Source organism: Vipera ursinii (genome assembly GCF_947247035.1).
Source record: "Vipera ursinii genome assembly, chromosome: 2".
Classification (NCBI taxonomy): Eukaryota; Metazoa; Chordata; class Lepidosauria; order Squamata; family Viperidae; genus Vipera; species Vipera ursinii.
In genome coordinates this window covers 68061547-68205725 of record NC_139513.1, presented here as the reverse complement: position 1 = coordinate 68205725, position 144179 = coordinate 68061547, and the positions used below count along the sequence as shown (strand labels likewise).

The following is a 144179-nucleotide window of genomic DNA, read 5'->3' as shown; positions in this document are numbered from 1 at the left end:
TCATGGATGGATGCCAGAATCTGAATTCTCCTCCCCTTGACACATCATGTCCTACAGAATCTCCCTCCCTTAATTACACATCATGAATCACATTCACCAATTAGTTTACCACAAGAAGTTTCACTTCCCTTGAAGCGCGCTATTTCTTATCTTCTTAAAACGTCAGGGTTGAATCCCTCCCGTGCTTTTGTGATTCAAAGCCAAACAGTTAAACCAAAAGGCTGCCTCTTATATTGTCAGTGCAAAAATATGTCAGTGTTTGCAGCATTGACATCTGCCCCCCCTTAGAAAAAGGACAGATCCTGTAATGTAAACAGCACACAAGTTAGGAGCTGGCTTTTGGTTTGTTGGGGTGTTTCTCATAAAACTTTTTGATAAGTCTCAGAAGTCTTTTTAACGCCATTTTTGTGGTTATTCAAATCTCATCCCACCCCCTCACCCATTGATCAAGTGTCTGGGAAGCGGAGGGTACCTGAGGGTAGTCAGGCATTGGGCTGAACTCTTTTCCTGTGGCTACTCTGAAAGGCGTGTAGCCAGTGCTGCTGTGAACAGAATTTTTGTAGGCCACCTCAGTGAAAGGGAGGAGGTCAGTCCAGTTTGTCTGTTGGTAGGAAACATAGCATCTGAGATATTGCTCCACCATTTTGTTAGTGGATTCTGCAGCCTCATTGGTAGCTGGATGAAAAGCAGATGATAAGCCTTGAGATGATCCAATTAATTTAATTCATCCAAAGTTTCGCTGTGAACTGCACTCCTCTATCTGAAATTATTCGCTTAGGGGCTCCATGCAGTCAGTAGATATGTTTCAGAAACAATTTAGTCTGTCGTTGTGCAGATGGGAGTCCTTTACAGGCGATAAAACGAGCCTCTTAAAAAACAGATCTATCACAGTCCAGATGACAGTATTTCCTCTACAATAAAGTCTACAATAAAGTCCATAGCTCTTTCTTCCCATGGTTGAGAAGGGTCTGCCACTGACAGCATTAGCCCAGGGGTTTTCCCTGGAATTCTTTTCATGGTGGCACATATGGTTCAGCTCCTGACATGTTTTTCTACATCTCATTTTAGCCCCAGCCACCAAAATTGCCAGTGGATGAGGTGTAGAGTTTTTAAATATCTGAAGTGTTCAGCCTGTTTTATATCATGGCTGTGTTTGAGAGCATTGAAACGGAGGGCTTCAGGTAGATACAATTTCCCCTCCTTGTATGCCAAACCATCCCTGCATGTTAGGGAGGTTTGATTATCTTTGAACCATTGATCAGTGAGGAGCTCTCGTTTTATCTTCTTCACTCCCGGGTCATCAGGATTAGGGGTTCTGCGAGGTGTGAGTTGTGCCGCAAGTTGTGAACTGGGGATAATTGCCTTATAGACCTCTTCACATTCACTTTTGTACTGTGGCAATCGGGATAGCACATCAGCTAGGAAGTTTTTTTCTTCCTGGTATGTACTTAGGATAAAATTAAAATGGTTAACGTACTGTGCCCATCGCACATGCTTTGGGGACAATTTGCAGGGAGTTTTTAGTGCCTCTAAATTTTTGTGATCTGTCCATACTTCAAAAGGCACCTTGCTCCCTTCTAAATAGTGTCACCAGTTTAATAGCCCCTACCTAATTGTGAAGGCCTCCTTCTCCCAGACTGTCCATCTCCTCTTGCCTTCACTGAATTTCTTAGAGGTGTAGGCACAAGGTTGCAGGACCCCACTTTTATTCTTTTGCAGTAACACAACTCTGACTGCCATGTCACTGGCGTCTACTTGAATTATGAAGGGCTCCCCTGGGCAGGGGTGCTTTAGAACCAGTCCAGCCACAAATAGTCTTTTTAAATTCTCAAAAGCTTTCTGACAACTCATACTCCATGTTAGTGGTTGGCCAGGTCGTGGTTTTCCCCGTCCCTTACCCATTTTGAGTAATTCTGTAAGGGGTACAGCAATCTCGGCAAAAGAGGGAATGAATTGACGATAGAAGTTGGCAAACTCTAGGAAGCTCTGGAGCTGTTCACGAGTCTTTGGGGGCTGCCATTCAATTATTGTTTTCACTTTGGCTGGGTCCATTTCGATGTCCTCATCGGAAATTCTATAGCCAAGATAATCTAATCGGGTTTGGTGAAATTCACATTTCGACAATTTGACATAAAGTTTGGCATTCAATAGTTCCTGTTCCCATGATGAAGATTCTTCCCTCAATCTTTGCCAGCTTCTGTCCCTTGCTAGAGACAGCGGCGGGGGCTCAGAACTCCCCAGGATGCTTGAAAGAAAGTAGATTCTGGCATGATGTCATGGTTCTGATTAAAGAGACACATCAAAGAGCACTGTATGATTATTTATTCTAAAAAAAAGTCTATAATGAGCAAAACGGAGCATCGGCACTCATGGATGGATGCCAGAATCTGAATTCTCCTCCCCCCCCTTTTTTTTTATTAAAGAGTTTTACAAAAACAAAATTTTACAATATATCCCCAAATCCCTCCCACCCCAAACCCGCCCACTTCCCAGAGCTAAATACAGGATTATAGTTACAATAATCATATTCTAAATAAAAATTGTGCATAATATACAATTAACCAAATTCATAATGTGCTTTAACTCCCCTTTAACATAACTACAAGCAAAGTACCAATAACAATATCCCACTAAAATCTACTCATAAGCTAAATGGAACTTTTTAGTCCAATATTTGTTCTGAATATAATTTATCCATCTCCTCCAAACTGAAATATATCTTTCCTGTGAATGATCTTTCAAATAAGCAGAAATCTTAGACATTTCTGCAAGATTCGAAACTTTAAACACCCATTCTTCTATAGTGGGCAAACTATCCTTCTTCCAATATTGTCCCACCACTAACCGTGCTGCTGTTATCATGTTCAACATCAAGTTAGTTTCTTTAACATCACAATCTACAACAATAGCCAATAAAAACAATTGCGGAGAAAACTTTATCTTTCTCTTAAAAATCTTTTGAATGTTCCACCAAATTTTGATCCAAAAAGCTTTTATATTTCTCCTCCCCTTGACACACATGAAGTTTCACTTCCCTTGAAGCGCGCTATTTCTTATCTTCTTAAAACGTCCGGGTTGAATCCCTCCCGCGCTTTTGTGATTCAAAGCCAAACAGTTAAACCAAAAGGCTGCCTCTTATATTGTCAGTGCAAAAACATGTCAATGTTTGCAGCAATGACATTTAATAAATAAAAATAAAATGTGGAGTGAAATATTAACCGAAGGCCACATTACTTTTTGAAAGGCCCCCTACTTCACACTACTCCCATGGGGTACTCTTTGTCCCATAAGGCCTGCCAGGAGGGGCACTCTCCCAAAGAATAGATGGCAGTCAATACTCTTCCAATGCCCAAAGCATCTCCTTCCCTTGATGATTCCAAAGAATGTGTGCCTGCAGACAGCGTGTCAAGCAATAACAGCGAAGTGGTATATTTCAAAGAAAGTTGCTTTCCTAGCTCAACTCTACCATTCTCAGCATCTGTTAACCTCCCACTTCTGGGCAGTTTGGAAATTGCAGTCGTTTATATAGAGGGACAAATGTTCTTCTTAAATGTCCTAGTTGTGTCTGTTTCTTCTCTGCCCAAAAGAGCAAATCTTGATGACAAACACCAGCTTGTTAAGGAAGTCATAGAAGAAATACATAAAGCTGATGGTCTCTCCCAGGTCTACCCTGCCCTCAGAGCTTTAACTCTGTATCAGTAGACAAAAAATGCAAGACAGAATAAAAAAGCAAAACACAATAGATGGCCATTTTTGTAAAGGAATCTTCTGCTAAACCCAACAAACTCAACAAAGTTGAGTAAACAAAGAAGGGCAAGCAGGGATACAAAGTGAAAGAGCCATAGATGGCAAGATAATTAATGAGCTTATTAAAAGAATAAGCAGATCAATTAGGTGGCTATTCGTCTCCACAGAGCTGTGGTAGCAACACAAAAGACGTTTATTAATAACTCTGGGTTCTTCTTACTAGTTGATCTCCCATGTTTTGTGCCCCTTCTAGGCTGGAAAGAGCCTGAGGGCTTTCTGTCTCCAATTCTCTTCACTCAGTCCCCTGGGACTGGCAGAGAGAGCAACAGATTTGAGTCAGCTAAGACACTTTTTGTCCAAAGTAGACAGTGAATTAATACCTTCTTACATCTCTGTTCTGTCTTTTTCTAAGATGTTTCTGCAAAAGCTCTTTAGAAGGGGAAAAAAAAAGTTCGACAACCGGTATGTTTTTTCAAAACTGCATGTATACACATGTGTATAAGTACAATCTATGGTATTTTTTTTTCAGGATGCAGTTAATTTAAGAAAGCAGTTAGTCCCTTCAAGCAAGAGGGTACTTTTGTTTCATTCATCTAAGGATAAATAAATGAAGGGATCTCAATTTTAAAGGAAAAAAGGATTGGCTTCATATATAAATCCTTCCATTCCCCACCAGAATTGAAGAAGCTTCTCGATGAGCAACAAAATGTCTTCAAGGAAAAACAAAAAAAAGTCCACTTGCCTCTTGAAAAAGCACTTTTGGGACAACGATGACCTGGATGACTGAGAATCTTCATAGACGATCAGCTTCATATAATTGTGCAAGAGACCCTGGTAGACAGAGGAGTAGGGGCTGACTAACAAGTAACAGAAAACAAACACCAGACTCCCCAAAAAGTTAGAGAACCTGTTGAAGTATATTCCCTCCAGCTCCTTGAACATTCAGGGACAACAGTTGAAAGCCAAAGCAGACCTTTGAAACCCATGCAGCCCAAACCAAAAACTCTAAGTAACATTCCAAATAAAAGATCTAACCAAGGACGTCTGCAAGTCTGGCAGCCACAACTATCTGAGGCATGTTCTCCTGCTTTCACACCAACATCGTCAGTAAGCCTTCCAGTTTAGCTCTGGGCATATGAGTAGTCTCTGTCCTGTTCTACCCTTTGAGGAAGGCTTTCTAGCATGGGCAATGAGCTAAGTTCCAACCAGACAGTCCAGAAGAATTGGGGAGTTTGCTTATAACTGCCTGATAAGTGTCACCCAGCAAGTGGATTCCCTGCAAGCTTCTCTTTGTCATCTCCCTACGGCCATACCTTCTTCAAAGCAGCCTTTATATTCTGCAGGTAACAGAATCAGCACATATTATACCCTACTGTTATGGCTTACTCACAAGGAGACTGATGTTTTCTGTTCACCACAGTAATATTTGTTGTCAATGGCTCTGTATCAATTACAATCTCTAGAAAAACCCCATAGACCAAGGGTGTTAAACTGCCAGCCTGTGGGCCGAATGCATCATGCGGAAGCCATGCCCACCCCATTGCCGGCAATGGCAAAACCATCCCGATACATTGCATGATTTCACATGACATTGCGAGTTTGACATGTCTGCCATAGACCATACTAACTCATTAGGAGAGCACATGGGCAGAATCTTCTGAGGTTGATCTGGTTGCTACTTGAACTTTTCCTTTGATGTGAAAGACCATTTGACTTGGATTCCAGTTGAATCACCTAATTTGAGATACCATAATACAATTCCTACTTTATTAAAAATGTAGAGTTTCTTTTGTTTAGCTAGTGCAGGGATGCCCTATTTCAACTTCTTTACATCACCTCCCAAGAGAAATATTCTGAGAAATTTTCAGTGATAAAGCACTGCATCAGATCTGAGTCCATTATGTCAGAAACTATATGGTAGTTGTAAGCTAGTTGTTTCTTAATTATTGAAAAAAATGTTCTCCAAGTCTAGATGAATTATAAAATTTAAATCAATATTTAAAACATGGCATGACAGAAAAATTAGAATAGAAGTTAATAGTTCAAAACATAATAATCAATAAGGCAGCACTGAGCAAACATTAGCACTGAGCCTTGGTGGAGCAGTGGGCTAATGCCTCCTTAAGTAACACCAGCTGCCTGCAATTAGTGCAGGTTCAAGTCCCACCAGGCTCAAGGTTGACTCAGCCTTCCATCCTTCCGAGGTAGGTAAAATGAGGACCCAGATTGTTGAGGGCAATAAGCTGACTTTGTAATAATGCCGCTTTGGGGGGGGGAAGCCCTAATAAGCAGGCATATACATAGAATGAAGGCTATTGCTAAACACATTGATTTGTGCTTTAGATTGTAAGCCGCCCTGAGTCTTTCGAGAAGGGCGGGATATAAATGGGATTAAAAAACAAAAAACATCCTAGGCAAATAAACTTCTTGTTAGTGCCCAAAATTCATCAGGTTTGTTCCAGATGAGTCAATCGGGGAAAGATTCAAAAATATGAGATAAAAATAAGGCTACTCTATGTGGGCTGCAAAATATAACTGTTAGATAGCGGCAAAGAGAAATGGAAAATTTGAACATCTGGGGATCATCCAGATATGTGCAGCGTAAGTGCAATAATGATAATATTTTTAGGAAACTTGAAAAGAAAAACTAGTTGTTCCTTTTCTTTAGGACTGCAAAACAGATTGTTGATTACTGTGGCTTAAAAACTTTTATGATGTTGATTACAAGATATGGGATAAGTATATCTACTTTTGACTTTTTCTCCTTTATATGGAGAAATAGCAATAGGACGTAGACTTATATACCACTTCACAGTGCTTTACAGCCCTCTCTAAGTGGTTTACAGAGTTAGCATATTTCCCCCAACAATCTGGGTCCTCATTTTACCAACCTCGGAAGGATAGAAGGCTGTGATTCAGCCTTGAACAAGTGAAACTTGAAATGCCAAACTGCTGGCAATTAGGAATTAACAGGATTAGCCTCTAACCACTATGCCATCATGGCTCATATTAGGTGTGTGTGTATTGCATTAGTTCTGAGCAAGCTAGCAAATAGTAGTGTGTTTGTACATTATGCTGTCACGTTATGTGCAAATCAGGCTACTATTTTTATTCAACAAATTGTATTAATAAAAACATGTCTTAATACTAATGAATTAATTAGAATTTATTAAGTATAATAAATAATTACTATAAAAATAAATAATAAATAAAATAATAAAAAGATTATTCTAAAGCCACAGTTAAAAAGCTTTGCAACTGTATCAAAAACAGGCCAAAATCGAAATCTTCTCAGTCTGTAGAAGATGATTAGTACCGTAGCTTGATAACAAGCATATAAATTTAATAAATAAATAAATAAGCAAACTTGTTTTGTAACTATTACAACTAAGGTAAGAGTCCTATTTTTTCCCCTATTTTTAAAAGTTGTGTCTGGAAATGGGCCCATTGAAAAAGGTGAGGCCCTGATTAATTTGGAACCCCACTGCAGAAATATACCAAGTTGCTTCTGATCTGCTTCTGAGTATTTTCAGAAGGTAAATTACCCTTTTCTGAGATTCAGGGTTCGGTGAAGTCAGCATAACTTAATTGCTGAAATATATAGAAACTACAGTAGCATCAGTACTCATTTCTCTCTCACCTGCTGATTTTATTAATTACACTGAGCTGTGGCCCTAACTTTGCTTGTTTACTAAAGGCACCATTAGAGAAAATAAAACATGTAACTTATTCCCCACTTCTTCAAGCAGTAAGAAGGTCAAGGATGACTTCTGGTCTTCTGGGATAGGACAGATAATTGAAATAGGACAGCAATCTTAAAACACCCAAATGTCCATATCAGTGAAACAACTGCATATACGATACTAAACATTCACTATTTGACTTCTGATTTCAAGGACGAAGCCCCCTGAAAGCAAAAGACTTCTATCTCTGAACTTCCAGTTTTTTGCGTTTGTGTGTTTCCCCATCGCCCTATCTCTTTTAATATAATTTTAATTGAAGATTTTAATTACTGCATTAAAAGCAAATACAAACCAAACTCAGAAAGAAAAGGAGAGATAAAAAGAATAAAGAGTGCAAGGAAAAAAGAAAAGATGAAAAAATATTGAAGGAAGTAACTTTGCACAATAAGTACAAACAAATTTAGTAAATCTTCATCCCTATAAGGTTACAAACAGATTATCTCCTTTCCATAATGCAGTCCTTATCTATATGCAAATCCATAAATCATCAACTTTTCAATTCTAGCATCAGCAAAAGTTTGTAAAAGGTTGCCCTAGCTTTATAAAAACGTGTTATTTTATCCTTGTTCAAACAAACCATCTTTATATTCTCATCTTTTTCTTCTAACAATCTTGAAGCTTAATTCGTTCAGTTGTTATAGGAATCTTATCTTCCTTCAGTCTTTCTTTTACACATCCCAACGACTTCTTTGAAGCTTTGTCACTACCTCCATTTCTTCCCCATCTATTTGCCAGGAATTGAGAGGGCCGGATGCCATGATCTTGGTTTTCTTAATGTTGAGTTTCAACCCAGGTTTTGCACTCTCCTTCTTCACCCGCAACAAGAGGCTCTTTAGTTCTTCTTCACTTTCTGCCATTAGAGTGGTATCATCTGCATATCTTAGGTTGTTGATATTTCTTCCAGCAATCTTAATTCCAACTTTTGATTCATCTAGCCCTGCCTTTCTCATGATGTGCTCCGCATGTAAGTTAAATAGGCAGGGCAACCTTGCCGGACTCCTTTCCCAATTTTATTTTTATTTTATTTTATTTATTTTTATTTTAATTGCATTTATATCCCGCCCTTCTCCGAAGACTCAGGGCGGCTTACAAGCTTAGCAGTAGCCTTCATTCTATGTATATGCCTGCTTGTTAGGGCTTTCACACACACCCCCAAGCGGCATTATTACAAAGTCAGCTTATTGCCCCCAACAATCTGGGTCCTCATTTCACCTACCTCGGAAGGATGGAAGGCTGAGTCAACCTTGAGCCTGGTGGGATGCGAACCTGCACTAATTGCAGGCAGCTGGTGTTACTTAAGGAGGCATTAGCCCACTGCTCCACCAAGGCTCTGGTGCTTCCGTGTCCAGTGCTTCCTTGTCCAGATTCTCAGTGCTTCCGTGTCCAGTTCTCGCTTCTTGGCCCACATATAGGTTTCTCAAGAGACAAATAAGATGGTCTGGTATGCACATCTCTTTAAGAACTTGCCACAGTTTGTTATGATCCACACAATCAAAGGCTTTAGCATAGTCAATGAAGCAGAAGTAGATGTTTTTCTGGAACTCTCTAGCTTTCTCCATGATCCAGCGTATGTTGGTAATTTGATCTCTAGTTCCTCTGCCTCTTTGAAATCCTGCCTGTACTTCTGGTAGTTCTTAATCCACATACTGCTGGAGTCTAGCTTGTAGGATTTTAAGCATAACTTTACTAGCATGTGAAATTAGTGCAATGGTGCGATAGTTTGAACATTCTTTGGCACTGCCTTTCTTTGGAATTGGAATGTAAACTGATCTTTTCCAATCCTGTGGGCATTGCTGATTTTTCCAAATTTGCTGGCAAATTGAGTGTAGCACTTTTACTGCATCGTCTTTTAAGATTTTGAATAGCTCAGCTGGAATACTGTCACTTCCACTAGCTTTGTTGTTGCTCAGCTTTTCTAAGGCCCACTTCACATTCTAGGATGTCTGGCTCGAGGTCAGTGACCACCTCATTGTAATTATCAGGAACATTAAGCTCATTCTTGTATAGTTCTTCTGTGTAATTCTGCCACCTCTTCTTAATCTCTTCTGCCTCTGTTAGGTCACTGCCATTTTGATCCTTTATCATGCCCATTTTTGCATTAAACGTTCCCTTCATCTCTCCAATTTTCTTCAGGAGATCTCTGGTCCTCCCTATTCTATTGTTTTCTTCTATTTCTTTGCACTGTTCATTTAAGAAGGCATTCTTATCTCTTCTAGCTATTCTCTGGAATTCTGCATTCAATTGGGTGTATCTTTCTTTTTCTCCCTTGCCTTTCGCTTCCCTCCTTTCCTCAGCTATTTGCAAAGCTTCCTCAGACAGCCATTTTGCTTTCTTGCATTTCTTTTTCTTTGGGATGGTTTTGGATGCTACCTGTTGTACAATGTTGCGAACCTCTGTCCATAGTTCTTCAGGCACTCTGTCTATCAAATCTAATTCCTTAAATCTATTTGTCACCTCTACTGTATATTCAACTGGGATATGATTTAATTCATACCTGAGTGGCCTAGTGCTTTTCCCTACTTTCTTCAGTTTAAGCCTAAACTTTGCAATGAGAAGCTCATGGTCTGAGCCACAGTCAGCTCCTGGTCCTGTTTTTACTGACTGTATGGAGCTTCTCCATCTTTGGCTGCAAAGCATATAGTCAATCTGATTTCTGTGTTGACCGTCTGGTGATGTCCATGTGTAGAGCCGTCTCTTGGGTTGTTGGAAAAGAGTGTTTGCTATGACCATCGTATTCTCTTGACAAAATTCTATCAGCCTGTGCCCTGCTTCATTTTGTACTCCAAGGCCAAACTTGCCTGTTATTCCGGTTATCTTTTGGCTTCCTACTTTAGCATTCCAATCCCCCATGATGGTAAGGACATCATTTTTGGGTGTTAGTTCTATAAGGTGCTGTAGGGCTTCATAGAACCGGTCAATTTCATCCTCTTCAGCACCAGTGGTTGGGGCATAGACTTGGACTACTGTGATGTTGAATGATTTGCCTTGGATTCAAACTGAGATCATTCTGTCATTTTGAGGATTGTATCCCAGTATTGCTTTTCCTACTCTTTTATTGACTATGAAGGCTACTCCATTTCTTCTGAGGGATTCTTGCCCGCAGTAGTATACCTGATGGTCATCTGAATTAAATTCACCCATTCCTGTCCATTTTAGTTCGCTGATACCTAAGATGTCAATGTTTAGTCTTGTCATCTCTTGTTTGACCACGTCCAGCTTTCCTTGATTCATGGATCTTACATTCCAGGTTCCTATGGAGAAAAAATCTTTACAGCATTGGACTTTCCTTTCACCACCAGACATATCCACAGCTGAGCATCCTTTCGGCTTTGGCCCAGTCGCTTCATTCTTTCTGGTGCTACTAGTACTAGCCCTCTGCTCTTCCCCAGTAACATATTGGACGCCTTCCGACCTGAGGGGCTCATCTTCCAGCGTCATATTGTTTTACCTTTTGGTACTGTCCATAGGGTTTTCATAGCAAAGATACTGGAGTGGGTTGCCATTTCCTTCTCTAGTGGATCACGTTTTGTCAGAACTCTCTGCTATGACCTTTCCATCTTGGGTGGCCCTGCACAGCATAGCTCATAGCTTCATTGAATTACACAAGCCCCTTTGCCACAACAAGGCAGTAATCCATGAAGGGGAATCTATCCATAGAAGCAGGCATTAGTGCTGATATTGTGGCTACTAATTTCTGATCCCATTCTTCAAAAATTAAAGTATTTCAAATGCCAAAACATTTTGTATCATTTTGTAAATCCCAACATCAACTGAGAACAAAAGGTAAATCTGCACTTTTTTTCTTTTCCTGGAACCTTTAGTTCCTTTTAGTATCCAGTTTCTGAAATCATAAGATCTCATATCTTTCTTATTACTTATTACACAAAACAATTTAGTGAAAGGTTGTTTATTTATAATTAGTTGCAAAAACTTATAATAAAAATCTTAAAATTTCAAACTTATTTTGACCCTTAATTTGTTTATAACTTTCATGGATTAAAGTCTTATTTAGCTTTTTGGCATTTATTTCCAGTTCTTTAAATTGCTAGACTTAACTTTTTCTCTTTTGTTTAAGAATGAAGATAAAGCTACAAGGTGGCTGTTCAAACTTACAATTCTGAAGATATCTAATAGCCTTTAGTTAAATAGGTAATTTCTGAAAGTGATTAGAAAATGAGGCTCATAGTCCTTTAAAAGGTTCTACCATAGTTGGTGTGATGGCTGATTCCTTTGTCTCTCAGCACTCAGACCCATGGAAGACCACCGTCCCACAATCTCCTTGCAACAGTCACTGCCAACAGCACATGTGGGTGATCTCTTGTCTTCCTGAGGTGTTCCATAGAACCAGTCTGAAGCCATAATCATTGTCTCTCCTCTTTTAGAGACAGGTTAGTTCACTATGCCTCTCCCAGAATTTCTCAGGGTACAAATATGCACCCACTACAAACTCTGGCTTTCCATTCCAAACATTCCAAATAAATATTGGTATTAAAAATGTGCTTTAACAACCACTTCCAGTCAAAACATATTGAATTTATTGAATTTATTGAATTGATTGATTGATTGATTGATTGATTGATTGATTGATTGATTGGAGTTATATTCTACAAATACTTTTCTCTTTTGTTCCTGAGTTCTTGCTACTCGACAATAATGTCAATATTCAAATCTATGCCATCATAACCCAGGCTGTTGAATGAATAGTTGCTGAGCTCCTGATGAAGAACATACTTCCGCCAGTTATTTTGAATCACCTGGGCTGCCTTTTGATATTTCTTGAACTGAGTTTTTGTAAGCCACATCCTTAACTTTGACTGCAAGAGGACGGTCGACTTCTCGGGCCAAACATACAGCATCAAGGCCCTAACCCTCCTCTCCTCTTTGAGCTGGAAGGCCCGTTTGCGCCACCATCTCTGGATTGACATCGCACAAAGAGCGGCAAACAAAAGAGAACGCCGGACCAGCGTACCCCGCCACCAGCTTTGGAGGAAGAGAGCAGTCTGAGAAGAAGAAACAATTAAGAGGGTGTCAGTAGAATATAACCAAAAGCAGAAGAAAAATTCCTCCTGGCTAGAGAGAGAGAAAATGGCACCAAATAGTCAAGTGTTCCATTTAATTGTTTCCATCAGTTGCACAAGATTAAAGAGACAAAAGACGGAAACTACAAATTTAAAATATGGTTGTTCTGGACTAGAGGGGACAAACATCTCAAAAAGTGGATACTATTATGCCAGTTGTACCTACATACCTGGACAACCCCATATGTCAATTGTTGATTTCATGGGATGTTGGCCATTTTACCATTTTAATTTATTTTTTTCTGGCTTCTCTTTACCCAGTAGAGAAAAACAAGGGTTCTGATTGTTGTTCTTCCTGGATTCATTCTGGAACAAGCCTTTCTACAAAATCTCCCTGGTACCATGCCAAAGATGTTGTTTTTTGTTTTTTTGCTACCATGATAGAGGGAGAAGAGATAATATACTGCCTGGAATTTAGGTCTAATGCAGACACAAAAAAATGATTTTTTTTGTAATGTGCACACATCTTCATGGTCATCAAATTGACTTTTTAAACATACCCTGGGCATATCCATACTTATTTATATTTATATCCTACCTTTTTTAAAAAACAATTATAAATATCTCAAGAGGGATATGTAGAATGACAGAGTTGGAAGGGACCTTGGAGGTCTTCTAGTCCAACCCCCTGCTCAGGCAGGAAAACCTATACATTTCAGAGAAATGGCTGTCCAGTCTCTTCTTAAAAACTTCCAGTGTTGGAGCATTCACAACTTGTGCAGACAAGTTGTTCCACTGATTAATTGTTCTAACTGTCAGGAAGTTTCTCCTTAGTTCTAGGTTGCTTTTCTCCTTAATTAGCTTCCATCCATTGCTTCTTGCCTTGCCTTCCGGCACTTTGGAGAATAGCTTGACTCCCTCTTCTTTGTGGCAGCCCCTGAGATATTGGAACACTGCTATCATGTCACCCCTCGTCCTTCTCTTCATTAAACTAGATATAACCGTTCCTTATATGTTTTAGCCTCCAGACCTCTAATCATCTTTGTTGCTCTTCTCTGTACTTTTTCTAGAATCTCAACATCTTTTTTATATTGTGGTGATTCCTGACTATATGGTAATTTAAGACAACTTTCAGTTTAAGACAACTTAAACTCCTATTTTCCCCACAGCAACAACTCTGTGAGGTGGTTTGGGCTGAGAGAGACTGGCCGAAAGTCATCCAGTCGACTTTCATGCCTGAGGCAGGACTAGGACTCTAAACTAGAAATTGCCTGTTGTGGAAAGGCAGATTTAATAAATAAATATTTTTTAAAAAACAACAACTCATATTCTCTTGGTTTCTAGCCCAATGCCTTAACCACTAGACCAAACTGGCTGATTGATAATTAATCGATCCCTATGTCAGGCTATGGTGGGGATTCTGTTTTCAATCATTAAGTCTGGAAATATTAAGTTAATCACACTTCGTAAATGGTTTGGTTCTGCCTGGTTTTGATTCATTTCCGTGTTTATTGTTGCATGGCTTTTTAATTTAATGAGAAGCTACATTGGGAAAATTTGTTTCAGGTCTAGAAATTATGCTTTATATCTGGAGAAGGTGCAGAAACAAGAAATCAGAATGCATTTATTTATTTTGGGACAATCCTCCAAAAAAACATTTGCTTTCAGGCCCTCTATCACATCTCTGAAAAGATATGAACTTCAGCAGATAGTCTGTTATTATGGTTGATCACATAGTCAGCCAGATGTTCAGAGTGGATTTGGCATTTTTATCCACCTATTAAGTCCTTTCCAAGGACCTAAGATAGGCAGATATTGTTAGATGGTGTTCCTTATTATTATAATGTGAAGTCATAGCTCAGAGTTCTTTAGCTGCTATGCATCAAATTCTTCCCAAGAATCTTGGTTGTCATAATATATCAGTGTAAGTGTGGATCCAAGCAATGTGGCCTTTTGCAACTGACAGATGGAAATATTGTCAATGGACAGATTTTCTAAATGCAGTTCAAGATTTTTGGTATGGCATCCATTGTGCTTATAGCCACTGAGGCTTCCTAGACTGGTTTATGCTATAATCTGTCAATTTCAATTTTCAGATCTTAATAATTTCTGGTCTTTTCCAATTCTTATTATTATTGATGTTACAAAGCTAATTAATATTATTATTTTATTATTATAGAATATATTAACATTACATATTTTAATATTATGTATTAATATAATAGCAATAACAACAACAATAACCAGTCTGGCTAACAGCAATATAGGTGAGAACCAGCAACTTGAATTCAGTTGAAAGCACATGACCTGCATATGAACAACAATGCAGCTAGCCACTGACTTAAATATATGCATGGAAGATAAAACTACTAGGTAGTCTTCATTTAGCAATCACAACTGAGATCAGCAACTCTATCATTAAGCAAAGTAGTTGTTAAATGGAAAATCAGATGACAGTTGTCTGTGCTTTTCTTTTCTCAACTCCCCTATCCTTTGGAAAGCTCACTACAGCGTGGTATAAATAGAAAGAACAGAACTAACCTTTGTATTTACATTAATTTGAGAAGAAAGGATTACAAGAAAGTAAGCAGGTAGACAATGGATGCCACATTGAAAGGAATGCGATGGCTCCAGCAGCCTTGGGCACACTATGCAAATAGCTGGTGTACTTCCCATTGATTGATTGCTTACTCTTTCGTATTCCCTTTTGCTTCGATTTCTCTGCTCCGCAAAGCTGGCAGCAGGGGGGGAAAAACAACAGGTCAGGCATAGGACAATGTATACTGACTGTAATGGAGATCATGTGACTGAAGATTTCTGCAAGAGTCATACATGTGGGCATTGGTCATTAAGTTATTTTTTTCAGTGCCGTTGTAACTTCAAACAGTCACTGAATGAGTAAGTCAGTGAACAAGATCTACTTGTATAAAAAGCTTTTAGTCACAATGGCAACACACTACCTTCTGAGTCAGAACAATACCTCTCTAGTACCAATCTCATTAGAAAAGTGCTCTTGCCCTTAAATCTTGTAGGCACACCTGCAGAAATTTGGTGTTGATAATCGTAAGAAGAGTTGAAAGAAAAATCTTCACCAGGGTCCAGTCCAAGTCAGGAATAAACAACACGGAGACTGCTTTAGAAAAAAAGGTTGTTGTTTATTGAAGAGGAGAGCCAGACAGAAAGATGGCTCTGGAAAAAACTGACCACATGTAGCAGGGAGTGGTGGGTTTTTATACCTTCTGGGGCTCTTGAGGTTGTTTCCTGTTCCTATTAGAGGCTTTGTATTTCCTGTGTCATGTACTTTGACCTGAGTCTGTGTGTGCCCTTCTGGTATTCTGATGGTGGTGAGCTAATCCTATTATGTCCCAAAGGTCATATCCTGCTTTCCTGGGGCTGGGGCTGATGATTGTTGGAACTTTGGGTGTGAGGAATTGTTGATTCTAGAGAGCTTTCTTTCTAATCCCACCTTCCTGACTCCAATCTTTCTGACAAGATTATCACATCTGCATTTTTGCAGACCCGGTTTCTGTCTGGGGCAGAGAGATTTGGGGTGTGTGTGTTGGTTTCTGCCTTTAAAATCCTTTGGGGAAATATAATATTCTGCTTTTTAATATTCCCAAAAATATTTCTTTCTCTTCGGTGGGGGGGGGGGGCCTGACTTCCCACAGAAGAGAAGAGACTTTGGTGTAATGTATCAGAGTGGTTAAAATTCTTTTTCCCAGTGCTAAATCCATTCTTCCTTTCACTTTCTGCCTCTATTAAAATATGTCTCTTGCTGTGTTTCAGGCAGTGTCAGGAGCAGGCCCTCTGCAGTGTGGCAAAGTTTGCTTCCGCTCTTTCTTTTCAGTTGGTTGAAGTAAAATTGAGTCTAGCCTAAGATTACCCTCTATGGGGACATAACATTTGAAATTAATAAACTGAAGGGTTCCTTGGGGTTCTTAGACCACAAGTTCCAAGATCTATTGAGATCATTTTCCCGGTGCACGAGGCACAGATTCACATATAATTCAAAACCTGACTGGAGGGTTGTGATCAGATCTACTCTTGGTTAAATGTACCCTTTGCACTCAACATATTTTTAGCTTCCATATGAATGTTTGTTTATGTACATGACAACATAACATTCTGGTGTAACACAGATGCTATAGTGTTCTTTTTTCTTAATGGAGAGTCACATAGTTGATATTCTCAAAATTGGCAACATCAAATCTCTGACCAGTACCTCTAATGTCTTTTGTGCAGAAACCTGTTTAGTCTGCACTGGTGGTGGTGGTGGTGGTGGTGGTGGTTCTTTTTTGGCCCAGGGGAAATTCTTCTGCAGAGAGAAGAGACAGTGAGATAACAATTAAATTTTCAAAAACGTTTAGAGCTATCAGAAGGAGAGCACTGAGAAACACCAAGTCCCGTGCTGCCAAAAACTGTTAGATAGATAGATGATAGATAGATAGATAGATAGATAGATAGATAGATAGATAGATAGATAGATAGATAGATAGATATAGGTATGTAGATAGATAGATAGATAGATAGATAGATAGATAGATAGATAGATAGATAGATAGATAGATAGATAGATGTAGGTATGTAGATAGATAGATAGATAGATAGATAGATAGATAGATAGATAGATAGATAGATAGATAGATAGATAGATATAGATAGATAGATATAGGTATGTAGATAGATAGATAGATAGATAGATAGATAGATAGATAGATAGATAGATAGATAGATAGATAGATAGATGTAGGTATGTAGATAGATAGATAGATAGATAGATAGATAGATAGATAGATAGATAGATAGATATAGGTATGTAGATAGATAGATAGATAGATAGATAGATAGATAGATAGATAGATAGATAGATGTAGGTATGTAGATAGATAGATAGATAGATAGATAGATAGATAGATAGATAGATAGATAGATAGATAGATAGATAGATAACCTTTATTGTCATTTTTTTCCTCTGGGCACAATGGGACATTAAAAATGAAATGATCAATGATCAATTGATAATTCATTAATTATCAATAATTATCAATAGGTGTCATTGTGTATTTTTTGAATACTTCAAAAGGTTGACAAGCAAAGTGGTGATAATGAATCAACTGGTGAGTCCATCGTTTCCTGGCCCATAATTCCCATAAATTTTGAATGCTGCTTGGAAATCTCAAGCATCGTATATGAGCACATCTGGAGACATCTAGTTAAGAAGTGTTGGATGGGGATGGACAGGATCCCTTCTAGATCCAGGTGTGTCCATTTCAGGTCTATGTGGCTGTGACTGCTAAACAGTGGAGTGAAACACACATTTGAACTGCTTTTGTATGTTTCCGAGCTGTCTACTGGCAATCCAAACTATGTCTGGTCCTAGACCCACTAATTCAAATTAAGTAGTAGATGTATCCAAATCTAATCACTAAGACTCAACTATGTCTTCACAGGAAAATGATTTTTAGCTTCCCAAAGAACTTCTTACTTACTCATGTACTGGTTTAAGATAGAGATTGGAATTTCCTTCGTTTGGGCAAACACAGGCCAGTAACGTATTGCACGAGTAGGGAACCAAAGCTTTTCAAAGTTGTTTACATAAAGATGCCATATACAGCTAGTCCTCTACTTACAACAGTTCATGTAGTGACCTTTCAAAATTACATCGGTGCTGAAAAAAGTGACTTACTTATAACTTTTTTTTACACTTACAACCATTGCAGCATCCCCATGGTCATGTGATCAAAATTCAGACACTTGACAATTTATGACGGTTGCAGGGTCCCGGGGTCATGTGATCATCTTTTGCGACCTTCTGACAAGCCACAATGGAGGAGTCAGACTCACTTAACAACTGTGTTACTAATTAATCACTGTTAAGTGATTTACTTAACAACTGGGGCAAGCAAGGCCATAAAATGGGGCAAAACTCACTTAAGAAATGTCTCGCTCAACAACAGAAATTTTGGGGGTTCCATTGTGGTGCTAAGTTGAGGACTACCTATATATCAGCTTTCCATTAAAAAGAGAACAAATATCTAATATCACTATTTCAGAAAAGTTTCTAGAGCAGACATGTCAAACACAAGGCCCGGGGGCTGGATCAGGCCCGCAAAGTGGTTTCATGTGGCCCGCGAAGCCATCCTGGAAACAGTGAGGGAACGGCCCCCACTGCCTTGGCCCTGGCCCAGAGACCCTCCTTCTGTCAGAGACCCTCAGATCTGTCCCACTCCTGCCCAGGCCCCCACAGGCGCCCTTGAGGCGAACGATGTAGAACTGGCCACGCCCACCCAGTAGGCCATATGCACTCTAGCCACGCCCAGCCAGTAAGCCACGCCCACCCTGGCCACACCCACCCGGCCCCCTGAGGGCAACCGCAATGCTGATGCGGCCCTCAATGAAATTGAGTTTGACACCCCTGTAATAGAGGGATGGCCAGGCTACTCTATAGCTCCAAAAGCAAATAGGTTTTCTTACATGTTAAAGACAAACCATTTTATTACTGCACATATAGCTTAAGCTTTTATGGGCTGTAGCCTCTTTCATAAGACTGTTATTATCTATGATAATAAAATGGACCTTCGAGGTGGCAAAATGTCTTATTTTTAATATCAAAACTAATATGGAATATTCACAAGAGTCAGGTGACTTGGAAAAATCTAATGTGTATGCCACTCAGAACCCACCAGTTCTATAATGTGAAAATATTTTATCCCATTTCTTTGGAAAGAACTGCTGATCATAGTTCCTAACACTATGCCTGGAAATCTAAAAATTATTTTCTTTACCGGCTCATTTCAAAATGCAAGAAACACACGTGGTAATCCTTAGATTTCTTTTCTCCTTCCTTACTGACTTTCTAAAGGTAGTGCTAGAAGATTTGGATGTTGCTTTTTCTGGGATGAGAAAGCTCCATTCCCAGGACCAGACCTCTTTTACTAGAGAAGATGCAGTTCATGGACTCCATCAAGAACTCCCGAGTCTTAACAGATCTCTAACTTAACCTTTTCTCCTCCTATTATTTCCTAAAAGCATCACACGAGTTCATTGTCTGATGATACCTTGGAGGACATCTGCATTGGCTGGAGCTGAGCCAAAGGGGTGACCTCCAACAGCATGGCAATTCATCCTCTTGGTTCACTACTACTCTTCCCAACCAGTTGCCAGAGGAGATGTCACTGCTCCTCCAAGCAGTCAAATAGTCCAAGGTTTGGAAAGGATAGAAATTGGAAGTGTTTATGGTCCAATCTTTCCACTGCTCCTGACCACAAGATTTCCCTTCTCAAAGTATCCCTCTACCTAAGCCTTTGCCAGGGTTTCTGTCCTCAGGCTCAGAGTGCTAGCTTAGCTCACCCTCCTCTGAAGCAAAGAAAATTCAGGCAGAGGATAAAGAAAACAGCCTGAGCAAATGCTCATCTGGACTGTGCCGAAAAGCAGGGTAGGCAACATGGCCACTTGGAGACAATTGGCATCAATAACTTTTTCAACCTGGGGGCAAGCAGTCAAAACAAGAAGAGAGACCCTCAGGCTCATATTCCAAATTGCCCATCATGGTACATTATTAGTGTCCAGAAGTGTTGATTATTCATGATGGAGTCTGCTGGGCTTATGGGGGGGTTGGTTATGTTTGTTTTGTTGTGGAGCCTTGTAACTACCATGGTTACAATAGTTAGCCCTTTGTCACTGATGGTAGCTGGGCTGGGTGGCTGTTAAAACACTCACCAGAACCCTGTTCCACCACAACACCCAATGGGCATCTGAGGTCTGACTGCTGCAGGCAAGGCTGGAGGATGCATGGAAAGCATAGTCATCTCTGGTGCTGGAAATCACATTTGAGTCCTGGGACGCTGCCAGAATTAATGGAGCCAGCAACGTTTTTGAAGCTGACAGTGACAAGAAGGTGCTGTGGACTGTTAGGTATTTAGGGCTTGGTGTGGCAAGACAGGCATCCTCAGAGGTTTAACGTGATTGGCCTGATGGGGCCCAGGGGGCTGGTGATTGTTGTACAGTGCCTGGTAACACCGGGGGGGGGGTATGTGTGCTGTATTCTCTTCTAGGATCTCTTTTGCTAACTTGGAGGCCACTGGTGGTCCTGACTCCAGGACTACCAATGTTGTTGGAAGCCATAACTTTGGCTCCAGCTCCTCTTTTTGGGGATCCAGAGTTTCTGCCTAGGACCTGAATTCTAGAGAATGGCGTCACCTCAGCCCCCTTAATCATTCAGAGTTCTGAAGTTCCCCACTTATTGGCAGTGTGAGTGGCTGGTGGGTCTTTGGGTACATTATTTTCTCTGCAGGGCTTGTCTCCCTATCATCAGGATGATAATGATGGACAGAAGTAAGTGTGACAAGAACCCAGTGTGCACTACGTTAAATATACTGGGTCTACTGCTTGAAAACTGTCATACTCAAGTTTCCACTCTCAATGCATGGCTATTGGATCCTCAGTGGCCCTGGGGTCCAACTATTCTGTCCTCATTCATGACCTTATCATGGATAAGGGCACCAATCTCGCATGTTTGAGACCTGGCTGGGCCCAGAGATTTTCAGGTTTTACATCTACTGAGACTAACTGGGAGGGTTGGATGGGGTGGCTATTGTCATCCATGAGTCTTTGAAAGCCCTTAAAGGCTTTGCTGTCCAGATAACCCAGATAAATTGAATATGAGGCACAGATAAAAGTTGACTTTAAGGGAGCAGTTGGGATTGCTGCAGTTGTACTGCCATCCCTGCCGCTGCTCATTATCATCCCTACCAGAACTCAAGGTTTCATTGCTGGGCTGGCAACAGAGTCCCTGAGGCTGTCAGTGGTTGGGAAATTCAATTTGCTGCTTGATGGCTTTGAGTCCAAGGTAGCTTAGAAATTTATGGCTTCCATGGTAACTATGGACCTATTCTCTCTCTCTCTCTCTCTCTCTCTCTCTCTCTCTCTCTCTCTCTCTCTCACACACACACACACACACACACACACACACACACACATCAGTTAATGCAGTTAATGTTAATTGACAAATCATACTCAATGTGTAGTCCTCATCGTAATTACAGCCACATGGGCAGAAGTAAGCAGTGGAGCACCCTAAGGTTCCAATTTAGGCCCAGTACTCTTCAATATCTTCATAAGCAATCTAGGCGAGGGAATAGAAGGGGAACTCATCAAATTTGCAAATGATAATAAGCTGGCAGGAATAGCCAACACTTCAGAAGACAAGCTCAAAATCCAAAAAGATCTTGGCAAGCTTGAACACTGGGCCCTATCTAAAAAAATGAAATTCAGTGTAGATAAAAATAGGATTTTACACTTAGTCAAGAAAAAGGTTAAAATATGATGAATGGTTACAGGAATTGGGTATGTCTAGCCCAGGGGTCAGCAACCTGAAACAGTGAAAGAGCCACTCGGAACCGGTTCCCTCCCAAAAGGAAAAACTGGGAGCCGCAAAAAATGTGTGCACATGCGCGTACATGCGCGCATGCGCAGAACAGGGTTTGACTGAAGAGTGGAGCCAAGGCGAGATATGCACCTACCCTGCATATTTGAATTGATTGGTTGAACTTTTTTAGTCCCACCTTTTTTTTTTTGGACTGCACATGGCAGAGGACTGGGAGCCGCAGGAGACGGCTGAAAGAGCCGCATGTGGCACCGGAGACGCGGGTTGCAGACCTGTGGTCTAGCCTAATGAAAAGGACTGGGGGGGAGGGCAACATAGTAGCAGTGTTCCAGTATCTGAGGACTCCTACAAAGATGAGAGGGTCAAACTGTTTTCCAAAGCACCAAGGCAAGATAAGAAACAATGGATGGAAACCAACCAAGGAGAGAAGCAACCTAGAACTAAGGAGAAATTTTCTAATGATGAGAGCAATCAACCAATGGACTAGCTTGCCTTCAGAAGTATACAACTTCTGCTCCATCACTGGAGGTTTTTAAGAAGAGACCAGACAGCCATTTGTCTGAAATGGTACAGGGTCTCCTAATGGTATAGGGGTTGACTAGAAGACCTCCAAGGTGCCTTTCAACTCTATTATTCTATATTCTATGTTCAGTTGATTGCTGTGGACAAATCACTTCTGATTTGCTTTCTGTCTCACTGGTATTACCCTCCCCTGTGAAAAAGGACCCATTTGGCCCACCCCAGACAATTGTTCTACCCAATGAACTTCCAGAGGGAGCTGGGGATTTCCCTAAGGATTTGGTGGATAGGTTGGCCAAGAGTCACCGTTTGGATGGGTAGGTGAGGTCTTGGGTAATATTACCCTTAGGATACTTATCCTTTTTTTAGGATCACCCAGCATGTTGACTACAAAAGAATGATCTGACTGACAAGATCCCCAGTGGGGTTAAAAATTGTCCCACTTATGCATCAGTACTAATTGGTGGATTTGTCTAGTATGTTGCCTTCACTTTTGACCCAGTTAGGTATCTAGATGGATCTAGCCAAAGTTTAGTTGCCTAGAAAGGATATATGGTGTGATAAAAGTTGAAATGGATAAGGTGTTTTAGTCAACTCCAGAAGGATCTCTCATGGTGGAAATACAGATTAAAATAAAAATCTGCTAGCAAGCTAGCATCATAGATAAGATTCCCAGTGCATTAAACCAGAATGCTATTTGGTTTTAGCTTAATGAGTCATGTAAGCCATTTTTACACATATATTAAACCAATATAATTTGTAAACCAGGTTTTGGATTAACATATTGCAAGCATTCATCCAATTATAATTAGATCAACAATAAATCAAATAAAGATGGACAATGTTTGAAGAATAAGGAGACATAACTAAACTTCCTAACCTTCATAGAGTTCAAAGAGATGAACATTGGTAATGTTTCAATGTCACTAGAAGAATCAGGGCCAATTTGGGAGCTCAATGTGAACAATATTTGAGGGACTGTCACAGAGAAGAGGGAGTCAACCTTTTTTCCAAGCCACTTGAGGGCAGGACAAGAAGTAATGGATGGAAACTTATCAAGGAAAGATCTAACCTAGAACTAAGGGGAAATTTCCTGATAGTGAGAACAATTAATCAGTATAACTACTTGCCTCCAGAAACTGTAAGTGCTCCATCACTGGAGGTTTTTTAAAAAAGAGATTGGGCGGCCATTTGTCCAAAATGATACAGGGTCTCCCACTTGAGCAGTGGGTTGGAGTAGAAGACCTCCAAAGTCCCTTCCAACTCTGTTATTCTTTTATTGTGTTATCCATATGTCACTTACTTTTATTTTTTCCCAAAAACTCTCTTCCGCTGGTTTACTTGCCATTTTTTCAGAAAAAGACAGGCTTTGTTTAGAAAGAATTTAGTTTCAACTGTTGAAGTTCTCTTAAAATAGCCGCACCAAGTTATATTGTAATCTATGATGTCATAATGCACACAATGAGCTCATCACTCCAACTTTCACTAAGTTAAGAAGGAATCTGGGCAAAGTAGAATTGCTTCTAGAGCTAGTTCTCTAGTTACTGCATTAAGATCACACTGAAGCATGCATGTGCCATGGAAACTGGTGGACATACACTTCCTTCTTGGAGCGGAGAATAGAACTTAATTTTATATCATTGTTTTTATATTCCTTAGAAGACTTAAGAAACCAATGTTGAAATGAAGGAGAATTTCATTTTTTTGTAATATGTAGCATAGATAGTAAGGGACGTGGTGGCTCAGTGGGTTAGGACGCTGAGCTTGTCGATCGGAAGGTCGGCAGTTTGGCGGGTCGAATCCCGAGTGCCGCGTAACAGAGTGAGCGCCTGTTACTCGTCCCAGCTTCTGCCAACCTAGCAGTTCGAAAGCACGTAAAAATGCAAGTAGAAAAATAGGGACCACTACGGTGGGAAGGTAACAGCGTTCCATGCGCCCTTGGCGTCTAGTCATGCCGGCCACATGACCACGGAGACGTCCTCGGACAAGCGCTGGCTCTTCGGCTTTGAAACGGAGATGAGCACCGGCCCCTAGAGTCGGAAACGACTAGCACGCATGTGCAGGGGAACCTTTACCTTTACCTTTACCTAGCATAGATAGTATAATGATCTTTCTAAATCAAAATCTGGATTATGGGAGGATGGAGGAACAAAAACAGTCTGTATTAAGGAAGTGAAGCCCAGAACAATTTAATGGATTGAATGAGAGAATCCAGTCTGAGTCTAGATATAGCAATCATTATATTAAAGGACATATGAATGGGATGGGAAAGCCCAGGTTTCAGTTCTTCCTTCGGCAAGGAAGGCAGCTGGGTGACCCTTGAGCCAATCACTTCCTCTCAGCATCAAGCCAACTAAAAAACAAAACTCTTGGTGACATCATGCATTGATGAACTTTGCTGCAATGCAAAAGAAATGGAAGAACAAGAAGAGAAAGATGAAGATGAGGAAGGAAAGAGCAATAAACACAACTGTAAAAATATATAGCAATTCAGTCTAAGGATTAAGGTGCTGGACTGGAAAAACTCAAAGTCGAATTTCCATTCAACCATGTTGTTCACTGCATTATAGCTCTCGGCCTAGCTCAATCCATTGTTTGTTATTGAGGAGATAAAATGAGGGGAGATTCTTAGGTATTTGATAGCAATTCAAAATAATTCTATTGAGCATCTGGGAAGCAATCTTACTAATAAACTTCCTGGCACTCATCAATAAAGTAACTACTATACTAGAATAAAACCTCATGATTTTGGTTTCTGGCCACAGATAAAACTGGATTTTTTGGTAACCTGAAATTCAGCAGTTTGAAGTTCTTTTACTGCAGAACAATCAAACTGACCAGTCAAATTTTCCAGTTTCTGCTACTGAATTCAATATTTTTCCATTAAGCCTTGTATCCACAGACGTCTAATTCAAGATATTCTTTGTACTTGATAGGCTCCAGAAAAGCTATATCAGTGCTTAAAAACTAAAGTGCCTTTGCTTCATTCTGAAATAAATCACTAGTTCTCTTCTCTGTTAGCCAGAAGAATTATTACAGTAGAGCAAGTAATGCAATTAACTATTTCTCCAGGCATCTACCTGCTCTGTGTTTTCTACGACTAAAAACTACAAATGTCTAGCAAATAAAATAGGATTATTACATGCAACTAATTGGAGCTAGTACAGTATTCTTTTTAGAGTTACATTTCTACTTCAATGAAACTGTCCATTTACTTTCCCCCAAATGTTACTGAGACAATTTCGACCTCCACATTTGTGCATTAACAAAAGCAAAAAGCTGCATTTTTTTTGGAGAAGCACCGAGTGTTGTGGAGTTAGTTGCACATGGAGACTGAACAAAATTTTCACTTTGCAGGCTTCACCAAGGACACAGTAATTCAAAATTATTGTAAAAATTAGGTGTTGTAAAAATCAAGGATGAAGGAAACATAGCAGTTTGTTTCTATATATTTGGTTAAACATGAAGTTTTTGCTATTAGCCAGATCTGATCTTCCAAGATCTGAATGGCCAACTAGATATCAAAATTTCTTGGCTAATATCTAGGGTCATCCAGGTTCTTGCAGACCAGATCTGGCACTCCTTAGTTTTAGGTGAAATTCCATAATATCAGATGTGTAATGTCATTGAAAGACTGCTTGTAGCCTTGGGTCTTTACTTGCAGTTAGAGAATGTAGTTTTGTTCTTCAAATTAATTGTTATGTTAATTATGCAGCAAGGTTTTTGACACCTCCCAAACTGTGAAGCCTGTGCTGGCTCTCCCCTCCACAGAAATGAAGAATTTTCTCTAGCCTGCCTCTTTTGTAGTCAGTATTTTTAACAACCTCATTAGTGAGGATTTCTCCTCTTTGAAGAAAGCAAGCCTTATTGCAGAGCATCTGGAGCAAGTGGAGAGTTAGAGCTGCAGACCACAGGGACACAACAGTTCTGGAGCACATTACAACTACTACTAGCAAATATTTTACTGCTCTTGGTTTTCTCCACTTCTGGGGAGGTCCTAAATTAGGTGGAAAGTCAATAGATTTAAGCTTTCTTTAATGCTGCATAATGGGTTGGAACCAAATGTAGCTGTATAGTGAGTAAATCTGTTGCCATCAACAGAGATAATCTTAGTTACATCAATTCCAGTTAAATTACTTCAAGTACAATCAGTTCCTCACTTCTACACCAACATTTCAATGGGTAATTCAATGGCACTTTTGAGTAGACATTTAAAATTGTTCATCAGTTTGATGCAACTTGCTGAGCATTTGAAGGGCCTGGCAGAAAACTGGTGAAAAACATGGAAGTTCTTTGGTAGAAGGAAATTGTAGTTTTGGAAGTGGAATTTGAAGTGGAATCCATGTGTCATGCCAAACAATGATTTGTTTAAGTACTATTATGGAATATGCCAGCTTGCTGGGCTCATAATCAGGTGCCAAAGCACATGGCATAGCAGACAAGCCTTTTTGGTCAGTTCTCAATTAAAAAAAACAATATTATGCTGAAGTTAATATAGTATTTCTTTTTCATAAGCAGTTATACAGCACAGCAGGTTAAATATTAAAAAAATGTTATAATCCAAAGGGTCTAGAATATTGGACTACACACAGACACAGACACACACTTCCTTAGATTTATACGTGAGGGATATAAATCCCTTAGATATTTAAGGGATATAAATCCCACCAAGGGAGCATCTGCTCCTTCTCCAAGTCTTTTCCACAATTATCACCTTGTGAAAAGGTTGGGCTGAGTGAGCATGACTGATCAGGGAGTTTCTGTGGCTGAAAGTAGATTAGATCCTGTGTTTCCCTGAGGCCAGTCCAACATCTCCACACAATGGCTGCCTTATGGAGTTATATCTATTGGAAAATCATTAAAAATCCCCTAGAATTTACTTCTGAATGAGTATCCATACCATTAGCTATTAAGCTGTCCAAAATGGAGCCAGGAATAGATGTACATTGACTTCAGCTCTTAAGATGATTTGCAATGATTAGCCACTATCATATAGATAGAGTAGGAGTCTTTCCTAACAATGCTTGAAGAAGCCAACTTCTGAAGAAGCAAGCAAGTCCTCTTACTTTCCAAAACATTACTATTTTACCCGCAGCATCACTTCTGTTCCTGGCTCTATTTATACTCTGCTTCTACTGGAATGAAAATGGGACATCAAGGCAGTACGGGGTAACCACAGCTGATATGAAAGGCAAATTGTTCCAATAGATGAGTCTTTACCATGTACATGTTCTATGAAAACACCAGTTACCTTCTTAGTTGCACTTATGCCTATTTGCCTTCTGCAATTAAGACTGGTAAACTTTCTGTTGTGTAGCCGGTTCGTTGCAGGCATTGAGTGAGATGGAAGGCTGCTGCAGTCACGGGCATGAAGGGTGTTGGTGGCGGGCTGCCCCCCGGGGCCGGAGCTGGCACAGCTGGTGCAGTGGGAGCAGGGGGGGGCACTCTATATGGCGGGGCTGCGCGGGGAGGGCGGCAGAGGCATGGCGGGCCAGGCAATGCAGGGCGGCCACTTAGGCGTGCAGGGCGAGGCGACGGTGGTTCAGGTCCAGCACTGGGTAGGCCACCAGGCTGGCTGACACAGGTGAGCACAAGGAAGGAGTGCAGATGGACTCCGCAGAACCCACCTCCCGCTCCTTGTCCTCTCTTACTTACCTAGTTGAGATGGTGGAGTTGGGCAGCAGGGAGGGATGCAAACTTCCTGTCAACTCACCTTCGCTGCAGACAACTTGCCGGTGCAACGTTTGCCGACCAGGTCTTTTGGCACGCTCAGCAGCAATTCCTATTGGCTTTCAAGTAGCATAGCTTGTGGGAGGGAGGGAGTAGATTGTGCAAAAGCTTTTTTTTTGTGCAAAAAAAAGGTGCCGGAACACCATTCAGAGCATTCAATGAGAAAAAAAGCCCTGCTTTTTATGTTTTAATTTTATGATTTTAAAAATATATTTTTTCTATTGTAAGTTGCCCCAAACCTCGCCATGTGGATTGCATACAAATATTATATAATCAGTAAATAAAGGTAGAACATATGTTAAATATATATCAAATGATAATATGCTTCCAAACAAAGTCAATTCTTGCTCAATGACAGACCAAGGAGTTAACTCGGAAAGGCAAGAGGAAAATCTAGAAGAGGTCTGTGCAATTTGTAGAAGGGAAAGGCCCACACTGATAAATTAAAAATCTTTGTGGTCTGCAAGGGAATGCTGGTGGGCTAATCAATGATTTGGTGACTAGAGGAGCATCTACGGTGTTGGAGCTCGTGATCATGGTAAACCATGGAGGCACTAGGCAACATGACTTTCAGGGCAGTGGTGGTGATTTTATTACTTTTTTTAAAAAAATAAAAAGTCTGTGCTCTGTCCAAGGGTGCTTGGTAGGCTGCATGTAAAGGCCTGGTATAGAATTTATTTTGGAGCATTCAACTATCTAGAGCAAGCAGGTCAAACTCATTTTGTTTGAGGCAACTTCTTATAAAAGAATTGCCATTAATTTGTTTTAATAAAATAATTTAAATCAATTTTTCACTTGATTTCAAATTAAATGAATTATATTGGTTGACAATGAAATTGTTTTTTTTAGTACAATTGCCAAATGGAATAAACTGGTTTTAGGTATATGTTACTGGAAGGAAAAAGCAATCCCTGCTGCTTTACTGATCCCAGAGAAGCATTTGCATGTATGCAGGTATCCTTAGGGTGCCATAGTTATGGGTGAGAAATATTGGTTGCAAAGTTGGCATTTCTGGATGTAATACAGATATTTTGGAGTTATTTTTGTTTCTTTGCATGTTTGATATTTTTAAAAAGGCATATGCTACTGACTACGCTTATGCACATATGTAACATCTTTTGCTAGAATACATAACCACTGCTTGTCCAGAATGTGAAAAGCGAAAGATTGTGACTAAACAAAATTTTAATGTACAGATAATACCACCAGAAATTATTTTAGCCTTTTTAATAAATGTTGTTATTGATGTTAAGCTTACCATGGAAAACTTCATATATTGTTATGTATATACTAGGTAAATTATTTAAAGACTGAAGTGCAACATAACTAGATTCTAAATAATCTATTTTTCAAAACACACAACAGTCCAAACAGTAAAAGTAAAGTCCAAATTAAGAATATTTCATTCTTAAGAATTGTTTAATTTAAAGTGGTTTAGTTGTAATAAATGGTTAGATTCAAAATAGTTTTCAGTAGTACAAAATAGTACAAAAGACACTATTTTTTCCTAGGTAAAGGTAAAGGTAAAGGTTCCCCCGCACATGCGTGCTAGTCGTTTCCGACTCTAGGGGCCGGTGCTCATCTCCGTTTCAAAGCCGAAGAGCCAGTGCTTGTCCGAGGACGTCTCCGTGGTCATGTGGCCGGCATGACTAGACGCCAAAGGCGCACGGAACGCTGTTACCTTCCCACCGTAGTGGTCCCTATTTTTCTACTTGCATTTTTACGTGCTTTCGAACTGCTAGGTGGGCAGAAGCTGGGATGAGTAACAGGCGCTCACTCTGTTACGCGGCACTCGGGATTCGACCCGCCAAACTGCCGACCTTCTGATCGACAAGCTCAGCGTCCTAACCCACTGAGCCACCGCGTCCCTTATTTTTTCCTAGCATCAGCTAAATTAGACATATTACATTGAGAAAAATGTTTCTCATTTCTTTCCTGTTACCTTTATGAAATCATCATTGCAGAGATGTTAACATAGGAAATAGATTATTTTGTTATCTAATTTTACCTTCCAAAAGACAGAAGCAGATGAAAAATCAGAGGTTCTTTCCTGTTGGCTTTTTTGAATTAGCTGCTTTAGATTCTAAAAGTTTAGTTCCTAAAGAAGTAACCCTGTAAATAATTTTAATGTCCTCCTCTAGTGCAGGGGTAGGCAACCTTGACTCTTTTATGACTCAAGGACTTCAGCTCCCAAAATTCCTGAGCAAGCATGGCTCAGATGGCTCAGGATTTCTCGGAGTTGAAGTCATGAGTCATAAAAAAGAGCCAAGATTGCCTAGCCCTGCAATAGGCTTAGGAAAGCCAGTAGAGGGAGCTTCTTCTTCTTCTTTTTTTTTTTTTTTTTGCAAAAAAAGGTGCCGGAATGCCGTTCTGAGCCTTCTATGAGAAAAAAAGCCCTGGCCGATAGGCAGTGACCAATAGGTTTGAAGCATTGGTTTCCCGCCCAAAGACCTACTTAGCTGGCTGGAGACAACCAGTCTGGGCCGGCTAGCACCGTTACCACATACACGTGAACTAGCACTTAGCAATTGAATGCAAGCAATTAGCACGCAGTGCAACAACACTTACAACATATACAAAAGGCCAATACATTACACTTTCAACTAAGATTATTGGAAGGTTCTCCAAGAGTAAAGAAATGGCAGTGGTTTGATTTAGCAAGCCCATTCAACTCTAGTTTTAATGCTTCTTCCTGAGCTAGAAATATTGCAGGATCTAGATATCAGTTTTTATGGCTGTTTTTCATCTTTCTATGGAGTCATGTTTTTTCTGAGACACAGTCTCCTTCTTCCCATATCATCTGAGGTAACAGAAGGATAAGAGACATTGTATTGTATTCCTCTGAGGCAGGGTTTTATATTGGGACGACTTTGGAAGAATTAGAGCATGCCATTAATCTATGAAATATTGCAGCATAACAATTTGGAGGGTGACTTCACACCACCAGAGAAATAATGTCGATGAGAAACATGACTTGAGAGCAAACGATTTCATCCCCGAACCATTAATGGCTTAGTTCTCATGCTGAATAACTTATTTTGAGCAAGCTTTATTGCATTCTGGCTGACAGGTTGAGATGGAAGAAACTGGAGAATTTTGAAGGAAGAAACATCCCAAGGCTTTGAATGTTGATGTACAGTACTATTTTATATTGGTCATGAGGTGACCTTGCTTCTCCAAAATTGCGCAATTTCTTGTAAAAGTGAAGGATATGTATATATATATTATATACATTACAAATGCACATACAGTTTTGGTTAGAAATATGCCTGGTTGTGTGAAAATCGGTGTTGAAGAAAAAGGATGTCACAATGCAAGACATCTAAACAAGATAGACTTGTTATTTTGCCAACCCCGTTATAAAGAATTTATAACCAATGCCATTAAAGAATCAAAGATAAGTCTGAACAGCTGATGGAAATCTGTATCAGAAATATATGCAGCTGCTACTTAATGTAACATTTCATTTCATTTTTAAACAAAATGTATACAAATTCCACTCCATATCTTGTTGCGGTCAGCAGCAAAAAATACTTACTACATTGATCCGAAGTAAGTATTAAAATCCAGATGGTCCATCATTATGGGACCAGGGGTGGGTGGGCAATGGAAGGGAATCTAAATTTAATCAAATTATCTAAAATTCCATTTAACCATATAAAGTGATAGAAACTAGTATTAATTAAACCATCCCACTAAGTGTTCTTCGTTTTGATGGACAAGATCATTTAGGTCTGCCTTCCTCAACCTGTCATTCTTTCTATGTGCTGCCAAGTGCAATTTTCAGACAATCTCTGCACATCTGGGTGGCACAAGATTGATTATTTTTCCAGCACCAGTTGCTGTACTTTGCATGAATCTGAATTAAAAAGTGTGTATAGAATATGTTTCAGTGTCCTCTAATAGTATATAGTTCTATTACTACAACTGTATATATACTAGCATAAAGAAGCCACTGTATAACGGAATTGTTCGAGCATCACCATTCAATGCGGAAGACCAAGATTCAAATCCTGGCTGACATTTACCTTACCTGTGAAAGACAGCGGTGGTAATAGATGTAGCAATGCCAAGAGACAGCAACCTCAGGAAGGAAGAGTATGAGAAGTTGGAGAAGTATAAGGGCATGAAGGAAGAACTAGAGGGGATATGGAAAGTAAAGGCCAAAGTGGTTCCAGTGGTGGTAGGAACAATCAAGGCTGTGATTCCTAAGTTGGGAGAGTGGTTGAAACAAATCCCAGGAGCATTGGAGTTCTCTGTCCAGAACAGTGCAGTGCTAGGAAAAAGTAAGATACTGTGTGCAGAACCATCAAACTCCCAGCCCTCTGGTAGAGGACACAAGATTGAGGAAGACACAAGCCACCCACCATATATAAAAATATGTCACACTCATGCGTCATATGTTTACATCTTACATCCTACATCTATACATTACACACACACACACACATAATATATAGAATATACATATGCACAAACATATGAAATACACTGTATTAAAGTAGATAGTATAGTTAGCTCTCTGTCAACAAATCTCTGAATGAAGTATTTGGCATAGCACTTTGTTGCCTCTGAGCCTAGTCATTATGATCATGAGTAAATTTTGAAACTGTGATCACTTCCAGCTTGGATGTTTGGGGGGGGAAAAAAATCAAATGCAACTCTAGAACAGCTTGCAAAACCAATAAATCTATTCCTGGTTTCTCTGCAGGGTATACAACATTGGAGCCAAAATGATTGTCTTGAAGTTTTATACTTTTTTGGAGAGCTTCTGGGAATCCATTCACCACAGTTTACTCTACTCCTGGCTCCTTTCCCTTGCCATAATTTTCTTTTCTACATTTCGGGGCCAGCAGGAAAAACAAACAAATAAACAACAAATTGTAGAATAGCCAAACAATGTTCTGGCAGATTACTTAGGGGAAATGAGAGGATCTGTTGTGGTGTGAAAATCTCCTACACATGTAATGTTTCCGGGAAGTCAGGCACTGACCAAAACGCTGTTTTAAATGCTCTTTTGCCTAGTGAACTCATCCATCTCTTTAAATATATTGAATTATAAAAATCCCAGTGAACTTTAATTCACGTGTGATTTAGAGAAAGTGTACACATTAAGATTATGCGTTATGCTATGGGTAAAGCATACTGTAATAGTATTATGTTTGTTTTTATTTCCAGTTGTGTAAGCATATACAACATAAAGTGAACATGCTTCTCTCCAGACAAAAAGGCATAAGCAGCTTCTGAAGGTAGAAGGTTGATCAGAACTATGACAAGAAATTCTGATATCTACCAAAGTGCTTATGAAGTAGAAGCTGTAATGTATTGGGCTTTGTCTTGTTAAGGGAACATCACGTGAGTTAATTGCTGGTAGGTTGTTTAAGCAGGGAAGCTGGCTAACAGCTCCCAGCTCCTCAGACAACCCATCTCCAGCACCGCCATTGGCTGCCTCTAGGGCAGCAATAGGTTACTTTAAACCTATTGGCCGCCACCTAGAGGCCAGGGTATAAATTGCTGCATTCGCAGCCCTGTTTTTCAGTTCACTTCCTGCAAGCAATAAACAATGACCTTTGCTGAACTTACTCACCTCGTCTCGTCAGTGAAGCCACAAACTCAGTATCTAACACTGGTGACGAGGATGGGATCCTGCTCCTCCAACTGAGCTGAAGAGTCACTAGGGGAGAGGCTGAGCATCACCTGGCAGGAAAAGCAATCCCCCCCTACGGTCAGCCTAGCACAGCCACACTAGCGACCACACGCCCAGAGGACCAGTCCCTGGGCAATGGAGGAGCAGGATGCAAAGACATTGAGCCCCAGCCGCAAAGAGCAGCAGAAATGGCCAAGGTCGGAAAGCTGGAAGAATTCGACATAACTCACCCAGAAAGATGATCCTCGTATCTATCCAGGGTCGAGAACTATTTTCGTGTGAATCAAGTTGCTGAGGACAGCCTGAAGGCTGCCATGCTCCTGTGTGTGTGCGGCCCAGCCACGTTTGACATTGCGGAGAACCTATTCGCACCAACGCCATTGGAGTCCATAACGTTCACGGACTTGAAGAAGAAGCTCAGAGACCACTTTCAACCCAAGTTGCCGGTAATCGCTTGGCACTATGCATTTGAGCAGAGAATTCAGCAGCCAGGTGAAACAGCATCCAAATTTATCGCAGCCTTGAGGCAGGTTGCATGCCTGTGCCAGTTCTCCAACATCGAGGAGAGGCTACAAGACCGGCTTGTCTGCAGTCTCCGGAATCGAGAGTTACAGCAAAAACTCTTTGCTAAGGAGACTCTGTCATTCCCAGACGCGCTGAAAGAAATCATGGTGGACGAAGCCGCCGCTGGGGCCGTATGAGCCATGCGGCCTGCCAAAACAGCTCAACTCGTGGAAGCCATCCACCGTGAGGATGCCGAACACACAGAAGACCCCAATGATGACACAGAAGTTGACAAGCTACAAAGACACAACAACCAACAGCATCACAGCGACAAGCAACAAGGGGCAACTTACAAGGCATATCCCAACGCTCAGACTGTAGGTTCCGGACAGCCATGTGCTGGGCCTGCAGAAAGACTGCCCACATCGCGTCCATCTGCAGAGGTCGCCAGAGGGACTGGCCATTGAATCGCCAGTCGGACATCCTGACCAGGAGAGGTACCGGGGCCCCGGGACACTATAGCGTGGGGTTTTGCTCCAGCTGCAGAAGCATTTGCAGTACAGGGGGAAAAAAGAGCCTTGGTGGATCAGTGGGCTAATGCCTCCTTAAGTAACACCAGCTGCCTGCAATTAGTGCAGGTTTGAGTCCCACCAGGCTCAAGGTTGACTCAGCCTTCCATCCTTCCTAGGTAGGTAAAATGAGGACCCAGATTGTTGGGGGCAATAAGCTGACTTTGTAATAATGCCGCTTGGGGGGGCAAAAGCCCTAATAAGCAGGCATATACATAGAATGAAGGCTATTGCTAAGCACATTGATTTGTGCTTTAGATTGTAAGCCGCCTTGAGTCTTCGGAGAAGGGTGGGATATAAATGGGATTTAAAAACAAAAACAAAAAAACAGGAGCTGGCTGCCCCATTAAGCTGAAATTTAGACTTCAGGTAGAGTTGCAAGGGGTCCCCTGCAAGATGGAGTTGGACACAGGCTCCGCCGTATCTATTATTTCACTAAAGACATTTAATTTCATCTGTAATCGCAGTAAGAGATGGGCCAAGCTGAGGCCTTCTGACATTATACTAACTGATTTCCAGAATGCCAGAGTCGCAGTCAGGGTGAGGGCACACTGGCCATTAAATTTAAGGGGTTTTCTGGGCACCTGGACATTGTCGTGGTAGGGGGTCAACGAATGAGCCTGATTGGGCTCAATTGGTTTGATGCGCTAGGCATCCAAGTAACCGGAATCAACCGGACGCAAGTCGCGAGTCTAGCCACAGTATGCGAGGAATCCGCAGATGTGTTTGATTCAGCTCTGGGGACATACACAGGCCCACCAATAACATTTAAAGTAGATCCTACTGTAGTGCCAGTCAGGATTAAACCTTGTAGGGTGCCATTTGCTCTTAAACACAAGATAGATGTTGAGTTAGATAAACTTGTTGAACAGGGCATACTGCAGCCAGTAGATGGGGTGAATGGGAGACCCCAATCGTAACGCCACTAAAAGCCAACGGGGAGGTAAGGATTTGTGCCGATTACAAATGCACAATTAACCGTGCACTCAAACAGCATGCATACCTGGTGCCAGTAGTAAGCCACATCCTGGCATCTTTGCAAGGTGGTACCATTTTTTGCAAAATTAGATTTGGCTCAGGCCTACCAACAGCTCCCTTTTGATGAGGCCACAGCCACGGCACAGACAATTGTAACCCACAGGGGGGCATTTAAAGTAAAGCGCCTGAAATTTGGGGTCAGTGTAGCCACCAGCATTTTTCAGGGCATTATGGAACGGACACTCAAGGGCATTCTGGGGGTTTGCCCCTCTTTTGATGATGTGCTCATCGCTGGTGAATCCACCAAGGTGCTTGCAAGGAGGCTCAGAACCGTCCTTCAAAGGCTGCGCGAAGCAGGCCTCAAGCTTAAAAAGAATAAGTGCAGTATTGGAGTCCCTTCAACTGAGTTCTTGGTTTCCGTATAGATGCTGACGGCATCCATCCTGCTGAGTCTAAAGTAAAAGACATTCAGATGGCACCCAGCCCCAAAACGAAGGGAGAGCTGCAGGCATTCCTAGGCCTCCTAAATTTTTACCACGTGTTCCTTCCTAACAAGGCCGCAATGGCAGAGCTGTTACACCAGCTCTTGGACAAAAATGCTGCATGGAAGTGGACTAGTGTTCACGGAAAAAGTTTTCAGGAACTGAAGGCTCTTCTGTCGTTCAGTTCCACGATCAATCATTTCAAGGAATCAATGCCAGTATGCCTAGCATCTGACACGTCTCCATATGGGGTGGGGGCAGTCCTAAGTCACTTAGAGAGAGATGGAACTCAAGTTCCAATGGCTTTTGATTCGAGGACACTGTCCTCCACCGAGCGTAATTATGCTCAAATCGACAAAGAGGCACTGGGTATAGTAGCTGGAGTAAAAAAAATTCCACGACTACTTATACGGTAGGGACTTCACGGTCTTCACAGACCATAAACTGCTATTGGGGTTATTCACTACAGACAGACAGACACCCCAAATCTTATCCCTTAGGATGCTAGGATGGTCCATTTTTTTATCAGCTTACAGCTTTAATCTAATTCACAATCCCGGCAAGGATATGGGCCATGCAGATGGCCTGAGCAGGCTTCCACTGCTGCAAATCAAACCAGATCTGGCCCCAGTGGCCCGCATTTTGTCCATTCAGGACTTGCCGGAGTTTCCCCTCCATGCGGGGGACATGGCTGCTGAAACGGCAGCAGATAAGAATCTAAGCAGAGTGCTGTCTTGGGTACACACGGGGTGGCTAGATAAAAGCCCAGGTCCTGAGTTTCAGAGCTATTTCATAAGGAGACATGAGCTCTCAGCTCATAAGGGTTGTATTCTTTGGGGGAGCAGGGTCATAGGTCCCATTAAGGGACAGGGTTTTGAAATTGCTTCATGAAGGTCATCCAGGTATTGTTCGCATGAAAGCTTTGGCAAGAAGCTATTTATGGTGGCCAGGATTAGATAAAGCCATTGAGGCTCAAGTGCATGGGTGTTATACATGCCAGCAATTGAGGCCTGAAATGCCGCATGCTCCCATTCACAGGTGGGAGGAGACAGACACCCACTAGTCAAGAATTCATATAGACTTCGCTGGGCCCTTTCAGGGACAGCTTTTCCTGATAGTGGTCGACAGCCACTCTAAATGGCTAGAAGTTACACCAATCGCAAACATGACTACTGCTAGGACCATCCAGGTGCTTAGGAAACTCTTTGCAATGCACGGGCTGCCAGACGTCGTAGTGTCTGATAACGGGGCCCAATTTACTGTGGCAGAATTTCAGGCGTTCCTGAGGGCAAACTTCATTAGGCATGCAACATCTGCTCCATTTCACCCATCTAATAATGGTCAAGCCAAACGTATGGTATGCACTACGAAAGAGTCATTGAGGTGTATAGTGACTGGGGACTGGCACCACAGACTGGCCGACTTTTTGCTCTGCCAACATTCCACACCATGCATGGCAAAGGGGAAAAGCCCAGCAGAGCTGTGCTGGGGGAGGCGCCTAATCACGAAACTGGACAGGTTGCACCCAGACCAGGTAGCAGCAGAGGCCTCTTGCCCAAAACCCCCAAGGAGGCTGTAAGTGGGAGACCGGGGTGTGGGCCAGGAACTATGGGCATGGAAACTTGTGGGTGCCAGGGAAAATCACCAAAATGTCGGTCTCTCTCACATATAAAGTGGGCCTAGAGGGCAGGCGAGTCATCCGTCGCCATATCAATCAGCTTAGAAAGCGTTTCCCAGAATGGTCACAAAGTGAGGACTTCATCCCAGGTCCCATTCACGGACCGCAAACCAGCAGCCAGGCCGATCAATCCATAGGCTCTGAGACGCCAAGCAGTCAGAGCAACTGGGAGGTGGCTGTAGGGGAGGAAAGCCCAGGAGTGCAACTTGGGGCACCTGATGGAGAAAGCCAACCAGAACATTACAGCCACTGTGCTAACTCTGCGGAACAATTGGACTCTGGGGAGGGCCATCCTGGAAGGGCCAGCCAGAGAATTCCGAGTCAACCAGACTTGCTTGAACATACGGACACTGGTCACCCAGCCCGGCGGGCAAGCTGGCAGGCAGGAAGTGCCTGAGTCTCCCAGGCATTCCACGAGGGTTTGCAAGCCTCCTGCATATTTACAAGATTTTGTTCTGAAATAACTGAGCTATGATGTTGTCTGTATCATTATTGTGCTGCTAGCCAGTATGGAAAAACGTGTATATTGTACATTACTGTTGTACCTCTGTAAACTTGTATTGCTGTAATCATTCTCATTGTTGTTATAATGTTTGTACATTCTGGGGGGAGGGGTGTAATGTATTGGGCTTTGTCTTATTACGGGAACATCACGTGAGTTAATTGTTGGTAAGTTGTTTAAGGAGGGAAGCTGGTTAATGGCTCCCAGCTCCTCAGACAACCCGTCTCCAGCACCACCACTGGCTGCCTCTAGAGTGGCAATAGGTTACTTTAAACCTATTGGCCGCCACCTAGAGGCCAGGGTATAAATTGCTGCATTCACAGCCCTGTTTCTCAGTTCAGTTCTTACAAGCAATAAAAAAATGATCTTTGCTGAACTCACTTGCCTCGTCTCATCATTGAAGCCACGAACCCAGTATCTAACAGAAGCTATGGATGATCTACAGGGAGTTGCAAAACAATTATAAGAAACATTCTATAATAAATTCAGAGTAAGCCATTCCTAAGCAACTTTACCATATTTTGTTGCAATGTCAGAAATGAACCTTAAGTTGCAGTTATTCAAACTAGAGTCTACAGAAGGTCTGTATGATCCCCAAATTGGACAGAAAAAAACATTAATTCTTCCTCCACTACCTTTAAAAAAATAGCAGGCAATTATTCTAGTGAATTACACTTAAATAGTAATGTTTTCCATGGGTAGAATAGTCCTGTTCCTCTTTACATGTTCATTTTTTCCAGTTATTCGCTAAGAATCTTCCCTCTCTGATCTCTTTCTCTCCAGGTGGCTAATCTCCTACGGCTGTTCCAGATCCCTCAGATCAGTTATGCTTCTACCAGTGCCAAGCTGAGTGACAAGTCTCGCTATGATTACTTTGCTCGCACTGTCCCACCAGACTTCTACCAGGCCAAAGCTATGTCTGAGATCCTGCGGTTCTTCAACTGGACCTATGTCTCCACCGTGGCCTCTGAAGGAGACTATGGAGAAACAGGCATTGAAGCTTTTGAACAAGAAGCTCGGGCCCGCAACATCTGCATTGCCACTTCTGAGAAAGTGGGACGTTCTATGAACAAGAAGACTTTTGATGGGGTGATTAAGGCACTGATGCAAAAACCCAGTGCAAGAGTGGTAGTGCTATTCACCCGAAGTGAAGATGCTCGGGAGCTGTTAGCAGCTGCTCAAAGGATTAATGTGTCCTTCACTTGGGTGGCCAGCGATGGTTGGGGGGCTCTAGAGAGTGTAGTGGCTGGCAGTGAGCCAATTGCTGATGGTGCTATCACTATTGAACTGGCTTCCTACCCAGTACAGCAATTTGCAGTGTACTTCCAAAACCTCAATCCCTACAACAACAGCCGAAATCCATGGTTCCAGGAGTTCTGGGAACACAAGTTCCAGTGTAGTTTTTACAACCAGAACTGCAGTCACTTCTCCTTGAAGTCAGGGCAGTTTGAGCAGGAATCCAAAATCATGTTTGTGGTCAATGCAGTCTATGCAATGGCCCATGCACTTCATAACATGCATCAAGCACTCTGTCCCAATGTCACCAAGCTCTGTGATTCCATGAAGCCGGTGAATGGTAAGCGGTTCTACAAGGATTTCATGCTCAACGTAACTTTTGATGGTAAGCCAAAATAATGGTTTGATGTAGAATGTTGTGGGGAGGAAGCTTGTAAGCCGCCCTGAGTCTTCGGAGAAGGGCGGGATATAAATGGAATAAAAATAAAAATAAATAAAATGAGGAACAAGTGGGGCAAAGTTCAGGACATGGAGAACAGAACTGGAGATGCACAGATTAAGATGAACAGTGCAGTCTCAGGGCAGATTATGGCAGAAATGTCCTGAAAGGTAGAGTTTTCTATATGAGCACAAAGTGCCTGGCATTGTGGTACCAGAAATATTCCTGTGTGAATTACTCTAACATTATTAATGGGGGGAAAAAGTCCCTCATTTATTGAATGTTGCCATGTTGTTCTCCTGGGCATGACAGCTGCTAGTTTAGCATGTTTGTACAATGGGACCAAACTGTAGTTTTCTCAGGCCAGGAGATTTGACTGCCTAGAATTTGACTTGCCTTGTAAGATGCAAACAAAACTGTTTGCATCTTACCATGAAAGCAAGATAGTTACGCACATTAATCTCCATTTAAGAGAGATTTTCAGTATTGTTGCAATCATCCAGTTAAGTTCACACTTTCATTTGATTTTGCTTTCCTAAGTCTTCACTTTTGAGTGTCATGGCACTGGAATAATAAAGCAATATGAGCCCCTGAGTTTTCAGGTTAGAACAAGTTATACTAATATAACACACAGTGGGGCTGTGCAAAGCTATCAGAAGGGATGCCTCACAAAAATCTCAGTGTGATGGAAGTATCCCTTCTCAAAGTATTTAAACTAATGTTTTTTCAAATGTGGCAACTTTAAGATGTGTGGATTTCAACTCTCAGAATGCTGGCTGGGGAATACTGAAAGTTGAAGTCCACACATCTTAAAGTTGCCACATTTGAAAAACACTCATTTAAGCAGCCATGTCTTCTAGAAAGCTTCGGTGGCTATTTTAAAGGCTGTTTTTTCCATGTGTGTGGGGGACAGACAAAACTGCTTCACTGACAATCTAGCAAAAGTGCTGTCTATGTATACAACTACCAAAAACTAGGGAAATGGCATGTAGAGCAGCAAGCTTTCCAGAGGATGTGGCTGTTTCAGTTTTTCAAGGAGGGGGGAGGTTGTGTGCTAACATGCTACTAAAAAAGTCCCTTCGGAGAGGGGCGGTATATAAATCTAAATAAATAAATAAATAAATAAATTTCTGAATATTTGCATAATTCTAATGCACAGCTTTTTGGAAACATTAAAAGATTATTTATCATGGGTTTTTTTAAATTTTATTTTAATCCCATTTATATCCCGCCCTTCTCCGAAGACTCAGGGCGGCTTACAATCTAAGCACAAATCAGTGTGCTTAGCAATAGCCTTCATTCTATGTATATGCCTGCTTATTAGGGCTTTCGCCCCCCCTCAAGTGGCATTATTACAAAGTCAGCTTATTGCCCCCAACAATCTGGGTCCTCATTTTACCTACCTCGGAAGGATAGCCTTCCCAATCCTCATGCCCTTCAGATAGTTTGGACTTCAGCTCCTATAATTCCCCATGTCTAATTCAGTTTTTAAGATTTCTGCACAGATTACATTATCAACTTTGTTAAGAATATGCAAGTAAATGATGTATATTGGGGGCCGGGGTGATAAGCATCTCTCCGTTAAAAAAAATAATAGACCCCTATGAAATAGTTTATATCTGTAAGAAAATGACAAGAAATGGAACTACTCTTTTTAAATAGCAAAGTATAACAGAACCAATTTTGGGGGGGGAAAGTTTCCATGTGGACAGCTCAATTTTGTAATCATGTTATTTTTCTCACACTTGAATCCAATTTTCCAATTCCACTTCACAGCTCCATTTCGACCTTCACTAGACACCAAAAGTATGGTTCGATTTGACCAATGTGGAGATGGAATTGGTCGTTACAATATTTTCAGCTACCAGAGAGCCAATGGGAGATATCGCTATCAGAAGGTAGGCTACTGGGCAGAAGGACTCCTTCTGAACACCAGCCTCATTCCATGGGTGAAGACCTCCATTCCTGTTTCCCAGTGCAGTGACCCCTGCAAGAAGAATGAAATGAAGAGCATGCAACCAGGAGACATGTGCTGTTGGATATGTATCCCGTGCCAGCCATATGAATTTCTGCTTGATGAATTTACTTGCAGAGATTGTGGCCTTGGTTATTGGCCCAATAGGACTTTAAATGGATGCTATGAGCTACCCCAAGAGTATATTCACTGGAAGGATGTCTGGGCTATTGGGCCAGTCACAATTTCTTGCCTTGGTTTCATGTCCACTCTGTTCGTTTTGGGAGTTTTTGTTAGGAATAATGACACTCCCATTGTGAAAGCGTCAGGCCGAGAACTATGCTACATCCTGCTGACTGGAGTGTTGATGTGCTACAGCATGACATTTATCTTCATTGCCAAGCCTTCCACTGTGGTCTGTACTCTGCGACGCTTAGGGTTAGGCACCTCCTTTGCTGTCTGCTACTCTGCCCTCTTGACCAAGACCAATCGAATTGCACGGATTTTCAGTGGAGTCAAAGAAGGCGTGCAGCGTCCACGGTTCATCAGCCCCACCTCCCAAGTGGTCATCTGTATGGCTCTTATTTCATGCCAGCTCATTATTGTCATTATCTGGCTCATGGTGGAGATTCCAGGTACACGAAAGGAGACTGAGCCTGACAAAAGGTACATTGTCATCCTCAAATGCAACAACCGAGACTCCAGTATGCTAATTTCACTCACCTACAATGTCCTCTTGATCATGTTGTGTACAGTCTATGCCTTCAAGACCAGGAAATGTCCAGAAAACTTCAATGAGGCCAAGTTCATTGGATTCACCATGTATACCACATGCATCATTTGGCTAGCCTTCCTGCCCATCTTCTATGTTACTTCCAGCGATTACCGCGTAAGTTAGCTCTTGCTGGGAATAAGATAAAAAAAAGTATCTTGGCATGTAGCAGGCAGCTTCAGAGAATCTTTCCCAACTTGGTGCCCTCCAGTCCAGCTGTCCTGGGATACAATTCACACTGATCAAGGTTTGGACTAGGAGAGGGAAAATCCAAGTTCTAGTCCACTCTTAGCTACAGGAGATCACTGGTGACTTTGGGCCAGTTAGTCTCTTTCAATCAAAGCTCCACCCACATTAGATTGCTGTGGTGAAAAATAGCAGGAGGGAATGCTATGTATGCCACCTGGAGCTCCTGAATTGAAGGTGGGATATAACATTAATAAACATAATCAGAGATTATGAATTGTTCCATAAGTAATCTTTTTTTTTATTTGACATTTGTCAACTTTTATCCCTCTCCCCGATACTAGGAAATTTTAGTTAATCTGTTCAAGGAACAACTAACAGACCAATTCATTCATTCATTCATTCATTCATTCATTCATTCATTCATTCATTCATTCTAGAGCATGCATCAACAAGAAAATAAATAAGGCAAAAAGAGTAAACAGTCAAATTTAAGTCGAAGGTGCTAGCAACTTTAGCTGTGAGGCTTATTTATTGCAAGAAGACCTTGGACATGGGAAAGAGGTTTGCAGCATAGAGTAGTGCTACAGTAGCTAAAATGTGACTAGTATCTTGTGTGTTAATTCTGTTACTAACTAACTGCAGAAAAACAGCATTCCAGGTCTTGAGTGGGCAAACAGCCAAGGTCTTTAGTTGCATATCTGTACAATAGGTTTGCACAGGACACAAATATCCTGGCAGTCATGCTTTCTCTTATCAATCTACTACTAGGAATTTCTGGAACAGAAATTGACAAAGAGTGTCAAGCTATACCCTCAATTTAGTTGTCACTGTAATAGTCATGAGCTGTTCTTCACCATATCAGATAAAAAGTGTCATACTTTTTTTCTTTCTTTCCGTTTGTGAAACACTTTTTCCCGATGGAAAGAATACATAAAGCTCTCCAGGGTTTCTCCACACTTGATAAACTTCTGGAATATTCTTAGATAATAAAAGCTCAGGTGGGGATGGAGGAACCTGTAGCTCTTTATTATTAATATCATAAGAACTATCCAGAAAATGCCAATGGTGCTTGTGTACTTGCATCCTGGATAGCACAACCAGAACAACAATAGAGAACCACAACAATAGAGCTATTTATTCATCAGTGTGTTGCACTTTAGGGAGCACAAACCTAAGAACATGCTTCACCAAATATAGTGAGACACAGGTGTTTTTTTCTTAATACACAGAATTTTGCTGCACCTAGAGTTTGGGGGTCCCAAATAAATATACAGTGCTAGCAGTGGGACAAAATGAATTCCCCTCATCCCTATGTGTACGTATTATAGCCATGGGCCAGAAAAATGATTGCCATTGCTAAGCATGAAATAGCAGTAGATCACAGCCTTCTGATTGACAGGGCAATTGGAACTCCTCCTGGAGCGGATGCTTGACTTAATCCTGCTCCCTCCCAGTTCAGTCATGGCAATATCCTGGCCTCATTAGATGGAAAAGCAGAATTGCTAGTCCATCACCAGGAGTTTGGAAAGGAACTAAGGTTTCCTCTGTTAGTAAGCACAGAAACATGGGTTAATGCTAGCAATTTAATCTCTGCCTCTCTCTTGTGAAAAGGAATACCTTTGGGGTTGACAAGAAAGGCTCAGTCCTTGGCCTGAAGGGTGAGTATTGATGGGCTGGGGGTTCTCTGGGAAGGCTAGACACACAGACATGTAAACATGCCTGTGCTCACAGCATCTTGGTGTCTGAGCAGAACTGTAAGTAAACAAAACAGCTAGAATCAACTTTGGGTACCGTACACTGAAATTAGATTCAGGAGAATGGAGAGCTGGAAAAGCTGGTTACTTAGAAAAGCCCCTGGTGTTCTTGGGAGAGGAAATCTAATAAAAGAGGTCATTTTAAAAGCATTATTCTTATAACAAAATTATCACAGTTCAAGTAATTTGGGAGCTATGGGCCCACATTGTTTTCATAATTATATAATTGCATAAGAAGAATCTCACAGTTTTGGTCAGAAATAGCAATCTCATTATGTTCAAATTATCCATAATTGAGTGATTAGAAGCTGAGAAATAATTACTTTTTGGACCTTAAGGCAATTTTCAAAATAAGCATTTCTAGACCTCACCTTCTATTACCCAGTCTCTTTGAACCTTGTAGCCATTGTGCTCTTTTCTTTAGAGCAGGGGTGTCAAACTCAATTTCATTGAGGGCTGCATCAGCATTGCGGTTGCCCTCAGGGGGCCGGGTGGGTGTGGCCTGGGTGGGCGTGGCCTACTGGGTAGGCGTGGCTAGAGTGCGTATGGCCTACTGGGTGGGCACGGCCAGCTCTACATCGTTCGCATCAAGGGTGCCTATGGGGGCCTGGGCAGGAGTGGGACAGATCTGAGAGTCTCTGGCAGAAGGGGGGTCTCTGGGCCAGGGCCAAGGCAGTGGGGGCCATTCCCTCACTGTTTCCAGGATGGCTTCGTGGGCCACATGAAACCACTTCATGGGCCGGATCCAGCCCCCAGGCCTTGTGTTTGACATATCTGGGTTAGAGAAACAGCAACTCCTTTTACCAATCAAAAAAAAAATGCTAGGACGTTGCAGGTAATCCCTTTTAATATCTGAGAGTTCCATTACTGAAAATAGAGCTGCCATTTAATGCAAGAATCCTATGGATCACCTTGCCTCTTCCTGTTGGTTTCATACTGGAAATCTTTAAATGACAAATGTGAAAGGCTTCAAAAGGAATTGCTATATAATGAGTCTTCTGGTTGCATTACTCTTGTTTTAACTGGGCAACTGGCACAGTTCTTCTTAGCTTGTTTGCCTTTGGGTATTAAGTACATGTGCTCATTCAAATTAAGCACCATCTTAAGCTTCCTTAAGAGTGGGCAATTTAATTCCACATAATGCTTGAGAAGGGGTGGGTGTTCTGTCTGCTTGCAAGTAGTCCCCTAATACAGTTGAATCCCACTGCCTAATTGGAGTTGCAGATTCTTGGATCATATTCTTGTCACTTAAAGTTGTTGGTTAACAATCATCTGTATTTCTGGGAGGAACTTTGCAGAAGATGAGTTTATTAGCAAATTCTAATTTACTAAAGACTAAGCATGAGTTATTTCAGTAAGGGCCGGTGAGTTTTACTAAAAAGGCAAAGAGATCTTTATTGCCAGTTGGATTTGTGTAGCTCAGATGAATAAACATATAATAGTTGAAAAACTGCTGCAGCAGCTTTAAGGAGCCAAACTATTGAAGTGACTCTTAAAGTAGTAGATTTTTTTTTCAGATTTATGAGGAAACCTGAAAAAATTTCCACTGCTATAATGAAGATTGGGAAATGCTGTTTTTCTGCTGTCTAGATTATTTTTCCTTAACTTTTTTTTTTGAATAGAGTCTACTGTTTAGGAATCTCAAGCAGCGAAGCTTCCTTTAAAATAATCAGAGATAGATAATTTTCCCACATGAAATGGGAGATCTTCACATTGGGATCTCATGTGGCTAAGGGAGAAATCAGACTAGAAGCTTCAGAGTTCTTAATCCCGCTCTACAAATCAGTTTCAGAAGCTGAAGGTCTTGGTTGTTAGTGTGGAGTCAGGGTTATGAAGTTGCCATTATAGTATGGGAGCTACATTTGCAGTTATGACAAAGCTACCCAATCCCACAAAATGCAATGTGAAAAAATTGTTGCTGTAAGGCAGGCATCTTTAAACTTGACCCTTGTATGACTTGTGGACCTCAACTCCCAGAATTCCTCAGCCAGGCACACTGGCTGAAGAATTCTGGGATTTGAAGTCCACAAGTCATAAAAGGACCAAGTTTGAAGACCCTTACTGTAAGGATTTATTAAAGAAACATAGTGATTGTCATTACGTAGCTGGAGACGTTGTTGCTCTGTGACTGTGCTCTGTTACTCCACATAGCACATTACTCCAGGTATCTCAGAAGCAGAAGCTGTTGAGAGATAATGCATCTCTTTCCTCACAAGCCATGAGAAGACGGGTTTGGAAACAAGCCTTGGTAGCAAGTTCCTCAGCCTGATTTAGCTTGGCCCTTACCCCACATTAGAATGGTGGCTTCCCGCTAATCTTCCAGAAGGCAGCTCTGAAAGAAATAAGAAGGAACTGAATGAGAGCCACTTTGATGTAATGATTAAAGGCACTGGACCAGGAGCAGGGTGACCTGAGTTCTAGACTTTCCTTAAGTATGGAAGCTAACCAGGGATCTTTGAGCCAGCCACTCACTCAGCCCTAGTCTGGGAACTTAAAAACATCTTGGAAGAAGATGCTGGCAAACCACTTGGGAAAATGTTGCCAAGGAAACTGAATGGATTTGTATGAATACCTTTTGATGACTTTTCATTGCTTGGAATGTAAGTTGTCTTAAAATCTCTGGGGAGCATGGAATGTAGAGGTTAGTACAAAAACAAAATCCTTGAAGAGGAACCAGGTTTAACATTTGTAATAGACTGGATTCACATACCATTCTGAAACTTTGACTTAGTTTAATCACAAATTGCCAAATTAATCATGGTTGCCAGTATTAATGCACTACAATGAATGATGATAAACCAGACTCTCAGAGAGCATGGAAACAAAAGTAGGACTTCCACAAGAGGACTGCAAAAATCCTTTGTTGCCATCTAGTTGTCATTCAAATGGTTGCAGCTTAGATACAAGAGCTTAAACAAAAACCACATAAACTAGATGTCAAGGCTGCTAACATCGAATGTTATTGCTTCACAAGAGATGAAGAAGTAGCCATTTCATATGTTAAACTTGTGTATTGCTTTAAGAGATTTAGGTTAAGGTTGGGAGGGGGGTCGAGTAGGATTGCACCTTTCAAGGCCATCTCTAACTAAAGAAGATAAGATCTTGGCGGTTTCGGAAGGGAAACTAATTCTTTACCTTAATTGGAGAATATGATTAATGACAAAATTAGTAAGGTGGAGAATTGTGTTTTAATATATTGTGCAAGGGGCAGAGATTTCAGATTCCAGCTTCCTTCGAGCAAGCATTTGCCAGTGTATTAGGCTAATAAAGGACTTTTAAGGTAAACAATGCATCAGAGTCACTTGAAAAGCCCATAGGTCAGAAACTTGACAGAGTATGAAGCCAGCCACAAAAGCTGAGCTAACTCATTGTTGTGTTACTGTGCTGGACCGGTATACATTCAGCTGCTCCATTTTATATCTGGTTTAGGAATTGAGAACTGTGTTAGCGTATTCAGCATTTACAGGGTTAAACGTTATTTCCTCAAGAGATGCCTTATGGGAATTGTAGTCTAGCTGTATAGTGAATACCATGCTTCCTAGTTGTGGGTGGAACTTTCATAGTTTATGGAGGACTTCCTGCCTTTGTCTTTGTACAATCTCTATGGATGAACCCTGGCATCTGGCTGGGAATATCAAACTCCATCTTCAACATGTAACTTTACACAGGATGGAAAGTTCATTATTTTTTTACTGTTCTGTTTCAGATAAAGATGTGGATGCTGATCCCTCTTGAAACAGCCAGAATAAACTCAAATAAAATGGGAACAATCAAATTACTTTATTTCTCATGCATCCAATGTCAATAACTCATGGTTACAGCAATGGTCCATCCGGAATGCAAGATTGTAATCTGAACCTATCTCATTAGGTAAAAAAAATGATGAACTTCCCATCCTGTGCAAAGTTACATGTTGAAGATGGAGTTTGATATTCCCAGCCAGATGCCAGGGTTCATCCATAGAGATAGTACAAAGTCAAAGGCAGGAAGTCCTGCCATAAACTATGAAAGCTCCACCCACTTAACTAGAAAGCATGGTATTCACTATATAGCTAGACTACAATTCCCATAAGGCAGGGCTTTTCAACCAGTGGTATGGATACCACCTGTGGTACATTGGCACCTGGCAGGTGGTATGCAACCATCCTAGAAAAGTGGTAGCGGGGGAGGGGAATGAGCTGAACTGGTGGCAGCACCACACAAACCTGAGCGAGAGACGGCTGGAGCTGCAGGGCTGTCAGGGCTCAGTGAAAGCGCCAGGATGAGCGCCAGATTCCCAGAAGCCCAGAAGAAGCGCTGATCACCTGGAATGTTGCAGCATCTCCAGGGTCTTGTGATTTACATTCAGATGCTTGGCAACTGATTCATATTTATGATGGTCACAGTGTCCCAGGGTCATGTGAAGTGACCAAAACCTGCTGCAACCACCCAGCAGATGCGGGGGGGGGGAATAAAAACCAAACACCCCCACCACCCCACCCCTGCTGGCAATCCTCAACAGAAATGCTCACAACAATGAAAACTTCGGACAGAAGGAAGAGCGGCGCTGGGCAGACATGCAGGTGTCTTGCTCAGCTGTGGCTTGGGGGGCACTTTTTTCAGTGCCACTGTAACTTTGAACAGTCACTAAGCGAACTGTTGTAAGTTGAGGACTACCTGTACGTCATCACTTTTTTCCTTTTTTTTTGGTCATCAAGTTTTTGACACCTTGCTAGGCGACTGGTGGTACTTGGATGTTGCCATATCCTAAAAGTGGTACAATGGGTGAAAAGGTTGAAAAACCCTGCCATAAGGCATCTCTTGAGGAAATAACGTTTAACCCTGTAAATGCTGAATACACTAACACAGTTCTCAATTCCTAAACCAGATATAAAATGGAGCAGCTGAATGTATACTGGTCCAGCACAGTTACAGTTGAAGATGTACATACTATAGTTACAAACTTTAAATGAAGTATAGACAATTAACTAGCAGGATTTACAAGTATAAAAATAATTGTGGCTGAGGTTTTTTTCTCTCAATACACTCATTTCATATTGCTAAAACTAGCTTTCCTTTTTACCTCCTAATCGGTAACACTATTGTAAAAATACATTAATTCCTTATTGACTGAAGAAGTTAAAAATACATTATTCGTGCATTCCTGAAGTCAGCTGGGTCTCCTGAGACTTTCTCATAATATTTTTTTATTTCATATTTCACACTCTGTTGCACAAAGTCCATTTATACGTTGTGGGAATTGACTTCTGACAACATGGCAAATGCATTGATTGAGTGCAAAAAAGGATTACTTAATTTCTGAGATGAGACTCTTTCCCCACATTGTATAAATCTCTGCTAGTCTTTCTTACACTTTAACCACCCACTTCTTTTTGTGTAATTTTATGCATTCATTCTGACATTTAAGCAGCAACTACCAATAGTTTAATTCTTCCAACCTTAAATTGGATTAGAATTGCATTACTGCACCATATTGGTCAAGCTCAGAGAAATAGCTGCAGACCAATCGTATTTCTTGCTAGACAAGATCTTCGCAGGAAAATAATTCAGAGTAGACACAGCTTTATTGGGCACACGGACAGCATGGGTGTTCTATTTTTTTCCTGAAATTTGGGAATAGATTGTTATATTTCCTAATTTTTAAACTGGTGTTAAGCTTCTTACTTTTTCCATACAGTATATCTTTATCAATTGTTGTTTGAGAAGACACTTGATCCCAAAAGCCATGCGTGCGTAGCTTTGAAGAAGGCTTAGTATGCTACAGAGCAATCTAATAGTGGACATAGTGAAAGGGAGATTCTATGATGGAATATCCATCACATCCATGAGCTTGTGAAGGTCAAGGTGGGAGGCACAGGACATTGTTTTTCTTCTTCCCCTTTCCCCTCTTCTACTAGGAGGGAATTAACTCTGCCTATATCAATATTCAGAGCTATTTGCCAGAACGAGGGTGGGGGCGATAAGGAAGAGTCCTGTGTCACTTTCCCAGAATGCTATATTTTAACTCTCAGGACTGATAGAAAGTCTTGCAAACTTTTCTCCTGCAAATCTGGGCATTTCCAGCATCTCTCCCACAAGGACTCATTCCTTACCAGCAGAGGTGCACCTCCACTGTCCTCAGGAACACCTTCAACCACTTTCTTAGGAGGTCCAGAATCCCTTTCTTAGTTGATTCCTTTACAAGGCCTCTTAGCCATGTCTGCAGCAAGCTTGCTCTTCCTTAAGAAAAAAGAAAAGACATTAAAAATGTTAGAAACTGCTTTCCTTTTGTGCAAGCACAGGGCTCTACCAACATGGCTAATCATCCAGTCCTGCAAATACCTTAAGGCCTCATACCTATGATACAATTTGCTCTCATTTCAAGTGGACCAAAAAAGCACTCAGAGATTCAGGAAGCTCCATGCCTTGTTCAGTGAGCATGGCAGGGAGACAGCAAGTTGGTGGGCTATAAACGTCCTTCAGGCTGCCCAAAGATTATCATTGTTGTTGGGATTGGGCTTTACATGAACATATCTTCACAAAGTGGTCCAATGGACTATTTCATATGGATAATTAAAGCACCTGCAGATCCATCCCTGTTTTCCTGTCCTTGCTTTATGTTTCAGGTTGCTGGACTGGTTTGCTTCTTTCTTTTCCCCTTTACAGGTTCAGACCACGACAATGTGCATCTCCGTTAGCCTAAGTGGCACAGTAGTTCTTGGCTGCCTCTTTACTCCCAAGCTGCATATCATTCTGTTCCAGCCCCAGAAGAACATAGCCAGCCATCGAGTTTCCACCAACCGATTCAGTGTGACAGCTGCAAGCTCCAGCCACTCGCAGGGTGAGTGTGTGAGAGAGTCCATATAAGCAATGATTCCCACCTTATATTTGAGAATCCTAGTGGCGTAGTTGTTAGAATGCAGTACTGCAGACTACTTGTGTTGACTGCCGGCTGCCAGCAGTTTGGCAGTTCAAGTCTCACCAGCTCAAGGTTGACTTAGGCTTTCCATCCTTCTGAAGTCAGTAAAATGAGGACCCAAATTGTTGGGGGCAATATGCTGACAAACGGCTTAGGGCTGTAAAGCATTGTGAAGTGATATATAAGTCTAAGTGCTCTTACTAGTGCTATTGCTATCTGCAGTATGACTGAAAGCAAAGATATTCTTTACTGGGTGTACTCAGCAGGCAAGTTTGTCTACAGCAGCAACTTATTCTGACTGTTGCATGGCTGAATTGTCTTTAAGCTACGGCATCTTAAATATCTGGGAGTTCATGTAGATGTTAACAAATGCAGCACTCTGAAAAGCAACAAATGTTCCTGGGAAATTACAAAAATGACTGCTTATAGCTGTTGGTTTTCTCATCTGTGGCTACATTTGCACACAATGCAAAACTATAAATCTGGTAGGATGAAGACAAGTTGCAGTATTTTCTTTTCTTTTCTTTTTTTCAATTTTAACTAACCCAGCTGGTCTTGATCTCTGAAGAACTGAGGCTTAAGTGTGCTCAATGGAAACCTTGAAATCATAGTTCAAAAAGCTTACCTGTTTTCACTAACTGTAATTAGATTAATCACAGTTTTGGATTTGAGCATAATGCAAAACACAAAGTGGCAGTTTCCAGTCTCCCTCTGTTAACTGTAACGGAGACAAAGTGATCATTTGTGCATCTGCAGTTTATGCCAGTTTAAATAGTCAATATAACAACAGTATCAGCCAATTTTGCTAAGGAAGTTTGTTAAATGTCTTACCTGATAAAGTGATTCCATTTTCTCACAAAGTGGTTTACTGACAACTCTCTTTGCATTTGAATATTATATAACAATTAATATACTACATGCTTTATATAAAGTATAGAACAAGACTGGGGGGGAAAAGGATGAAGGAGAATGTATGAAGGATGAAGAAGGATCTATAACATTGTTTTTTCTTAATCAAAACCAAACAGCTAAGCTAAAACCGTGACCTTAATTTTTTTTGTCATCATCTTGTCCTCTCTTGAGTCACTACTATTGGCTCTTCTCTGAATGTGAAATCATGTCATAAGATTTCACCGAGCAATTGGTCGGTGAAAATAATCAGCCAAAGAAGAAACTACACAGAGATGAAAACTAGTTATTTTGTCACAGAATTTGTCTTCTCTGGTTTTGGACATAAAATGTAGAACCATCTTTGTAAGCCATTTGAATTCTGTGATGCAGGCCATTTATTTAGTTATTGTTTTCCCAGTAAATATGTCCTGGCAAAACAGTTAAATCAAGACTCTTTTCAGAAATAAAATGAGAATATAAGGAGAGAGTAACAATAGCCTACACTATGAGAAACTAAATCTCTTTGTTAGGAAACACTCCTAGAACAGTTTCTTAACAATGCACGGCCAACATACTGTTCTTGTTGTTACACTGTCTATTCAACCGATTTGTATCACAGCCTTTAGACTGGGTATTTGGGTTCTAACCAAAAGCCTTGGTGACATCATTGTGTCATGGAGGAAGTTCCAAGCAAGGTAAGGATTTTTTTTTTTGCAAAGACAGTGGTATCAAGTCCAGTAAAACTTCCAAATATTTGGAGAATCCCTTTGTTAAGGCTTTAAGAGCTGATTCCTATTGGTATTATAGCTAACTTTTTCTTCAAAAGCCCTTCAACTGCAATTTGCAAATCCCATTTTTTGTTACTTTTTTCCATGTGAACTATTGGCTGCTATTGCAACATCCGTGAATCACACTTTTTTTTTCTGTTCAGTAATAGTAATAATGTCTAAGGTGATTATGTTTCTAGTGTCTATAGCAGGGGTCTTCAAACTTGGCCCTTTTATGACTTGTGACTTTTTTATGACTTTTATGGCTTTGCTGGCTGAGGAATTCTGGGAGTTGAAGTCCACAAGTCATAAAAGGGCCAAGTTTGAAGACCCCTGGTCTATAGTTTGCATTTTAAATTCTTACAATTATTAGTGCATATATGTCCCAAAGGTGCTTTTTCAGGAGGCAACTGGACTATCTGGTTTTTTTTTTCTTTGAAGACATTTTGCTTCTCAACCAAGAAGCTTCTTCAGCTCTGACCGGATGGTAGGGAGTCCTTCCATCCTTGGATGAGAAGCGAAACATCTCCAAGAAAAAACAAGAAAGTTTTCAGATGCCTCCTGAAAAAGCACTCTGGGGACAATCGTGACCTGGATGACTGAGAATCTACATAGACATTAGTGCATATATTGTTTGTAGTTTTCAAGATGCTCTCCTGTCTTCTCCAAAGGCCTCTTGCTATCTTGGCGCTCCTGCTCTCATCTATTCCTTTGCCCTTTGTCTGCATGAGAAAGCACCATCATCCAGTCAGGCTTTTGAGCAAAAGAATTGGTGGGCTAGATTAGATCCTGCAGGCACATCAGCTGCGTGGAAGATATTAGGCTGCTCAAGAGCTTCTCAAGGGTAAAGATAACAGACTATGCCAGATGTCGTTTTAGAAATCAAACTAGATGAACAGGTCACCTGTACTGGGTAACATGTCTAGCTCTTTTGAAAATAGTGATAAATGAAAAGACCAATTTCATCCCCTTCCCCATTTTAAAGTTTGCTTCAGCCAATTTCTATTCCTTCTCCATGACTATTTCACATTTTATGGGCTTTGTTTGACAGATTTCTCCAAAGATACACTCTTTTGTCTAGTCCTTTTCAATTATGCACGTTCTGGCCATTTTCCTGGATGTAATGAGTTTTCACTTGAACAGTTGGCCTACTGTGAACTTCTTTAGAAGGGGATTTCTAATTGGGTGGTTTGTGAATGGTGATGTTTGACACACACCATAGTTAAGTCTGAGATTCTTAATTACTGTCCTTTGAAATCTTTTCCCAATCTGTCTCTCCCAGGGTCGACTTCTCAATATGTCCCAACTGTGTGCAATGGTCGTGAAGTGGTGGATTCTACAACCTCATCCTTGTGAGCACTTGTGAACGCTTGGTGATTATGAGTATTTGTAGCTGTTATGCCCATCTCCTACAAACAAATGCCTTTTTTTGTTTCTCACTGGGCCTTTTCTTTCCTTAAAAGACAACAACAGCAACCAGTTTCAAAGTTCATCTGTTGGACCAACTTTTTCAAGGCAAAGGAATTGGGGACACAAGAAATGAGATTAAATCTTTATCATCAAAGAGAAAGACCAATGGAGAGAGGCAGGAATATTTCAGCATAGTTTGGGAGTTTTTTGTTTTTGTTTTTAAAAAAAAACACAGTGGCTCCATATTATACTAAACATAAAGGACTGGGCTAAAGTAAATGCACAAATGGAATTTAATACGCAAAGCTGGCCAAAACCAGGAAGAAAAGCACTGAAATTGTATTATTTTAATACAGAAGATGCACACAGAAATCTTCTCTGATGGTTGCGTAATACTGTTGGCAATAATAGCGGAATAAGCAAAGGACTTGTTGTATAGACCAATAAAAAGGTGCCTGGAAACTTCCATGATGATTCAGGAGTGCAAACATTGATTCAGAGGGGTTTCTAATCTCCAGCTTCCTCTGTTGTATGAAGAGGAAGAAGACCTCGATGTTGTTACTTGAATTATACAATTAAATATTGAGAGATATAGTGCCAATAAAAGCCCAATAGTTTCTTTGTGTCCTAACACAGGAATTCAGTTATGGGAAAATGTAGGATCTTAGCAAGCAAGAGTTTATCTAAGCTACGTAGTGAGAGAAAAACAATGAACAAAATGCCACTACACCCAAATGGAAAAAATGAGAACATCTTTCTATCATGGAAAATATTTCTTCTGCTTGCCTTCGATGCTAAAGTTTCACAAAAATTGTTGGCTGCCTTCTGGGCTGCTGCTATTCTATAGCTATCTGCTGAAGTTCTTTGCTCTCAGAACTAGAATAGCAACTGTTTCTGTTGGTTTCTAAAGGGATGCACAGAATTTCTGGTATCCAAAGGAAGAGGCAACGAGTTATAAAGGAACTTTAGTACTTGATTTGGCCCAGGAACAAATCTGGGGGGAAAAGTCAACCTCCTCTTTCGGAAGACTTTTGAATCCTTATCTACATGTAGCCTGTTCTCAGCAACAGCTCTGTTATAGCACAATTATTATTTTTCTTTTAAGCCTCCGGTGTTGCCAATGAGCTAAATTAGTTAACAACACACTTTTCTCCATGGAAAAGCCAGCCCAGCCTCCATCTGTCTTCTATGCTTCCTTCACTATATACCTGCTCATAGAGTTGCCTTTTCAAATCTGTCAAATGCATCAAGGGACAACATTATGTAAGAAACTGGGTGGTCCAGTTAGTGTCACTCCTTGGAGGATCTACCAGTATCTATCATTCTTAAGCACCAAAAGGATTCCGTGAAAGAGCAATTGGGCCACCAAACATCACCACAAACTCTTCCTAACTGTAAGGGGGGTGGGGAGTTCATCTCTCAAGGGTTCCATTTGTCATTCTCTGGGCAAATTTATCTACTTTAGAAATGCTGCTGGAGGGTTTGAAAGCGAAACCCTTTATGCCTAAGTATATACGGTGCTGAATATTTTGGTGCAAACCACTTCATCAGTTACAATTTAGGCCAAGAACCGTTTGTGATTGGCTGTTGAGTTGGCATAGTATGTTAGGCTAAATATATATTTTGCTAATTTATGCCTTGATGTTTTGTAAAAGCCAATTGTTTAGACAGTTCTGTTAACCATAGTTGGTATCTTTGTGCAAGCATAGCCATGAATTCTGCTAAGCTGCTACGACTGGCTGTACAGTTGGTGAATGGACACATTTTACACCATATTGCCTAAGAGAGGCACTAAATCCTTCATTACGGCTTGTGAAAACTTCTAAAACTCACCGTCAACATCAGGAAAAGCTTTGGGCTATTCCAAAGTTGGGGTTTGAAGCAAAACTTCTTCGACAAACTTTCATTGAGACCAACACAAAGGAAAGAGTTGTTTGTAAGCAGGATGTTGGTTTGAGTGAGACAAAAAAAAAGAGAAACTGTAAAAAAAGGGGTGAGGCGGACTGTTGATGGTCTTCAGTGCTTCTGGGAAAATTGCAATGCCAATGAAATTCTTTGCTAGATTGGGAAAAACAGTCTGTGCTCATCCAGATTTTGAGGAACTCTTGGTCACATGGAAGACTTTCATAAACTTTCCAGAGAAGAAAAAAGATAGTATGGTTAGCAGCTGGAGCAAGACTTAAATATTTCCTCCACATTCTATAGAAATCTAGCACTTGTGCTATATAAAAGGAATAATTTGTGGCTTTTCTGGAGAAAGCTTGGGAATGTGCCGAATCCAAGTGAAATCACAATGGCAGTACAATTTCCTACCATTTCTTTGGGCAAGGCTAATTGGAGGCTTTTGCCCCCTCAGTATCTATGGTTGGGCTTCTTTAATAAGATTTAAAGAATTAAATATCACAATGCTTGCTCTGTTTTAAGATATTTATTCTCGTTCTAAAGTAACACAAAGAAAGAAGCTATTTCTCACTTTGTATGCCTCAGTGGTTTTATTAGACACCTCTGTTAATTCTGATGCTCGACAATCATTTGGGATGGAGCTTCTTTTGTGAAAGGTTTGAACATCCATTTCCTGGCAGCTGAAGAAAATGAATTCTCGTATTTCTCTATCTCACTAAAAACAAATTACTATAGTATTATGTCTGTTCTTAAATTTGTTCAGGACAAGAGTAAAGTATATCAAAGGAATGTGGAAAGAATTTGAGGACTTAGCCAGGAGGGAAGCTAACATAAATGTGAAAAGCACAATATTACTTCTCTAAAGCAATTCTGCTTATAAAACTACCATACTTATTGTATACCACAAGGCTACTAGAACCAGTGGCAATTATTAAGGTAAGCCTTGCTCACGATCTGGAATGAGCAGTTCTCCCTGCAGCTCACAGGTGGAGTGAGGTAGGGAGGTAGAACTACCTCACAACCAGGAAGTCTAACTTTTCCAATATCGTTTTAAAAAGCACATACTTTGCAATTTTAAACTGATTCAAAAACTGAACTGTATTTCCCATTTCTCAGATGTTCCCTATGTGAACTGAATGTGGGTATCTATCTGAAGAATGGCCACAAAAATGATAAAAACAGCTTCTTGGGTATCTGAAGGTATTTGTAGGGTGAAGTATTTTTCAGTGTACCAATGTCAGTGTTTGAACTAGGCAATGCAGGGATGATGAATTACCGTTGTTGGGGCTTAGGTGTAAAATAATATGGTTTCAGTGCCTCTTTGCTTTCATTTGCTACACACATAGTATGTCAGTGGTAGCTGTCCACTGCAAGTGATGCTGTGAAGCATTTCTACTATCACAGGAATCTGCTTCACCTGCCACTTGGCAACAGCAACATGCCTGAACTTCGTTAGGTGCTGCTGCTCAGCATGATGTAATACAAGCAGACATTTCCCCCTCTTTGAAAGAATGGGGTTGCCAAGGGTGCTCCATTAATGCCTTAGACTGCTACTTGGGTACTCTTCTCATTCAGAGGGAGGGGTGTCAGGACTGTCTTTTTCAGCTGGAACCAAACCATGTAGGCAACTCAAGCATCACAGAATCACTGAAATAAGCAAGAAAGGGTAGCAGAACTAAAATTCTGGATGCATGGTTCTTTTTTATAGGACTCTACTCTGGAACAAACTGGAGCACGTTCAGAGGAAGTTTGCCAAATTGGTGAGGGTCTGGAAAACAACCCTAGGAAAAATAATTAAAGGATTTGTGCAGCAAGTAAGGAAGATAATTTTGACAAGCTAGGCCAGAGCCATTATCAAAGTGGCAAGGGGAAAAAAACTTGGTGTATGTCTAAAACCAGAAGGTAGTGTATGTGTCGTCAGCAACTCAGGCAGATTCTTTCCTAGTTCACATGCGTATAAAGGGTGGGATGATAAGGCACAGTTAGACTTGCAAAATTCTGTTACTATAGCCAATATCAATAAAAGTAGGTTAGGCCTTTTTGTGGAGCTGATTTCTTGGTTTGGTCTACAGAGTCTAACTGACAATCTGGTAATAGTTACTTTACAGCAAAGATAACTGAGGGGAGATAGCTGTCTTCAAATATCTGAAGTTGTCATCACTATCCAGAAAGCAGGAGCAGAACCAGTGGAATAAACTATAGAGAAAATAGGTTTAGTCTAAATACTGAGAGGAATTGCCTGATGTCGCAACCTTTAGCCAATGGAACAGTCTGCCTAAGGAAGTGATGAATTCTCTTTTACTGAAGAGGAAAATAACTTCATGGTCATGTCAGAATTGTTGTAGGTCATTCTGTCCTGAGCGGAGTCAGACCAAGTAACATCTGAAGTTCCTTTCAACTAGTCTAAAGAAAAGAAGAAATAGGAGAGACATGATAGCAGTGTTCCAGTATTTGAGGAGCTGCCACAAAGAAGGGGGGGGCGTTATTCTCCAAAGCACCAGAGGGCAGGACAAGAAACAACGGTTGGAAACTGAACAAAGAGAGAAGCAACCTGGAATTAAGGAGAAACTTTCTGACAGGGAGGACAATTAACCAGTGGAACAGCTTGCCTCCAGAAATCGTGGGTGCTCCATCACTGGAGATTTTTAAAAAGAGGTTGGACAGTCACTTGTCTGAGATGGTATAGATTCTCCTGCTTGAGCAGGGGGCTGGACTAGAAGACCTCTAAGGTCCCTTCCAGCTCTATTCTATTCTAGACCATTCTGTAATATCAATCCACTTACATGGACCCATTGCAAGAAATATCAGCAGTTGTTACACAAGCAATATAACTGCACCTTATACAGTCAATTCTAGAACTGGGTACTTCCATGTTTCTCAATGGATGAAAACATTTCCTTTAGCCTGATCGATAACCAATCATATTAAAACTATTGATTAGAAGTAGAAGCTTCTATGATTATGAAAGAAAAAGAACATCCTTAGGTTAGCAGTTTCTTGAATGATTAGTTAGTCTGGGGAAGATTGATACTAAAGAATCTAAAGGAAAGTTTCATTTGAGTCATAGTACAGCAGTTTAGTGGTGTTGCTCTGTCACTAATGAATGGCACCTTCCTTCTCGCCCTTTTAAAGTCGAGTCTCTCGCATATTGGCTCAAAGAGACAAGATGGACATGTCCATGTTGGTTTATTGGCTTGACCTTGCCTTCTTTTGTGATATTGTCTCCATTTTTCAATCTAGTCTATGGCTCTGGCATCCTGATTCTCTCCCGACCAAAAACTAATCTGACACAGCTTAGCTTTTTTCAAGAACAGCCAAATTTGGCTAAGTGTTGTACTTGCTGTGAACTTGTGTCTTTAATGGTAGGCCAAAATATCCATTATTATAATGGACAGCCTAAAAATAACTAAATTAAGTGAACATTTTTCATATTTCTCCATGCTAGAAAAAAATGTGTTTCCTGGATTTAGGAAATACCATATTCCTGATAAAACACACATGAAAAAAAAGCAATAAAACCAAACCAAGATGACATGGAAACCTGAATGGAAAATTCTAAATCTAGTAATTGTGACATTTGCCTGCAACCTGACAAGAAAAAAACGCTAGCCTGGGAAAGAAAAGAAAAATGGTGGTTAATGTCCCTTAGCATCATAGCATTGTTCAACTAGATATTATCATCTGAAGGATAAGGCCTGTAGTTTTAGTAAATAGAGACAGTAGAATAGCTTTAACTGTGTACTGCAAATCTCAGTTTGGAAGTTTCAGAACTTAGCTGAAGGACTCCTACCTTTCCATCACTTATAATTCTCAATTTCAGCTGAATACTATTTTGTATTAAGTAAAAGGGAGTAAAATGTGCAAAAAAAAACCCCTAAGCTGCTAAGACCTCAATGACAGCCAGGGTAAAGTCTGGTCTCGCTGCAATATAGTTATATTATTACTTGTATAGGTAAAATTCAGAAGAAAAATGTGAATTTAGATATTTAGGTGCCAGATTGGGGTGGTTGAACAATAATTGAACCATCATCAGGGACAACTTGTTGAAATCAACCCTTGACCTAGATATCAACTGATTATCCTGAGCCAATTTTAGTCTCCGAGTTTAATTTGCAAGATAGTTATGAATATAGAAAATGGAGCAGGGCACCCAGGATACATCTCCCTTGTGGAAAATATCTAAAGTAAACATTTCTGATAAAATATACAAGTCTGAAAGTATGCCATTCAAACCAACCACTTCTGCAGTTTATCAAATTTTAATTTCTCCCTTCCACAAGGGAGATACTGTATATCCTGGGTGCCCTGCTCCCTATTTTTATATTCATAACCAACCATCTTGCAAACTAAACCCAGACTAAGGTTGGCACAAGGATACCAACTGATATCTAGGTCAAGGGTTGATTTCAACCAATGCTCCGATAGTTCAAGTACGGCTCAACCTCCCCAGTTTGGTACCTTTCAGATAGGTGGGACTACACTCACAATCATCCTCACCACCGGGGTCAATTTAGCCATGCTAAAGATGGGAAATGCAGTCAACGCATCTGAATGAGACCAATAGTTACAGGGACATGTTTCGCCAAAGGATAGAATTATTCGCAGAATATCGGAATCAGAAAGTGCTCCTGTACAAAACAATGATAACTAAAGAGAATGTACGTATTATCTAAATTTTAAAAAGTATTATTGTGATGTATATTGTTTTAAAAAACCAGAATTTGAAGTAGACTTTTTGTGATCCAGTTCGTGATTTTTTTGTAATTTATGTAAATAAAGTGCTTTTTTATTATTGAATTTTTTGAATTGTGAGTTCTTACACAGGGTTACCAGACTTATAACAAAAGGACATGGCTTCCTTTTTGCCCCCATGTCTAGTGTCCAAAATTCATAACCTTAAAATCAAATATTGGCCAAGCATCTCCTCACCAAGTGGAATAGTTTACAAGCTCCTTGCTTTGTGACCTTAATCACAAGTTGTTTAGTACCCTAACTAGTCATTTGCTTGCTGCCTGAAATTTACAAGACCTTAATCAGTTACAGCCCCAAAGCTTCTGCTTCCTAATTAGCTCTAGCTCTGAGATTGAAAACCGGTCTTTCTCTTTTGTTATTTCATTTAAAACATTCATGTAGTCACCCATCTTATACTGACCTCTAGGTGGCTCCCAATTGACAATTAAAACAATAATAAAACAAAATAATACATATATGTGTTAAACCCATAAACATTAAAGGTTCAAGGTTTTGGTTATGATCTTTAAGTCCCTACATGGCATGGGTCCGCGATACCTCGAGGACCACCTGCTGCCGGCGTCGACTCCCCTCCGCCCTGTGCGCGCCCACAGAGAGGGCCTCCTCAGGGTGCCTCCTGTCAAGGAATGTCGACTGGTGGCCCCCAGGGGGAGGGCCTTCTCTGTGGGTGCTCCGGCGTTATGGAATCAACTGCCGGTCGAGCTCCGGATGGCATCAGACCTCCGATCCTTCCGTCGCGGGTTGAAGACCCATTTATTTGAACTAGCGGGTCTGGCCTGATGGGGGTACTTGGGTTTTTTATTGGTTTGTTTTAGTATTCTGGTTTTAACTTGGGCATTAATTTAATTATTTTTTAATGTTTGTATTGGTGTTTATATTTATGCCCTGTGAACCGCCCTGAGTCCCTTTGGGAGAAGGGCGGTATAAAAATCTCAATAAATTAATTAATTAAATTAATTAATTAATTAAAAACCTTCCGGTTTGCCATCGTGGCTGCCACAGACGCTGGAAGGTGAGCTCCATCTTCTGCATTCGGTTTCGCTCCGCTGGGGGACCCTGGAAAGGGTCAAGAGTCGCTCTGTAAGGGCAACAAGCAAGGAGGGGACCCCACTTGATTGTGGGAGGGTGGTAGCCCTTCTGCTTGATCCGGGGCAGCCCTCCAAACCGGCAGACAAAAGACCGGCCATTGAAATATGGCTCGTCACTAGGCTGCAGACAGCTGAAGTCAAACTTACCACCAGGCACTTCTAAAGCAGTGGGGTTGAAACTGGGTGAGATCTCAACCTCTCTTCAATCCTAAGTATTTTTTTTCCTGTAAAAGCTGCCCAAAGTATCTTCTCCCCTGTGAGGAGAGAGGGAAGAGAACTTCTATCCCACCCTCTAAGGATAGCGGCGACTGACTATTCAGAGGAGTTAAAACACTGAAAGAATAACCTTAATCTAACTGGATTTATATGCTTCTAAAATTTGGGGACCAAAAGATTTCTTATCTTTACTGAAGACTTTGGTTTTTATTTACAAAAAAGTAATAAAATTGGAAAAAAGGATTATAAAAATTTTGGACTTAAAAAACTTTTAAACAACATTGGTGACATCTTGTGGCCAGGTTTGATATTACCTGTTATTGTCTAAAGACTTGGCTTGAAGCCCAGAATACCAATAAGCCTTTTTCAACCCTGACAAATATCAGCTGTGAAAAGCTCAGCTGTGCTCTATGCTCAGTAATAAAATTATTTTAAATCTCTGACTTTAAAGCCCTCAAGCCACACCATTAAGAGAATATGAAGACCAGGAACAGATTCTTTTTATGTTGAAAGCAATACATGAAACCACTTTCAGCTTGTGATGAAATAAGATGCTACAGAAAAGAACAAGATGTTAGCCTAGATATATGAACCCAAATTTTGACTACAATTAAAGAATCAACTACGCAGAAGATAACAGAAGTGGAACAATTAAATACTATGATAGGGGATTCAACTGACCTACAAATACAGGCAATGGAAAATCCAGAAAAGGGACCGACAACACTGAAAATGGAAAAGACTTTTTATATAAACCAGAAGAAACTTGAGGAGCAAGAACAGACCAAAGGGAAGACAAACATATCAGGACAACTATGGGGATCTGGAACAACAGAGAGACGATTTGCTAGCCCTTCCAAAAAAAATGGTGACTGGATGGTGTCTTTTATTTCAAATAATATATATAACAACAGAGGGAGATCTATTTGATGACTTAAAAGCAGTGACATGGAAGGCGAGCTGCCAAAGGAAGAAAGCCAGAATAAGGCTGAAGAAAATTGGGGTTTTGATTTATTAGAGGATTTTATATTACTAATTAAAATAGAATATACTCAAATACACAATACACTCAAATCTAGCATTTTGAATACTAAATTTTGTTATGAATTGAGATAAAGAAAACTTTGGTCATTTAAAACTTGGAAGTATAAATATTAAAAGTTAAATTTGAATATTGATGGGAAATTAAAAATTGGGGAAAACAAATAGTAGATTGATTGTCTATAAAGATTGAATGTAAAAGTAAGATATGTATAAGCTAAAAATTATTGATAAATGTAATAAACATGTTTTTACTTAGTTGATATAATAAGAACTGTATTAGCTTAAATATGAGACAGTAGATATTAAGGAAAAAAGAGGAAATAGTTGATGTTGAAATAGGAGAAATTTTGGTCATTAAATTTAAGACATTTGGAAATTAGTTGAAAATAAGCATGTTATACTGTATTATTTACTAGATGGAAGATCGTGGGAAATAGAATATACTCAATCAGATGTGTATCTTGAATATTAGACTTTGTTATGAATTGTGATAAAGGAAACTTTGGTTACCTAAAACTTGGAAATTATAAATATCAAATGTTAAATTTAAATATTGATGGGAAACATTGGGAAAAACTAACAACAGGACATTGATTGTTTATAAAGACTGAATGTTAAAGTAACGAGGATATGTATAAGCTAAAACTTTTTTGATAAATGAAACAATGCTATTTTTACTTAATTGATATAATAAGAACTGTATTAGTTCAAATATGGGACAGTAGATATTAAGGGAAAAAGAGAGGAAATATTTGATGTAGTAGCTTGAGATTTGTACTAAAGATTTTTGTATGTTATTGAATTTTTGATTAACCCAGCCACGTTGCTTTTTAAATACTTAAATGTAAAATTAGAAAATTAATAAAATATTACAAAAAACATTAAAAGCCTGGCACCAAATTTAACCTTCCACATGCAGACTATTGTTAAATCCTCTTGTCCGCTTCACCCTACATCAGCACTTTGGGTAAGATAGGCCACTGACCTAGATATCGGCTTAAGCCAGGTTTTAAGCGCTTTCCTAGAGGCCTGCCGAACACCAAGGGGAAGGGTGTTCCACAGGACTTTGGTGCCAGGTTTTTAATGTTTATGGTTTAATAGATATATGTATTATTGTATGAATGATATTGTTTTAATTATGGATTGGGGAGCTGCTCTGAGTTCGATATAAAATAAGAGAGCTATATAAATGCTTTAAATAAAACAAGCAAAAAAAGACTGGTTCTGATGCTGGAAAAAGTAATTTCATATACATGTAGACCCAAGTGCATTTTTTCACTGTAATCATTGTTGAAGGTGCCAAAAAAGTTAGTGTGTCCTCTGCCCCCTCCCCCTTGTGTTCTCCTTTTTAATCATTCATGGCAGTCATCAAACACATTTTTCTTACTTCAGGGCTATAATCCTATAAATGCCTGCTGAAGAAAACTTGAAGTCCTAGTGGACATATTTTTTCTTCCAATAAAATGCATATAATTGTATTGTTAATTCCCAAATGGAGAAAACAGAGATCACGACTGCCAGAGATGATTTGAATTGCCAAAGATTACAGAGCTTGAAATAGATGTCTTACCTGACTCAGGGACTGAATAAGTCTGATGCTGTACAGAATGGTTGAGCTAACACAAAATGCTAATCCAAGAACAAGGAAGCCATTTTATGGTTTAAAGCAAAATGTAAATTGTTTCACAGTTTCCAGAAGAACATTAAGAGACTAGGGTGACTGATATGGATACAGTGAATAACAATACAGTGAAATAAATATAAAAAAATCAAAATGGCCTCTTAAGTTCTGTGAGAAACACAAAAGATAGCTTTAATATATAGGATAATTCATGAAATGTGAGCATGATTTGCAGAAAGAAAGGATTAGGAGCCTTCAGACGATTTCTGTGAATTGCCTGCTGTGGTCTTCTTGAGTGGGATAATGCAAATACTATTCCTGGCCTCTTTAATCCTCCACCAACGACCCAACCTGAAACACAACCCAGAAAAAAAATAAAGTATCTGCTTATGAAACAGCTGCCCCCCTTGAATAGGAAGTCTACAAAATGGCTGAAGGAAACATTTCACCATTCATATATGCCAGTAGTTATTCTGTAAAATGTACATTTCAGAAAAAAAATTAAAAAAAATTATAATAGGACAAACCATAAGACACTGACAAGGCTGAACTTAAAAGTATTAATAAAAAGGACAGTTCTTTCTTTCATGTGGTTTCACAGCAGGGTTTTATATCTCAACCCAAAAATCTGGAAAAGGCAGTCAATTTCACACCTCTTACTGTTTTCTAGTCTGAATGAAAGCTCAGTTTTGTTTTGATCCTTGCAACAAAAAACCCAGCTTTGCCTACAATTTGGTATTAATGCATGGGAGAGCTACTCTTATGATTAGCTAAGTCAGAGTACTTAAGCAAAGGATGTGGTCTCTGTGCCCTGCCCAACGGTCTCCCTGTTAAGGTGAATACTTAAATCCCTATTTGGGAGTTTATCAACATTTCCTACATTATCACCTGCCAATGGCACTTCCAGAAATAATTTCTACTAAAAGATTTTTTAGGCGACCCCAAATCTCTATCCTGTGCCTATGTTCTCAGGAAAGCTTGGGGTAACAGATTAGGATACTTTTTAACACAGTACATTCAGCTTTAAATCTGGAAGAGAATATGTGTAGGCTATTTGCCAATTTGAATAGAATCCATGTTTACATACCTGTGTTCCTGCCCAACTCCAGCAACTAGGAAGTTTCCAGAATTGGCAAATTTCAAGCCATTAACAAAACCAATCTGAAAAAGAAACAATTTTTTAAAAATCTGGTAATTGTTTTTCCTTCTTGGGAAACTGGTTAAATGTTATTCTTTAAGTCTTCGACCTCTATTTGGATAACAGCAGAAAGAGATTTTCACTTTGCAACCATAACTATATGGATCCCAGTTCTGAGTTGTTGGAAATTTGAAAAAGGGGTCCATATGAAATAGGAGATAAGGATGAATGAACTTTTCATTTGGTTACAGTAATGAAGCCCTCCTGCTCCATCCCATTCTCCAGATGCTGGGAAGCTCTTTCCTAGATCAAGACCACACTTGTTGCAACAACCTGCCAATCAACCGATGGCACTTATAGGCAACAGTCACTAAAGGGCTGCAGGTGATTTGCAGACACCTATTTCCTGTATCAGGTTAGGTGTTCTTGACTGCCCAAAAGGAAGCTTTGGGGTCTAACTGTTGGGCTATGCTGCACTATGGATTAGCTTCCATGAGGTACTGAGGAAGAAATCAGATATATATATACAAAACTAATCATTAAAGTAGATTCCTGTAACGTTCCAAACATTTCATCTACACTGTGTAATCTTGAGGATGAGGAAGATCCATGGAACAGTTAAACCTGTGACAGAAGGAGAACAGGCTGAGAGAAAAGTGTAACTAAAGCTGTCAAGGTAAGGCCTGCATGGAGTGCCCAGGTTCACTACACCTGCAACAATTCCACAGTATTATTTCCTTTTGCTCCACCTGTTTCTTAAATTAGTTTAATATGAATCTAAAAATGGAAAAGTTTAAATTGGAAGTTAAGCCCACTGCTCAAAGCAGCTTCCTCACCAAAGGAATCTCAAAGAGGCGCTCCAACTTCCGAAATCCTTCTCCACACTTCCACAACTTCACACTGGCACTGTGGGAACCTGCCAAAAGCAGAACATATGTTTTTAAAATGTCAATGTTCAGTCTGAAGGCTTTAAAAACTCTAGTTCATTGAGGTTTTCCTAATTTTTTCAAGGGGGGCTCTTGAAGAACCTAGAACTAGAGATTAATGGATAAACCTCAATCTAACTTTTATCCTTCCTAATTTATTATTATAACTATTGCCATTATTTTCTTACCCTGATGAACATTAAAATAAACATGAGAAACTTTAGTACATACAGTATACCATATACAAATAAACAGCATGCAATTCTAAAAAGTACAGCAGCTACCTATTATTCTAGCTAAAAAGTAAGTAGTCTGGTGCCTTTTAGCCATAATAGAATTACATGCTATTTATTTGTACTAGGAACACAAAGCTAATCTACACCACCAAGATTTCATTTCAGATCATCACTCTAGCCATGGACCACACTTCTACGAAGTGAGTATGACCCAGGCCAAACCCGTATTTTTAATGCATTTATTTATTTAATTTTATTACCTCCCATGCATTTAATCATTTTCTCTTTCTGACAGTTTAAGAATTTTAAGTCAGCAGTAAATTTTGGAGGCAATCTTGTGGCTATTCCCATGGCTGTGAGAACTGCAAGACTATCTAGTTCTCAGTCTGTGCTTCCGTGATATGTTTAATAAGAATAACCTACTGATCCAAGTTTATAAATCCAAGCATTTATCTAAAATCATTATTATCCTCTGACATCAAGACCAAGACATCAGAGCCCTGGTGGTGCAGAGTGCAGTACTGCAAGCAAACTCTGCCCATAGCATGGAGTTTGATCCTGACAGACTCAAAGTGGACTCAACCTTCCATCCTTCTGAGGTCGGTAAAACAAGGACCCAGATTGTTGGGGGTAATTCTCTAACACTGTAAACTGCCCAGGGAGTGCGGTAAAGTACTATGGAGTATTATATAAGTCTATTGTTATCAGAACTCCGAAACTAATAGAATTCAAAGCAAAGATTTGGGATATCAGAATGCCTCTAACCAGAGACACATCCTGACACCAGAAAACCTGAAACAGCAAAGTTAGAGCAATGAACATCTCTGAATATTATTTACAAGTATCTTGGAATGTTGATTAATTGCTATGAATCAGATTATTTTTAAAAATATGGTGGCAGGACAATCATGTATATGTCTACTTAGAAGTAAGCTCCACCATAAATAACAGGGTACACTTCAAAGTACTTATACATATGATTTTGCCTAGAACTGTATAAAGGATTTTAAGTTGAAATACTGCACTGTTTTTTTACTAATATCAGGAAAAAGAGCATCATCTAGTTTCCTAGCCCCAAAGGCAACAGAAAAAGGAAGACAAATATCTCATGGCACCTGTAGCTACGAGGTCACTGTTCAGCAAAGCAGCCACCGAAGATATCCAAAATGGCTGTTCCAGGCCCGGTGTGCCATGACAACCGTGGGCTTGCTTCACTACTGTTAGCGGTTTCTTTTTGGAGAGACCCCAGAGGGCAACTGACCTTAGAAACAAAATCACAATCATTGCAATATCACGTGGGGATCAGTTGATTTTACTTTCACCGAGTTACAGTTTCAAAGTATACTCACCCATCATCTGCACCAGATACGATGTGCTCTTCATTGATGAGCTGGATGCAGTCAATTGAACCCCTAATGGGAAAAAGAAAAATGTACTTACAACTAATTAATCAGCAATGCAAATAATCCATGTTACTAGTAATCAATTTATACTGCACACTTCAGGGCATTTTTTTTATAATGAAAGACACCGAACTTTTTAATGGTGTTGTAAAAAGGTGAAAAATGCAAGATATTTCAAGCATTCCCTCGATAGAGAGATCTTCCTATTACAGAGATCAGGCATTCAAGTACCATCCATTCAGCCTAGAAAAATCATCTTCAACCAGGATATCTGCCAGCATCCAGTAACTTGTTCTGTGTCCTCCAGAGCCCTCCACAACTATATTGCAAAATCTTATACTCCTAACTTTTAGCAAAAACCAACCAATAAACAAGCCCCAAATATTGGGCATGACTGTGCATAGTTTAAAAATGATTCAGAAGAGATTCTTCAGCACTCTTTAAAAGAGTCACACTTCTAAATTCTCATTTTTGAAACATACACAGCCCTGGAAAAGTTTTAAAAAGTGAATTTCTCACTTGCCTGTCCCTATTTCATGAGATACTTTTTTGTGTGTGCCGAGAAATATAAAGATTATCTTTCGCCATACTAAAAGTGATTCACATTCGTATAACAGGTGAAAAATCACATGAATTGGAGAAACTGTGGTTCTCTTTGTTGGGAAAAGTTCAACTAAAAAAAATGCTTTCCTGACTATGCCATTTTCTCTTCTAGTTCTAGTACTTCGCTTCATCTTACTTCATATCAGATCTCACATCATTCTTAAAATTCCCTCAATCTTCTCGAATTAATTGGATAGAGATACAAGATAACGGCAAAGTATAATAAAGTATAGATTCACCCAGTTCCAGGAGAGGATTAAAAAGAATGCAAGAATTTCTTTAAAAGACCTAAAGATAATTTGATAAAGTGAATGAGAACTACAGCTGAGCACAGCCTAATTTCAAAGAGTCATTCATCAATGCATTTAGATTTGATAATAATAGAGTCAACACAATGTGGTCACTTATTATTCCTCTGTTATATGCTGCATATAGATTTCCCTTTCAGAAACAAGACACTTTGTAAAAGAAGCCTGAAGAGACAGGGATTCTCACACTTACTGATGTCCATAAAATACAAGTTGGGATTCCTCAGGGATTTTCCAGATTCTGACAGTGCCATCTCTCCCTCCTGATGTGACACAGCACTCCCGGCTCAGACTATCCAGGCCTGTGATCACATCTTGATGACCAAACCTTGGGAGAAAAGAGGATGAGGATTCAATTATGGCCTATGTTTGAGAATCCACTATTTCATATTTTTTTATTCTTTTTTTATTAGTTTTCCAATATTACAATAGTATCTTTAAAAAGCAACGTGGTGTCTGGGTTACAATAATTCCATTTCAGACAAATACATATTATTACAAATCTCCAAACTGTTGTAACCAATATTTCCTCTCTCTTGTTTCCTTTAATACAGTGTTTCCCAACCTTAGGAACTTGAAGATGCGTGGACTTCAACTCCCAGAATGCTGGCTGGGGAATTCTGGGAGTTGAAGTCCACGCATCTTCAAGTTCCTAAGGTTGGGAAACGCTGCTTTAATACAAGTTATCTCTTATCTAAATTAACATACTTCTCATTGCTATCCATCAGTCATTTAATAGTTTTCTTATATTTGTCAATACTTTAGTATATTTTATATTTTAACATATTTTATATTTTAACATTCCATCTTTAAAACATCAAACACCTTATATATTTTTCCAGCTTTAATTTTACATTGATATTAAAATTAAACGTTTAAAAATTTCTCATCTTCATATTGCTAAATAACCTCCTTTCCCTTTACACAATTTTCTCCGATACCTAGTAATGTAAATACACTTCTTATTTATCTCATTTCCATATCAATGTTAGTAGTACAATATTAAAATGGTAGTCATTAGGATACCAGTTGCAAGGAGGAGAAAGAGGAGGACAATATAATATTCTTATTTCTCCTTTATAGTTTCCACATATTAAAAATTAACCAAAATTTCTTCCGTTTCAACATTTAATACATCCTTTCATGTCACTACATCCAAGTATATTAGTTACATTCTATCATTAACATATATATACATCTTAATCTATGTCATTTTAAAAGCTCAATATTTCAATGTTAGTATTCATACCTGTGTTTTATTTTTTTTAATTAATCAGCATTTTTATCTACTCATCAAAACAATCCCTCATAATCCAAGTACAATCTTGTCTATTTTGGTATTATCTCTTTCAGGCCTCTTAAGAACGTCCATATTTCTTCAATCTTATTCTTGCTTTCTTCCTTTGCCATGTCATTTTTCGCTTCTTTGCCTCAGGGTCATCAAAGCATTCTTGTTATATCATATTGAAGTAGCCCTCCAGTCTCCATTTCTGAAGAATTGAGGAGTCTGTTAACAGCACCAAATCTTCTCATTATTTTCACCTCTTGATATAATTGTTCTGGACTGAATAAATTTTTTTTCCATCTGTTTCCCATTATGATCTTCAAAAGTCTGTATTTGTTGAATATTTAATTCTTCTGCCAATGTATTTGATTGTTCAATATCTTCTGTTAAGTTCTTTCCCGATAAAATATTAGTTGTAGTCACAATCTGAGTTTGTTTCTTCAAGATGCTTTCTAATTCTTTTCCAAAAGCTCTTATTTCATTGCCAGCTGTAGAAAGGAACTGATAAGTCTGGTAAGACATTTCCCACATAGCATAATTTGTTTTTGAAACTCTTCCATGTTGAAGTTTCATATCTGGTGTTCAAGGTTAATCTTATCTTGTTTTTCTTAAATATTTTCTTGATATTTTTTTTAAAGAGAAAGTCAGATTGCAATTTTAGGTTTAGCCACTGGGTGTTCCCCAAGTACTTTGAAAGTTCTTTTCTTTTAGTCCGTTTCTTTTTTCAACGTTTTTTTTAAAAAACACCCCTGAGCTTACTCACCGCTTATTTGAAGGGAGGGTTGAATTCCCCCCTCCCTCTCCACAGGGGGGAAGGTACTTAGCAGCTTATTTAGGTGAAAAGAAGATTAAGGTATAAGAGAGGAATCTTACCCCCGTCTCTTCCACGCTGCTTTAATGTTGCCTGATGGTAAGTTTGACTTCGGCTGTCTGCAGCCTAGTAACTGGCCAGTTTTTCGTCCACTGGTATGAAGGGAATGCAGGCACTAACGGGGGGGTTGCAGCTCCCCCGCATTTCTGCAAAAGCCCCTTCTATCTGGTCGCCCCTCCAAGGCGACTCTTCGGCCCTTTTAGGACCCCCCCAGCAATGCGAAAACTGGATGTGGAAGACAAGAGCCGTCCTCCAGACATCCATGTCGGCTGGCTTGGCAAACCGGAAGTCCCGAGAATCCAGTATTTCAGTTGGGTATATTGCAAGTTACTGTCTAGGTGCTAACATATTCGCCAAATCCTGGCCCTCTGAATGGCCACGTGACTAAAAGGGGAATGGAGTTTGTTTTTTTTAAAAGCTTTGTAACAAGAACATATAAGCTCCCTCATTTATCATTGCTTCATACCAATGAGGACCTATAGTTCATCCTGTCAAGATGAACTTGGGCATCTTTCTCCAAGGTGATCACCTCAAGTTCCAATGGGACAGCAACTCCTTGAATTCCCAGCCAAAAATCCCATTGTTTAGAGCAATGTTTTTCAGCAACATTAAATTGTGTGGACTTCAACTCCAACGATTCGTTTAGCCAGCACACTGGCTAGCAGAATTCTGGGAGTTGAAATCCATGTATCTTAAAAGTTGTTAAAATTGAGAAACGCTGGGCTAGAGCTCCTGAAATCTGGAAGGCCTCAATTCGGGGAAATCTAGTCTGGAGTAATGCTACTACCATGTTGGGGGGAAAAGCGAGTTGATAAAGAGTTCCTCTGTAAAAAGGAATTGCCATATCAATGTATTAATGATACTTTCATTCTGCCTGTCATCTCTGATCTTCATAGAACGTAGTTTGCACAGATCAGAAACATATCACTAGTCCATATCACTAATTCTGCATATATGCCAAAAAATGTTCCTTACAAGGTTTCAACATATGCATTCTCTGCCACGTTCCACACTTTGACTGAGCGGTCATGAGAGGCGCTGTACAACTGGTGCGTTCCCTTGCGGAAAGAAAGGCCCTGAAAGGGAAAAAGCACGAAGAGAGGAAGACAAGGGATGAGATGGGCACAAAGGCAGGCAGAATCAATCTTGGATTTTTCTACCTCATCCAATCTAATTGTCCCAGAGGGAAATGTGGATTTTTCTATTAGAGAGTGAACAACCCATACAAAGTACAGGTGGAATAACTTGTTTATTGAAACAAGAAAAGAAATATTTTCGTTACCGTACCCACTGTTCTTTAAGCAAAGGTTTTCATGTTTGTATGAGGGGGAAGGTGAAGAGGAGAGGGATGAAATTTTTGCATCGATTCCCCATGTTTAAAAAAAAATATTTTATTTTGCTTTTCTATGATACAATTTACAAAAAAAACATATTAGTTAAAAAAATCTATGCAGCAAAACGATTCAAATTATTTTGGCTGATGGAAGATTGAAGATTGAGGAGTGGAAATTGTTTCTACAACCTCTAGTGGTTGTGGTCTCTTACCGATACGGTATCACGATGGCCTGTGAACTTATAGAGGTGTTTGCAGGTTGCAGCTTCCCAGATCATGATGAGTTTGTTCCTGTCACCTGTGGCCTAGAAACAACACAAAAAGACCCTGCTTAATTCTCTCCTCTTCTATCACATTACACACACATTCTGTTTAGTAATAATGGGTCTACTGTTACAGAAACTCAGCTGTCACAGCCTTCAGGACAAACTTATTTTAATGCCTTAATATTTTCCTTACACTAGCATGACTCAAACATCTCATTCTTTAACTGCCTTTTGGTGTTGAGAAAAGGAGTCCAGCTGAAATGAACAACAGAACTGCCTGAATCAAAATGGGAGATTGTCTGTCAATATGAATAGAGGTGCCTATTATAACCATTGATTAGATTCAGGGAAATTTCCTCAAGATACACAGGTTCTACAGCACTGTACAGGCTGAATGTATAACCCAGGGGTAGACAACCTCGGCTCTTTTATGACTCATGGACTTCAATTCCCAAATTCCTGAGTCATACCCCTGGTATAACCCATATCAACAGTTAGTTGATATAGGAGGATCTACTGAACACAGTTTAAAGAACTACGAAGAAGAATCTCTCTACTGTACTAAAAGAACACCATCACACCACAGAGGAGAAAACAAACTTCAAAACTTTCTGCCAACACTGCTAGAATTGTGTGGAATTGATTTCTCTTTCTCGGCATAGCAGAAGATTCTTCTTACCAGGAATTTGCCATCCGACGAGACAGCCATTGAAATGATATGTGCAGTATGTCCAACGTGACTGCCCTCTGCCCCCTTTTTTCCTCCATGTATCACATGGAGCTTCTTTCCACTCTCAACATCCCCTGCAGCATAAAGATGCTCAAGTCAGGTTTCAAATGTTAGAATTATTTTTTGACACTTTAAAGTAAGCTAGAAAATCAAAAATTATTTTAGTAAAATCCATAATTTGAGAAAAATTTATCTTCCACCATGTGTCAATTGTCTCAAAGACATGAATAAGTGACTCAGGAACTGCACTTCATTCACTTGAACCGCAAATATACTAAAGTACGGAAAAGGACTCAGATATGTTAAGTATGATGTTAGTCAGATCCTGCTCACTCTCCAGACCCAAATTAATTTATGAATAATTATTTCTGCCAATTCCATATTCCCAGTAACTTTTGCTGAACTTTGCTGCTCACCACACCAAGATCTACTAAAGAATTAAAATTTACAAAAGTGATCCAAGTGAAGGCCAAGCTAATTTTTTCATACAGGCCAGCCTAACGTCGATATCTCATAAACACGCTGGCTTGATGCACTGCTCTGCAATCTACATCCAGAGAGATAATTCAATTTTCAGGCATTTCCAGAAGACCGGGACCTTTAGAGACAAACTTAAATTTCTAAAGGGTAGCTGTAAAGCCTATCTCAGCCACCCCTCCCCCCACCCCTCCCCCCAATTATTACTTCCATTATTATTACTAGGGAAATGACACATCCCTCTGTCCTCTGCTTGAAAGTTAATGTTTTATTCTATAGAGTGTTTATTTATGCCAGGTTAGAATGCAGCTTTCTACTACCTCTCTCCCTGGCGATTATTAAATGTTTGCTACAATCACACATTTCTATACAGTAATTAAAATTGGAAGATTGATTACAAGAATAAGTCAAAAATATCAAAATAGCATGATAATACATCAATGGAAAGAAGCATGTTAGGAATAATGCACCCATAAAAATATATACTGATTCCAATACTTGGCCCATCAGTATTTGGAGTTGGTTCTCCATTACTCCAATACTGATTTATTCAGTCCAGGCAATGTAAATTTGATCCTTTGAAACTCCAATCTTTATAGAAGAAAGTCATGTTTATAGGTTTATAAAAATATAAATGTATTAAGTTTAGAATACTTTTTCATGCCTCTTCTTTCTTGTAGTTTATCTTCTTTTGCAGAAAATAAAACTTACATTTGATGATCGAACAGTCTTTGGATGCAGAGAAAATATATTTGTCATCTGGTGAAATCACCAGGCAGGTGATGGGCAACTGGTGACCTCGTAGTATCTTGATGTCAGATATGTCTGGAGGCAGCAACTATTCAGAGAATACCAATTACATCAGCATTCCAAACCAAAGTTACAAGTAAAAAAAATAGCAGTTTATCAACTTGCCCAGTGCTGAGATACCACTGAGGTTTATGACACAGTGTTAACTGGAATTTGATTGCCTAGTTTTCAACAACTGTGCTTCACCACAGAAGTAGTCTATTTAATTGGTCTACCCCAGATGGCTAACAGATCCTGTCAGCTTTCTGATGGAGCTAGGGGTTACTTCTAAAGCATTGGTGCACAGTTCAACTAAGGCCTTAAGCACAACGTCAGTCTTGAATTAGACCGCTTTTGGCAGCCTCTCTCTGTTTATGAGTCCCTGGGAGCCCTCTCATTTTTCAGAGGCCTCTGGAAGATAAAATGGTAGAAGGGATGCCTGGAGTGCTGCTGGAGAAGAACAGAGAGAATTTAGCCAACATGTCTAAGTCTCTAGGACCATTATGTCTGGCTGGGAGACACTTTTGAGCTGTTTTCAGGGAGGTTGAACACTTTGAACATTGTGGATTATAACCTTGCCTGACAGTTTTTGGATGCCTGAAACAAAGGATCACTATAAAATATTGCTTTTGGGACTGGGACTGTATTCTGGAATCTATTGGATTATAAACGCTACATATAAAGACCAGAAAGTAGGGGAAACTTTGTTCTACTCTTACTGAGACTGGTGATATTAAGAGGATCTCCAGGAACGATGCCTGAAGAAAAAACAAACACCTTTCAGAAGGAAATATACTCTACACTACAACTAATTTACCAAACAATTGTTGCATACAAAGAGGACATAAAAAGAAACCATAACGAGACTAAAAATAATTTAGATAATATAAATGAGCAAATCTCCAAATTAAATCTACAACTAGAAAGTTTGCAGACAGCGACTGTAAAGTATTAACAAATAATCCAGAGATCAGAAGATGAAGCAGAGGAAATGGACCTAGAGACAGAAGAGATGAAAGAAGGGAAATATAAACTACCATACACAAATAAAATACTGCAAGACCTACCCATAACAATGAAAATGCAAAAGACCCTTTACCCTGTAAGATGTACCTGATGACAAGGAAGATGATTTTGGAGAATAGAACATAGAGCTGTCAGGGGAAATGTTACAATTTGGGAGACAAAAGATGAGGGGAGAAACTGAGGAAGAAGCAAGGTGGGAATTGCTTAAGGAACATAAATTGGTGGAACTTTCCCCCCAAAATACCTTACCTAAATTGTCTTTCTCATGTCAAGCAACTTTCATAAAAATAGAAAGAAAATTCCTGGGTGATTTAATTGTCTTGGCTTAAAAAGCTACTTGGCAAAGAAAGAGAGAGTTAGATTTAAAAAAATAGAAGATTTGACCTGTTAAAGGGGGCATCATATGTTTAAATACTTGTTTGAATATGACTAAAAGAACAGATGACTCTTAGATATACGGTAATTAGACTTTTATAATGAAAGATATGATTTAGAATTAAAATAGCATTTTTATATGGGAAATATGAAAAATATGAAATATGAAAATAAGAGAATAAATTTTTTAGCTATATAAATGGAATTAATATTGAGAAAATCATAACTGATAAGATACTACTTCAGACAGGAAGGCAGTTCAGAGTGGTGAGAATGGCTGAAAAGATCATTGGTAGTTCCCTCCCTTCCATCTAGGACACAGCACATAAGTGATGCTTGAGCAGGGTCCACAAGATTGTATGGGACACTACACATCCTCTTCACAACCTGTTTTCCTTGTTACCTTCTGGTTGGAGGCTCTATGGTATCCAAAGCAGAACATCCAGATTCAGTCACAGCTTTGTTCCATACAGTATTACCCTTGCGAATTCTAAAGCTTCTTTCTTCCAAGATGGACAGTGATTAATATTTATATGTTACTTATATGTATGGCTGTAGGTCTATACATGTTGTATACAGTATGTTTTAAATGTGTGTTATGTTTGTGTACACTTGAGAGCAAGCAACTAAATTTCATTTTTAATGTGTACCATTGTGCCCACAGGAAAAAATGACAAAGATTATCTAATCTAAAAATCTACTTTAAATATTGATGGGAAATTAAGAGCATGAAAAACAGGATATTGATTTATGAACTGATATTCTTATTTGTACAATATTAGTAAAATATGATGAAGATGTTTATACCTACTTTGTATACATCAATAGTACCATAGTACCAAGAATTGTAATTGTGTAATGAGGGAAAATGGAACAAATATGAGGAAGAAAGGAGGATCAGGGAAAAAATACTAGATTGTACAGTACTAAATAGATTTATATTGAAGAAGTTAATGTTAAATATGTGAACCCAGACAACATGTTGTTTATTAAGCTCTAAGGATTGTAATTCTTAAAAAGTAATAAAACTTTTAAAAAACAGAAAAGAGAATTACTCAGAAATTGCAATTGATCCAAAATATGCTGGTAGTTTTGGGCACACTATTTTGGACACAACATGCCACTGTTTTGAGAGCTGCTGATACAGTTCTACAAGGAATTATTGAGTCTGTCATTTGGACTTCTATAACTGTCTGGTTTGGCACTGCAACCAAACAAGTCAGACACAGACTTCAATAGATAGAACTGCAGAAAAACAATCACTACCAGCCTGCCTTCCATGTACAAGGCAGAAAGAAGGCTGTGAAAATATCTATAGACCCCACACATCCTGGACATAAACTGTTTCAACTTCTTCCCTCAACAAGATGTATAGGACATTGCTTTGCTACTTGTATCTTACAATTTACCGTATATACTTGAGTATAAGCCGAATTTTTCAGCCCACTTTTTTGGGCTGAAAACTCCACTTCGGCTTATACTCCAGTCAACAAAAAAAAAGAACTGTCCCTTCGTTCGGAACAGGCTGCTGAGAGAAGGGAGGGCTGGGCTCCGCACGGGCCGCGGGTCCGGTGTTCGCCCGCCGAACAGCTGATGGGCGCGGGCGTGGCCGGGCTGTCTCCGGAGCCGGCGGGTTCCACCGGCTGGGCTTCCCACGGCTGCCTCAGCAGTTGGCGCGGCCGCGGGTCCGGCGTTTGCCCGCCAAACAGCTGATGGGCGCGGGCGTGGCCGGGCTGTCCCCAGAGCCGGGCGCCTTCCACCGGCGTTCGGCGTTCGCCCGCCGAACAGCTGATGGGCGCGGGCGTGGCCGGGCTGTCTCCAGAGCCGGGCGGGTTACACCGGCTGGGCTTCCCACGGCTGCCTCAGCAGTTGGCCCGGCCGCCGGCGTTTGCCCGCCAAACAGCGGCATGGCCGGGCTGTCTCCGGAGCCAGGCGGGTTCCACCGGCGTTGTTCGCCCGCCGAACAGCTGACGGGCGCGGGCGTGGCCGGGCTGTCCCCAGAGCCGGGCGGGATCCACCGGCGTTGGGCGTTCGTCCGCCAAACAGCTGATGGGCGCGGGCGTGGCCGGGCTGTCTCCGGAGCCGGGCAGGATCCACCGGCGTTGTTTGCCCGCCAAACAGCTGACGGGCGTGGGCGTGGCCGGGCTGTCCCCAGAGCCGGGTGGGATCCACCGGCGTTGGGCGTTCGCCCGCCAAACAGCTGATGGGCGCGGGCGTGGCCGGGCTGTCTCCGGAGCCGGGCGGGTTCCACCGGCTGGGCTCCCCATGGCTGCCTCAGCAGTTGGCGCGGCCGCGGGTCCAGCGTTCGCCCGCCGAACAGCTGACGGGCGCGGGCGTGGCCGGGCTGTCCCCAGAGCCGGGCGGGATCCACCGGCATTGGGTGTTCGCCCGCCGAACAGCTGACGGGCGCGGGCGTGGCTGGGCTGTCCCCGGAGCTGGGCGGGATCCACCGGCATTGGGTGTTCGCCCGCCGAACAGCTGATGGGCGCGGGCGTGGCCGGGCTGTCCCCAGAGCCGGCCGGGTTCCACCGGCTGGGCTCCCCACGGCTGCCTCAGCAGTTGGTGCGCCCGCGGGTCCGGCTTCGCCCGCCGAACAGCTGATGGGCGCGGGCGTGGCCGGGCTGTCCCCAGAGCCGGGCGCCTTCCACCGGCGTTCGGCGTTCGCCCGCCGAACAGCTGATGGGCGCGGGCGTGGCCGGGCTGTCCCCAGAGGTAAACTTCGTGACCCACCCAGCCCATGCATAAAACAGAAATGAAAAGTCTTAAAAAAGTTTTGCGCGGTTAAATAAACAGCATTTGCATATTGTTTCTCCACGGAGCACCGACAAAATTCGCTCGAATTAAGGAACGTGGGGAGCTAAAGAATCGGGCTATAGGGAATGTCTGGCATGACGGGCAACCCTGGGAAACATGAGGACTGTAGTGCAGTGGCGTAGCGTGGGGGGTGCAGGGGGGGGCCGGCCGCACCGGGCGCAACATCTGGGGTGGCGACCGGCGGGCTAGGGCAAGGCTGCTCGCGAGCGAGGGGTATCTGTGCCTGCGCCGACACAGAAACGCTTCTCTCTCCGGGTGGGGGAAGGCTCGGCGGCTCCCTGGGTCTATATACGCCTCTGAATGCGCACGCCGCCTCGCGCTCCCGCAAACGAGAAAGAAAGAACGGCAGCGTCTGTGAGCCTCGCCAGCGGCGGCGTTCCTCGGTGTGGGCGTGCCTGCGTCTTTGGGTGTGAGGCTTTCGGAGAGGCTGCCTTTGGCTCCTGGTACTTGCAGCCGGTTTAAAAGAAATGAATTCTCGCCCGCTTTCACAGACTTGTTCTTTTACACCGGCTGCAAGTACCAGGAGCCAAAGGCAGCCTCTCCGAAAGCCTCACACCCAAAGATGCAGGCATGCCCACACCGAGGAACGCCGCCGCTGCCGTTCTTTCTTTCTCGTTCGCGGGAGCGTGAGGCGGCGTGCGCATACAGAGGGAGCCGCCGAGCCTTCCCCCACCCGGAGAGAGAAGCGTTTCTGTGTCAGCGCAGGCACAGATACCCCTCGCTCGCGAGCAGCCTTGCCCTAGCCCGCCGGTCGCGCCCCCCCGATGTTGCGAGCCTCGCCAGCGGCGGCGTTCCTCGGTGTGGGCGTGCCTGCGTCTTTGGGTGTGAGGCTTTCGGAGAGGCTGCCTTTGGCTCCTGGTACTTGCAGCTGGTGTAAAAGAACAAGTCAGGGAAAACGGGCGAGAATTCATTTCTTTTAAACCGGCTGCAAGTACCAGGAGCCAAAGGCAGCCTCTCCGAAAGCCTCACACCCAAAGATGCAGGCACGCCCACACCGAGGAACGCCGCCGCTGCCGTTCTTTCTTTCTCGTTCGCGGGAGCGTGAGGCGACGTGCGCATACAGAGGGAGCCGCCGAGCCTTCCCCCACCCGGAGAGAGAAGCGTTTCTGTGTCGGCGCAGGCACAGATACCCCTCGCTCGCGAGCAGCCTTGCCCTAGCCCGCCGGTCGCGCCCCCCCGATGTTGCGAGCCTCGCCAGCGGCGGCGTTCCTCGGTGTGGGCGTGCCTGCGTCTTTGGGTGTGAGGCTTTCGGAGAGGCTGCCTTTGGCTCCTGGTACTTGCAGCTGGTGTAAAAGAACAAGTCAGGGAAAACGGGCGAGAATTCATTTCTTTTAAACCGGCTGCAAGTACCAGGAGCCAAAGGCAGCCTCTCCAAAAGCCTCACACCCAAAGACGCAGGCACGCCCACACCGAGGAACGCCGCCGCTGGCGAGGCTCGCAGACGCTGCCGTTCTTTCTTTCTCGTTTGCGGGAGCGCGAGGCGGCGTGCGCATACAGAGGCGTATATAGACCCAGGGAGCCGCCGAGCCTTCCCCCACCCGGAGAGAGAAGCGTTTCTGTGTCGGCGCAGGCACAGATACCCCTCGCTCGCGAGCAGCCTTGCCCTAGCCCGCCGGTCGCGCCCCCCCCCAGATGTTGCGAGCCTCGCCAGCGGCGGCGCTCCTCGGTGTGGGCGTGCCTGCATCTTTGGGTGTGAGGCTTTCGGAGAGGCTGCCTTTGGCTCCTGGTACTTGCAGCCGGTGTAAAAGAACAAGTCTGTGAAAGCGGGCGAGAATTCATTTCTTTTAAACCGGCTGCAAGTACCAGGAGCCAAAGGCAGCCTCTCCGAAAGCCTCACATCCAAAGACGCAGGCACGCCCACACCGAGGAACGCCGCCGCTGGCGAGGCTCGCAGACGCTGCCGTTCTTTCTTTCTCGTTTGCGGGAGCGCGAGGCGGCGTGCGCATACAGAGGCGTATATAGACCCAGGGAGCCGCCGAACCTTCCCCCACCCGGAGAGAGAAGCGTTTCTGTGTCGGCGCAGGCACAGATACCCCTCGCTCGCGAGCAGCCTTGCCCTAGCCCGCCGGTCGCGCCCCCCCCAGATGTTGCGCCCGGTGTGGCCGCCCCCCCCTGCACCCCCCACGCTACGCCACTGCACTACAGTCCTCGTGTTTCCCAGGGTTGCCCGTCATGCCAGACATTCCCTATAGCCCGATTCTTTAGCTCCCCACGTTCCTTAATTCGAGCGAATTTTGTCGGTGCTCCGTGGAGAAACAATATGCAAATGCTGTTTATTTAACCGCGCAAAACTTTTTTAAGACTTTTCATTTCTGTTTTATGCATGGGCTGGGTGGGTCACGAAGTTTACCTCTGGGGACAGCCCGGCCACGCCCGCGCCCATCAGCTGTTCGGCGGGCGAACGCCGAACGCCGGTGGAAGGCGCCCGGCTCTGGGGACAGCCCGGCCACGCCCACGCCCATCAGCTGTTCGGCGGGCGAACGCCCAATGTCGGTGGATCCCGCCCAGCTCCGGGGACAGCCCAGCCACGCCCGCGCCCGTCAGCTGTTCGGCGGGCGAACACCCAATGCCGGTGTATCCTGCCCGGCTCCGGGGACAGCCCGGCCACGCCCGCGCCCGTCAGCTGTTCGGCGGGCGAACGCCAGACCCGCGGCCGCGCCAAATGATGAGGCAGCCGTGGGGAGCCCAGCCGGTGGAACCCGCCCGGCTCCGGAGACAGCCCGGCCACGCCCGCGCCCATCAGCTGTTCGGCGGGCGAACGCCGGACCCGCGGCCGCGCCAAATGATGAGGCAGCCGTGGGGAGCTCACCCGGTGGAACCTGCCCAGCTCCGGAGACAGCCCGGCCACGCCCGCGCCCATCAGCTGTTCGGCGGGCGAACGCCCAATGTCGGTGGATCCCGCCCAGCTCCGGGGACAGCCCAGCCATGCCCGCGCCCGTCAGCTGTTCGGCGGGTGAACACCCAATGCCGGTGGATCCTGCCCGGCTCCGGGGACAGCCCGGTCACGCCCGCGCCTGTCAGCTGTTCAGCGGGCGAACGCCGGACCCGCGGCCGCGCCAAATGATGAGGCAGCCGTGGGGAGCCCAGCCGGTGGAACCCGCCCAGCTCCGGAGACAGCCCGGCCACGCCCGCGCCCATCAGCTGTTCGGCGGGCCAACGCCGGTGGAACCCGCCTGGCTCTGGGGACAGTCCGGCCACGCCCGCGCCCATCAGCTGGTCGGCGGGCGAACGCCGGACCCGCGGCTGCACCCACGGTCGGGGGTGAACGGGGGGGGCCATGAACGGCCACAGAGCACACGTGCCGGCAGGGATGGCTGGGAGAAGGCTGGAGACGGCTGCCGGTGGTTGCGCAGCTCCATCAGCTGAGAGGCGGAATGAAACAGCCGCCGGCGGAGTCAACGAGCAGCTCGTTGTGGAACAGAATATAGATATGTTGCTAAGAAGGGGCCAAGCTTATACTTATACTTCGGCTTATACTCGAGTCAATAACTTTTTCCAGTTTTTTGGGGTAAAATTAGGGGTCTCGGCTTATACTCGAGTCGGCTTATACTCAAGTATATACGGTTTATTGTTTTACTCAGTATCCTAGTATGATTCACACAGTCTATAATTCTATAATTAATTCTATAATTCTATAATATTCTATTCCATTCCATTCCAGGAAATTATGGAGGCAATTCAAGATGTTGATTATCACCTAAAGGCCTTCATGGCAGATAGCCAGATTATCTGTAGAACCTCTCTTTTGTTATTTCACTCTGCCCCACCAGATCCAACAGGGTGAGCATCTTTGTCACTTGTATTATTATTATTATTATTTTTTAATCCCATTTATATCCCGCCCTTCTCCGAAGACTCAGGGCGGCTTACAATCTGTGCTCCCCTATGGTGGCCCCAGTTTTGTGCAATGGAATAACCTTCAAGATCTAGATCAGGGCTTTTACCTTGCCAGGCATTCAAGACGTGGCAGGCACTGAAGATTTGCCATGGCACTGAAGACTCAGTGATTCTCCCAGGGAATTAAATGAGCTCATCTTTAAAAAATAATTACTACATAAGGATATGAATGGCCTCAGACACAATATTAGGGGGGTTGCTTTTGTTTGTGGCTTTTAATTAAACGTTAGCTGCCTGGAGCTAGGCATAAGAATGTTTTAAATATAATAATTTTGTCCGTAGGGCAAGAACATATAAAAACCAGCAAAATCCTGCAACAATCTGAAATAATAAAAGGCCTATAGTTCGAGGAAGAGTAATAGGTGCTTTGAAAGTCTGCACAATTGTGGGGGGAGAAAAAAGATTCTACTTACACTGCTGGCAATTTGTCGCTGCAATTTTCCTTTCTGTTCAAGCTATGGGGGACAAATAAAATAAAATTAGATTGACTCTTGCTTCCTACTTCACAAAATACACAAATTAGGAAACAGTATACAGATCACATTCTTATACCCACCTATAGCTAAATATTAAATTGGGTTAATTTCCTTTTTTTTAAAATGACCTTAAATTCTTCTATATGGACTTGCAAGGGTGGTCGCAATCTCCTTTCAGTTTTGACAAAAGATTCAGCGACTAAATGGCGATTTCTGAGATACTTGCGTTTAAGAACTTCAACTCCTACTTCTACCAAACTGACACTGAGAGTATCAGACTCATTACTACTTTATTGGCTTATGACTGAAAGGAAGCAAGGCAGGAAATGGTTTCCAAGGATTAGATGGGAAAAGCCCATGAAAAAGTCACTTCACCAAAATTACTCAGCTTTTTTCAGCCTGAATTTTCTGGTGCTCTCTGCCTCCTCTAGGAGGAGCCATGAAGTGCCAGAGCAGCACAGTCAGAGCTTGATTGGCTGGGTCAGACCATGTGATGTGGAAGCCGATGGTGGAGACACATAAACATGGAGGCCATCTTTCACGAGAGGGTGACTGAGCCTTTTGCCTTCCCTTACAGAAGGTGAGGTTAAAAAGAGGCGAAGCGAGAGGAAAGAAAGGCGGCTGGCATGGAAGCTTGTCCAACAGCGAAACTTTGCTGTTTCGGTTCCTTGGGTAGTTCAAAGGCTGGGATGTCTATGAAAATGTCTTTTTAGTCTTTTATACTTTATATTCAAACTGCAGAGCAGAAGAATAAGAATAAAGCCAATGTTGTGATTTGGAGATTATTAATAATATATATTAATTATGTATTGGTCAGATGTAAAGGTAGACCTACAGTATGAGATTTAATCAGCTCTATTTATTAAACTGGGTTTAACTTAAAGGTAAATTAAAAGTAATCTGTTTACTGAGAAAGTTTCAACTTCGTTTCAAGTCAATATCCATCTTAAACTCCAAATGTAAATTTTTCCACTTTGTTTTGACAACTTCTTAAAAATAATTCAATTTTTTACAAGCAACCAAATTTTGTTTTATTGGGCCAATTTCATTCCACATAGAAAGCTGACATTTCCACTCATTAAACTAAATGAGAATGCCAGTGGTAAATGTCCCAAAAGATGAATAAAATGCCTTCTTGTAATTTAAAGCCACACAGTGCATGGTAACATTAATAGTATTACCTTACCTTGAACAAAATCCTAGTCTTTTAGATACACTAAAAATTGGAGGGTTTTTTTTTCAATTACAAAGTTAAATCTTATAGGGTAAGCAAGGCAGGTTGTATGACGTGTGTGAGTTCCGGCACTTTTTTTTTTTTTACAAAAACAGCATTGGGTAGAGGCACCAATTTCTTCCCAGTCTACTACCTCATGTCCTACTCACCACATCTTCCTTTAATCGGCCAGCAACCAGATCTTTCTCAAAAGCCTCTTGTTCAGCCTTTTCTTCTTCTGCCAGAGGGAAAAATCAGACATAGCTTTGTTTACTTAACCAAAAAATCTAATATGAAATAAATTTCAAATCCTGAAGATCCGTCAGTAAAATGAACGACCAGAACCAATAGTTACCCAGTAGGATGAGGGTTTTTCACAAAAAAAATATTTTGGTATCTCTAGTAAGTTAAATCATCTTCTAAAACAGTTGAGAAATTGGTTTAAAAAACACGTATTAAATTTCCCAGTTCATAAATTTAAGGAAACTATATGCCTTCTTTACACAAAGGAATAGATTTTTTTAAAAATCTCCACACTTCTCAAGATAAATTCCCAGCCATCTTTGCTGAGACTGAACTTTTCAAATAGTTGAAAAGTTAAATAAGCAAATAAAAGTTCGTAACAGGCTAAGTAGCTAATATAATTAATGTACTATTAATTATACATAGGGAAAAAACAGACTTAATTTAACCCTGGCAAAACTGAGTGGTTTCAGATCTTGGGACTACAAGGATCTGGGAATTTACCATCTTTAATTCTGGATGGGTGACACCGTCCCAGACAAACTCAGTGTACCATCTGGAAGTCCTTTTGTACGCACAACTCCTGCTCAAATGAGCAAGTGGCAATCATAGATAGGTTGGCTTTTATGCAATTTCATGTTGTGTGCCAATTGTACCTATTTCTGGACCAGAAGGCCCAATGCTCATGCCCTAATAACAGACTTGGACAGGATCTTGGAGCTCTTCTAGTACAACCCCCTGCTCAAGCAGGAGACCCTGTAGCATTTCAGACAAGTTGCTGTCCAGTCTCTTCTTATAGACCTCCAGTGATGGAGCACCCTCAACTTCCCAAGGCAAGCTGTTCCACTGGTTAATTGTCCTCAGTGTTAGGAAATTTCTCCTTAGTTCTAGGTTGATTCTCCCCTTAGTTAGTTCCCATCATTTCTTGTCTTGCCTTCTGGTGCCTTGGAAAATAGGTTGACCTCCTATTCTTTGTGGCAGCCCCTCAAATATTGGAACACTGATATCATGTCACCCACTAGTCCTTCTTTTCACTAGACTTGCTATACCCAATTCCCGCAAACGTTCTCTACACTGAATTTCATTTTGTTGGATAGGGCCCAGTGATCATGTCTCTCAAGATCCATCTGGATCTTGAGCAACTTGATCACTAGGCCCTATCCAACAAAATCTGGATCTTGAGCCTATTATCTTGGCTATCCTTGCCAGCTTAGTGTCGTTTGCAAACTTGATGAGTTCTCCTTCTATTCTTTCATTTAAATCATTTACCTTTAATGCAGTCTATAAGGATGTGCCCTTGAACAGCATCTGGAAGCTTCAACGGTATAAAATGCAGAGGCATCAGCAGCTATGTACACATCTACAGCAGTGCAAGTTACACTTCTGCTCCAGAAACTGCATTAGCTACCAGTTTGTGTCAAGGTGCAGATGGGGGCTTACAAAGTCCTACAAGGCATGGGGCTGGGGTATTTGAGGGACCACCCCAACCCAATCATACCTATCCATCCCATCATATGGTGGGTCCAAAGTCATGTGATGGGGCCAGGAGGAGAGTCTTTTCTGCTGAAGTGCCCATCTTTTTGAACATCCTCTCCTCAGAGGTAAGATTAGCCATGATCAATCTGGCCTTTTGAAGATATGGCTTTGCCACCTGGCCTGGGGATCTGGTGACATTTGTGGAGAACTTGCTAATAGGTTGCACATTTAAGAAAATAAATAATGATCTCCTGCCAATTACATTTTAATAATCTTACTGTTTTTAATGATATTGTTTTTGGAGTTATTTTTGTTGAATTTTTTTATTGTTTTAACTTTATAAGCTGCCCAAAGTCATCATAGGCTATATAAATTTAACAGATAAATAGGTACATAGATAGACTGGTTTCATTTCATATACCAAGAATTTTAATCTGATTGTTTAACAATCCAATTAAATCAAATCTAGCTTCTCCTCACCTTGTTGGCGAAGCTGCTCCAAATATAGTTTCGCTAATCTCAGTTTCTTCTCTTGCGGCGTCTCTTCAATTTCTTCTGCTGCTTCATTTTTATTTTCTGGGCTACAGATGGAAAAGAAACAATTTACACAGAAATACTTTATATCACCTCAACAATTATTCATCAACAATTATCCATCAATTACTGTCCAATTCCCTCAAAGAAAATACTTCAGTACTTTGTCCCAATCCCTAATGCAAATTTGTGATACCTTATTCAATGGGATCCCTAAAGTACAGACTTTTGGAGTCATTAGATGCCACAAAGAACTATACTTCAGGAATCCACCACTTGTTATATTATCATGAGGTCACATAGAGCGTTTCTCTCATTATCAGCTTCATGCAATGATCTCCGTAGGAAATTCCTTTGAAAATTCTTAATATTTATGACATGATCTTCCTAATTAGAGAAAAAAAATACCAAGGCAGTTTGGCATATTCTTACACATCTGGTTCAGAATCACTAGAGATCTCTTCATTCAACTTGGAGCCAGCTTTCTGCCAAGCTCTTTCTTCGCCAGCAGGGACCTGGGAAGTAAAAAACTTATTTTAGATCAAACCTAATTAAATAAATCTGATTAAATAATGCCTTCACTCAGTTATTGAAAAGCTGGACAAGCAGGAACAAACAGGCTCAAATGTGTCCATTCTAATTAATACAATCCTCCTTAGCAAAGCATTGATCATAGGTAGCAGAAGTTGATGCCTTTGCTAATCATGCTACATATTTTTATGCATCATTTATTTTCACCGCTCATCGCATACAGCAACCAACTCAACTTCAAATTTGTCCAAATTACTTCCTAATTCAACCCTATTTTCATCCTAGCCTTTTTTTTTCCAAATCAACACACATGCACTACACCAGGGGTCTTCAAACTCGGCCCTTTTATGACTCATGGACTTCAGCTCCCAGAATTCCTCAGCCAGCGTACCTGGCTGAGGAATTCTGGGAGCTGAAGTCCATGAGTCATAAAAAGGCCGAGTTTGAAGACCCCTGCACTACACTTTCTGACATTCGTTCTTTAGAAGCAGAATTAGTATTTTCTTCTCCTGAAACCCTGCTACAACTCTTGTTGCTTTCACTACTTTCCTTCTCTTCCGTGACCGCTTCGCTCCTTCTCTTTCATTCGTTCGCCTGGCTGCCTTCCCTCCCATTTCCCTGCACCGACCTTTCGTCTCTTGCGCCCAGCCGCCGCGGCCGAAGCAGAAGCGCCGCGCTGCCTTTGCTGCCTTTTTTTCGAACCGGGGGCCGCCATGCTACTTCAGCTACTCCGGCAAATACTTCCTACACGTGGCTCCCTGAGCCAACCTCCGGCGCTTTCCCATTGGACAAAAGCCCTTCCGGCCTTCCCCATTGGCTGGTATATTTCCGAGAAGGCCTTCTACCTCTTCCCTCTCGTTGGTTCAAAGGAATAGAGCTTGTTCAGCCCCGTTACTGCTTCGCAGGCGGCGGCGGCGGCGGCGGCACCTGGGAAGGTTGGAGATGCTGAGGTGGATGCCGAACAGTGAGAGGCAGCCCTTCTCGAGGGTTTGGAGCCGTACCGACGCAGTGGAGCGCGGATTTTGCTGCATAAGGACAGAAGCGACGACTGCTGCCTGCAGAAACCCCAGAACAGCATTAGCAATAGCACTTAGACTTATATACCGCTTCACAGTGCTTTACAGCCCTCTCTAAACGGTTTATACTGCAGGGGTCTTCAAACTTGGCAACTTTAAGACTTGTGGACTTCAACTCCCAGAATTCCTCAGCCAGCTGCGCTGGCTGAGGAATTCTGGGAGTTGAAGTCCACAAGTCTTAAAGTTGCCAAGTTTGAAGACTCCTAGTTTACAGAGTCAGCATATTTGGTCGTGGCTATTTTTATTATTATTATTATTATTAACTTGCCCACAAAATTACACAGGATAAAAGGGCATCTCCGTTACAGAAATCAGAAAAGCGTTGGCGGACATCGGGGTATTTCCCGCTCGCGCTGACTCCACGGTACTTTAAAAAAAAAAAGTTTCCTCTTGGCTTTCTGGACGGTGTAAATGAAACGCGAATAAACCTCAGATTTCACGAATCGTCACCTGACCGACACGGTGGCTCTGCGTTAAACGAAAACGGAGGCAACGGAAGCCGGAGAAGGATGCTGCTTGATCTCTGCAGCGGTTCTCCCCTTTCGCCACTGATCCGGCCCGGGGTAGTTCGGCGCTTCCTCCCCGGCCAGCGGATCGGAGAAGGCCGGTTTGGCACTCTTCCCCAGAGAGGCGTATTGCTATTGCTGAGCCGTCGAGGGCTGAGCTTGGCCGTCAGGAGGGGCAGGAAGCGAAGCAGCGGCGCTCCCTGACGACCTCTGGCTTGTCCAGGCTTGTTTTGCTGCCTGCCCGGTGCCGGCGTTTGGCTTTTCCGGGGGGATTTCCGGGCAACAAGGAGAACCTCCCCGCTCCTCGGGTGAGTTTGTACTTCAAGCAAAGAGAAGGTGGGCTTTAAAAATAGACCGCGCTTTAACTTTGTTTTGATGGGTTTGTTGCCAAAAGAGGAAACCGTGAAAGATGAAAGAGCCTTGGTGGAGCAGTGGGCTAATGCCTCCTTAAGTAACACCAGCTGCCTGCAATTAGTGCAGGTTCGCATCCCACCAGGCTCAAGGTTGACTCAGCCTTCCATCCTTCCGAGGTAGGTAAAATGAGGACCCAGATTGTTGGGGGCAATTAAGCTGACTTTGTAATAATGCCGCTTGGGGGTGTGTGTGAAAGCCCTAACAAGCAAGCATATACATAGAATGAAGGCTACTGCTAAGCTTGTAAGCCGCCCTGAGTCTTCGGAGAAGGGCGGGATATAAATGGAATTAAAATAAAAAATAAATAAAATGAACCACAGCTGCCCTGATTTGTTATTCTGGGATGAACTTGTCAATGAAGTGATGTTGAAACAAGGCCAACCTCGACAGAAGTCACCATTCAAAACGGGATTTGATGTTGCTCCTGGTATTAGGGGGATGGGGAGTATTCCTACTACTGAAGCTAACTCTGAAAGGCTTAGAGGCCCCTGCAGCAACTTTTAGAGAAAACACACTTCAGTCTGGTTTATAAATGGTTGCTTCCCTAATTGTCTGTGACAATCTTGATGCCTTCTCCAGCTGCGTACTACTACAGTTCCCATCCTCCTTGGCCACTCTTTCATAGTGGCAGAAAATCACAGGAACTAAAAGTTAATTCACAGAATGATGGGCTGTCTGCTAAAAACAGGTTATGGCATACATTTGAAAGGAGACTAGACTAATTGTGGAGTTTGGCAAGAACAAAGAATGATTATTCACAGGGAATATGCACATGTAAAGCTGGTAATAATTCTGAGTGGTTAGAAAGCTGATAAAACAGGAAGAGTTAGGCATCTAGTATAGCTCAGCTAGAAGCTAAGAATAGAAATGGCCCAGAGCAAATAGAATATGTACTAGATAACTCCGGAAGCATTCATTAGCCAAGGCTTGAGAATAGGGATGTCTAGACCAATAGAATAATTGTTAGATCATTACTAAAATGTTTAATTAGTTATTTTTATATATCCCACCTTATCCCGCCTTCTGCTTTAGTAAAAATGTATAAACCTTTCTTAATTCTGTGGTTCGAGGGTCCTTGGCATTTTGGACAGGACCCCTTTTCTTGGAGCGTTTCAATAAAAGGAAATAAAACCTGCACCTCTTGTCTGGCAGCCTACATTGGCTTCAGCACCAGGCTCAATTGGGGACAACAGAGGATACCTCAGCAGGAAAAGGCTCTGAAACACCAAAATATGTAAATCAGGAAATGGGTGGTTTTATTTTGCTTCTCCTGCTCACCATCCCACACACTTTTGATGTACCTCATTGATATCAGTATATACAGGGAAGTGTATATAGTATATAGTGTTTATAGTAAAATAAGTGAGCGGTTGTAACTTACTTGCCATTGATGTGTGACCTGTCAGAGAGAATTTCTTTGCCATGGAGATTTCCACATTGAAAGCTAATGAATAGAAGCCAAGATGCAGACCTTTTAAGTTGTATTTTTCCTTGAAAACCAACTGGCACATTATTATTGCTATTATTTTCACAGGAGCCCTTAGTGCTTTGTGTCCATGGAATGTGTGAGGAGAATATATATTTCATGTATTTTTATGAACAATAGTATGCATTTGTTCACAACTTTAGGCACATTAATTATTTTATGCCCACTTTATAGAAAAATATTGGGCCATCCCGGGCAGACCTTTATTGTCTGGTCATTTCAACATCTTGTTACATCTGTACTTGGAAAGGTTTATATTTTGGTTTCTTGAGACCCGTGTACCTTATCATCCATCCTTTTCAAAACCCTCTAATGTACATGTTCCTTTGATAATTTTAGGATCCTTTTTCCCTGCTTCATCAACTACCTTTTAAAGCTTTGAAATGAATAGGTCACTTTCCAATTTGAAGAATCTCTTTCCTACAACCATCCTACCTATAGAAAGCCTAATACAGACTGTCTTCTACAGATAGATCACCGTTAGCTATGGAAGCCTCACTGGGTGATTTTAGGCCAGTCACCCTCTAAGAGCTCAGTCTACTTTACATGGATGTTGTAATAGGGAAAATGGAGGAAGCAATGCTATATATGCTCCCTTGAGCTCTTACAGGCAGATGTACAGTAGGGGAAACAAATTATTTGATTCCCTGCTGATTTTGTACATTTGACCACTGACAATGAAATGATCAGTCTATAAATTTAATGGTAAGTTTATTTTAACAGTGAGAGACAGAATAACAAAAAAAATGCATTTCAAAAAAGTTATAAATTGATTTGCATTTTAATTAGTGAAATAAGTATTTGATCCTCTTATCAGTCAGCAAGATTTCTGGCTCTCAGGTATATACACTGAGATTAGGAGCACTCTCTTAAAGGGAGTGCTCCTAATCTCAGCTTGTTACTTGTATAAAAGACACCTGTCCACAGAAGCAATCAATCAATCAGATTCCAAACTCTCCACAATGGCCAAGACCAAAGAGCTGTCCAAGGATGTCAGGACAAGATTGTACACGTACACAGGGCTGGAATGGGCTACAAGACTATCTCCAAGCTTGGTGAGAAGGTGATAACAGTTGGTGCGATTATTTGCAAATGGAAGAAACATAAAATAACTGTCAATCTCCCTCGGTCTGGGGCTCCATGCAAGATGTCACCTCGTGGAGTTTCAATGAACATGAGAACAGTGAGGAATCGGACCAGAAATACACAGGAGGATCTGGTCAATGATCTCAAGGCAGCTGGGACCATAGTCACCAAGAAAACAATTGGTAACACACTACGCCGTGATAGACTGAAATCCTGTAGCACCCACAAGGTCCCCCTGCTTAAAAAAGCACATGTACAGGCATGTCTGAAGTTTGCCAATGAACATCTGAATGATTTAGAGAACAGTGAAAGCGTTGTAGTCAGATGAGACCAAAATCGAGCTCTTTGGCATCAACTCAACTCGCTGTATTAGGAGGAGTGACCCCAACTCGCTGCCTGTGACCCCCAAGAACACCATCCCCACCATCAAACATGGAGGTGGAAACATTATGCTTTGTGGGTGTTTTTCTGCTAAGGTGACAGGACAACTTCACTGCATCAAAGGAACGATGGACCGGGCCATGTACCGTCAAATCTTGGATGAGAACCTTTCCTCAGCCAGGGCATTGAAAATGGGTTGTGAATAGGTATTCCAACATGACAATGACCCAAAACTCATAGCCAAGGCAACAAAGGAGTCGCTCAAGAAGAAGCACATTAAGCTGCGGGAGTGACCTAGCCAGTCTCCAGACCTTAATCCCATAGAAAATCTGTGGAGAGAGCTGAAGGTTTGAGCTGCCAAAAGTCAGCCTCAAAACCTTAATGACTTGGAGAAGATCTGCAAAGAGCAGTGGGACAAAATCCCTCCTGAGATGTATGCAAACCTGGTGGCCAAGTACAAGAAACATCTGACCTCTGTTATTGCCAACGAGGCTTTTGCCACCAACTACTAAATCTTATTTTGGGAAGGGGTCAAATACTTATTTCATTCATTAAAATGCAAATCAATTTATAACTTTTTTGAAATGCGGTTTTCTGGATTTTTTGTTGTTATTCTAACTGTTAAAATAAATCTACCATTAAAATTATAGACTGATCATTTGTCAGTGGGCAAATGTACAAAATCAACAGGGGAGCAAATATTTATTTCCCCTCACTGTAGATATAATTAATAAATTCATCCTTTGCAAACCACTCAGAGTGATTGGTGAATAAGCAATCTTAAAATATAAAACACTAGAAAATAAATAATATTTGAATGATTTTATCATTACAAGATTCAGGTATCATTTAATACTGAAGTACATGGAAAAAGCAAATACATTATTTCAGTACATATTTGGGAGCTCAGAATTAGCCATGTCCATACATATTATAGGTAATATGCTATTTTTTAGAGAGACCTTGAGTCCTTTTAGCATGCTAAACTTTTGCAGAAATGTAAAACATGTCAAGAGAGGAAAGATTTAAGATTAAAATAGCTCTCTGAGAGTATTTTAAATATGAGATGTCTCTCTCATGATCTCATCCCAGCCATGATTTTGGTGGGAGTTTTTTCCAAGGCAGTTGTAGGGAATCTTGGTTTGGGTTTAATGTTTCATAGGCTCTGCATGTGTGTTTTGTCCTTTTGATGAAAACCTTTTAACTGTAATTCATTTATATAGTAATTTGCATCTTCACGTTTCTTGTGAGTGTAGTTTTTATGTAATAGTTGTAATTGTGTCTTTAATGATGTTTTAGCCATTTCATAATAAGGGCAGACATATTATAGGATGCCACATTCAGTACAGAACCTATGTACAGAACTTCTAGGATACTTTCTGGATCAGGTGAAATAAAGTTTGTCTTTCCCTAAATGCATTTCTAACACATTTCTATATTGCATATGCATTTAAGTTTGTGTTGTATGGCTACAAAAAACACCCCTCTTGTTGACTAAAATTGAAATGTGTATGTTTGTGCATTGTTAAGAAATTGCACCGAAGACTTGCATACAAGTTAACTTTGTAACTCAGGACTATATATTTCATATTTTGCCTACTAGTTTGGATATGCTTTTTAATCAGCTTTCTCCTTGCCAATTCCTAAGAATGAGCAAGGCAATCCTAATGGTATTATGATGGTCACTTAATTGAGTAGCCTTATATACTTTGTTGAAAATGAGAGTAATTTAGAACCATGCTTATTAACGTTGGGAAGCAATGAGAAAAATTTATGGTTCTGTTTATGGGATTGCCATGAATATCTACTTAATGAGAAAACTAAATTCCAAATACCCTGAGGTTTATCTGGTAAAATTTCCAAACTAATAAAAACTTGTGAAGGCTTCCAGAAACATTTTATAATAGAAAGATAGGAAGATCTGTCCAAGGAGTACAATTATAGAAAGGCTGGTTGGAGGTGAAAATTTACACTTATTCATAATCTGAGGACAAAATTGTGAATAAGCTTAGAAACTCTTTATGAATTATCTATTCCTGCTTGCCTATGGTGTGGTTTTGTGGCTTCAGTAGCAATTAGGCTGCATTTTTAAATAAAAACTGGCTCCTTTGGGGAATCTGTCAAACTACATGTATATATATGTACATACACCTGTGGTTGACTGAAACCAAATAGTCAAACAAAACAATTAGAATTGGAAAGGGGAAGATTAGAATTGTAACTTTTAAGTATGTTTTCAAAGGCAAAACCTTTCTCCAGCTTCCCTTTAATGATTAGTAATAAAGATTCCTTGGAAAAACACAACCTAGAAACATTTTTTTTTCTTACAGTCACTGTATGTGCTGCTGTTCACAGGATTTATTTGGTTTTTCAGCACATCACATTTACACTTTTAGCTTACACTCTGAGAGTCTCCTGTTTCTCACTAAGATTTACAAATATATTAATGAGATTTTGCCAAAATAGTTGCCAAAGGGTTCAGCATCATTTCCAGTATTTTTTTTAATCAATTAACCAACCAGCAGAATTATCACTTTAGGGGTCCCCCCCCAGATCTGTCTTTGTCCTGGAATTTTGTGTTTATTTTGCTACTAACATAAGATTTTAGCTGGCAGGGTTTTCCTTTCCCATTTAATTTGAATACATAGAACCAGGGCTTTTTTTGTCATAGAACGCTCAGAACGGAGTTCCGGCACCTTTTTTGGATGGAACCTTATAGGGTAGGCAAGGCGGGTTGGATGAGATGTGTGAGTTCCGGCACCTTTTTCTTTTACAAAAAAAGCACTGCATAGAACTGAAAATGAGTATGAAGTAGTGGTTAAAAAGCTAGACTAAGAGTGGGGCTAAAGCTATCAACTGGCTATCAACTGGCCTACACTGGACCAGCATGACTGGAGCAGAATAGTAGATTGTGGTGTATAATCTTCAGTGAAGAGGCCTTAATTCTGCAGTAATTAATATGAATTGGTAACAATAAGGATGATGCCAGGAATTGATCTGTTTATTGGGGCAATGTCCATAGTACCCTGAAGAAGTAAATCTCAATACCAGTTTTATTTTTTTTCAGGTAACAGTTAACATTGGACAGGAACCATGCCTCCAAAGCGTAAAGCAGCTGCCCAAACTCGGGCTGCCACCAAGGGCAAGAAGGTTAAAAAGGATCCAGAGGTGAAACCTGAACCCGAGGAAGACAATTTCCTGTCCACTATGGCAGCACTGAAAGCAGCTCCCAAGGAGAAGGCCAAGGCCAAAATTGATACTGCCTGTCAGCTGAGTCATGATGACAGTGCCCAGGTGAGAGTAAAGAGCCATGGTGGCTCAGTGGTCAGAGTACAGTATTTGCAGGCTAATTCTGCTGACTGCCAGCAGTTCGACTGAATGGCTCGAGGCTGATTCAGCTTTCCATTCTTCTGAGGTGGGTAAAATGAGGAGCCCGATGTTGGGGGCAATATGCTGACTCTATAAGCTGCTTAGGGAGGGCTGTAAGGCAGGGCTTTTCAACCAGTGGTACGAGTACCACCTGTGGTACATTGGCACCTGGCAGGTGGTACGTGACCATCCTAGAGAAGTAACGGGGGAGGGGAATGAGCTGAACCGGTGGCAGGATCGCACAAGCCTGAGTGAGAGACGGCTGGAGCTGCAGGGCTGTCAGGGCTCAGCAGAAGTGCCAGGATCAGTGCTGCTTTCCAGCTGATTGGCGCTTCTTCAGGACTGTCAGCTAGAGCTCGGTGCGGATCCTAGTGCTTCTGCTGAGCCTTGAAGAAGCGCCAATCATCTGGAAAGCAGCACTGATCCTGGTGCTTCTGCTGAGCCCAGAAGAAGCGCCGATCAGCTGGAATGTGGCAGCATCTCCAGGGTCTTGTGATTTACATTCAGATGCTTGGCAACCGATTCATGTTTATGACGGTCACAGTGTCCCAGGGTCATGTGAAGTGACCAAAACCTGCTGCAACCACCCAGCAGATGGGGCAAATAAAAACCAAACACCCCACCCCACCCCCGTTGCCAGTCCTCAACAGAAATGCTCACAACAATGAAAACCTCGGACAGGAGGAAGAGCGCAGCCAGGCGGCCAGGCAGGTGTCTTGCTAGGCTGTGGCTTGGGAGGGACTTTTTTCAGTGCCATTGTAACTTCGAACAGTCATTAAGCGAGCTGTTGTAAGTCAAGGACTACCTGTACTTCATCACTTTTTTACTTTTTTTTTTTGGTCATCAAGTTTTTGACACCTTGCTAGGCAACTGGTGGTACTTGGATGTTGCCATATCCTAAAAGTGGTACAATGGGTGAAAAGGTTGAAAAGCCCTGCTGTAAGGCCTTGTGAAATGGTATATAAGTCTAAGCGATATGGCTATTGCTGAGAATGTAGGGCCAAATGATCACCTGTGTCTGGCTTTCCTTACAACAGGGGCATTCCCTTCCAGATGTTTTGGGCTGTAAGTGGGCTAAGTTGGTTAGCAATGCTAGGAGATTAGACACCCCCCCCAATATATTTGGATGGCACTAGCAGAGGAAAAATAGGAATCTGTATGTAGCCTGCTTCTTCAGGTTTCCTCTGCATAGTAGAATTTTTGCTTTGCATGTCTATTCAAAACACATAGTCAGTCTGGGAGGAGAAGAAAATTTCTTGGCCAGAAATCTGTTTTTTCCATGATGAAGTCTCATTAGCTAATAGTTTTTTCCTGGCAGACGGATGCATTGTACTTAAATCCAATCAAATCTTTATGATGGTCTCAAACCAGCATACTGCATTGTATTTCACTCTTTAGAATGTTCTCCACCAAACCAAGCCAAACAGAAATCTTGTTAGCTGAAGGTGCCTCTCTGGGAGTAGTGGGTGGGATGTAAATCAGATTCCAACCTGAATGCATGTCTGTCATAGGTCCTGGACTCCATTACTTGCTGAACAAATAAAATGCAGGATACAATACTACTTGGCACAGGTCCCAGTAACACATTATGAACTTTGTGCCATTTTTCATAATGCCCCTGATGCTGTGTCATTATTCCCTTCCCATTAGTTCAATGCAGGTGTAGTTTGAAATATAAGGATGGCCCTGAGCCAGACAGGTAAAGGTTCAAAATCAAAGCTCCAAACTACAATTTGGCAGTGGATTTATGGGTGTTTTGGAAGCAGCATATTCATATTCCCGGTGTGCCATTGCTTCCTCTTTTATCACTTTAGATTTACGAGGACTATGACTGTATGCTGAACCAAACCAACATTGGCCATAACAACAACAAATTCTACATCATCCAGCTGATAGAGCAAAATGGGAACTACAGTTGCTGGAACCGCTGGGGCCGTGTGGTAAGTCTCACAATCACAATTTGTCTCCATAAATGGAAGGATTGGTACCTTGTTTCTCAACAGTTCAGGTCTAGTGGGGACATGGTAGGTAGCCTCTTCCTAAGACAGCTTTTGCATTATTAGCCTCATTATGCCCAGTGATTGCAGAACAAGGCATGCAATTACTAAAATTTCAATCATAAAATATACCGTAGTTGAACAACTGTGTTTCCTAAATGACAATTTGCTTTGCTGAATGTAGTACTAATTGCTGCTATGTATCAAGAAAAGAAGGCGTTTCCTCGTAACCTGCAGTACTTGGACAAGACGAGACATGCAATCTTGGTCTCTTAGCATTATAAGTCAAAAGTCAAATTTATTATAACAGGTTTTTTTTAAAAAAAAAAGAGTAAAAAATGAGCTAGAATGATTGCCAGTAAGTTAAAATTCAGTCTTGATAATATGTTGTCTTAAGCTATGGTTTGTTTCAGCTATTATTACATACGTTTCTAGTGGCTCAGTTTATGCATAATGCCAGGTTGGTTTATAACTCCTTCGTGCATACTCACATTTCTGGCTTAGTGTGAGGTGTGAGCCATGCTGCTGTTTATGAGTGGTTCATTGGTTTTAATAAAAAAGTAGAGTTTAACACTGTTCTTGAAGGAGATCCATTCTCTCCAGGAACAGAAATATAGCATGGGAATGCTCTGGAACTGATAATTCTCACAGTGGCTCAAATATGCTATGCGTGGGCAGAAATAACAGACCTGCAGCTATTATTGGCTATTTGGTGAGTTCCTCTTTAGGTTATTTTAGTGGTATCACTATTTGAAAATGCATGAGATGTTTTAGTTTATTCAAAAGAGGGTAGCTTGATGGGCTTGGCCATTACAATCCATAGCAATCCTTTGTCATCCATGCTGGTTAGCAGTTAATTTCTAGGTCCAGTTCAAATTTAACTACAAAATCTCTAACCTGATTTCTGAAAGAGCATGCCTTTACTGAGAATCCCCCAGTTGGGATCCTGCAATTCATTCACTAAGATCCATAATTAGATAGGTGAGTAGAATTATACCCACCAGGTATTCATAGAGATGGGTTCCTCCGGTCTGGAAAGACAAAATATAGGAAGCAAACAAAAAGAGATAATCCGGGGATCTTCCCATATAGCCTGTTCCCACAAACACAATTCATATATCCTTGGGTCAGAAGAAAAATATGCAAGAGTAATGCGTACTGTCCCGGTACTTGAGCTCTATTCTGCTTTAGTGACAAGACTTTTGATTAATACGGTGTTTTAATGCAGGACAAGTTAAGTCAGTGGTTGGTAGATTTCCCCTCCTAAACCAGTGTCCCCTGACCTTCCCATGTAGGAAACAGCCAGCAACTGCTTCCTTTTAACATATTATGGGATGGATTTGGGTAACTATGGGCAGGTGCACATAAGAATGAAGGTTTTAGCTGTTGGAAATGTTCTGAAGAAATAGGTACTTATTTTCATGTTTGGTGGTCCTGCAATAAGACGCAAAAGTATTGGCAAAGGATATGGATATGTGTAGAAGAAATATCAGGACGGAGAGTAGATTATAAACCAGAATTTTTCCTATTTGGCATAACAACAGAGAAATATACCAAAGAAGAGTTATATATAATGATACACATCATCACGGCAGTGAGAATGACGTTCGCCCAGAAATGGAAAAATAGTGAAATACCTGATGAGAATGAAGTGATAAATAAAATTTGGGCATGCGCAGAAATGGACAAGTTAACTATGGAAATTAAAAATAAAGATCAGTCAGATTATTACAAATTTGGAATAAGTTTTACCTATGGTGGGAACAGAAAGAAAGGTCTAAATAGAGATATACAGGATGCTGATTTCACACATTATTAGAATAAGATGGTTGATAAGATTGAATATTGTATAATTGTATATAAATGATATGTACATAAAATGTATATATGTGTATAAAATACAAAAATGATGTAGACAAGAAGGAATGTCAGACCATTAACACTTTGTCCAAAGTTTTAAATAATAAAATTTGCAATTAAAAAAAAGAATGAAAGTTTTAGCCGCCTTTCAAATTGACTGGGTGACAGATCTGTGCAATACTGCATCCAGTTTTGGTCACCACGATGTAAAAAAGATGTTGAGATTCTAGAAAGAGTACAGAGAAGAGCAACAAAGATGATTGGGGGACTGGAGGCTAAAACATATAGGGAACGGTTGCTGGAATTGGGTATGTGTAGTTTAATGAAGAGAAGGGTGAGGGGTGACATGATAGCAGTGTTCCAATATCTCAGAGGCTGCCACAAAGAAGAGGGAGTCAAAGCACCTGAAAGCAGGACAAGAAGCAACGGATGGAAACTAGTCAAGGAGAGAAGCAACCTAGAACTAAGGAGAAACTTCCTGACAGTTAGAACAATTAACCAGTGGAACAACCTGCCTCCAGATGCGGTGAATGCTCCAACACTGGAAGTTTTTAAGAAGAGACTGGACAGCCATTTGTCTGAAATGGTATAGGGTTTCCTGCCTGAGCAGGGGGTTGGACTAGATCACGGGTCGGCAACCCGCGGCTCCAGAGCCGCATGCGGCTCTTTGAGCTGTCTCCTGCAGCTCCCAGTTGCCTGGTGCGCACACACCTCTCCGAACGGGCGGAGGTGCGCGCGCACCACTCCAAAGGTTTGGAGAGCTGCGCGCGCACCTCTCGGAACAGGCGGAGGTGCGCGCGCACCACTCCGAATGGGAGGAGGTGCACGCGCACCACTCCAAAGGTTTGGAGAGCTGCGCGCGCACCTCTCAGAACGGGCAGCGGCAGTACCCGTTTGGAGACCTAAACCGGCACCAGCAGGTATCCAAACGGGTGTTGGGGCGGCAGTTTGGAGGTCCCGGGGGTGGCTCCGGCGGCGCCCGGGCTGAAGGTGGCGCCACAACCCAGCGCCCGTCACCACGGAGACCCGTCGCCACTGGCGTGCAGGTGCATGCACGTAAAAAAAGGAACCGCGTGCGTGTATCCACGCACGTGCATGCGCAAAAAACAAAACGTTTTGCACATTCGCAAAACATTTTGTTTTATGCGCGTGCGCGTGCGTGGATGTACGCGTGCGGCTCCCACTATTTTTATGTGTGATGGAACCGGTTCCCAGTGGCTCTTTTGCTTTTTCAGGTTGCCGACCCCTGGACTAGATGATCTCCAAGGTCCCTTCCAACTTCTTCTTCTTCTTATTCTTCTTCTTCTTCTTCTTCTTCTTATTCTTATTCTTCTTCTTCTTCTTCTTATTATTATTATTATTATTATTATTTCTTGTCATTTACGCTATTTCTGAACATGAGTCTAGCATCCTTGAGGAAAAACATTAAGCCCATGTTCAGAAGTAGCCCAAATGAAAAAGTCAATCAGGTAAGTGAAGAGTATTAGGTGAGTTGAAAATACTATGTTCTACCAACCTGTCAGTTTGAATTCACGTTTAGTTGTTTTTCAGCGGATTCCTGGATGTACATCCAAAAACAGACTGAGTGAGAGGTCACTTGTACATTAAAGGGGAACACTGAGCTATCCACCACTTCACCCTGCACCCCTCCACTGCAACTGTGACCTGTCACTAAAAGAGGAATTCTTATCAATTTCACCTAGCTACCATACATCCCAAATGCATGAGATTGACAGTGAGTTGCCACAGCTAGTATCATATGGAAATAGCCTACACAAATGAAAATGCAGCTACAGTATATGAGAACTCTTTTCGGAAGAAGCAGTAGACAACTTTGACAGCAACATGCAGCTGTAAATTCTGTTTTTATTTTCCAGTTTAAATGGGTTTAGTCCTAGTTGTAATTATCTAGTGCTCTTTCGAAAGACCAAGTTTTCTTGGCAAGCTTTTGGAAGCAGTTTGCCATTGCCTCTTTCCTAGGGTTGATTGAAAGTGACTGACCCAAGGTCACTTAGATAGCTTTGTACCTAAGCAGGACTAGAACTCACAGTCTTCTGGTTTCTAGCCTGTTGCTTTAACCACTAGACTGGCTCTTGACTGCTTATCTAGGTAAAGGTAAAGGTTCCCCCGCACATGCATGCTAGTCATTTCCGACTCTAGGGGCCGGTGCTTATCTCCGTTTCAAAGCCGAAGAGCCAGCGCTTGTCCGAGGACGTCTCCGTGGTCATGTGGCCGGCATAACTATAGACGCCAAAGGTTCACGGAACGCTGTTACCTTCCCACCGTAGTGGTCCCTATTTTTCTACTTGCATTTTTTACGTGCTTTCGAACTGCTAGGTTGGCAGAAGCTGGGACAAGTAACAGGCGCTCACTCTGCTATGCAGCACTTGAGATTCGACCCACCAAACTGCCAACCATCTGATCGACAAGCTCAGCATCCTAACCCACTGAGCCACCGCGTCCCTTATGACTGCTTATCTACTGATAGCTTAATTAAGTTGGAAGCCCTTTGTATTTTAATTCAAAGGAGGATCTTATATTCAAATTGCTACTGTTTGACCTCCTCTCTGAAAACCATCTCTCCTGATCTCTTGGAGGAGCTCAGATTATACTTCTCATCTAGGCCTACTTATCTAAGAGCCTGATTCCCCCCACACACACACACACACAACTCTGTCTGAGATTGCAGCTAGTAACTGGTACAGTTGCCTTCTTTTCCTCCAAAGTTCATTCTATATAAGGCTTTAATTTTCCAGAATACCTTGGCAGAAAATCTCTGCTTGAAAAAGAGTTGATTTCTATCAGCACTGATCATAATATCTCGTGTGTGTCTGTGTGTGTGAATTTGAAAAAAAAGGAAAAGGGTTATTATAGGCCTTGGTACATTTATTTATTTTGATATTCATTGAAAAGGAAGAGGGGATAGTGAAAAAGTCAGTACTGAGCTGGAGAGAGTGAATGAATATGAAAGGAAGGCAAGCTTTCAAATGTTGAGGCTAGATAGAAAAGCTATGTTATCAAGTAAGCCTGGTTTCATTCTGTAAAATTCTAATTGTGGTTAAAGTTCAGGTATATTCAAAACTGAGAAATAATGTAAGACCTGGCAGATGATGCCATCATAGCTAAAAAATTTTTTTAAAAAAGATCAGTAAATGTTGGAAACACTTTCCTGATAATTTAAGATTAATAAATGTTCTATGATTTTCCAGGGGGAAGTAGGGCAATCTAAACTCAGTGGTTGTCCAACCTTGGAAGCTGCCATAAATGCTTTTGAGAAGAAATTTCAAGAGAAAACAAAGAATAAATGGGCTAATCGAGGGAATTTTATTGCTCATGTTGGCAAGTACACCCTCATTGAAGTGCAACCTGAAGATAAAGAGGAACAAGAGGTAACAGTAAAGGCAAGTGTTTAAAGAATACATTTTAGTACTATACATTAGGAAGTAAGTGGATCTGGAAGTACAGATAGATTTCTGGATGATTTTCTGTAAAAATGAATTGAGATGAGAACCTTTGCTTAATGATAAAATAATCAGTTCAGCAATATTTTCTCAGGACATCTATAGGTTTCTAACAACTGTGCAAGTCCTATTGCAAAATGATCTCCGGTCTTCTTCCTGACAAAGTGCACAAGGACATCCCTTGGAACATTTCTTAATTTTGCAAAATGTTTATTAATTCTGTAAACTTTTATCAATCTCTGCTCAGTGTTAGCTCCCAGTTCAAAACATTAGACAGAAACTGAACTATTTTTTGTCTATTATATAGGTTGTTCTAGAATTACTGTAAACCTTAAACACGTTCTTTTTCTCTCAGTTCCGGTAATGTGAAGTTATCCAACTTTTCTCTATTAATATCACCTATCTTACTTTTCCCAAACTTCCACTTTGTCGGTAATATTAAATTGAGGATTAATAGTACATATGTAATTGTACTTAAAGAAATTCCAACTAGAATACTACGTAAGAGAAAAGAGTTGTTTTTTTCTGACAAATCTAAACAGAAGAAAATTCCATTGAGATAGGATGAGTTGGGAGGGATGAGTTCCACTTTTAAGCAGGAGGTTCAGAGTAAACTCTGTGCAGAAACCTTTTTTTGACATTAGGAGAAAGATATCAAATAATTGAGCTGCAAAATTGAGCTGCAAAATTTGAGAGAAGACTTTATTTCAGTAGGACAGAAAAAAAGGAGTCTCTTTGTATATAAATCTTCAGTTAAAGTTAAAATATAAAATTAAATATAAAGTGTTATAAGATGCAAAATGCAGAGGAGGATTGGGTTTACTAGATTTGAAATTGCATTTCACTGCTTATTATTTGATCTGGATGAAAGAATGGCTGTTTCTGAGAAACAAGAAACTTTTAGAGTTAGAAACTAGGAAATCTAGTACCTAGAACTGTGGTGGCGAACCTATGGCATGTGTGCCACAGGTGGCACGCAGCGCCCTCACTGTGGGCATGTGCGTTCTTGCCCCAGTCCTAGGCCTTCAGCTGGGTTTTATAAAACCTTTTCGCTTTAGGCCTCCATCGCCATGTGCAAAAAAAAATAATTCAATCAATCAACTTACAGTTTGGAATGCATGGCTATTTATGGTATGCTAAAGTTAAAGTTAATGTGGCTATCAAAAACAATTTTATTGAATTTGTCATATTGAGAATATGGAATAGATAAACCCAGGTTGTGCCCAAAAGCACCTTTAGAGATGATCAAGAAACATATTATAAAAGAAAAACAGCAGAGAGGCAAATGATTGATATAGTGAGAACTGTTGGAGAAGCATCAAGGCTAATTCAAACTTAGATCAAGAGAGAAATTAACAGCAGAAAGAGATCATTGTCAATAGCTTTCCCATTTACTATTATCATAAATATTTAAAATGGACAAAAAGACTGATGGCATGTAGCAAACCGAGACAGTATTTGAAGTACAATTGTGCTTGATAACGAACATCTAATTGATAAAATATATAAGCTTTTGTTAGAATTTGAAACAGGAAGGTTTAAGAATATGATAAAGTTTGCTAAGAATTTGGTTATAATATATAAAAGGGTTAATGGAAAAATATGTGGTTAAAAGTATTGATGTTTGCACTGTGTTATGATATATATATATATTGTAGTGTGCATTTAAAATTAATGCTGCTCCATTAGAGGAACTGAATTTTCTGAATTCAGACCCAAAGTAATTCTTCTTGTCTTCAAGGTGGACGATGTGGATGGAGTGAAGTCATTCAAACAAAAGATACTGCCTTGCACTTTGGACAAGCAAACCCAGAATCTTATGACACTTATATTCAGCAATGACATGTTTAAAGAAGCCATGCAGACCATGAATATAGGTAAAGGGTTCAGCGGGGCACTTTTCTGCAGCATGAAACGTCGCTTTCTTTTATGTACAGTTAACAGATTTTTTTTTTCCAGAATGGTTTTATCTTGGTTGGTCTAGCATCAAGCCAAGTCAATTAAAGTTAGGAAGCCTGAGGATTAAAGTGTTCAGATTTGTCCCTTGGCTTTCTTCACAAATGATGACCAATTTAGAAATCACTGGTAGTGCTCAGTGGGAAAACCTTAAAGGACACAGCTTTAAATTGCCAATAGTATTCCAATTCTGGTGGCTTTAGCCACTGACTTGTAAATATCCTGGAAGTGTTAGATTGATCAGTATGAAAAATTTCTTACGTCTGTTTCCCTGCCAGATGTGAAGAAGATGCCATTGGGAAAGTTGAGCAAGCAGCAGATTGCCAAAGGCTTTGAAGCCTTGGAAGCTGTTGAAGAAGCTCTAAAGAAGCAACCACATTCCCAGAAGCAGCTGGAGGAACTTTCATCTCGCTTTTATACCATTATTCCCCACAACTTTGGTCGTAATCGGCCTCCATCCATCAATACACAAGAAGTTGTCCAAGCTAAGAAGGATATGCTCCTGGTAAGCAGTTCTCAGAAAGGATCAACCTTCACATGTTTTAAATCGTCATTACGGAAGATTTCTATCCAAATTTTATGTGCGTAAGCTGGGATGCTAAATACCTTGATGACATGTCTTCAGTTTTGTGTTATCTTTATTAACTTCCGGAAGCCATTCATTGACTTGGGATGCCTAAGCTAGCTGACAAAAATCAGAGAATTGAAGCAAGTAACAAATGTGCTTCTTTGTGGCTGTAAACATTATATCCTGGAATTATGCCTTATAAAAAAGAGGTGGGCAATCCATGGCCCATATTCAGTCTTTGTATTCCTTTGTGATTGCCCTCATGTTCCTCTAAAATCATGCAGCTGAAATTCAATATAATACTGCAAATAAGGATGGTATGATTTTCTGCCAATTTCTGATAATTTTCTAAAAAGTATACTATTTTACTATAATTAAAGTCTAAGTAACGCCTTAATAAGACACCTAATACTCCCAAATTGAGAAAACTAGGTGATGTTTTCTGACCCTGTCTTCTCCAAGGGCGACATCTCATTACCACCATGCTTCTGCAGTTCTTGACTGTGAAACAAAAATCACATTTTTAAAAAAAGTTGGCTCCTAGCCACAAAAGAGTTGTGCATTTTTCCTTTACAGCAGGCATGTCAAACTCGCGACATCACAGAGCTTTTTCCCCATTGCCGGCAATGGGGTGGGTGCAGTTTTGTCGTGACGCGTCCGGCCCACGGACCGGCAGTTTGACACCCCTGCTTTAGAGGATAAATTCAGTCATCCTATGAAATGCAGCTGTAGTATTTCACACCCTTCCATCTCACGCGTCGTAGCCTCTATGTGTTCATATTAGCCCTAAAATTTAAAAAGAAATATAATAAGTTGAATAAGATGAGCACTTCCTAGCAATTGTCCTTGGACATCTAGGTCAGTGGTAATAACATAGTTTGATGTGCTTAATAATGGAGGAGAAAGCTACTTTATCCCTTGAAGTCTGTAGGCATGTAAAACAAAACCACCTGAACAAAAAGGCCAACTGAGCTCCTGCACTTCTTAAATGACAAAACCACAGTTCATAGTCCCCAGCTGGATCCTTAATTAATGAAACATTTTGCCATGAGGGCATAGATTATATATCTATACTTCTATAGTATAAAATTAAGGTAATAGTTGGTTAAGAAATTGGACTTTCACTAGGACTAAGAAATCCAAGTTGAAGTCTACTCTGAGGCATAAAACCTCACTAGCTCTTAGCCCAACCTGCCTGACAGAGAGATTGTGCTGAGGAAACTTTGAAGGAAGGAGTGCTATATACTTGAGGAAACACGGGATGTAAATCTAGTAACTAAAACAACATGTTTGTTATTCTTCTTTTCAAGCCAGCAGATGCATACTAGTTCAATTCATTGCTAGTAGCATGTTCCTAAATGTGTTTATTCCAAATAATTGCCCTTTTAATTTCAGTGGAGCTGGCTGTTCTGGAAATGGATGTAGGATAACAGCCCAAATGTAAAATTATTGCTTCCATGTGCATCTCATTTGCATCCCAGTGTTGGTGCTGACTGGCTTACTTTATTGGTAGGTGCTAGCAGATATTGAACTGGCCCAGAGTCTACAAGTCCAGAAGAAGGAGGAGGAGGAAGAGGAAGAGAAGGAAATGGTGAAAGAAGTTCTGCACCCGCTGGACAAGGATTATGGGCTTTTGAAGTGTGAGCTCACCTTGGTGGATCAATCATCTGAGGCCTATAAGGTAAGATGGCCCTACAATCTGCTTCTTATTTGCTTTAAATTTTGAGGTAGCACCAAGCAGCTGAGACTGTGCAATACAGGAACACTTGGGTAAAGGATAACAGATGGGATAGTCTCTTCCACAGCTAGAAATGTTGGTTAACTAATTCTCATTTCAATTCTTTGATGTTCACTTTCTTTCTTTACTTTTCTTCCTCTCAACCCTGCTAGCTGATTGAAACCTATGTGAAGGAGACAGGCTCCACTTACCAAAAGCTTCGTATCATGAATATTTGGAAGGTGAACAGAGAGGGTGAGGTAAGGTCATAGAGGAATATCTCTTTCCCTGGTCTGCTCTAGGTCTGAGATTTGTCTCTGCTTAAGATCATGTTGGCTGAAGGGAGCAGGGCTATTCCGGCACATCTAAAGGTTGGGGAAGACTGCCCATGGGAACATATAATCAGAACTGACACCTTAAAATTCTTAGGTCGTATTCCTTTGATTCTGGTAACTGATTCCCAGAGCATGTCCCAATTGAGTCAGAAATATTTTTGAAATACCAAAAGAATGAGATCAAAAGCCCTGCAGTCCATCTGACTAGACCTACCTCCTGAGATATGGGGGCAGGTAGATGATAAAACCACTTTCGATTGTGAGACATCAAGACTTTAAAGGACTATAAGTATCCATTGGCAGAGTAAAAACAAGGCCATTTACTAACTACTGCAGGGGTTTTTCCCCGCAGTGGCAGAAAACCTTTCCTTTATTCAAATATGACTTGAGGAGGAACAAAGATGTTACTAGCTCAGTTCCCTGTTTCATTTCCTAAATAGAGCCATCGTTTTAAGACTCATGACCACTTGGAAAATCGGCGTCTGCTCTGGCATGGGACCAACATAGCTGTTGTTGCTGCCATCCTGAAGAGTGGCTTGCGCATCATGCCTCATTCTGGTGGCCGTGTTGGCAAGGGAATTTACTTTGCTTCTGAAAACAGTAAATCAGCAGGCTATGGTGAGACCACATTCATTATTATTCTACCATTTGCAAACTCTCCTTGCTACTGCTTCCTGTATCCTAAGAGTAACACAAGGGAGGGAGAGACAAGAGAGCCAGTTTGGTGTAATGGTTAAACCAGGAGAACTTTGAATTTTGGGCCTCTCTCTTCACACCCATATACACCAACACCAGTCTCTCTCTCTCTTTCTCTCTATATATGTGCGTATAGATCAGACAAGTCAAGTGACGTCACACGACGTAGGCGCTGTTTCTTCATGATGCATCCGGCCCGTGGGCCAGCAGTTTGACACCTCTCGTATAGATGTACATATATACAGTATATATATATACACTGTACAAACACATATACACATAAACATCATACACAGGGACTATATACGAGAACCAGTTTGTTGTAGTGATTAGGGCATCATGCTAGAAACCAGGGGATCATGAGTTCTAGTCTCACCTTAGGCACAAACCAGCTGTGCAATTGGGCTAGTCACTTTCTCTCATGGAATAATAATTTATCTCCCAATATTGCATCCGTCTTAAAATATCCTAAAAAGTTGTCACAGCTATGGTAGTTGTTTTATCATTTTTTGTATGGGTGTGACTTTTGAGTCAGTATTGACTCTGAGCAACTGACTGGACAAATCATTGCAGTGTTCCTGGCAAGATTTCAGGAGTGGTTTGCCATTATCTACTTATTAGGGCTGAGAGAAAGCGAGTGGCCCAAAGTCATCTAGCTGGGTTCATGTCTAATTTTTATATTTAATAGTAATTTTATTAAAAAGGACATACAATGAGAAAAAACTATAATACAAATTAGAAAATAAAACATTAAAAAATAGAAAGTGCAGTAAAAAATAGAAAAGAAAAAATATATAATAAAGAAAAAAGTGAAATTTTAAAAATGACTTCATCTCAAGTATAAACAATTTCAGTAAACTAACACCTTCTTTTAAAATATAACAAATGAACTTTTCTTCTCATATTCCATCTTTTATCTAGAAACAAATCTTTAAAAGCTCAACATTTTAATCCTGATCAGCAAAAGTCCATTAAGATTACCAGAGATAGAAGCATATCTATTTTAATCTTGATCAAATAAACCAACTTTATATTCCTTCCTTTTATTTTTAACAATCTTGATCTTTAATTCCTTCAAATAATGTCCTTGATTCATTTTCATTTTTTCTTTGTCCCTTCTCACAAATTCTTCAAAGCTTTAACAAGCCTCTTTTATAAATTATCCAGGTCACTCTCTTGGTTTGTTAATTGTATATTCCTTTTAATTAGCTTCTTTTTCCATATCATTCTTGTAGCCTGTCATTTTTAAATCTACTTTCAGATCAGCCTCAGGCTTCTCCAGTAAAACTTATTCTTCTTCCATAACATCTTTTAAGCAGAGTCTATCTATACAAGGACAGTCTTAAAATTAACTTCTGAGTCCACTATTAAAAAATATCCCTCAAAATCTAGAATGTTAAAATATTTAGCTCAATTCTGTATTCAAACATGAAATTTAAATATTCTTTAATTATAATCTTTAATTCCTTCAAATACCCTGTAGTATCCAAACTTCAGAGTTCCATCCTATAATTTTTTTAGAAAAAGAATTCAAAACAAAAGCATTTTCCCATGGAGAGGATTCTTATAATTCCAAAATCTTATTTCAAATCCATCTGGATCCTAATTCCATTTGTAACTTTCCAAAATCAAAGTTCTAATCACCCTTTTGCTGTTTATTTCAATAAAAGTTCTTAAACTTGTATTTAAATTTCCTTTCACTAAGGATTGAAGGAAACTCACCCAGTGCTATAAAACCCATCAATCGAAAAGTTTCTTACAGCTGATCCTATTAGTTAGCAACCAATTTCCAAAAGTTGTTAGAAAAGGAAGTACGTGAACCCAGTGTCCTTTCAAAGGCCCAACAGTGACTTGAGCAAGATGGTTATTCCCTCATCTCCGAGACCTCTAAACCAGTGGTGGGATTCAGCCGGTTCGCACCAGTTTGGTAGATCTGGTAGCTAAACTTGTTGACTTTGGAGAACCAACTGAACCCATGCTGCTTCTGGAAGTCTGTTTTAGGCCTGGGAGGCCTGGAGATCTCCCAGCCCTAGAACGGCCTACCGGAAATGCGTTGATGTCACTTCTGGAAGTCCATTCTAGGCCTCAGAGGCCCAGGCCTGCATCCACACAGAGAACCAGATGTTAAGGTATTTGTATCCCGCCACTGCTTTAAACCCACCGGAGACCACTGTCTGCAAAGAGCAACTGTCTGGAGCACTTGAAGGTGATTTCAAGTCCTTTCCTTGTTTGGAGAGGAATTACAAAGAGTTGGTTTATTCGCTGGCTCTTCATTTTTTGCAGCAGTTGTCAGCTTTGTTTTCAGCAGATCTGTCTTCAGTTTGCCATTTCTTCCCCAGAAATCCCAGCTGGGTTCATGTCTGGGGCAGGATTAGAACTTACGATCTCCCAGTTCGGAAGGATTGCATTTCTTTGCAGTCATCTGGTCATTAGCACTCTCTGAAAACTTTAATGTTGCGGCCCAAAATGTAGGGGCAAAATGGTTCAATTTCATTGTGATTTCACTTGTTTTAAGGGAGGAATGTATAAGCCTACTTATGTATAAGCCTATTCCCCCTACTTGAGAAGAAGGGGAATAATTCTGTTGAACAACTGGCTGTTTTCTCAGAGGTGCTTTTTTCTTCAAGAGGCAAATGGACTGTTTTTTCTTGAGGAAGAAGAAAAAAACGTTTCACTTCTCATCCAAGAAGCTTCATTAATTCTGATGCTGGGGGAATGGAAGGACAGTAATGACAGTTGAGACAGGATGGTGGGGAGAGGGAAAGATAGTTTTGATAGGATGGTGGGGTCGATGGGAGGATTGTGTTTCTTTGCAATCATCTGGTTGTTAGCACTTTCTGAGGCCTTAGTGGCCTCAACAGCTTTCAGAGAGTACTAATGGCCAGATGACTGCAAAGAAATACAATCCTTCTATCCCCTCCCCGGCATCCTATCAGAACCTATCTTTCCATCCCCCCACCATCAGAACTGATGAAGCTTCTTGGATCAGAAGCCAAACATTTTCTCCTCCTTTATCAAGACAAAAACAGTCCAGTTGCCTTTTGAAGGAAAAAAAAACATATTTGAGACTATTTATTTATTTATTTATTTTTGGGACTTATATGCCGCCCTATCTCCCGAAGGACTCAGGGCGGCTAACAACAATAAAATACAGCAATACAAAAGTTAAAAAGAATTAAATTAACAGCCCCAATAAAATAAATTAAAATTAAAATTAAAAAACATTTTAAAATCCCTGTCGTCAGTCCAGGTCAGCCTGATGGAAAAGGAATGTTTTAAGGCCGCGGCGAAAGGACCGGAGATCCCGGGCCATCCGGAGCTCAAGGGGAAGTTGGTTTCATAGGGCTGGCGCTCCCACAGAGAAGGCCCTCCCCTTGGGGGTCGCCAGCCGACTTTGTCTAGCCGACGGCACCCTGAGGAGGCCCTCTCTGTGTGAGCGTACTAGGTGATGGGAGGTCGTTCCCGGCAGCAGACGGTCCTGCAAATATCCCGGGCCTAGGCCATGTAGGGCTTTAAAGGTAAGTACCAGCACATTATGATCTGGGTGACTGAAAATCTCTACAGACAACTGGCTGTTTTGTTGTCAGGTTTTGATGGCACCAGGGTGGAGGTAGGGTCAGGCTGGGCCTAATTCCGACCTACACCATGAGATTAATACAGCTTAATAAACCATGTCTCCATCTTATGGGCCAACAGCTGAGAACCTCAAAATGGCATTTTCCCAAAGCAGGTAAAGCTAGATTCTAAGAAACCAGCACTTGAAAGTATATCCTTCTAGGGCCATCTTTTATGTGCTAATTGGAAAACTGCAGTATTTAATAAACAGGAAGTATGCAAGCCAGCTGTCCTACGACCAGCATTTCAACCTCTTATTATTTATACTGCATCCACTCCACCCTTTCCTAAGCGGGAAAAAGTCAAAAAGGTCCCTAGGAGCCAGTGAGTATGCATAGCATTTGAGGAGGTCAAGGGTTAAATGTGAAATGTCTCAGTGTAGAGCAAAGAAGTAGAATAACAAAGTAAGAATCCTAAACAGTAGGAATGCACTGTATTTGGAGGATCTCTGGCTGCAGGAAAATTTGGTCCTGACCCCAGAATGCAATGGAAACCTGAATTTCAGTAGTGTATGAGACTTAAACCCTAGTGGTAGGAAGCTAGTGGTATCTAATCAGATGAGCATCTGTCTTCCTTTCTCTCTCTGCAGTGGGCACTACCTCCAAACGGGAGGGAATCATGTTACTGAATGAAGTGGCCCTGGGCAAGGTATATTGCATCACTCAAGATGACTATTCATTGTGTAAGCCCCCAGCAGGTTACGATAGTGTCCGGGCTTGTGGCCGTACCGAACCTGGTAAGTTTAAAGGCTTGCAGTTTAATAACTTGCAGCCTGATTAGCTCTTGCTAATCCTCTCAGTTTCTTAATTTGCATTTGCTTTCATGTCCCCAGACCCTGCATGTGATAAAGAGTTTGTCCTGGATGGGAAAAAAGTGCTGATACCACAAGGAAAGCCCATCGTTATGACTAAGTACCAAAACAGCCACTTCAGCCAGAGTGAGTACTTGATCTACCAGGAGAGTCAATGTTGCATCCGTTATCTGGTCCAGCTCCATTTTTGAGGCTTTTCTTGGGCTGCTTTTTCTGCTAGATTCCACTTATTTGCTGGCCCTCATCTTTTCAGTGCTGAGTGCCTGTCTTAAGTACCTACCTTGAGTTGGTCAGTTATATTCTCCAGTTCTCCATCCAGAGTTCATTCAGTAATCATGGCTCCTAGTTCTGCAGAGTAGAGCGTAATGCAACGTACCTTGTTTTGAATAGTATGCTGGCTTCCATAACGCAGGACTTGATGATGCCCAGCAAAACAAAGATGAAATCATTGCCGGACTGCTGCTGTAAAGGGTATTGTGACAAGGGCTAATGACTTTTGGAAACCTTTTGGATTTGCGTAGGCTGAAAATAAAAGAAACTCTATTAAACTGAATCAGTGTCACCCTTCTGTATTTTCTTCTACAGGGTCATGTTAAGTACCCTTGCTACTTACATTTCATTTGCTAAGATGATCTGGTAGAAACTAAGAACCAGGATGACGAAACAAAGCTGTTTGTGAAGGTTGGGTTAAATCTTCAGCATTATGCTACAGACATATGCATTCTCCTCAGCTAGATTTCCTTTTTCTCCTAGGGTAGTCCAACAGATTTTGCTTGATAATATTTCGTCTACATTGTAGATGCTCTGAGAAAAATGACTTTACACATTAGTAAAGGTTTCATTCACTGTCTCCCCTTCATTTATAAATTCAGAAATTGCTGCTGCAGATACTTAACATCAAATATAAGAGTTACTGCTAGAGCAATCAGTAAGAAGGGAGAATAAAAGAAGTAACCACTGAAATTAAAAGTAGGCAGAAAAAGTGCAGGCTTTGGCACACTGGTATACTTTGGCATACTTAGACTTCAGCAAGGCATTTGACAAAGTAGACCACAACCTACTTCTTGGTAAACTAGAAAAATGTGGGATAGACAGCATTGCCACCAGATGGATTTTGTAACTGGCTGACAAACCATACTCGATGAGTAATCCTTAATGGTACTACATCTACATGGAAGGAAGGGTAACACAAGGTTCCATCTTAAGCCCAGTACTCTTCAGTATCTTGATAAATGACTTAGATGATGGAATAGAAGGAGAACTCATCAAATTTAGAGATGACACTAAGCTAGCAGGAATAGTCAATGCTCTAGAAAACAAGCTCAGGATCCCAAAGGATCTTAACATACTTGAACAATGGGCCCTTGACCATGAAATTTAATGTGGAAAAAAGCAAGGTTTTACACATAGGCAGGAAAAACCAAAAGTACAAGTACAGATTAGGGGAAACCTGGCTCAAAAACAGTAACTATGAGAGGGCCTTGGAGTTAGAGTGGACGATCACGTAAATATGAGCCGGCAGCGTACAGCAGCAACCAAAAAAGCTAATACAATTCTTGGTTGTATAAACAGAGGCATAGAATCAAAATCATGTGAAGTAGTACTGCTTTGTAAAGCTTTAGTAAAACCACACCTGGGATACTGCATCCAGTTTTGATCACCACATTACAAAAAAGATGTTGAGACTTTGGGAAAAAGTGCAAAGAAGAGCAACTAAGATGATTAAGGGCCTGGAGACAAAAACATATAATGAACAGTTGCAAGAATTGGGTATGGCCAGTCTAGAGAAAAAAAAAGGACTGGTGTGACATAATAGCAGTACTCCAGTACTTGAAGGGCTGCCACAAAGAAAAGAGAGTCAATTTATTTTCCAAAGCAGCAAAAGGCAAGATAAGAAACAATAGATGTAAACTAATCAAGGAGAGAAGCAACCTGGAATTAAGTAGAAACTTCCTAACTGGACAATTAACCAGTGGAATAGCTTGCCTTCAGACATTGTGGATGCTTCATTGCTGGAGGTTTTTAAGAAAAGACTAGTCAGCCACCTATCTGAAATGGTATAGGGTCACCTGCTTGAGTAGGAGTTGTTCTAGAAGATCTCCAAGGTCCCTCCCAGCTCTATGCTGATTGAGACACTCCTGCATGTTGCTTTCTATTTTCAATCCCTGAATAAAGCCATCACTGTTCTCGCCAATGTGTGAATGGAATGGAGAACAGACTATTTCTGTTTGGAGAAATCACATGGAGGTGTGTTTTTTTTTAAATTATCCATTTGTTCTTCCATATATTTCTTGAAAAATCATCTAGGTTTGTTACCCAATCTTCTCTCAAGCAAGCTTTACTTGTGGTTCAGGAGTGTGAGAGTAATAGGCACTAGAGGGGTGCCTGATCCTATTTGTTGTTCGTCAGCCTTGTGCAATGTTCCCTCCTGCTGATATGTTGGGATTGCCGCTCCCAGAATTCCCAGACATCATGGCCACAATTAGAGATAGTGGTGCATAGTTTGAGAGTTGAAAGTACCAGACTGAAAAAGCTATCTTGTTTTCTACAGTTTGTCTCTTCTTTTAGTTCTGCTAACAGGAAATACAAGATAATAGTAGGAGAAAAATTAGTAAGGCACGCTCTTAGCTTTAGTAAGGTGGCATGGCCTGTAGGTACATGAAAGGTAGTGATACTATGGAGATGGGAGTTTATATAGCTTTAGTAAGGTGGCATGGCCTGTAGGTACATGAAAGGTAGTGATACTATGGAGATGGGAGTTTATATAGCTTTAGTAAGGTGGCATGGCCATTAGAGTTTACAATTTCTCCTTACTCTATATACATAAAATATGTACAGAGAGGAAAAATTATAAACTCTAATGGCCATGCCACCTTGTTGTTGTTAGCTGTAAAGTTGTGTCCGACCCATCGCGACACCATGGACAATGTTCCTCCAGGCCTTCCTGTCTTCTACCGTCTTCTGGAGTCCATTTAAGCTCATGCCTACAGCTTCAGTGACTCCATCCAGCCACCTCATTCTCTGTCATCCCCTTCTTCTCTTGCCCTCAACCTTTCCCAGCATTAGGCTCTTCTCCAGTGAGTCCTTCCTTCTCATTAGGTGGCCAAAGTATTTGAGCTTCAGCTTCAGGATCTGGCCTTCTAAAGAGCAGTCAGGGTTGATCTCCTCTAGAACTGACCGGTTTGATCGCCTTGCAGTCCAAGGGACTCGCAGGAGTCTTCTCCAGCACCATAGTTCAAAGGCCTCAATTCTTTGGCGCTCAGCCTTTCTTATGGTCCAAATTTCACTGCCATACGTTGCCACTGGGAAGACCATAGCCACCTTACTAAAGCTATATAAACTCCCATCTCCATAGTATCACTATACCTTTCATGTATCTACAGGGAGAAGTAACAATAATAGGTTTGAGGTATGTGCATATTTAAATCCTAAAGGAAATTAACCCTGACTGTCTTTTGGAAGGAGACATTTTGAAGCTGAAGCTGAAATATTTTGGCCACCAAATGAGAAGAGAGGACTCATTGGAAAAGATCCTGATGTTGGGAAAGATCGAAGGCAAGAGAAGGGGACGATAGATAATGAGATGGTTAGATAGTGTCTTTAATGCAGTGGGCATGAGTTTGGGCAGACTGAGGGAGACTCTGGAAGATGGGGGGAGGGGTGCTGGCAGACACAGAGAGAGGATATTTAACCCCTGTATTCTCCTTATCTAGAAAGGGGGGAAATCCTTTTTACACTAGAAGGCCATTTTTATTTGTGTGACTAGTGGTGTTAAGAACTGCTGTGTGAAATCTTAGCCTCCAAGGAAGATCTTGCTTAATGGGGCTGATAGAAGGAGGAGTTTGTAGATACAGGCAATCCTCAAATTACAAATGTAATAGAACCTGCTAATTACATTCGTAACCCAAGGATTTGTTAATTGGATCATGTGAATGTGATCCCTCCCTGCTTTACCCAATGCATTCGTTAATTGAACACGCAGGTCGTTAAGTGCACATGAGGTATCTCAGGGTGGGGAAGACCAGGGGGGGGGGCTAGTGCCAGAACAGGCCACCTGTTTCTGACCATGCAAGGCCTCCCCCAACCCACTGAGATATCTCATGCTTCCCCCCCCATCCTATCCTGATGGGTTTCCACAGGCATTGGGCCTGTGGAAACTCACCTTTTGAAGATCTCAGTGATTAAGCAATCTGTCTCCTCTCCAGCCTATATGCTGTGGTTTCTTTGCCTGCTCCCAGTGCTCCAAAAGCAGAGCAGTGAGAGCAGAGGCAGAGCGAGATGAGGGTGCCCTGCTCAACTTGGCTAACTCACTGAGACTGCCTGCACAGGACACCTGATCTGTATTTTGGAGCGCCAGGTAGCCTCGGTGAATCTGAAGAAGTACGATTTCACGCTCCTGCAGGCTTCCGTGCATGGGGCTCAATATAATATTGCCTAATCCAATATTTCTCAGTCTCAGCAATTTTAAGATATGTGGACTTCAACTCCCAGAATTCTTCAGCCAGCCATAACTGGGAAATTCTAGGAGTTGAAGTCCACACATCTAAAGTTACCATTGAGAAACACTGGCCTAATCTAATGGACAGTTGCTCACCTAGATCTCATTCAGAAGTTGTATTTAAATCAGCAATACTAAAGTTTAAAAATGAAAACATATATTTACATATGAAAGAATGGTTTCAACGACTTGTGCAGCATCACCAGAAAGCTTTGATGTGTCTACCTCCTCACAGGCAAAAATACACATCACACCCATCAAAAAGAATTAGCATTAATAATCTTTATATGCTACCATTCAAGCAGTCGTAAAGGAGAGAAACTAAACTGCATGAGAGGCTTATGTTTCATCCATTAGTGTATTAGGCACTATTATCAATTCAAGCATGGAAGTGACAGAAGTCAGAGCTAAATTTAGCACAGTGTCTCACTAGCTGTCCTCATCGGTACCATGCCAAAGAAGAATTTGTTCTTTGTTCTTTTGCAACAAAGTTGTATCTACCAACAAGGGGTCTGTTGTCATCCATTGTTCCCTCAGTGAAACCTGTGTGCTACTAAACCAAAACAAACCAGCATCATAGAGAACTGCCACTCCACAGCCGTTCCATATGATAATAATTTCTATTTTAAAATGCAACTCGCAATTTCTCCACATCATCTTCATCAACTGTAAATTTCAAACATATCCATCTTTTGTTTATGATTTTTATGAATCTGAGGTTTTGCAAAAAAGTGTCTTTCCATACTACAATAGAGAAATTGCAGCCAATCTGTGTTCTCTGTTTATTTACAATTGGTTAGTCCCTGAGTCATTATCACGGTTTCCAGTGCTCTGTGAGTTATCAGCCTTTTTTCCCCTTTACAAAGATACAAAGAACCTTTTAGCATTTGCAGATAGATAGATAGATAGATAGATAGATAGATAGATAGATAGATAGATAGATAGATAGATAGATAGATAGATATACTAGTGCATACATTTTCCCACATGTATTTATATACATGTATCCAGTGGTTTGCAAAATATTCCTCCTGGTAGACTTAATGCAGAGGAAGATTGACTTTTGAAATTATTAAAAAGTATATTGAGCAGTCTCTCCCCCCAAAAAAAACCTCTCTTCCATTGTGCCAGATCAATGTAGCAGAGCAAACCTAATGGAAATAGCATGCCAGCAAAATTGCATTTGAGGGTTGCTTAGGTTAGACAGAATGAAATGCTAGTCAGAAGTGAAAAAAGAAGCAGCAGCTCCTCTAATGGAAGAACAAGATCTAGAAACACAGGATGAATTAGAAACATTATTTTCTTCTTTTTTGGAAGCAAGGAAGAGAAAACATAAAGACGTTTTCTGAAGGTTGCAAGGAAACTTGGAAATGTATGCAATGTTAACATTTGTAAATATTCTATGTCAGAGGAAGATCATACTTCCCAAGAAAACAGGGAAAAATCAGTATCTGGAGATGTTCATCACAGTCTGAGTTTGGTATTTGCGTTCTACTAGCCAATAAACCTCATAAGGTTTCCTTCCTGGATACTTAATGCAATAAGAGTTTGTGACAATATGTTTGGGATCAAATTTGGGTGTCGACAATGGCAGAAGAGGGATACAGATTCTGTATTGGAAATGTACTGGGTGAAATCAATGGCAATGCATCCTATCCACTCAATGTAAAGGTTGGGTTTCTGTTTTGAATAATTTCTTTAAAAAATGTAAAGACCTACGGCGCTGGAGAAGGCTCCGGCTGTATGGTATTCCTTGGAGAGCAAAGGTGACTAACAAGCAAGTACTGGAGCACATAACACCAGACATGTCACTGGAAGGCAAAAATCACAAAACTGCATCTCACTTTGGCCATGTCGGGGTAATTCACTGGAGAAAGCAATTATGTTTGGAAGAGTTAGTGGTAAAAGGAAACCAGGCCATCAAAGAACATGGTGACTGGACATCATCAAAGCTGACACCAGCATAGAAAAGCTCAAAGAAGTAGTGCAAGATGGGAAGATGTGGAGAGACTTGGCCCACAGACATAACTTGAATGGATATGGTAATATCACCATCAAACGTAAAATATTTTACAAAGATTTAGTTAGCAGGTAGTTGGTGTTAAACCTTCATGAGTTGGGGCCTTTATTGACTTTCTGTGGTCTTGCTTTTATTATTGCCCTCTTCAGCCAGTGTATGCAATATACTAAAAAAGAGAGAATAGTACTGCTAAAATTAGAAGAAACAAAGTTAATAGGAATGCAAAAAAAATATTGTCTCCAAGAGCACTAAAATAAATACAATATCAAATTTAAGAGTGTCAAGTCTCATTCTTCTTCTACCAATACGTTTTGGTATAAAATGGCTGGATTCATGCAAACTGAAAATGTGATTTATATGACTTATCCTTGATACAGTATATGAAACCAACCCAAACTACCAGTGGTTTGTAAACTGTAATTTATGAAAATGCGAAGTGTGAATCCAGCCACTGTAGCTTAAACAACAAAACTCAGTTAAAATAATCCATGGACTAGCAAGATATATAGATCCAATTAATATTAGATTACAATTTTTTATTTTTGGCTAAAAAAATAATCTGAATTTTAATAGCAAAATAAGTGGAAATAACAGTTTTGAATGACATTATATGTTAAATGGCAAGGTTTCCATGCAATGAACAATGAGGTAAAAGTCCTTTCTAGACAACATTACTTTGTTTGCTTTAGGAAAATCCAGCTATTTAATTCCATATGTCATTCATAGCATGTGCTGTTCACATGCATATAAATTGCAATATGAATTTTTTTCTACTGCCAATTTAAAAATTGATCTATGAGTTGGAGGAAATGGAATAGGAGACTTGTTTTGACTATTGGATTATGATTTGAAGGATATATGACCACAAACCCAGTTTCTTCATTCTATATACCGGTATGTTTCCACTTCCCGAACTACCCTTATTCTACAGTATAATTGGCTTTCTGTCTCTGATTGCTGGGTCACAGAGATCTAATAAACCAAATGGATCCCACAAATTTGAAGTTTGTTTCCTTTTGCATTAAACGTGTTTAGTTTTTTAGGCCTATGATTCATATTTTCAAATTCAGAACTCTAACTTAAGAATGCCTATCTTTCTTTGATTTATCAATTGCATATGTTCTCTTTTCTTAAACAGTCAAAAAAATGGAAGTGATGGTAATGATATTGGTTTGCCTGTTTTGGCTTAATGGTTCAGTAACAGAACAAAACAATAAAATAAATGGGTTGGAAAACAAGTTCCTTTCCTCATTTTAAATTTAAACTACTATCCACTAGTCCAGGGGTCGGCAACCTCGGCTCTTTTATGACTCGTGGACTTCAACTCCCAGAATTCCTGAGCCAGCTATGCTGGCTCAGGAATTCTGGGAGTTGAAGTCCACGAGTCATAAAAGAGCCGAGGTTGCCGACCCCTGCACTAGTCCCTGCTTAGCTGGAAGAAAACAATCAGCATAAATTTGCTGTTCTTACTGCTACCATCCTTGTCCTGTCTGTTCTGGTTAATCATGCAAATGGTGTTGTCTTGAGCTTTGATATAAAGAGCAAGTGGAGGAAGGGGACTAGTGGATTGGCCTGGTGTTTTTGCCTTTCCTTCTCACTAATTGTTTCTAGACAGTGGGAGAGCATCCACTAATCACACTTCTTTGTGGGGGGACTGGGAAAGGGAGCAGGGGAGTTTTGATAGACGGACTTGTTTAGCCATCTGTCAAAATGCACTCCTGGTTTTATTTATTTAGTTATCTATCGATCGATCGATCAGATTTATATAGCCAGCCATTTCACAAGGGTGGCTCTGGGCAATGTACAATAAAAAAGAACAATAAAACACATCTTAAATACTGTAATACTGTGTGTGTGTGTGTGTGTGTGTGTGTGTATGTGTGTGTGTGTGTAGGAGCTGCATGATGCAACAAGGGAGAGGGTTATGCAGCTCCCAGATCCACTGTTGGTGAGCTGTTAATTGGGTTTCTGTGGAACATGAAGATTTACCACTACATTCAAGTTGAAAGGAAGCCCAACCAACAGCTATTTAGCACTGGGAGGAAAGAACAGTTGCACAGTGAATCAGGAATCAGCACTGGCTCTCCCTATGGCAGCCCTATATAATCCCTTAACCACCACCCCTCCCCATTTCTGTCAGTAAGAGCCACTTCAAAATGCTAAAACTATGGAGAGGGTGTAGGGAAAGCTCCAGATTGAGGGCCAGGCCTCCTGATTGGCTAAACAGCCCTACTACCACACCCAATTAATTGCTATCTAGGTTGATCTCCCAATCAAAACTAGGCCTCTGAATCAGAATTGGCTCTGAGATCTGTTAAAGAGTTGAGAACCATTGCCCAAGAATGTCTACCTCCATTTAAAGCAGCCAATAGTTAGTAAGCTGATCCTACACATGATTTGAGGGTACCACATCAAAAATGGTTGAGGAAGTGCCCCTCATGATTGAACCGAAGCAGGTTGTTGGCTTCTTAAGGTGAAAATGCTGCTTTAATAACAGTAGAACAATGGACAATTAAAAGTTGTTTCAGATATCAGTCAAAGTCAAGATGAAGGCAACAGTACACAGACAAAGCAGAAAAAAAGATTTTTGTAGCCATGGTTAAGAGAAGGGGCAAAGCCCTTTGTTGTTAGGCTCAGCAGTAATACAGGGTATTGCTTATAGTGCCCAGAATCTTTCAGATCTATTCCTGGCGCCTGCAAATGACCAAATAGCAAATTCTCAGTATGTGCAATTGCAGTAATCAAATACTTCAAGGAGGAAGTTGCAGTTTTACTTCTCTTCTCCTTTCAAAGACCTAAATGAGATGTGTATGGAGGAAGAATTGAACCTGTGGCCACAGCTTTCCTAACTGAGCTTCACCATTATTTACAATTTCCTTTGGAGCACATTATATTTACAAATAAATGACAACTTACCTTTCAATTGGTTCAGTTGTGGAACCATCAAGCAAATACAGATATTTCCTTGGACTTAGTTGACTCAACCTCATATACAGGGGAAACTCGAAAAATTAGAATGCAACTTAAAAGGGGAAACTAATATATGAGATAGACTCATTACATGCAAAGCCAGATAGTTCAAGCTGTGATTTGTCATAATTGTGATGATTATGGCGTACAGCTCATGAAAACCCCAAATCCACAATCTCAGAAAATTAGAATATTGTGAAAAGGTGCAACATTCTAGGCTCAAAGTGTCCCACTCTAATCAGCTAATTAAGCCATAACACCTGCAAAGGGTTCCTGAGCCTTTAAATGGTCTCTCAGTCTGGTTCAGTAGGAATCACAATCATGGGGAAGACTGCTGACCTGACAGTTGTGCAGAAAACAATCATTGACACCCTCCATAAGGAGGGAAAGCCTCAAAAGGTAATTGCAAAAGAAGTTGGATGTTCCCAAAGTGCCGTATCAAAGCACATTAATAGAAAGTTATGTGGAAGGGAAAAGTGTGGAAGAAAAAGGTGCACAAGCAGCAGGGATGACCGCAGCCTGGAGAGGATTGTCAGGAAAAGGCCATTCAAAAGTGTTGGGGACTTTCACAAGGAGTGGACTGAGGCTGGAGTCAGTGCATCAAGAGCCACCACACACAGACGGATCCTGGACATGGGCTTCAAATGTTGTATTCCTCTTGTCAAGCCACTCCTGAACAACAAACAATGTCAGAAGCGTCTTACCTGGGCTAAAGAAAAACAGACCTGGTCTGTTGCTCAGTGGTCCAAAGTCCTCTTTTCTGATGAGAGCAACTTTTGCATCTCATTTGGAAACCAAGGACCCAGAGTCTGGAGGAAGAATGGAGAGGCACACACTGCAAGATGTTTGAAGTCCAGTGTGAAGTTTCCACAGTCTGTGTTGATTTGGGGAGCCATGTCATCTGCTGGTGTTGGTCCACTGTGCTTCCTTAAGTCCAGGGTCAACACAGCCATCTACCAGAAGATTTTGGAGCACTTCATGCTTCCTTCTGCAGACGAGCTTTATGGGGATGCTGACTTCATTTTCCAGCAGGACTTGGCACCTGCCCACACTGCCAAAAGCAACAAAACCTGGTTCAATGACTGTGGGATTTTACTGTGCTTGATTGGCCAGCAAACTGGTCTGACCTGAACCCCATAGAGAATCTATGGGGCATTGCCAAGAGAAAGATGAGAGACATGAGACCGAACAATGCAGAAGAGCTGAAGGCCGCTATTGAAGCATCCTGGTCTTCCATAACACCTCAGCAGTGCCACAGGCTGATAGCTTCCATGCCACGCCGCATTGAGGCAGTAATTGCTGCAAAAGGGGCCCAAACCAAGTACTGAGTACATATGCATGCTTATGCTTTTCAGAGGTCCGATATTGTTCTATGTACACTCCTTGTTTTATTGATTGCATGTAATATTCTAATTTTCTGAGATTGTGGATTTGGGGTTTTCATGAGCTGTACGCCATAATCATCACAATTATGACAAATCACGGCTTGAACTATCTTGCTTTGCATGTAATGAGTCTATCTCATATATTAGTTTCCCCTTTTAAGTTGCATTACTGAAATAAATGAACTTTTGCACGATATTCTAATTTTTCGAATTTCACCTGTATGTTCTCTGTTAAATAAATATTCTTTGTTTTCATTGGGACGTAGCTGCTAAAGACAGCCCAAAGAAGGTACTATGACTTGGATGGAAACTACTCAGACAAAAAGGTGGCCAGGTGAAGGTTTTATCCTCTGTAAACATCATACATGTTGATGTGCTGTGTTCAGTGACAGCAATAAATGTTCGGTCATGTAAAACATCTTTTAAAAATGCTAAAATAAACTGTTAAGTCTAATTGCTAAATAGTCCAGTGAGCTGGTAGCTGTACTGTAATAAGAGGAGCCTTTCAATCTGAACCCCAGGATTCAACCCTTTGTCATCAGTGGTCCTGGAAAGGAACAAGGCAGCAAGTGCCATCTGTTTTCTTTGAACCACTTTTTCACCAAGTGCTGTGCAAACATTTAATTAATTAAACAAACATAAAAATCTAGTAACATACCTTCTTACATGCAAATAAGTGATAAGAGCAAAGAGAGGTAAGGCAGAGCCAGTGAACACCAGCAATCTGAGGACCACGCTTATCACTGCCTCGCGTTACAAGGAAATTGAAAGCTTTAGAAATAGCCAGAGGGGAATCAATATTTGGGGTGCTGCAAATAGCTGCTATAGATAATTTTATTTTGGGTTTTTGTTGATGAGAGTTTAAAAGCTAGAATGGATTAAAACAGATAAGAGACCACCAAGATTAGATCCATGTCAGAGGTACACAGATTTCCAAGGCCCCGCCACAGGCATGGATCCAGCTCTTACAGCCTCTCCAAAAGTTGTCAGCCAATTGTAATTTTTAATTTGACTGAAAGGGAAACTATTAAAGACACAGGGAGTAATCATATCAGTTGTGTTCATTCAAGCTTATGTACATTTTAATTGAATCATCTTTATGTTTCATCGTGGCCCTGATCACGCAGCCACTGATTATACTGTACCTATGCTTATTCCTGTACCTGCTCGTGTGCATGGAAACATTCTGTTTGGACTCGGTTGTGCAGGATCACACTCCACCCGATAATGCAAAAGACACAGCTTAACAGTTTTAATTATAGTTGACCAAAAATAAAACCCCAACCCAACCATAGAAGATGTGATTCAGCTGAAAACCAGACTTAGATCATCTCTTTCAAAATCACAGCTCCTAAATAAACTGTGATCAGCCCCTAACTTTTTGAAAGAAGTATTTCGATTCAAATCTATCCCTATGATTTTATGCTGCTATTTGTCTAGATGCACTTATGATTGTTGGAATTAGTGCTCTGGGATAGGTGCTTTTATTTTTTGGTTCCAATGAAAACTGCCACTATTCAGCTTAACAGCCTTGGTGGAGCAGTAGGCTAATGCCTCCTTAAATAACACCAGCGGCCTGCAATTAGTGCAGGTTCCCATCCCACCAGGCTCAAGGTTGACTCAGCCTTCCATCCTTCCGAGGTAGGTAAAATGAGGACCCAGATTGTTGGGGGCAATTAAGCTGACTTTGTAATAATGCCGCTTGGGTGTGTGTGTGAAAGCCCTAATAAGCAGGCATATACATAGAATGAAGGCTACTGCTAAGCTTGTAAGCCGCCCTGAGTCTTCGGAGAAGGGCGGGATATAAATAGAATTAAAATAAAATAAATAAATAAAAACTGGAAAACAATCTAAGGATGTTTAATTATTTTGTGATCATGACACAGTGTCCCAGATTTGCAGTGTTGTTATCATGTACCTAATTATATACAAATAGAAAAAATTAGTACAATATAACCAGGGCTTTTTTTCTCATAGAACGCTCAGAACGGAGTTCCGGCACCTTTTTCGGATGGAACCTTGTAGGGTAGGCAAGGTGGGTTGTATGACATGTGTGAGTTCCGGCACCTTTTTTTTTTTTTTTTACAAAAAAAGCACTGAATATAACTAACTCATCATATTAAGAGTATCATCTCTCTTAAAAAACCTGTTTCAACTATTGTAGGATTCAACTCATGTTTGGCTGTATCTCTTTAAACCTAAGTAAATAAATAGACTTACTTAAGGCTTTAATTCTATTTTTGTTTAAGAGTAAAATCCCAATCAAAGCAGAAAACCTCAAAAAACCCCAAAGAGAAAACTAGCCCATTGTAGAAAAAGTCTTTTAGACACATTTTTTCCCTTGATAGGAGACTGCAGCAAAATTGCAAGATATATTCAATATTTATTTTACTTTAGCAGAAGGCTAAGGGGAAGAATATGTGATGAAACATATCAATTTGTCCAAGTAAACTAAGGAATATACTACTGATTTGCTGACAATTGCTATTAACCTACAGCGTTTTAAATAGGATTTAGACAAACTCATTAAGAATTATCAATGTCTACTAGTCCTGGTGAGGCTTTTCTGCTGTCTAAGATCAATATAAGAATAAAAAGTTGAATACTATTGTCATTAGCCATAGCTTAGTAATGATAGCTGCATTTGCATTGGGGACTGATCCGGTCCTAAATAAATCTTAAAAACTAAGTCACACACTAAACCATAAAGCATGGGTGGCTGGTCTCATACAACACAATAAATAAACCAAAGTAAAATAAAACCACAATTTGGTTTACTGCAATATGAGAACTTGGTCTTCATTAGAACTAGCACTATAAACCCCATTCAAAGCTCCTAGCTAGAACTGTTTTGTTACCAACAACAGATCACCTGTGTCTTACAGCAACCAAAAGAGAGCTTATTTGTCTATGACATTTGGTATTCTGGTTCTATTTTCTATTATCTCTTCTTTGGATAAATGAAAGTGTTTTCCAGGTTTCACTCACCTCTAAATCATCAATGGCAAAACGGTCAAGGAAATTGCATTTAAACTGCCAAAGGCATTGTGTTTGGTAAAGCAATGTGTACACAGTCTGGGTCCTGCGTCATCCTAGCTGAAAGTGCCACCATTTGTGGATCATACAGAGAGAGTTATAACTCTCCTCTGAAGTGTACACATGATTAACGAAGAATAAGTACCATTTGTGTTCTTCCCTTGTTGTTCATTACATTGGACTATGGATACAGAAGCCTCTGAATTAATGCTCAGTTTCTGCCACAAGTTGTATAAATAACAGAGATGCTTTAAACCGGAAATTACAGAAATATATGAGTTGATCTTTAAGGCAGGTCCTACCACAAGAATGGAGTGGCCCCTTTTCTCAGGGCAATGAACAAGGACTAGGTGGAGGACTCTACCGTCCAAGAAAGAAAGGACGTTCCTGGGGCTTGCAGTAACTACTGCCTCAGAGGAAAGATGTACCTGCTTTATTGGCTAAGCTGTTATACTTCAGGCAGCATTTTTTTTCCACTGCAGCAAAGTAGTGGCAATGCTCCAAGAGCTCTGTGGATTCGGGGGCAGAGATATTAAGAAAGGTACCTGCATCAAAATGGTGCAACTACTTCTCAAAGTAAGGCATTGGAAGACAAAATGCTTTGAATAGCTGGTCCACTGCCCAGGAGGAGGAGAGCTCCAGAATTTGCTGTTTCACCTTGGCTTCCATGTGTCTTGGCTTCCATATGCCTCCCCAGTATCACCTAGTAATCCTGACTTTCTACAGCTCCCGATTTGGAGGCTGAAGCCAACTGGACACCAATGTCTGGAAGGCACAATAGGAGATAATTGTAGCTTTTATGCCCAGGTCATTCAACTTCCTTAAAGCATCTGGTTGACTACTCTGGGATAGTAATATTAATTCATCTGACCTCATCATCTGATCCAACAGGTCTCCAAACAGATTGTCTCATGCAATGCAGTGTAGGAAAGCACCACCCCAGACCCAAAAATGTTTTGGTTTTACCTTCTCTGAATAGAGGAACATAAGTCCTGTGTTCTTCATTCATGACTAATTGGATGATTCTTAAGTTAAAACATCGTTGGTTAATTCTCAGTGGACCATAGAAATCCAGAAATACTGTTTAGGCTAATCTTTTTGAGCTGATGAGCCCCTGCTATAGCTGATACAGTGTATATATTCTCTTGGAAAGCATGAAGTCCTTCACCTTGCAGGATGATCCCTAACATCCCCTTCTTGCCTTTGTCCTTTTTGGGCAGTTTCAGAAGAAGCATTGAGATGCAGATGCCTTTTCTTTTGATTTACTGGAACAGCATGAGCCCCAGCTTGGACCTAGAGGTAATCTTGGAGACAAGGACTTTGCTTTGTAGTTTGCCTGCTTCTCATTTCTCTCTCTTTTTTTATTTTTTATTTTTTTTATTTTAATTCCATTTATATCCCGCCCTTCTCCGAAGACTCATGGCGGCTTACAAGCTTAGCAGTAGCCTTCATTCTATTCAAACTATAAAAATACAGGTCAGGAAGCCAGGAAATGGTTTATTCAACTAGTAGCATGTATCTGGGCTGGGAGTTACTGGTTTGCATCACCTGTCAAGCACTGTTACAGTTATTGATTGGTTTATATCCATGGGTAAAGACTTCTATGGATCTTATGACCGAGAGTGATTTTCCCCCCCCCAAGACATTTTCTCCTATCTGGCAGCACTACTGTAAGCAAATTGGGGAACTCCAGATTGCTAACATTACAATTTCCATAGTCATTAGCCATGCTAATTGGGGCTGATGTGAGTTGAATAGCAAAATCTCAAGAAGGCACAGGCTCTCTGGTCCTATTCTAAGTCATCCAGGATAATAAATGAAAGAAAAAGCTATCGGTTACTTAATGCATGTGTCTGAGGGAGATGGGTGGTTCAAAATTGTGAAAAAGAAATAAATTGATGGACATGGATATGTATGTCAAGTTTCCTATCTGCCAATACAAATCAGTGTTTTTTAAGAATATTTGGTAATACTGTGAAGATCCTAGGGAGCTGAGAAAGAGTACCATTGATTTACTTTTTCTACCACCAGCACCCTATGAGGAAAATAATTTACAACTTTTTCATTCATTTTTTACCTAATAGAACATCCATACTCAATTTATCTTGCCTGCAGAACTGAAACTTGTGCCTTCAGACTCCATCTCGTCTTATAAAATCAGGATCAAGCAACCTGTATTTTGCTTCACTGTAGGAGGTACTTAGGACCCAGTAGACTTCTCTCGGTGAATGATAGACAGTGCTTTAAAAGGCCACGCAGAGCCCAGATGTGACAGCCTGTGCCATCCACAGTGAAGAAACAACCAGCAACTGCTACTGCAGGAGTTTTAGCAGCAACCAGTCTATCCAGACCTGTTCCAGGTGTAGAAAATCTAACAATATTGGGAGTATGGAACCCCTTCCCAGAGGTATGCATCTTCACCAACCTGTCTTCAAGGTGTAACCGCTTCTCCTACAGCAGGAAAGAACCTTGATTTCACAAACAAAGCTGGTCATTGCAAACAGTAGGACAGCAGTCCTTGCTCCCTTAAAGGTGCTGGTTACAACACCAGTGTGCTGCCCATGGAAAATGAACATTTGAGACAGCGATTTTGAATACCACTCAGGTGTCAAGCTGAAGTGATTCTAGGCCACGTCGGGCAGCTATGAAGAGCTCACTGATCAGATGGAAACTAAATCTGCCATTCCTGCTGACCACAAAAGAAGCTGATGGTGAACTGGAGTTTGGTAAGCCACTTCTTAATGGGGCATTCTGGGAAGGAAGTAGATTGAAAATTGGTGGTATTTCCAGATTAGGCTTCTATGGTAAAGTGTCTCAACTTTATTCGCAGAACTGCGAATGTACTTAGACCCCAAAGTTTTCCAGGATAACCTGTGGTCTGTTTTCTTAGCTGCTTCCAGCCCCCCCCCTCCCCCCCCCCCGGTCCCAAATAATATGTAAAGAGAGAAAATGTTTGCAAATTCCTCTTGGATTGACATGAAGCTGTCAGTTTGGAAGCACCTTGAGTTGGAAGTAATGGGGATTGTTAGAAGCTTTTTTTTAATGAAGGGAAAACCCCATTTTTATTTCAAATGGGTTTTTAAACCTTTAACAAAAAAATGGTATCTTTCACATTTTCCTGTTTTAATTGTAGGATGTTTTAGATTATTGAATCCCAGAAAAGACAAACGTATTTATGAATGTGGTTTTGTATAAGGCACCAGTGAGTCTTTGTTAGAACTCACCTCTGTTAAAAAAAGGAAGAATTTGAACTGAAAGGAGTGTCAAGAACTATGAAAATGAAGGTGGTGGCAAAGAATTCATCTCATCCTAGGAGAGTCTTGAAAAAATTGCTTGGGTTTGGTTAGTCCAGTAGAAAAAAAAATAGTGTTAGGAAAGTACAGGAGGGGATAATTCTTATATGTTTATATACCAAATCTATTATCTAAAAAGAAGGTTTTAAGGCAAATCATACTCTAAAGCAGTGGTCTTCAAACTTGGCTGGCTGAGGAATTCTGGGAGTTGAAGTCCACAAGTCTTAAAATTGCCAAGTTTGAAGACCCCAGCTATAAAGCAACCGTAGTGAACAACTGTATTAAAAGGATCTATACTACACAAAAAAGGGACGCGGTGGCTCAGTGGGTTAGGACGCTGAGCTTGTCGATCAGAAGGTCGGCAGTTTGGCGGGTCGAATCCCAAGTGCCGTGTAGCAGAGTGAGCGCCTGTTACTCATCCCAGCTTCTGCCAACCTAGCAGTTCGAAAGCACGTAAAAATGCAAGTAGAAAAAATAGGGACCACTACAGTGGGAAGGTAACAGCGTTCCGTGCGCCTTTGGCATCTAGTCATGCCGGCCTCATGACCACGGAGACGTCCTCGGACAAGCGCTGGCTCTTTGGCTTTGAAACGGAGATGAGCACCGGCCCCTAGAGTCGGAAACGACTAGCACGCATGTGCCGGGGAACCTTTACCTTTACCTATACTACACAAAAACCAAATGCATAGGTACAGATAGCCAGCACCTGGCTCAACGGTAGTAACCGTGAGAGACATCGAGGTGCTACCACTTGAGTATGAGCCAGCAATGTGCTGCTGCTGCCCAAAAAGCCAATGCAGTCTCAAGTTGCATCAACAGAGGGACAGCATCAAGATCATGAGATGTAATAATACTACACTGCACTAGTGAGGCCCCACCTGGAGTACTGCATCCAGTTCTGGTAACCATGATACAAAAAATATGCTGAGACCTTAGAAAATGTGCAGAGAAGAACAACAAAGTTGATAAAAGGTCTGGAGGCTAATTCATATGATGAGGGAGCTGGGCATGTCCAGCCTATTGAAGAGAAGGATTAAGGGGGACATAAAGAGGCTGTCACAGAGAAGAAGGGGACTAACTTATTCTCCAAAGCACCAAAGGGCAGGATAAGAACTAATGGGCGAAAGCTTGTTAAAGAGAGATCCAACCTATAAATAAGAAGAAATTTTCTGATAGTGAGAACAATTAATCAGTGGAATAACTTGCCTGCTTGGGTTGTGGGTGCTCCATCACTGGAGATTTTCAAAAATAGTCTGGACAACCATTTGACTGAGATGTTATAAGATCTTCTGCCTTGTGTAGGGGGTTGGACTAGAAGATCTCCGCAGTCTGTTATAGGCCTATGAGTCTACTTTCACAACAACAGGAAATAAAATTAGGGAACTATTTTCTTTGCAAAAACTAAAATAAATAATCCTTTGTTTCAGACCTTCAGTTTTCCCCCCTCTCTTTTACATCCTTAGTGAAGAGTTGTTTCCTTTTCTTCCTTTTGGGGTGTTTTAAACTTAAGGCTATTGTGGATCTCTGGATTTGTGGGGAACCTTTGCCTTACGGCTGCCATAGATACAGATACAGTGTTTCTGAACTCAGCCTAAGTTGTCTTAACTATCTTCCACGGTTGTTCATTGGCAAAAAAAAGTAGATAGGTAGATAGGGTCAGGCAGTGCAGGAAGGTATTCAGAAGAAATATGAATATAATTGAAGCGAGTTTCCAGTGCAGTTCATTTGCCACTAAAAAGGCAAGTTGCTTTTTTATTTAAGTTTAAAATGAAAACTTAACATGGATTGCCTCTTCAGAATATGATGAATATGCTGCCTCCCCAAGTCCCAGCCTCTAGATCTTCAGCATTTTCTTAATAGTGTCGTTTCAATGGGAGCAACTCAATGGTGAGACCTAGTCTAAAGTTTAATACTCCTTTACATCACAAGTGAAAACCTCCAAGAAGGCTATTGTAAAGGAAACAATTAGGCTCTCAAAAAATTAATTGTCAGGAGAATACCAGGTATAATAGAGTGAAAAATCAGGATTAACAATGTTTTGAAGTGATGTGGAGCAGTTGCTTCAGAACAGACGTTCTAATGACGACTCAGTCATTCTTTAATATCCAATTCCCTCTATTGTCAAAAAGCAAACATCCAAAGGAGGGAAGAGTCAGATGTGTGTGGTACTAATAGTTTAACATATGTTATAAGGGTCAAGGGTAGTGACCACCCTGGTGGTAGGAAACAAATCTCTGGAATAGTTCCATAGTGGTGTCAGTGTGTTAATACCTGTCAGAATGTCAGGGGATATAAGTCAATCAAATATTGAACAGAGTGTTTGACTTAATGGATGCCTCAATGAAGAGAGTTTGGCAGCAATATGGAAATGGTTTGCTCCTGCCTTTTTCAAGGATATTTTTGGTTTGCTCCTTATTTTAAGCTTCCAATGATATCCTTTGCAATTCTATTCATTTTTCATGTACCTTTGCGCTCACCACACACAGAAAATGATTTCTGCTTTTTTTCTACTTGTTAAACTAGCCTGACACTTTATTACCAAGGACCAAAAAGATGACACAAAGGGATGGTGCTGAAAGAACAGTCAATTTTACATGCCCAAAGTGCTGTTGAGTCTTGCAAGGGAACTACTATTAACTTGCCTAGAATAATACTGAACGTGATTGAGATAAAACTGGCCTTTTTGGAACTTGAATTATTTTGACTTAAATGTGCCAAAACTGATACTGATATTCCTTACTGTTAGAGCAGAAATAGATATAACTGTCTTGTAACTTAGTCCATACCTTCCCTATCATAATAAAAAGTGTTAAGAAGAAGCCTTGATCGATCAAAGATAGAAGAAGATATCTAGATATCTATGATCTGACATAGTGCATGAAAGATTGGCCTTGGGACAGAAGACGACTAAATGGGAAAGAGCATGAATTAACAAATGAAATGAAAGAAAGAAAAAATAGACATTCCCATAGCTATGACAAATTTAAGTCTGTTCATCCATGCATGAAGGTAAATCTAAAAGCATGATCACTATTAGGATGGAAGATTGAGAGCGTTACTGAAAGATACAAGGATGATGAGAGATTCTGAATATGGGACGCAGAATTTTTGGTTAATGTCAAGAGTCGAACTGGAATTGGAAAAAAGAAAAACAATGAACGAATGAGAGTAAAAGTAGAACAACTGCAGGAAGGAAAACAAATGAAGATTGTTTGGAAATTGGGAAGACACAGGATTAACTTAATCCTCTATTCATTAAGCTCATTAAGTGATTTGGGACCAGTCAATATCTTTTATCTAACAGGCTGATTGTTTTAATGAAAAATTGAAGTAGGAATTTGCTATGAATACTTACTTGAACTCTGGGGAAAGAAGCAGAATAAACCTAACAAGTAAATATTCAGTCCTGGAGATAAAACTCATGACAACTAATTAGCAATATATTTCCAGGAGATAGCAGTGTGTGAAATAACCATTGTGGCCTGTATCTTGCCAATGAACTTGATAAGGTTTATCAAGAAATTCCCTCCCGATCTCTTAACGGAAATGAAAGCAGCAGCGAATAACTGCAAGCAGTATTCTTGGCACAACATCTATCCCGGTGCAAGCAATGATTTCATAATGCAGACTCTTTCCTTTCTCTTCCTTTGCTTTCAAGGGGGAGCTTGTAAAAATTGGGATGAAATATCTTTTTGACATTAGAAGCAACGAATTAGTTCAGTCCAAAGTATTAGAATAAAGCGTGAACTTTCATTTCCCTTCTTGTGCTTACCATTATTTATTCAATTTATAACCTGGACTTTCCTGGGTAATGACGTCTTTCTGCCATGTCCTCATTCATCTTGACCCCACCCATACCTGAGACAGCTTGGAGCCTTTCTTAACTATTCCAGTTATGATGTAATATCCCTACCCCCACCCCTGAAGTAGCCAATAGCATACAGCAGCTTTATCAAGGGTACTGATTGTTGATCCCTGGGAGTGGGATCAGCCCAGTCTAACCACTTGAAGCTGGTGCACCCCTCTGGCACAGGGTGTTATTCTAGCGCCATGCTATTTGGACAGAAGGTAGTTTGTACTCTTTTAAACATACCTGAAGTTTCTATTTTCAGACATGTCTTAAGGGAGAGATCTCCAACCTTAGCAACTTTAAGACTTGTGGACTTCAACTGTGCTGGCTGGGGAATTCTGGGAGTTGAAGTCCACAAGTCTTAAAGTTGCCAAGGTTGGAGAACCCTACCTTAAGGACCCATTCCCTCCATTTTAGCACATGTCTACCAAATACCCCCATGCAAAATCTAGGTTCCTCCCACCCCCAAAAAAGTGAACAATGCCACTACCTCAAGTGGAGTAGTATTTCTGATTTTAGAAAAGGCAAGATTTTGATGTGGGTAGCAATAGATGGTGCGGCAAGTCTCTCACAGGTCATCACAGAGTAACAATGGAAGTCATAGTTCAAAGGAAAGAGGTTTTTTAAAATGAATTTTAGAAACCATTCTGACTGCTGCCATTGACATTGCCAAGTGCTTCTTCCCATCGTTTTTAAAGCTATCACATAATAATATGGTGTTATGACTGTTTCACGCATGTATGTGATCAGTTTTTTGGCACTAGTTAAAAAAATCAATTTAAAAATTAGTAGTACAATGGAGCTTCAGAAATTTCTTTGGTTGAAATGAACTTTCTTATTCACTGCAGCTATGTCACACCTACTGTGTGAAACACAAATAAAGTGCCTAGGAAATCAATTGGAATTTTTCTTGTAGTCACAGCAGAACTGTTATAAAAATAAGGCTTAGGGGCTACCTACCACTAATAGTGTTTTATGTTGCAATCTTATGGGAAGGAACAGAGAGCTGAAATTCAACTTTGAACTCTTGAAAAAAATTACAGATGGATTTTGAAATTCATTAGATATTTCCTACGGGCTGGTTTCTTATTTAGTCATTGAGCTTGAAGCTTGTTTTTAAAATCAGATAAAACATTACACGGCTTATAAATAAAAATATAGAGTTACATTTGCTGTACAGGTTTCCATATTAGTTCAGAATGTCAAGCTATGTACAACTGGCTGAGAACAGCGAATAGTAACCTGAGAATAAACTATTGAACACAGTGAGTAGGACTTCTCAGCAGCTTGAGTCTTACCACATAGTAAGTATCTGAAAGGAACTGTTTTAACTGCCTCAATTATCATTGAGCTGGAAGGAGAAAGTCACAGCTGGTGTAGTAATTCAGAATAACAAATAGTCTAGTGCTTCAATAATAGAGGGAAATTGTTGGACCCTAACAGAAATCTAAAATCCACATTTTCTAACCACCTCCAGTTAGCTAACTTATGAAAGGAAAACTGTTTATGTAAGCATGAGCTTACTGTTTTCTAATGTCTGAGGTCATCCAACACAACTTGCTATGATGCAAAATCTAAATAAATCATATTTAACATGATTAAGTTAAGTCACATAAGTTACTCACTATACATCCTGCAACCTAATATGGTAGTATAAAACTAGCCTTTCTATCATATGGGTAGGTGTGATTTTCTTAGCAAGACTATAAAAGTAGTTCAGCCTTTCAAGTTAACTAGGTTAACTTTCCTAACTAGGTTAGGAAACAGACTCTGCTTGAAATATTAGAATTTGGTTAATATAGAATATAATAACAAAATCTTGAAAGCAGACGAAGATTTTCATTCTCCCCTTTTATACTAAAGAGAATGAAGGTAGGGCAACCTTGAAGTTTTTCCTCACCTGTTCCTGGCTAGGTGATGTTTAGATAAGGATTGCTGAAGTCCTCTTTCAAGATCTTATTTGTTTACCTGTACAGTGATTTCCATCCTCTTCTTCAAAGCAGTTTGTACAGCATCCCAGTCTGTAGCCTACTGGAGCCTTTGTGTGATGCAATCAACATATCTCACCGAAGGCAATGAAATTCCATTTCAATTTATCCCATTTCATTATTTTGTTAACTTTTTTTATTTCTTCTACAGGAATTGAAAGATACCAGAAAAAGACACAGCCATATTGACATGCAACCTAGGCATCCCCCAACGTTTCTTGTTAAAGGCCAAGCTGCCTAGAAATAGACTTCCTCGGAATGATGGTAAACAGAACTAGGATTAACTCTACTCATGGACATGATGCTTTTGGAGTGTCCCAGTTCCAGGAGGCCATTGGAGTTTTCTTCATGGTTATGCTGAGTGTCGTTGCTTTGGTTGCCAACACAGCAGTTATGGTTGTTATTCTCAAAACACCTCTCCTGAGGAAGTTCATCTTTGTCTGCCATCTCTGCCTTGTAGATCTGTTGTCAGCAATTTTCATCATGCCACTGGGGATCATCTCCAGTTCCACATGCTTCAACAGAATTTTGTACAGCATCGCTGAGTGCCAAACACTCATCTTCTTGAATGTTTGTTTCATCAGCGCTTCCATTCTCACCATCTCTGTCATCAGCATTGAACGATACTACTACATCGTTCATCCCATGAGATATGAAGTTAAGATGACGACTGGGCTGGCCATAACCGTTGTGGTTTTCATTTGGATTAAGTCTATGCTGGTTGCTGCACTAGCATTAGTAGGCTGGCCCCAAGACAATGGTGCAAGCAGTGCCAGTAAATGTACTGTTAACTGGAGCCCCGGAGCCCACAAGAAGATTTTTGTGATCATCTTCAGCCTTCTCTGCTTCATATTGCCCAGTTTAATTATCTTTGCAGTATATGGTAGTATCTACAAAGTGGCCCGCATTGCATCCTTGCAGCATATTCCTGTCCCATCTTGGACAGCTGCACCCAGACAAAGGTCAGAGTCCATCCACAGTCAAGTCACCATCATCACTACCAGGAACGTGCCTCCAAGACTGTCTCCTGAACGCTTTTTTGGTGGGAATAAAGCAGCCCTGACCTTGGTGCTGATCGTAGGCCAGTTTTTCTGCTGCTGGCTTCCTTTTTTCTCCTTCCACCTCCACTGCTGCTTCCACTCTGCCCCTACAGTTCCTGATTCTATTGAAATAGTTGTGACCTGGCTCGCTTATTCTTCCTTTGCGATCAACCCTTTCTTCTATGGATTGCTAAACCGTCAAATCAGGGAAGAGCTGGCCAAGATGGGACGACATTGCCTCAGTAAGCCTCTGAACCAGGACTTTTGTATCGCCAGCCCAGAAGGCTCCACTCATGAGAATTTCCTTCAATTTCTTCAGAGGACTAGTTGCACATTTGAGAACCATTCCAGCTATACTAATTCCAGCCCCAGGAACACTTTGGACCAAACTGCTTTGGGATTCAGAATCCCAGGACAAATTCCAGAAGAAACCAATTGAAGTGTTTTGTGTTTTTCTCAATTCCATATTTCTTCCCTTCTGGCTTTGCATTTATCTTCTTCTGCACTGAAAATACTGAACAAGCTTTCCTTATGAGAAGGATTGTCAGCTGAGCAATGGCTTTCTCTTAAGTGTAAATGGAAAGGTACTACATGAGTGGTCAGCATCCTCTCTCTTTCCAGTGGCTTGCAAGGGTGTAAGTGATGACTCAGAAGTATCAGTTGTACTAATAAGCAATTGTACTGAACTCACTATGACAGCTGTGTGCAGAGACCTGACACCTGAACAATACCTGCAGGAGACTCCAAGAAAATATTATATGTGTGGGAGAGGAGAAAACCCTCCAAAGTGCTTTCCTAAAACACAATTACACCAAAGTGAACACCAAGAGTGGTCTTTCTTCCTATTCACATAGTGTAATGGACAGGTTTAGTTTTGTAGAGCTCGCTTAGTTTGTATACTTAAGGCAAAAGTCACTTTTTCCTTAAGAAAATAATATATGCCCCAATGCTCTAGAACAGAATTATTGCCCAGCCTCCAAAAATACAGGCCAGTGATAAGACTGCTTTCACTTCTTTAGCATGACCAAGGGGAGAAGACAAACTTGTGGAAATTATTATGGTCAATGTCACAGATAAAGCAGCTATTCTTGTTCTCATGGTCGAAAAAGAAAGGTAAAATTGCAATTTCCTATAATTTGGTGCTGTACAGAGAACATTCAGATCTTGGGGAGAATTCAGAAGAGGAATAAGATAATGTTCTCTGAATCATATTCAGCATATAAGAACTACTGTCTGTTTCCTGTGCAATAATAACTTGGAAAAAGTTCTAATACAGAGGTTTATAATAAAAAGCAGAATTCTTTAGACTTGTGATGGTTCTTGAACTTTTCAAACTGCACAAAAGTTCTGTGTCAATTCTATTTTTCCCCATTCAGGACTAATCCTGAAAAAAAGTAAAATATGACAATCTTAAAAAAAAGATCTAAACTGTTTCACAACTCCAAACTGTCATCCTATATCCTAAATTTCCCACTCCCTCTCCAAATTGCAGGTTAATTCTAGAACCTATGAATGAAGAGGGGAGGCAGAAATCTTCACACTGCAGAAGAAGATTGAATCCCTTCGATTAACATGTGGGTTCTTTCAAATAGGCAATTATTAGTACTCTTAAATTTGTATGGGTGACAGGAAATCCAAAGAAGTCTGGGGAACATTTCCCAAGATTAACATTAATGAAAATCCCCAAGTTAATAATATATGTGTTTATTTTACAGGATTTCTATGCTGCCCCAATGGAACTGTCTTTTCATGTGGGAAAGCTGCAGGGAAGCCAGCTGTACCCACAAAGGTTTCTGTATAGTGCTTCTCCATATGATTGCATTTAAAGCAAATCCACATGAGATAATATTTTTGTAATAGAAACAAATATATAGAGGGTTCTGTCCCCACTCTCCAACTTGAAAAGGTTCATTCCTCGTGCTGAGCTACAATTAGCTTTAGCTATGGTTTGCTTAATAAGCTATAGTGGCTCAATTGACATGTGATGATGATACCCAATTATATCTTTTGACTCTGGGCCAGCCAAGGAGTTTGGATGGGGAGAGAAACATCTCCTCAAACCTACAGAATGGCTGTGGGTGTTTGGGCCACCCAGATTTGAGGATATTCCATCTTAAATCTTGCTTACTTGATGAGGTAGCAATTCGCTGTTCAATTCACAATCTGGGGATATCCTTGGATCTGCAGCTGGTGCTAGCTGTGGCCAGGAAGGTCTTTGTACAACTCCACCTGGTACACCAGCTACATTCTTTCATACATGGGTCACTCCTCATGCATGCCCTAGTCAACTCACAAGGTTGAAACTCTGTGTGACCCTAATAAAACATTGATTGACCTTACAAGTTGATGACTCCAATGCACTCTATGTGAGGCTGCCTTTGAAGACAACCTGGAAGCTTCAAGAGATCCAAAATGTGGCAGCGTCAGCAATTGGCATGTCTCAATATGCCTGTGTAGCATCTCTGCTTCACAAACTGTATTGTTGCTGGGTTTTTTTCCAGAGTGTGATTCAAGATGTTGATTGTTACCTATAAAGCCTTACATGGCATACAACCTGGTGCAGGTTATGGGCATAGAAAATATGGCAGGAGACAAGGAACGGGCCATTCCCAGAGAATACTGGACCAGTGTTTTATATCAGTTTTGCATTCCAGCTCCTTGATCTTAGCCCAGATACCTGGACAGCAGACTTTCAGAAGCCCTGGCTTCCAGCTGCTGCTCACTGCCCGAGCTTGAGTCAACCTCCTGGTTGGTGGTGGAGACTTATGGTCTTGAGGGATTTCAATCTGCCTTCCCTGTGAGTGGAATCTGAGGTGGCTCAGGAGTTCATAGCTACTATTATGGCAATGGGCATCATGGGACTGTGGTAACACACCAGATTTGCTGTTCCTGCCAGAGCAGTAGCTATGTGTTCTTTGACTGGTGGAGCTTTTAGTGTCCCCCTTGTCATAGTCAGATCACGTCCTGATTACTATGGGTTTCTCTGAAGCTGCAATCCACTGTAGGGAGGCTGGATCCATTAGACTGGTCCACCGCTTGCAACTGATGGACTCAGAGGGGTTTCAGAGGATAGCTGGGGATTGTTCCTGTTGCTTTGCTGCATGGTCCTTCTGAAGTCATTATTGCTGTTTGGAATACAGGGCTGATTGAGGTATTGGATCTGATCATGCCTATGTGACATCTCCCTTCTCACAAATCTTGTCATTTCTCATGATTTATGGAGGGAGATGAAATGGGAGGTGCCTAGAACAATACTGGTGTCCAACTAAGGACAAACTCGATTTAGAACACAAGTTAGACTTGCAAGAGGCCTCTCTTCTAGCAGCAAAGGCAGTGAAGTGCAATGCTACTCTGCCCTTATTGTGTCTACAGATTGCCACCCCACAAACTTGTTTTGGATGATATCAGCCCTCTTGAGTAAAAGGGGCCAAGGAAACCTTCTGTAGGGACTGGTGGAAGAATCTGCTTAGCATCAGTTGGGCAAAATTGCTCGGATTTTGGATGCTGACCTTCAGGAGATGCCCAGAGTAGTCTGGCCTGGTTATCTGGGAATGTTTTGAACTTCTTGGACCTGAGGAAGTAGACAGGATCCTTTGAATTGCAGGCTTAGCCACCTGCTCTTTAGATCCATGCCCTTCGTGATTGATGGTGTTGTGTGAGTGGGTCTTAGCAGTGATTAATTTTTCAGTGTAGGGGATTGTTCCTTTACCTCTTAAGGAAGCTTCATGTGCCTTCTTCTCAAGAAGCAATTGCTAGATCCTGCAGTACTGGACTTTTGCCCAGTAATCAACCTTCCTTGGTTGTACAATAGCTTCAGAAAACCCTAGATGCATCAGATTATCTGAATCATTTTCCTTCAGATTTCAGACTGGGTATGGAACAAAACCAGCATCGGTTGTACTTTTGGATGTTTCTGCATAGGCAAGATGATGGTTGTAGGTCTATCTTTGCCTTATACTTGACTTCTCAGCAGTTTTCGATACTATTAACCATGGTATCCTTCTGCATTGATTCAGAGGATTGTGCTGGTTCATTTCCTTTTTATGGGGTCAGTTGCAGTTGGTGGTGATTGGAAAGGAGACATCCTGCCCTTGGCCCCTATGTGAAGTGTCACAGAGGTTACTCTCCCCTCCCCTTTCCCACTTCTACATGAGACCACTGGGTGAACTTATCTTTTGTCATGGGAAGAAGTATTGCCAGTATGCTAATTAATTGTACATCTTGTTCCCTAATGAATTAAGCGGTGCTCTGGATATCTTATCCTGGTGTCTGGGGGCTGTGAAGGTCTGGATGGGAAACGACATACATAAAATGAACCCTGGCAAGACTAAGTGGCTTTGAGTTTTGAGCCCTCTTGTTTTATACCACCAGGAGCTGTGGTGGCCCAGTGGTTAGAATGCAATATGGCAGGCTGACTCTACCCACAGCCAGGAGTTTGATCCTAACCGGCTGAAAGGTGACTCAGCCTTCCAACCTTGGTAAGATGAGGACCTAGCTTGTTGGGGGCAATATGCTGACATTATAAACCTCTCAGATAGTGCTGTAAAGCACTATGGAGCAGTATATAAGTTTAAGTGCTATTGCTATTGTTATTGCTTTGGTGCTGAATGAGGTTGCCCTTCCCCCAACAGACTCTGTGTGCAACTTGGAGGTCTTTTTTAGACTCATGACTCCTGCTCAAGGAACAAGTGGCAGTCATGGCTAGGCAAGCTTTTGAACAACTTCATATTGTGCATCACTTGCACCAATCCTGGATCAAGGGGTCCTACTCAGTCATTTTTGTGCTGGTGACTGCCTGGTTGGACTATTGCAATTCACTTTACGTGAGGCTGTCCTTGAAATGTTTTTCTGGTGAAAAATGCAGCAATGTGAGTAGTTATATAATGTGTAGCACACATTACACCTCTGCAGCAAGAACTATATGGTTCTTATTTTGCTTCTGGATCAAATTCAGGAAGCTGGTGTTGACCTTTAAAGTCCTAGATCGCATGGGCCCATCTTATTTTAGGGACAGCCCCACCCCAAATTTCATCCAGGCATGCCACCAGATCTAACAGAAAGGGCAGCTACATTTGTTTGGTTCTAGGCCACAGGCCTTTTTTTGTGCTGTGGCTGCCACATGTGGAATTTTACCCCGTTCCTAAAGTTCGGCTAGCCTCATCACTTCAAGGCTTCTAAAGGCCCTTAAGACTCGGTTATGCTGGCAGGCCTGGGGATATCAAGGGAAAGATAAAGGAATGAGGTGGAACCTTTACTATTAACATCCCTTCATCTATTAATCTTTTAGCTGCTTTTATATAATGCTTTAAATTTGTGATAATTTTAATTTTGTTGTACCCTGCCCAGAGTCACTTCTTGTGAGATGGGAAGCTACACAAATTAGATAAATACTTAAGGGACTACTTGCCTCCCTTTACATCTGCCTGGCTGATTCTATCCTATAGAGCTGGTGCCCTCCAGGTTCCTTTGATTGAACAATATTTATCAGGATCCTGGAAGTATGCTTTCTCCACAGCAGTGCCTGTCCTCTGGAACAAGTTTCCCATTGAGGTCTGATAGACTCCAGTCCACTGTTGTTTAAAAGAGCAGTGAAGACCTATTTCTTCACCCAGGCCTTTGGCAAGGGAAAATGAGACCCTCGCTTCATTACATTTGCCATCTTCTATCTTTAATGTTCTATTGATTTGATATATTCCTTACTTCATTGTTGTGAGCTGCCCAGAGTCATTGACAGATGGGCAGCATCCAAGTTTCATACTTTATTATCATTAAAATAAATACATGAAGAAAGAATGACTAGGTTAAGAGAAAGGGGAAGATGGAAAAGGTTGTGGTTATATAGAGTTGTAGAGTTCCTGAAAAAGAGAGAGATGAGAAGTTTAAAGAACAAAAAGCAATGCATGAAGCCGTTGTTTCCTTAAACTTTTTTTTGCATACCACTTTAAGTGGCTAGCTCTGAAAGGGACTAAAATGTTGGATAAGTATGTCTACATAATGTTCCCCTTTCCTTCCACTAAAGAAGTCACTATTTCTGGGCTCTTGCTGCTACCGAGAGTGGGAATGTTGCCATACTGAATTCTTTTGTGGGAGTTAAAGGGGAAGGTGGATGAATGGCAATCTGTGCAGGTGATTACCAAGGGCTGTAGGGCATCCATTCTATTCTTTTCAACACAGAGAATTTTTTTGACATTACTAGGGCTACTTGACTAGTACAAGGATTGGATCTGCAACCAGATGTATATGCTCAGCTTATCTGTTCTGGCACTTTGCATGGACTGAAAGCACATCTGTGTCTGCTCTGAACTGAGTAACTATTAGGGTCAGTATATCTGGGCTGCAAATATTTGAATGATCACCGAGTAGCAGCAAAGAATTAGAAT

General features: G+C 41.0%; 4 protein-coding genes across 9 annotated transcripts in view; 3 read left to right on the top strand and 1 right to left on the bottom strand.

Moving 5' to 3' along the window:
* Window positions 1-54983, top strand: part of GRM2 (glutamate metabotropic receptor 2) — a gene marked incomplete at its 5' end in the record, with an annotated part of 58742 nt that extends 3759 nt beyond the window's left edge. The window contains 4 exons of one of the 2 annotated variants that reach the window (XM_083351198.1): window positions 39286-40123; window positions 41954-43020; window positions 51492-51666; window positions 54685-54983. In XM_083351198.1, the coding sequence (XP_083207324.1) occupies window positions 39286-40123; window positions 41954-43020; window positions 51492-51666; window positions 54685-54758 (2154 nt within the window). In that variant the 3' untranslated portion in view covers window positions 54759-54983. Of the gene's footprint in view, window positions 1-39285; window positions 40124-41892; window positions 43021-51491; window positions 51673-54684 lie in introns of those variants that run through there. The other variant, XM_083351199.1, reaches the window with a different exon arrangement.
* A 10618-nt stretch (window positions 54984-65601) lies between these two features.
* RRP9 (ribosomal RNA processing 9, U3 small nucleolar RNA binding protein) lies at window positions 65602-89146 on the bottom strand. Of its 2 annotated transcripts, none has more exons than XM_083352108.1 (15): window positions 89014-89146; window positions 88287-88369; window positions 87801-87901; window positions 85772-85839; window positions 84326-84367; window positions 75723-75849; window positions 74484-74608; window positions 73751-73843; window positions 73181-73281; window positions 70243-70377; window positions 69085-69147; window positions 68851-68996; window positions 67410-67489; window positions 66523-66596; window positions 65602-65786 (listed from the first exon to the last, which is right to left on the bottom strand). In XM_083352108.1, the coding sequence occupies exons 1-15, from the start codon at window positions 89098-89100 to the stop codon at window positions 65681-65683; spliced, it is 1431 nt and encodes a 476-aa protein (XP_083208234.1). In that variant the 5' UTR covers window positions 89101-89146; the 3' UTR covers window positions 65602-65680. The 2 variants fall into 2 exon arrangements, 1 of the variants encoding a protein (XP_083208234.1); XR_014491149.1 differs by having other exon boundaries at window positions 65740-65786; window positions 68851-68991.
* A 560-nt stretch (window positions 89147-89706) lies between these two features.
* On the top strand, window positions 89707-114252 carry PARP3 (poly(ADP-ribose) polymerase family member 3). 4 transcript variants are annotated; one of them, XM_083350890.1, is made up of 12 exons: window positions 89707-90303; window positions 96402-96628; window positions 98518-98643; window positions 103770-103961; window positions 105763-105898; window positions 106256-106482; window positions 108059-108226; window positions 108436-108522; window positions 109038-109215; window positions 113498-113644; window positions 113741-113845; window positions 114110-114252. In XM_083350890.1, the coding sequence occupies exons 2-12, from the start codon at window positions 96428-96430 to the stop codon at window positions 114124-114126; spliced, it is 1584 nt and encodes a 527-aa protein (XP_083207016.1). In that variant the 5' UTR covers window positions 89707-90303; window positions 96402-96427; the 3' UTR covers window positions 114127-114252. The 4 variants fall into 4 exon arrangements, with proteins under 4 accessions (XP_083207016.1, XP_083207015.1, XP_083207014.1 ...); XM_083350889.1 differs by having other exon boundaries at window positions 103770-103949; window positions 113741-114237; XM_083350888.1 differs by having other exon boundaries at window positions 113741-114237.
* A 22765-nt stretch (window positions 114253-137017) lies between these two features.
* Window positions 137018-138280, top strand: GPR62 (G protein-coupled receptor 62; the record flags this gene model as incomplete). The annotated part of the gene is made up of 1 exon (XM_083352043.1): window positions 137018-138280. One exon carries the CDS (start codon window positions 137018-137020, stop codon window positions 138236-138238), a length of 1221 nt encoding a protein of 406 aa, XP_083208169.1. The 3' UTR covers window positions 138239-138280.
* Between the last annotated feature and the right edge of the window lie 5899 nt (window positions 138281-144179).

What these genes read in the sequence shown, in the direction of transcription:
- PARP3 (XM_083350888.1), top strand. Translation starts at nt 96,428, where the DNA reads ATGCCTCCAAAGCGTAAAGCAGCTGCCCAAACTCGGGCTGCCACCAAG. An exon ending in AACAAGAGGTAACAGTAAAG is followed by an intron (nt 103,962 to 105,762) that starts GCAAGTGTTTAA and finishes CTTGTCTTCAAG; the next exon opens with GTGGACGATGTGGATGGAGT. An exon ending in CAGTAAATCAGCAGGCTATG is followed by an intron (nt 109,216 to 113,497) that starts GTGAGACCACAT and finishes CTCTCTCTGCAG; the next exon opens with TGGGCACTACCTCCAAACGG.
- RRP9 (XM_083352108.1), bottom strand. Translation starts at nt 89,100, where the DNA reads ATGGCGGCCCCCGGTTCGAAAAAAAGGCAGCAAAGGCAGCGCGGCGCT. An exon ending in GGAGCAGCTTCGCCAACAAG is followed by an intron (nt 85,840 to 87,800) that starts GTGAGGAGAAGC and finishes TCCCTCTGGCAG; the next exon opens with AAGAAGAAAAGGCTGAACAA. An exon ending in CTTGTATTTTATGGACATCA is followed by an intron (nt 69,148 to 70,242) that starts GTAAGTGTGAGA and finishes TTTTCCCATTAG; the next exon opens with GGGTTCAATTGACTGCATCC.